Source organism: Chionomys nivalis, chromosome 11 (assembly GCF_950005125.1).
Source record: "Chionomys nivalis chromosome 11, mChiNiv1.1, whole genome shotgun sequence".
NCBI lineage: Eukaryota > Metazoa > Chordata > Mammalia > Rodentia > Cricetidae > Chionomys > Chionomys nivalis.
The window spans coordinates 641,821-782,146 of NC_080096.1; the positions used below are offsets into that span (position 1 = coordinate 641,821).

The following is a 140,326-nucleotide window of genomic DNA, read 5'->3' on the forward strand; positions in this document are numbered from 1 at the left end:
ACTCGGTAAACAAAGACAGGCTTACAGCCTCTTGCCCTGTTGCTTTTCCTCTCAATCTCCAATAGAATGGTCAAGAAAAGAAGGAATGGGACTGTGGGAAGGGTATTACATGGGTGATTTGGAGATTCCGAGAACTGTCTTGAGGTTTGGGCTACAAGAAACAAAACATGGTCCATTTTTAGTATGAGATGCATTGAAAGATCATGAAGCACAAAGCACTAAGCTGCTTCCCTTCCTAGCAGGCAGCCAATGACAGCTTGTCTAGGCACTCCAGTTTTACCTAAGATTGACAAATTGCTGTGGGAAGAGAATCTGGATTCCCCAGGATAGATTAGGCTTTGTGTCCTCAGCTAATAGGAGGAGAAACATGGGGAGGCAGCAACAGTGAACACCAGGAAGATTGTAGCTCCTTAAAAAACTCAGTCAAAAGGACCTAAAGAGGGTGAAGAAATGAAATTAGGAATATATGTGTATATATATATATATATATATATATATATATATATATATATATACAGTTTTTGTTTTATGAGACAGGGTTTCTCTGTAGCTTTGGAGCCTGTCCTGAAACTAGCTCTTGTAGACCAGGCCGGTCTCTAACTCACAGAGATCCACCTGCCTCTACCTTCTGAGTGCTGGAGTTAAAGGCGTATGTCACCATGGCCCGGCTAAACTCTATTTATTTTTAATTTTTGGTTTAAGATGTATTTATTTATTATGTATACAATATTCCTTCCATGTATGCTTGCATGCCAGAATAGGGAACCAGATCTCATTATAGATGGCTGTGAGCCACCATGTAGTTGCTGGGAATTGAACTCAGGACCTCTGGAAGAGCAGTCAGTGCTCTTAACCTCTGAGCCATCTCTCCAGCCCCTAATTTTTGTTTTTTTTTGAGACAGAGTTTCTCTGTGTATTTTTGGTTGTCCTGGAACTCATTCTGTAAACCAGATTTTCCTTGAACTCACAGAGGTCCTCCTGCCTCTGACTCCCAAGTGTAACATGAGGTTGGGTGTCATTCCGTAAGATGAGGGCCAGGGCTCGTGGGGATTTCTGTCCTGCCCAATACCTCACAGCCAGCAAGCCCCAAAGAAATCAGAGAGTCTGCATTAGATATAAACTGATTGGCCCATTAGCTCAGGCTACTTATTAGCTCTTATAGCTTATATTAACCCATTGTTCTCATCTATGTTAGCCACATGGCTCAGTTTCTTTCTCAGCCTGGCAGATTACATCTTGCTTCTCGGTGGTCTGGGCTGGAATGTGGAGGGAGCTTCCTGCTTCCCAGAATACTCCTGTTCTCTTTGTTCCACCTCTACTTCCTGTCTGATTTTCCCGCCTATACTCCCTGCTTGGCCAATCAGTGGTTATATGAAACACGATTGACAGAATACAGACAATTTTCCCACACCACCCAAGTGCTGGGATTAAGGGTATGTGCGGCAACACCCAATTTCTCTCTCTCTCTCTCTCTCTCTCTCTCTCTCTCTCTCTCATCCTTTTTTTTCTCTACCAAGTCTACATATATTTTTAAATACACTCTAAACCATGTAGTTTTTTTTCCATCTGAATCTATCTTTACTGTATAACTCTTTTTCTGACCACATGAGTCTTTAATTTGCTAAGCAATGTGGCTAGGATTAAAGCCATGACTTTGAAGACTGGATCCACCCCATTCTTTAGCTTTCTGAGAGCCTAGCTTCCTGATGGAGGTACTGGCAGGAGCCATGTTTATTGCCACAACTCTATGGAGTTTTAAGGTTGCTGCCACCACCAAGAAGCATGCTGTCCACTATACATAAACACCATCTAAGTGGGCTTTTTGGGGGGGGGGCTCTTAAAAGAGTTGCAATGTTTTTGCAACTCAAGCTGAGTAAGGAAGCCTCTCTTAAATGAGATGTGCTTTCTTCTAGCAAACAGAGCCCCACCTGAGAAAATGCTGCTACCAAGAAGCCGTGTTTAACAATGTTCTTTTGTGTCTAGAATTATGTCTTACGCTCTCTCAGGTTTTATGTGGATATAATTGTCCACATTGGCACATTTGTTGATGGAGGCCTCTGTGTTTCTTTGGGACTGAACAGCTGAGGGACTGGGCAGGACAGAAACCTCTGTCAACAGCTGTATATATTATATGACTGCATAACCTTCAAAAATTAAGTTTTGTGTAGGAAAAAAGGAGATCTATGGTAGAATGTCCCTAGGTCCCGGCACTGGAGGGACAGCAAGCAACTTCCACTAGCCATGAAATCCCGCTGGGTTACACCTGGTCTAGCTCTGGAGTTTTTACACAGCTTCAGGCCTTCCTCTGAGTTATAAATTGTTGTCCTATGTGACTCTTGACTGAGAGTTTCTCACAGATACAAAGCCCATGCAAAACTTGATTTAGAAGAAAACCGTGGTACCACATGAAGCAGGTATTTGCAACTGGCATTGTATTGCTGGGAAGCTTCTATCAGTTTGTTTTGAGATATGGAAATCTTCAAGTTAAAGTATAAATACAGGAAAAAATAAAGGAGTTGAGAGGAGAAAGGAAGGAGCTGCAGTTCACCCAGACTGAGCTCCCTGCAGCCGCAGAGGCTACGTTCATTCTCAGTGCTTCTCTGAGTCTTCATTTCTCCAACCCGTGTAAACTCACACACCCACGCCAAAATATTAGCGACACTTCACACTAAATTGTAGATTTCACTAAAATGCACAGATTTTCTTCAGAATGAAACAGAAACAAGGACATAGATGTTGCCTGTGTCTGAATATTTGTGACAACAGATCTGTGGGCATGGGTGGAAAACAGGCCCTGTGTTGGAGAGGAAGAAACTCAGAAGCCTAGTGGTTGGGGCACCATACTCATTGATAGTGAAGTCTGCCATCATTATTCATGTTTCAGAGAAGAAAACGTTTGAGAATCTGTTGAGATAAGCCCACCAAAGACCATCACACTAACACTGTTAGTGACAAAATGAAAATCTTTATTGTTGCCCAAGGGCTACACAGAGAACTTTCCCAAATCATGTAGCCTTGAGCATTACAGCTCTGTCTTTTGTGTACAAAACACATATCTTGGTTGGCACATTTCAGTTAGCAAGAAGCAGAACTACAGAAGCCAAAAAGCAAGATTAGTACATTTAGGGACTTTTTCTTGGGGACTTTTCTGGGAACTATGGACCACGTCTTTGTTTCTATTTTGGTAGGTGTCGGGGCCCATGTGCTAAGTTTAAGGGCAGAATGGTGTCTAACATGCCAACAGTCAGTGCTAAAGTCTGGGACTCTGTTAAAACCAGGTGCTAAAAATCCTTAAGGGCCTCTCTGATGCGGTCAAGGGGACAGTATAAAGAATCACATGAGTCAGGTGACAGTGCATGCCTTTAATCCCAGTACAGAACAGCCAGGGCTACACAGAGAAACCCTAAAAGACCCAAAGGAAGAAAGGAAGAAGCATTCATTTGTTTTGTCAGACTTGGAGGTTTGAGGGATGAATGAAGACACGTTCCCCACTTTTGCAATATTTACTGTTTTAAAATCCTGTTGCTAGGAATGGCATACCTTTTTGATTGTTTTGTTTTGGGTTTTTGGTTAGTTGTTTTTTGTTTTGTTTTGTTTCTGGTATTTTGAGACAGTCTCACTGTATAGCTCTGCCCTGGAACTCCCTATGTAGATCAGGCTAACCTGAAATTCACAGAGATCTGCCTGTCTCTGCCTCCCAAGAGCTGGATTTAAAGGCAGGTGCCACACCACCTGGCTGGTAGAGAGAATCTATCTAAACAACAAAAGCAAAACAAAAAAAAAAAATAAACCTGTATGTGGGACCAAAGAATAGTTATCAATGTCCAAGGAATCTTTACCAAACTGAGAATGTCAAAGTGAAACTGGGCAGTCATTTGAGAATAAGGATTGAGCCGGGTGGTGGTGTAGCATGCCTTTAATCCCAGCACAGCCAAGGCATTACTATCCTGACACCAACCTCTCCCCTCTCTGCTCTGTCTTGGAACTTGGCTGAGCAGCTACATACCTGCTCATCCCATGCCTTTTTCTGTGGTGCACAAGCTGCTCCCATCCATTGTCTCTTTAGTAGACACCTGCCCTGCTCGCCCAGCTATAGCTCAGTCTCCTTAGTCACTGACTGAGTAGAACTGATGCCCCTTCTTTCAGAAAGCCTTCCCCTCCTGTTTCCTCACTCCACTGTCCTTTGCCCCCAACACCACATTCAATCTGCCCATATGTTTCTGATTGTTCTTTTTGGAGCTATATGCTCTCCTTATAGAATCTGAGTCCTCAAGGAGTTCATGTATAAATGCTTACGTATGTACATACATACATACATGAAACCTAGGGCCTAACACATGCTGAACAAGAGTTCTACCATCCATCTGCATCCCATCTTTTACAATGCACAGACCTGTCCCAATCTGGGTAGGATGGTACATGCCTATAATCTCAGTATTTAGGTCGTGGGCACAGGAGAATCAGTTCAGGGTTAATCTCAGCTACAGAGAATTTGAGATCAGTCTAGGCTACCTGATCTCTATCTCTAAAGAAAGCAAAACAAAGTGAAAAAACTTGGGTTATCTTTCTAGATATATGACAATACCTACAAAATCAACGACACGCCACTTTGTAATCTTTTCTGCCTTCCCCTCTTCCAACACTCAGTCATCTCCCCAGTCAACTCACTACTACCCACACAGCAGTAACGGTGTTTACTCTTACTATAATCTGCGTATTTTAGAGTTACAAAGTATCATGTAGTCCAGGCTAGCATCAAAGTCCATAGATAGAAGCCGGGTGGTGGTGGCACACGCCTTTAATCCCAGCATTTGGGAGGCAGAGGCAGGCGGATCTCTGTGAGTTCGAGGCCAGCCTGGTCTACAAGAGCTAGTGCCAGGACAGCTAGGGCTGTTACACGGAGAAACCCTGTCTCAAAAAACAAACAAACAGCCGGGCGGTGGTGGTGCACGCCTTTAATCCCAGCACTCGGGAGGCAGAGGCAGGCGGATCTCTGAGTTCGAGACCAGCCTGGTCTATAAGAGGTAGTTCCAGGACAGGCTCCAAAACCACAGAGAAACCCTGTCTCGAAAAAAACCAAAACCAAAAAAAAAAAAAAAAAAGTCGACATATATATGATAATTACCTTGAGTTCCTGACCCTATCCCTTTTATTTTGATTTATTTATTTTGGAGACAGGGTTTTTCTTTGTAACCCTGGCAGTCTTGGAACTTGCTCTGCTTCCCAAGTGTTGGGATTAGAGGCACACACCACTATGCCAAATTTCCTTACTGCCATGTTGCTTTTCATTGTTTAAACATAGCATATTTTGTTCAGTCACCTGCAGATGGGTATTTGGGCTGTCTCGTCTCTAGTCTCGGGCTATTACAGATACCTCATATGTGTGTGAACAATTCGTACAGATACTTTTATTTTGTTTGAGTTAGTGCCTGCAGATAGAATAGAGAAGGGGTTTTCTTTCTTTCCTTCCTTTTTTTTCCTTTTGAGCTTTTATGGCAGGGTCTCACTGTGCAGCCCAAGCTAGCTTCAAATTTGTAATCCTTCTGTATCACTCTCTCCTTCCTGAGAGCTGGAATTACAGGCATGAGCCACCATGCCCAGCCTGTGTTTGTGGTGTATGCGCGCACACATTTGGGTTAAGAAAATGTCAAGGGGCCAGGTATTGTGGCACGTCTTCTGTCCCAGCATTCTGGAGGCAGAAGCAGGGGAATCTCTGTCAGTTCTAGGCCAGACTGGACTATCTAGCGAGTTCCGGCACAGCCATGACTTCACAGTGAGAGTTTGTCTCAATAATAAATAAATAAATGAATAAATAAATAAAAGAAGAAAGGAAGGGAAGAAGAAAGTAGGAAGGAAAACTGCTGAGGGGATGTGGGCACAGCTTCAGTGGAAGGAGCACTTGACCAACATGTAGGACCCTAGCATAGACAGGGGTTTACTCTATAACCTGGCTGGTTAAAGCAATCCTCTTGCCTCAGCCTGCAAGGTGATGAAGTCATGTGACTATTCCACCATGTTTGGCAATAGGCAGGGATTTTTTTGTTGTTTTTGTGGGCTTTTTGTGGTTTGTTTTGTTTTTTGAGACAGGGTTTCTCTGTAGCTTTGGAGTCTGTCCTGGAACTAGCTCTTGTAGATCAGGCTAACCTCAAATTTGCAGAGATCCGCCTGCCTCTGCCTCCCGAGTGCTGGGATTAAAGGTGTGTGGCACCACCGCCTGGCTCATAGGCAGACATTTAAATTTTTTTTTACATTCCTTTATTTTGTGTGTGTGCACATGGGCCATGCACACGCAGGGGTTGACAACAATCTCAGAAACTGGTGCACTTCCTTCACTGTGTGAATCCTAGGAATCAAATCAGATCCTCAGGCTTGACAGGTCCTTTGCCTAGTGTGCCTTCTCACCAACCTGTGTTTTAGTTTTTGAGATAGTCTCAAATTGCCAAGGCTGACCAGGAACTTCTAATTTTTCTGACTCCACATTTCCGTCTTCTGGGACTATGTGTTTGAACCACCATACCTATCTTAAATTTTGTAGTTTTTAAATTAATTTGTTCTTTTATGATACATATTGTGTATCAAATAGAAAAACGATGCTGGGCATGATTTTGTTGTTGTTTTGAGACAGGGTCTCTTTGCATAACAGCATTGGCTGTCCTGGAACTTGCTTTGTAGACCATGCTGGCCTCGAACTCACAGAGATTCCCTGCCTCTGTCTCCCGAGTGCTGGGATTAAAAGCCTGCGCCACCACCGCCTGGCACTGGATGGGTTAATTGTAAACCAGTCCCCGTAGAAGAGAAGACCAGAGACACTGAAGGTATAACTAGAAACTTCAAAATTGGGGTGGGGGATGAAACTCAGTTGGTAGAATGCTTACCTAGAAACAAAACGTTAGATCTGATACCCAGCACTGTATAAGGTCATGTCCGGTGGGACATCAATTACTTCAGCACCTGAGAGGCCAAGGAAGGAGGATCAAAGTTCAAGCTCATTTTTTTTTTAATAAATAGTTTTTTCTTTTATTATTTATACAGTGTTCTGTCTGCATGCCAGAAGAGGGAACCCGATCGAATTACAGATGGTTGTGAGCCACCATGTGGTTGCTGGGAATTTAACTCAGGACCTCTGGAACAGCCATCAGTGCTCTTAACCTCTGAGTCACCTCTCCAGCCCCCTCAAGCTCATTCTTGACCGATGGGTTGGAAACTATCCAGGGCTACAAGAGACTGTCTCAAAAAATAAAACAGGAGGGGCAGGGAGGGAGAGAGAGAGAAAGAGGGAAGAGGAAGAGGACTGTGAAGGCAGGCAGGAGCGGGCGGCACACACCTGCCACACTCAAGAGGTGGAGTCTCACACTTTAATCTCAGCAGCCTGGGAACCAGCTGCAGATCTCTGGGAGTTCAAGGCCAGCCTAGTCTACAGAGCAAGCTTCGTGGCAGTCAGGACTACACACTGAAACCCTATCTCCAAAGCAAAGTTTTCCTCAGTCACACTAGCCACATTTACGTGCTAAGATCTACAGTATTGTTTTTCTTTCTCCCTGGCCTTTAACACAACATATAGCTGAAAATGACTTTTTTCTGGTTCTTCGAGACTGGGTTTCTCTGTGTGACCTTCCTGGTTGTCCTGGAACTCACTCTGTAGACCAGATTGGTCAGGAATGCAGAGATCTGCACGCCTCTGGCCAATTTCTGGAATCAAGGACATGCACTATCAGGTCCATCTGACTTTGAGCTGCTTATCCTCCACTCTCCAGGTCCTAAGTATTGGGGTTACAGATGTCTGCCGTGGTTCCCAATTTATATGGTGCTGGAGATCGAACCCAGAACCTTTTCAATGTTAGGAAAGCATTCTAAACACTGAGCTATAGTTGAATCCTATCGAGGGCCTAAGGAGGTCACATAGAATGTTAACACCAGACTGTGCCCAGGGAGCTAGAAGCTGGACACTACGGTACTTCAGATACGGCACTTCCAGAACACCAACTTCTGTCCATGCTGGCTGAAGACACCAAAATACACCTCATAAACAGCCTAGGTCCCCAAAGAACAGCAGCTGTACTGCAAACTCCTCCCATTTCTGTCCTGACTGTCTAGACAGCCTGCTATGTCCTCCACCCCTCAGATGAGTGCAGGCACATCCGTACACCCCCAACCCTTCTCCCACCCCAAGATGAGTCACTCATCCAAGCTGGCTCATCCCTGCCTGTGCTTTGGCTTTCTTTGGGGTCACAGGAGCACAAGAGTCCCAAGGACATTCCAGGTGGGGAGAGTGAGTGGCTCACGCAGTAGCCCCATGCTGGAGAGGGTACCCCCTTCTAGAGCTGCCTAACTACTGCTTCTCACAGTTCAAACGGCTCATCACTGTATGTTGAGGCTGTTTCGAACAGTCCCATCCCCCACCCCATGCCCAGTACGGCTGTCCTAGGAAGAGATGCTTTCCCAAGGTCTGGGGGTGGACAAACAAGCTATGGACACCCTACCTGTCCTTCTGCCAGTACTGTCAAGTCATCATTTCAGTGAACACTGCCTGGGGCTGATCCCCATCCCATCTCCACCAGGAAAGGTTCAGGGCCAGTCACTCGACTGATGCTTGAGAGGCCCTTGGAGGAATTGAATCCACCTTCCCTTCCCTCACCCATCACCTTCCCTCCAACATCCCAAATAAACACACAAGACAGTGTTTTTGGTCTGAGAGTGATGGACATTTAGATGTTGGCAACTGACCAGTGAGTGCCTCTTGGGGAGCAGGCAGAGCAAAGACAGAGAGGTAGGGTACAGTGCTGCCAGCCAGGGTTCAGGTCATCGTGGTCGCTGGGGCGCGAGTGGAGGGAAAATAGCCAGGGTCAAGTCCAGTGCTCAGAGCCTTACCCTTTCCAGTGCCCAGTATCATCAGATGGCTGGGTGACCTCAGCCAGGTGCCTGTGTGTGCCAGGAGGTAGGCACGGCCAACCTCTGCCCATTCAGATGGAGGGGCAACGTCACTGGGGGCAGATCGCAGGCTCTCCACCCTCTAGTGGAAGAAGGACAGGGGGTGACTCTGTGGCTGTGTGGCCACTGAGGTCTCAAGTTGGTTGAGGCTTGGGATCCAGACCACAGTTAAGGGTCTGGCTGGACAAGGCTGGCAGCTTTCCTTAAAGCCCTCATGATCCCTTCAGCTGTCCTCCCAAACAGTCCCCCCCAACACACACACACACACACACACACACACACACACACACACACACACACACAAAACACCAGGAAAGTCCTAATCAAGGCAGTACAAGCGAAAGGAAAAGGGTGAATCCCCAGCCTCCTAAGGTGGAGGGCACTCACCCCTGGATGCAGCAGCTGGACGTTGGGCCCAGTCTGCTGAGCTACATCATGGCTCTTGGCTCCTTGGACACCCACATAGGAAGACAAAACAGGACCTGTGATCCCCTGCCCCAGACTCCTGAAAATCTCGAAGCTGGTGTGTCCTCAATGGGACTCTGGCCAGAAGCATGCATAAGCCAGCCAGTCTCAGGGCCACAATTCCCCATGGGCAGCTGAGGGATGATGGGTGGCTCCTGTAGTGGGGCAGAGAAACTAAGGCACGAAGCTAACCTAAGCCCATTGGGTAAAGTGGGGTGGGTACAGGATCCAGAGGCCACTCCTCCCCCTCTGCAAAGCACAAAGGGACCAGGCAACGATCACGACCAAGCTCTGACAACCTGGCACGGGAAGAAAGTTCAGGTTGATGATCCTGGGTGCCAGTGAGTGACTCTTGACAGAGAGACTGTATATTCCGGCCGGCCCAAAAAGGCCTCTAGAGATGGGGAAGACCCCTGGACGCGGCTGACACTCTAGTCTGGGCCCCATGGCCAGTCTGAGGCCTGAGTCTGGAAAGCGGACATCCAGCTGGGGCTGGCAAGGTCATGGATGATGACAAGGTCCCTGCATGAGCTAGTCTCCATTAGGCCCTCCATGGGCATCGTAAAGAGGGAGAGAGAATGAGAGGGAAGCAGGGAAAGGACCTAAGGTCTCAGCACATTTAGGCAGGTGGAACCCAGATGGGCGGGTCGCCTCGCGCTTCAGGACTGCCTGCGCAGACTGGGTCGCCGGAATGTCGGGTGCATGAGGTTCTCGGTGATGTAGGCCACCAGCAGGCAGATGACCACCAGCATGACACATATGGAGCCGCCCACCGCCGTCATGGCCACCACGATCTCCTGCATAGCTGCCGGTTCGGCGGTGAACTCCACGCACTCGGCGAGCTCTGGCTGGGTGGCGGAGAGCTCGGCACGCAGCGGCAGCGGCTGCAGGCACAAGCGGTAGCGCACGCTGTCGTGCACGTCGGGCAGCAGGTAGTCGCGGCAGGAGGCGCCCAACAGCACGCGATCGCACGGGAAGCGTGTGTAGGTGCCACGCCACGAGCAGTTCAGCGCGAAGACTCGCACGCGGCGCGCCTCGGCCGGAGCCAGTCGCCACTGCAGCAACACGCTGCGGTTGCGCAGGACGTGGGCGCGCAGAGAACCACCCGCCGAGACCAGCGTCACGCAGCCCGGCGCCTGGCAGCGGAAGCCCCGAACCGGGCTGCGAAAGCATAGGCGCCCACCGCCCGCCTCGGGGCCCTCGGACAGCACCTTGTAGGGGCACCAGGGCGCGTCGGAAGCCGGCTCCCAGCCCGGCGGCGTCGGGACCACAGCGGCGCCGGAGGGCGGCGCGCAGGCGGCCAGCAGCAACAGCAGCGGCGGAGCGCGCATCCTGCGGCTGGGCCGGCGCTGCGGGGCGCGGGCTCGCGAGCGCACGGGGAGCGGCGGAGGGTCACGCGGGCCGCGCCGCCCCAGCCGCTCCCGCGCCCGCCCCGCGAAGGGCCCTCAGCCGCCACGGGCTCCAACCCGCCCCACGCCCACGCCCAGTGCGCTCTCGGACCCAGCGGCAGAGGCGGAGCTGCCCCGCGTCCCCGCCCCCTTAACCCTCGCTGGACCGCACCCCACGGCACGAGAGTCCACTTACCGTGGGCAGGGGACAGGCCCTGGCCACAATCGATGAGGACCCCTGAGGGATGGTCCCTCTATCTGATGCTGGCCCCCGCTCTGACCAAGGGACTAGGCTCAAGGACTGAAATGTAACTTCACCCTGAACTCCTGCATCTTTGGAACAGTTGGCATTCGCAAGGCTTTGGCTTGGTGGAAATTAACTGCACACCTGAAGAGAAGCTGCAGGTTGACTCGACCTTCTCCGTCCCATCGGTTTTCCTTCCCTTCTTTGGCGCGTGAAGAGGGTCAGGACCAAAGAAAACGCCCCTCGCAAAAAGCCCACCCTGCGTCATGCGGTGCAGGTCTATCTATAGAATCCAAGCTGCTTGAGAGCCTACCCGGGCTACCAAATGAGTTCAGGGCCAAGCTGGGTAATTTAGTGAGATCCTCAAAATGAAAACAAGATTAAAAATAAAACAAGCACCCTAAAGAGGTTATGGGGGCCTAAACCTGTCATCCCAGTTCTTGGGAGGGTGGATCGGAAGGTTAAGGCCGTCATCCTTGACTACTTAGGGAACTTGAGACCAGTCTCAAAAAACGCGAAACAACCAGAAACAACTCACCTTGTGCAAGGGCTAAGCTGCTCCACGGATGGAAGGGAAGAAGGATCACACTCCAGGAGCACTGCAGTCTTACCCTGGCACAGTCACCTGACTAGGCCTGCCTGCCTAACGAGGGGTGAAGCCGGACCCCCCTCTCCCCCGCAGTGCTGAAAGTTCTGCTGTTAAGGAGCACTGTGTACTGAACAGGGAGGTGAGGGGGGGTCTCAGCCAACCGTCCTATGGATTCCGACCCCCTCATGACACCTTCGAGGTTACCATACCTGGGAAAGGAAAAGGAAAATATTCGCTGGGTCCTACGTCTTGTGTTATAGATGATCATACGATCCCACACACCCACAGAGCTCTTCCCTAGACTATGTCCTAGTCTTCCTGAAAAACCTGAGGGAGACCAGTCTCATGGGCAGTAAGACTCAGGTCAGAATCAGAAGTCTCCCACACAGCCACAGCGCGCCTCATCACTAACTTGGAGGGACTCAATCCCAACACCAGGCCTCTCCCATTTGTAGAAAATTTGGATAGGGTCTACTGAGATCTCTGCTCCCATTGAAGGTCAGAGGTTTTGAGAGATATATTCCCCCACCACCACCCATTTCTACCTTCCCCTTAGGCTGGGCAAACCCTTGACTCTTGCCTCATCCTTGTAAGAGTGCCCAGGAATTTTTCAGCAAAGTAGAAAATAATGATTATCTCAGGGACCTGTATGTCAGGTCTAGAACCACCCAGACCCTTCATCCAGTTGGCATGGAGGTATCAGCTGGAAATCTGGGCACCTAGCGTCCCTCTGCACCTAGGTGTAGGGTATATAAAATGGGCATGGCAGCACAATGTGGAATGTTTGGATGGAAGAAAGCTGGATGCTCCCCCTCTTCCCCCATAGGCTCTTTGATATGAATGCTTGGCCACTATGGAGGGACACTATTAGTAGGGGTAGCCTTGTTGAAGGAAGTGTGTCCCTGGGGGTGGGCTTTCTCTTCCTGCCACCATACATCTCACCAAGCTAATTATGGACTCTGTGAGCGAATCCCGATTAAATGCTTTCTTTTGTAAGAGTTGCCGTGGTCATTGTATCACAGCAATAGAACACTGACCAAGACGAGCTGTCCACCGTATTACAGTCAGTTGGATTGAAAAACACAATACCCAGAGCTCTGGCCTAGATCTGACTTCATTCACACCTCTGGCTTGTCCTAGGGTGAGGGCCTTTCCAGTGGGCTAGGTCAGGGCAGCCCTTGCTCTGTTTCCCACTGTGCAAGAGAAGTTGCTCTCCCTCCTGTCAAGGACCAGCCTTGACAAAATCACCTCTTGCCAAGGTAGGGGCGTGGGAATTGAAGAAATAATAAGTAAAGAATATGAAGATGGAGGCTGGAGAGATGGTTCAGTGGTTAAGAGCATTGCCTGCTCTTCCAAAGGTCCTGAGTTCAATTCCCAGCAACCACATGGTGGCTCACAACCATCTGTAATGAGGTCTGGTGCCCTCTTCTGGCCTTCAGGCATACACACAGAAAGAATATTGTATACTAAATAAATAAATAAATAAATATTTTTAAAAAAAGAATATGAAGATGCATAAAAATAAGACAGAAAACATAAAATAATACTGGAAGGGTATTCCAGTGATTACTGAAATCCTGAAATTGACCTGCGTTTATTTTTCCACAGCTTTTATATCCAATATAAACGGGGGGGGGGAGAAGGTAACAAAAGGCTTTACTAACATGATACAAAGGATAATTCACACAGTCAATCACATTATCACTCTGAGACATGTAGTCTCAGCATTCTGTAGTCTAGGTAGCAGAGATGCTCTAGATCACAAACCTGAAGGCCACCCCTTCCCAGGTGACCTCACAGTTACTGAGAAGGAGCAGAAGTATGTTTGCATATCCTGACCATCTGTCAAGATGGCACGGACCCATCTTAATTTCAAAAGAACCAAGCAATCACATCCTGAGTTAGGATGTGCAACTATACCTGTCAATCTCCAAACTCTCTGACTTCAGACAAGGTGGAAATGGGCCTGCATTTCTCGGCCTCCACACCCTCCTCTTGTAGGGGGTTGGCCACGGGGGATGAGAATTTTGTAATAGTCTGTCCGGATCATTCTGTCTTTGGCATCTTTCCATCTAGGAACAGGGAGAGGACAAAGGAGATTTCTACGCAAGCCACGGCAGGATCAGAGAATGCTGACAACAGGAGACCCTGCTTCCCATCCATAAGCCAACAGAACAAAGAAAGAACTATGCTGTCCCTAGAGACCACAGGAAACCCACCAGCACCTCCCTCCATGTTGATCCACTCCTGTTTTGCAGCATTGAAATACGATGCTCCCTGGTCCTATGGCAGCACCGACTTAGGGCTTGGTTTTGTTAAAGCGTTACAGCCCCAATCACCCCACTGACCCTGCAAGAGTAGTGGGTGCTTGGACCCTATTAGGACCTAGGTTCATGCCCTACACAGGATTTCCTTGTTATGTCTTTGCAGGTCCCTGCTCACGAGACTACCAATCAGCACAAATACCACTCTGCAAAGAGCACGGTGGGGAAGCGGCCTGGAACAGGTGGCTCCACTTTGGGCTGCAGCCAACTTCCTAGGTAGTGCTGTTGGGAGCTGGAGGTAAAGCAGCCTGCCACAGGCAGGGTGCCCAGAAAGTACATCATGGGGTAGGTAAACAGAAGGAGGAGGATTAGCACAAAGGGCACAAGTTAAGGCTGAAACACGTCCTTCAGGATACGGAGGCTGTTGTGGAAAATGGAGCAGGGGCTGACTACCCCTGGGCTATTTCCAGTTTTACTAGCATCAACCACTTTCTTCGGGGGACCCTCTTTCTCAGGCCAGGAGGAGTTTAGGTGGGACTGACCTTGCTCTGCCCTGGGATTGGCAGGTGACTTGGGCTGACCTGCACATTCAGACTTGCTATCAAGCTCGTGAAAAGGAGTTGATTTCCCCAATGTCAGCTTCTGTGACTCTGAAGTTATCTTAAGGGAATAACTATCCAAAAGGGAAGCCAAACAGAGCAAATCCAAGAAATCCAACATGTGTCTGCATCTAGCCTCAGACGAAGAGAGCCCATGTGCTGGACTTCACAGTCACGAGAGATAGCAAAGTCATTTTTTTTTTTTCTGGTTTTTCGAGACAGGGTTTCTCTGTGGTTTTGGAGCCTATCCTGGAACTAGCTCTTGTAGACCAGGCTGGTCTCGAACTCACAGAGATCCGCCTGTCTCTGCCTCCTGAGTGCTGGGATTAAAGGCGTGCGCCACCATCGCCCAGCAGCAAAATCATTTTTTAACAGGCCCTGAAACATGGAGATTCTGACTGAGGGTTTCCATGGTGTTTGCAGCAGCAGATCCTACAGAAGAAGTTAGTCCATCCTAGCTCACATTGGGCCTCTAGTTATGAACTGTAGATACTGTAATGATTTATTCTGTCTCTTTTTAAGAGACAAGCCACGCCCACTCCCCTGTCCGCTGAGGCAGGCAGATCTTCCTTCCTGCTTGCAGCCTGAGTCTCTTCCTTTTCCATCTCCCTCTCGAAGAGGCAGCTTCTATCTCTCTCTCTCCCTTTTCTCTCTCCCTTCTCTCTCTCCCTTCTCTCTCTCTCTCCCTTCTCTCTCTTTCTCTTTCTCTCTCTCTGCCTCTCTGCTCTTCTCACCTTCTCCCTTCCCCGTCCACATAACCTACTAAATAAATATCCAACCTTACTCTGCATGGCGTGCCTATCCATCTGTCTCTTGCCCACCACCTGGGACGAGCCACCTTTGGAAACCTGCAGTGTGGTCTCATGGCCTGCTGCCCGCTGTAGCCACTCAGGATCCACAGCATTTTTTATTAATCCATTTCAGATACAGATTTAACTTCAGTACTGGATTCTAGGTAAGAGGCAATGGGTGAGGGACAAGGAGAAAATAAAGAAGGACAAGGCCATATCTGTTGGTTGCCATTGGAGCAGAAGAAGCTACTTCATGGTTCCCCAGAGTATGGCTTGAGAAGAGAGGAAGGCATAGTTTTCTCCAAACTGTTTCTTGCTATTTGTTGGGTGAAGTATTTTAGGGTTCACAGAGACCTTTTGGGGGACCTTTTCTATCAGACCAATTAGCCTGGAAGAAATCCGCAGGTTCCAATCCTCTGTGGAAATAAAAGCAGAACCTCTTTTCCAAAATAACATATCCTTAGACTCAAGTTTTTTTTTTTTCTTTTTTCCGAGACAGGGTTTCTCTGTGGTTTTGGAGCCTGTCCTGGAACTAGCTCTTGTAGACCAGGCCGGTCTCTAACTCACAGAGATCCGCCTGCCTCTGCCTCCCAAGTGCAGGGATTAAAGGCGTGCGCCACCACTGCCCAGCTTAGACTCAAGTTTTGAAGTCAAGATACCTTTAAAATATGTGTGTTGGTTTAGCTTAGCAGCCTCCAGAATCAAATCTCTCTCTGCATTCAAAAATTCAAGAAGACACAATATACATAATCCAGAGTCTTTGTGTATATTCCATGTTTACATGGATTATTTTTCTTTACTCCTTTAATCTATGTATTCTTTTATATTACTTTTACTGTCTCTTTAAAGATTTTGTTTTATTTTTTAAAACTATTTATTTCTTTTTATAGCTGTCTATACTCTTTTTCTTCTTTCTCCCAAGCCTATGTATATTTTTAAATGCACTGTGACCCATTCAGAGATTTATTGTTGTCTGAATATGTCTTTTATTGCGTATCTGTAATAATTTTCTGACCAGGAGCACATCTTTTGTTTATAATGCTAAGCGAACGTGGCTAGAACCAACTCCGCAGCCCTGCCTGTTGACTCCACCCTGTCCAACATGATAGAGGCGTGTTCAACTCCTCTGCTAACCATGCTCAACACCCCAGCTCCAGGAATGCAAATGACCTATGTCATCATTAAGTAACTAGCAGCACATAGCTCACAAACCCCATTTGAGTGCAGACCTTCCAAAAGAGCCAGAGTTCATGCAGTCAGCACGAACCAGGTAGTTGCCTTTTTTTAAAAGAAGAAGAAGGAGAAGAAGGAGGGGAGGAGGAGGAGGAGGAGGAGGAGGAGGAGGAGGAGGAGGAGGAGGAGAAGAAGAAGAAGAAGAAGAAGAAGAAGAAGAAGAAGAAGAAGAAGAAGAAGAAGAAGAAGAAGCTATGCAGTTTTTGCTGCTATGCTAAGTCAGGAAGCCTTCTCTTAAAGGAGCCATGCCAGGCTGGAGAAATGGCTCAGTGGTTAAGAACACTGCCTGCTCCTCCAACGGTCCTGAGTTCAATTCCCAGCAACCACATGGTGGCCACAACCATTTGTAATGAGATCTGGTGCCCTCTTCTGGCCTGCAGGCATACATGCAGACTGAATACTGAGACTACTGTATACATAATAAATAGATTAAAAAAAAAAAAAAGGAGCCATGCCTCTGCTCGCTGTCAGCAAACAGAGCCTATCTGAAAAAAAAATGTGGCTGCCATTACCGGCTGAGCTTGGCTTCCATTTTGGGAGATCTAGAAGCCCTCTTTTTTTCCCTTAAGCTTTTTTTAGGTCTTAAGTGGATCCAGGTCCTAGACAGTGGGCGCCATTTTGTAAATAGAGACTGCTTGTTCATTTCCCAGCTACCCAGACCGAAATAATCACATATATATTAATCACAACACTACTTGGTCTAGAGAGAGAGAGAGAGAGAGAGAAGGCAGCCAGCTGTCTTGGGTTGCTCTTGCTCTTAGGACCCTTTAGGGAGTCAGTGGACACCAAAGCCCGTTAGAAAGACAGAGGACCCAGTATGTGTCATAATTGTCCTCATGGCTTTCTGGCTTCTTGGGGTCAGCTAGTCAACACTAGCTCAGTGGTCCAGCATAGGAATAACGGGTAGACCTGGGTTCAAGGCATCTAAAGCTCTCCTGACCCCTGTCCATTTTATCTTTGTACAGTTTAATAATTTAGTCTGCCCAGATTTCCTAGGAATTTTTCCATTTTTTTTTTTTTTTTACATATTCAGATGTACGGCCAAAAGCCGTCCACAATGTTTTCATTCCTGCTGTGTGTGTAACAGTGTCAGCTTTTCCTTCCTGCTGTGGAAGAGAAATACTACAACACCGTGTCTCGTTCCTGTTACTCCACCTTCTCCTGGATGTTTGGCAGGTTGGAGCTCTACAGGCTTGTCCTTTGGAAGCTTAGCTAGGAAGCTTCCATTCTGGTATCTAGTGGTCAATTGTCTGCCAGGGGACAGTGAGTGGTCCCCTTGTTGCTGGCAGCTTCCATGAGGCCAAGACTGAAATTTACCCAAGTCTTCCTGGTCTCCTGCCAAGTGGAGAGTAGAACATTTCTAAGCTTTGTTTTGTTTTTGTGTGTGGTATTGGTGTTATTTGGCACGGTGTCTCCAAATTGCAACATTTGCTCTAAATTGAAACATTTGCCTGTAAGATGGAGTGCCTCCCTGGGTGGTAGTGGCTCACACTTTTAATCCTAGCACTTGGGAGGCAGAGAGGCAAGCAGGTATCTGTGAGTTCCAGGCCAGCCTTATCTACAGAGGTAGTTCCAGGACAGCTAGTGCTACACAAAGAAACCTTGTCTCAAGAAGAAGAAGAAGAAGGGGAAGGGAAAGAAGACAAAGACGAAGAAGAAGGGGAAGGGAAAGAAGACAAAGACGAAGAAGAAAGGGCTGGAGAGATAGCTTAGTGGTTAAGAGTACTGACTACTCTTCCAGAAGACCTGGGTTCAATTCTCAGCACCCACATGTCAGCTCACAACTGTCTGTAACTCCAGTTCCAGGGGACCTGACATCCTCTTATAGACGTACATGAAGGCGAAACCACAATGCAATAAAAATAAATAAGTTATTTAAAAAAAGAAGTACCGCTTGGGTCAAAGGAAAAAATTGAGACCATGTTCCTCCTTGGTGTTAGGCAAAGCAGATTGATTTAGCACCACCAAGGTCATCAGAGAAACACAAGGAGACAGGCTCTAAGGAAGGACTCCAAGATGTGGAGACAGAATGGCTCAGAGAGACTGAAGATGACATAGAGCTAATTAATTGTACCCAACTTGGTCTGTGGAGAAGACGGCAGATACAAACGGATGGAACTTTCCATGCTGTATTAGACCTTATCTATGTTCAGCTTGCTCAGAACAGATGAAAACAGACTTCCAAGGGATTTAATAGAGCTCTAGTTGTAACCCCACTATTTGGTATGGGATGGTGGCTCAAAATGTTGCCCTTGTCCTTCCCATCCTCTGGAAAAGGTTCTGTTATGAAGATGACATAATGCTAACTTCTGAGTGTTTTGCAGATTTGGAGATAAATGAGTGTACCTGAAGGAGCAAGCATGAGGCATTAATTCACAAAGAGCAAACAAGGGTATCTCACTCACAAGGACCAAAAACATAAGGTTATTGATGGAAACCCTCAGTTCCAGAAGGCCGTAACTCTCAAGAGCTTATTGGCCAAGGAAGCCCAGAGGCCCCAGAAAGATACAAGTTATCTGCCATAATTGTTGGTTACGTTACAGAACCGGACAGTGAGATCCTTTTGCCAAAGACATTGTACGCTGAAATAAAGCTAAGACTTGGCCTGAAGGGTCTCCTCCCTGTGAGCTAGCTGCTGAAGTTCCAGAAGTTGCCCCTGAGGATGCTGTGAAGGACGCACAAAAGTGCTTGCCGCTCAGGGGTGGATCCTGCATGCTTCCCAATAAGAGTGCAGGGCTCCTGGGCTGGAGAGATGGCTCAAAGGTAAAGAGGGCCTGAGTTCAATTTCCAGCAACCACGTGATGGCTCATGACCATCTATAATGAGATCTGGTGCCCTCTTCTGGCCTTTAGGCATACATGCAGGCAGAGCACTGTTTACACAATAAATAAAACCTAAAAAAAAAGAATAACCACTCAACACTATCACAGCTACTGTGTCAAGAGTGGTTATTTCTGATTGAGGGGTGTGTGTGTGTGTGTGTGTGTTTCATTTCCCATGAAAAGTCTGCCACATAACAGTAGCAGGGTTTTCTTGTTTTGTTTTGAGACAGGATTTCTGTATGTAGTAACCTTGCTTGTCCTGGATTAAACTGTGTAGACCAGGCTCAAACTCACGGAAAACCGCCTTCTTCTGCCTCCTAAATGCTGTGATTAAAGGTGTGCACCACCACCATCTGCCTCAGTGGGAGATTTTTTTTTAAGACACCATTTTTGAAATTTTTTTGTACAGGGAAGTTTCTGTGCATCTGACCTGAGAATGGACCCTGGTTAGTTTGGGTTGCTATTGTTGTGAAGAGACACCAAGATCACAGCAACTTTTATGAAGGAAAACATTTAATTGAGGTGGTGGATTACAGTTCAGTGGTTCAGTTCGTTATCATCGTGGCCGGCAGCACTGCGGTGTGCAGGCAGACATGATGCTGGCTACATCTTGACCAGAATGCAGCAGCAAGTGGCCTAAGCAAAGTTTGAGCAAAAGAGACCTCAAAGCCTGCTCCACAGTGACATACTTCCTTCAACAAGGCCACACCTCCCAATAGTGCCCCTCCCTACTAGTTTGGAGTGGGGCGATCACCTCCAATCTGACCACTGCGGTTGGTTCTGTTATTCTGAATCTTGCCCTAGATTTTTCTTTTTTTACTTCCTTCAGTCAAGGTGGCCTCAAAATCACAACAATCTTTCCTCAACCTTCTAAAGCCCGGGATTTCAGGCGTGAACCATGATGCCCTGCTGCCCTAAACATGCTCTCTGGTATGACTTATGACTTCCTTTTTCCCCTCTGAGAAAAGTACTTGTACAGTTTCTTTGTAGAGCCAGAAAACAAAACAAACAGACAGACCTCTGGATATTTTCCCTCCTCCCTTTGTATGAAAAAACAATGCTATAGGGCTGTTAAGAGACCTCGTCTGGTAAAAGTGCTTACCATGCACAAGCTGATAACCTGAACGTGATGCCCAGAACCCAGGTAACGGTGGGAAGAGAGAAGAACTGACCAGGTAACGGTGGGAAGAGAGAAGAGCTGACACCACGGGATTGTCCCCGGCACATACTCACATGATGTATATCAGGAGCACATCATGCGCAACAATAATAAACTTAGAAAATTTTTCAGATTTCAATTTTTTTATTTTATGTGCACTAGCATGCATGTCTGTGTGAAGGTAACAGATCCTCTGGAATTGGGGCTACAGATAGTTGTGGGTACTGGGGACTAAACCCCAGTCCTCTGGAAAGGCAGCCAGTAATCTTAACTGCTGAGCTATCTCTCCAGGTCCTGTTCTTTGGTTTTGTGAGACAGGGTTTCTCTGTGTGGTCTTGGCTGTCCTGGAACTCACTTTGTAGACCAGGCTTGTTCCAAACCCAGAGATCTGCCTGCCTCTGCTTCCCAAATCCTGGGATTAAAGGTGTGTGCCACCATCGCCTGGCTAAACTCACAAAATTAAAAAGTCATGATGAATTTCTCAAGTTACTGAGTCCCTTAAACAGAGTTCAGTCTTTCCACTCAGTGAAGACTTCTCTAAGGCTTCTCTGGCATCACAGGCATTTTTGGGCTGTCACACACCCACTGGGTTGTGTCAGACAACTGTCTGTTCTGTTCTCAGCTGCCCTGCAAGCTTCTGTTTTGTCAGCTGTGGTGAAATCACGAAATACAGAATTGCTGAATGGGTTCGTATGCGTATTTCACTCACTAGTTATTCTAAAAACGTTGGGGCCCTGCCAGAAAGAAAAATGAGAAAGAATACAGGATTCTTTCTGATGCTAGGTCATCCTCATCCTTCCAGCCCCGCGCTTTGTCCTCGCTGCCTCTCATGTCTCCCTAGCAGCGCCCAGCACCAACCTGAGTCTTACAGTCATGGCATTCTGCATTTGGAGCTTGCATTTCCCTTCCCCTCATCAATTCAGTCATTAATATGAATAGATGTCTTTTGATTTTTTTTGTTTTTTTGTTTTTCGAGACAGGGTTTCTTTGTGGTTTTGGAGCCTGTCCTGGGACTAGCTCTTGTAGACCAGGCTGGTCTCGAACTCACAGAGATCCGCCTGCCTCTGCCTCCCAAGTGCTGGGATTAAAGGCGTGTGCCACCACCGCCCGGCTGTCTTTTGCATTTTATTTAGCTTTTAAAACTATTTCTTTGTGGTCTTTCTTTCAAGTTATCTGTTCACCTTGTTGCTGAAAATGGGAGCCTCGGATCCTAGTCATTCATTCCTTCAACTTATTATTTTTGTTTTTTTGAGACAGGGCTTCTCTGTGTAACTTTGGAGCCTGTCCTGGCACTAGCTATTGTATACTAGGTTGACCTCGAACTCACGGAGATCTGCCTGCCTCTGCCTCTCAAGTGCTGAGATTAAAGGCACATGCCACTACCACCTGGCTATCACTATTATTATTATTTTATTTGTTTTTCGAGACAGGGTTTCTCTGTAGTTTTGGAGCCTGTCCTGGCACTAGCTTTTGTAGACCAGGCTGGCCCTGAACTCACAGAAATCTGCCTGCCTCTTCCTCCCAAGTGCTGGGATTAAAGGCTTGAGCCACCGCCGCCCAGTTAATTTCAGTATTTTTTTTTAAGGTTCACAAATGAAGTATTGTTGGTCTACAAGAGCTAGTGCCAGGACAGGCTTCAAAGCTACAGAGAAACCCTGTCTCGAAAAAAACAAACAAACAAAAAAAAACAAAACAAAAACAAAAACAAAAACAAATGAAGTATTGTAAAAGTGTATCCTAGGATAGCTCACTCCTCATTAGTGTCTACCATATCTGTCACCAACAGGTGTTCCCTCACATGGATAATTGTGTCCACCAGGAGGTAAAGGTTTGTTGTCTACTTGCTCCGTGTTTATAGTCATAGTGTAAATCCTCTGCTCCCTGGCCTTTCCCCTACCTTAGGGCGATGTATGTGGAGATACTTGGACACCCTAAAACATAGCAACACTTTCTTGATGGCAGGATTTGGTTTCAATCATTTGTTGCAAAAATTGCCCTCAAACGGGCTGGAGAGATGCCTCAGCGGTTAAGAACATTGCCTGCTCTTCCTAAGGTCCTGAGTTCAATTCCCAGCAACCACATGGTGGCTCACAACCATCTGTAATGAGGTCTGGTGCCCTCTTCTGGTCTGCAGGCATACACACAGACAGAATACTATATACTTAATAAAATAAATAAATAAATAAATATTAAAAAAAATTTAAAAATGCCCTCAAACATACGGTTTCTGCATATGTGTATGGACTCCATCCCAGGAGACATGCAGTCCGAATTGCTGGCCTGTGTTAGTAACTGCCGCGCACCGCGGCCCCCGTCTGCGCTCTATGTGCTAGACCTCAGTTTGCGAGCTTCAGGCAAGGGGCTGGAGGTTGAGAATACAGACGCAGAGACAGACCGACAAGCAGACCTTCAAACACTGGTACAAAAGCCCCTCTTTAATAGCATCTTGGAGGCTTAAATACCCTGCAGTCAACGGCCAACAGGTGTAAATCCCATCCTCTGATCCTCTAAGCTAGGCACAGCTTCTAGTAACTTCAATTAGAAGGTTCTAGGAGGGAAGAGCAGCTGAAGGCCAGAACTCCTTAGTTCTAACATCCAGCTAAAAGCCAGGACTCATTAGTCCCAAGTAACTTTGAAGTCTTTGAGAGGGCTAACTGTAGCTCACTGTAGAGCTTGGGCGCCACCTCCTGGATCTAGGGTGTATTGCATGCTGGACTCGGGATGAAGGTTGCTGTTTGTTGGGGATGGGGAGGAGGAGGTTGATATTGTGTGCAGCTGCTCTTAGCTCCAAAACAGAAAAGTGCTTATTTATTATTGTTATTATTATTGTTGTTGTTATTATTATTATTATTATTATTATTATTATTATTATTACAACATAGCTCTGGCTGGCTGGCCTGGAACTCTCTAACAGACCAGACTGGCTTGGAACTCAGGGAGCTCCACGTGCTGCTGGGATTAATAGTGGTGGTGCATTAATAAGCATGATGCATATTGTACTGTACAGTATTGTGTTTTGATCTGAATCTTACTATATAGCCCAGGCTGCCTTGAGCTCATGAGAGTCCTGCCTCTGCCTTGCTGGAACTATAGGCATGACTGATCTCTCCCAGTTGAATGTTTCTGCTTCACAGCCCCAAGGTCCATTTAATTATCTCTATTCTTTCCTCTCAGGTGGCCATGGTTCCTAATATGGTTTCACCGGTTCCCTACTCCTGTGGATTCCATACCATGGAGTTGTTCCATGTTTCTCCTGTGTGCAGAGGTCACACTCATTGATGTTGGTGTTGAACCTTCCACAGCGGGGAGGTATGGCATTGGCTTGTCTTCTCGGTGCTGTTAACACTGCTTTCTGTGGTTTACAGGGTTTCTCCAATGTGGTTTTTGTTTGTTTTTAACAAACGTCTTGCTTGGCTGTGGTAGCGCACGCCTTTAATCCCAGCACTTGGGAGGCAGAGGCAGGTGGATTTCTGTGAGTTTGAGGCCAGCCTGGTCTGCAGAGAGAGTTCCAGGACAGCCAGAACTGTTACACAGAGAAACCTTGTCTCAACATATCAAAAAACAAAAAACCTCTTAACACTGTCAATACAGACTCCCAGGCATTTTATTACTTATTTTATGAGTTACAGTTCTGTATGGTTAGTATTGATTTTGTTCCTTAAAGGCCTTCATGTGGTCCTCGGGAAGCCTTAGGTTGAACCCTGCATCTTTTTGGGATACTTTCAGCTATAGTTTGAATTGACATGAAATTTACCCTCAACATAAAGCCAGACACACTGAACCTTATAGAAGAGAAAGTGGGAAGTACACTTGAACGCATCCACTTCCTAAATAGAACCCCAGCAGCACAGACACTGAGAGAAACAATTCATAAATGGGACCTCCTGAAACTGAAAAGCTTCTGTAAAGCAAAGGACACAGTCAACAAGACAAAACAACAGCCCACAGAATGGGAAAAGATCTTTACTAACCCCACATCAGACAGAGGTCTGATCTCCAAAATATACAAAGAACTCAAGAAATTGGACACCAAAAGATCACATAATCCAATTTAAAAAAAAATGGAGGGGCTGGAGAGATGGCTCAGAGGTTAAGAGCATTGTCTGCTCTTCCAAAGGTCCTGAGTTCAATTCCCAGCAACCACATGGTGGCTCACAACCATCTGTAATGGGGTCTGGTGCCCTCTTCTGGCCTGCAGGCAGACACACAGACAGAATATTGTGTATAATAAATAAATAAATAAATAAATAAATAAATAAATAAATAAATAAATATTAAAAAAATAAAATAAAAAATAAAAAAAAAATGGAGTACAGACCTAAACAGAGAACTCTCAACAGAAGAATCTAAAATGGCTGAAAGACACTTAAGGAAATGTTCAACATCCTTAGTCATCAGAGAAATGCAAATCAAAACAACTCTGAGATTCCATCTTATACCTGCAAGAATGGCCAAGATCAAAAACACTGATGACAACTTATGCTGGAGAGGTTGTGGGGAAAAGGGAACACTCCTGCATTGCTGGTGGGAATGCAAGCTGGTACAACCCCTTTGGATGTCAGTGTGGCAATTTCTCAGAAAATTAGGAAACAACCTCCCTCAAGACCCAATAATACCATTTTTAGGTACATATCCAAAGGATGCTCAATCGTGCCACAAGGACATGTGCTCAACTATGTTCATAGGAGCTTTGTTTGTCACAGCCAGAACCTGGAAACAACCTAAATGCCCCTCGATCAAAGAATGGATTAAAAAAAATGTGATACAGGGCTGGAGAGATGGCTCAGAGGTTAAGAACATTGACTGATCTTCCAGAGGTCCTGAGTTCAATTCCGAGCAACCACATGGTGGCTCACAGCCATCTATAATGAGATCTGGTGCCCTCTTCTGGTGTGTGGGCACACATGGAAGCAGAATGTTGTATACATAATAAATAAATAAAAATTTAAAAGAAAATGTGATACAGGGCTGGAGAGATGGCTCAGGGGTTAAGAGCACTGACTGTTCTTCCAGAGGTCCTGAGTTCAATTCCCAGCAGTCATATGGTGGTTCACAACCATCTGTAATGAGATCTGGTGCCCTCTTCTGGCCTGCAGCATACATGCAGGGAAAACTGTATACATAATAAATAAATCTTTTTTAAAAAGTGATACATTTACACAATGGAGTACTACACAGCAGAAAAAAATAACGACAGCTTGAATTTTGCAGGAAAATGGATGGAACTAGAAAACATTATTTTGAGTGAGGTAAGCCAGACACAAAAAGATAACTATCACATGTACTCAGTCATAGGTGGTTTTAAAACATAAAACAAAGAAAGCCAGCCTACAAACCACAGAGAACTTAGACAGTGGAGAACTTAGACAACAATATGGACACTAAGAAAGACTCACATAGATATAATCTACATGGGAAGTAGAAAGTATAAAAACACATGATCTCCTGAGTAAATTGGGAGCATGGGGACCTTGGAGGAGGGCTGAAGGGGGGAGGTGAGAGGCAGGGAGGGGAGCAGAGCTCAATAAATATCATGGAAAAAAAAGAAAAAAAGAAATTTGCAAATATAAAATTAGCCATTTTCGGGGCTAAAGAGGTGGCTCGGTGGTTAAGACCGCTTACTGCTGTCACAGAGAACCTGAGTTCAGTCAGTTCACAACCACCTGTAACCCCAGCTTCGGGGGCTCAGACACCTGTTTTCTACAGGTATGTGCACATGTGTGCACATACACACAGGCATACACACCTATTCATAATTTAAAATAAATTAAATCTTTTCTGGAACTAGGGATGGAGCTCAGTGAGTCCAGTAGTCTTCCATCAAAGCATGAAGCACTGGGTTTGATTCCCCAGCACTGCATAAACCCAGCAAGGTATGTGTTCCTGTGATCCCAGAACTTGGGAGGTGGAAGGAGTTCAATCCTCAGTTACATAGAGAGTTTGAGCCTAGCCTGGGGTACAGAAGACCATCCTGTCTAGAAAAAAATTTAATTACCCATCTTAACAGTACAGTTCATTAGCATTTACTACATTTTCAAAGTTGTACAAACCCCATATCTACAAAACATTTTCAATACATCAAAAGGAAACCCATCACCTATTAAGCAATTATTCTTCACCTAAAGTCTCTGGAGCCACCAGTATGTTTTTGTAACAGTGAATTAATGTCTTTTAGATTAACTGCCTTACTCCATTTGAGCTGATGTAACCAAATACCTTTTGGAGAAGAAGGAGTCTGCATTTTGTTTTTTGTTATTAGATAAGGTTTCTCTATATAATTTTCACTGTCCCGAGCTAGCTGTATAGCCTACGCTGCCCTTGAACTCCAGATGATCCTCCTGCCTCAGCCTCCTGAATGTTGGAATTTCAGGCATACATCACCATACCCAGCAACAAGTTATCCTAGAATGTGTAGTTTGTAAATAAAATATTTTCATGTTTATTCTATGTGTGGATGGTTTGCCTGCACGCATATATGTGCACCACATGTGTGCTGTGCCCAGAGAGGTCAAGAGAGGATACAGGATCCCCTGAGTTATAGATGAGTGCTAACTCCCATGTGAGTCCTGGGAACCAAACCTGCAAACCTGTCCTGGAACTGGCTCTTGTAGACCAGGCTGGCCTCGAACTCACAGAGATCTGCCTGTCTCTGCCTCCGAGTGCTGGAATTAAAGGCGTGCGCCACTATCGCGAGATTTCCCCTAGTACTCTTAACAGCTGAGTCATTTCTCCAGCCTCCCATCCAAATACTTTTTCCTGTTTAGGAAGTCCAGTGAGTTGAAGGCAAAGGCACCAACAGATTGGTACCTGCTGAGATCTCTCTCTCTCTCTCTCTCTCTCTCTCTCTCTCTCTCCTCTACTCTCTGTCCTTATAACACCCACCACCCTTTTTTGAGATCTCACCCTGTAATTCTAACTTGCCTTGAACTTCATGCTTCTGCCTTCAGGAGAGTTGGGCAAGCACTTTATAATTCAGCTACAAACCTAGCCCAACTTCATCATAGAATCTTTATTTCCCAAGGTCTTTCAGTCCCTTGAAAGATCCTCCACTGAGTGAGATCTTGGCAATCTTGTCATGATAGGGGTGCAATGCTGGTCCACAACTGTTCTCAGCCTGCATGATCCACCAGCTCCAGCCCAGTCCTCTGACTTACACTGAGATACCGTGTTAGTTTTAAAGTAATTGGCTCCCATAATCTCACAGGAAGTGACATGATTAGTAGATGTGGCTTTGTTGGAGTGGGTTTGGCATAATTGGAGGAAGTGTGTCTCTCATTGTGGGGGCAGGGCTTGCGGTTTCCTATGCTCAGGATACCACCCAGTGTCTCAGTCGAATTCCTGTTGTATTCTGATCTAGACGTAGGACTTTCAGCTACCTCTCCAGCACCATGTCCGCCTGCAGGCTGCCCCATGCTCCCCACCATGATGATAATGAACTGAACCTTTGAAACTAATTGAGCCAATAACTGAATCTTTCTTTCTTCTCTCTCTTTTTGTTTTGTTTTTTTGTTTGTTTTTTTTTGAGACAGGGTATCTCTGTGTAGCATTAGAGCCTCTCCTGGTACTTGCTGGCCTCGAACTCACAGATATCTGCCTGCCTTTGCCTTCCAAGTGCTGGGATTAAAGGCGTGCACCACCACCACCCGGCTGAGTGGTTTCTTTATGAGTTGCCATGGTCAAGGCACACGGTCGTTTCACAGCAATAAAACCCCTAAGACGGATACATTTACTGCTGCCCAAAGCCCTCCAGGTAGCAGAATTCTGGCAGCCCTCACCCACTGAGTTCTGTCGCCAAGATTTTATCCACATCAGGGGTCTGGCAAGGCCCCCTAAGCTGGTACTTCCAGTTTCCTCCATCTGGAACCACTGGAACACCTGCGTACGCCCAGGATGTCCGTGACTACCAAGCACGCTATGACCGATTCTGTCACCAGCCCTAGCTGCCACCAGGTCTCCTGGGTCAGTTTTCCTTTTCTTTAGATTCTGCCGACTATACCGATAGTTGCATTCAGCTACCAGCAGTGGCAGGGGTTTCCCCCAAGGGACTGGTCAAATCTTGCTGAGATGGAGCCTTTTGGGATTCCATACAAAGAAGTCTTATCTTCCAAACTACCTATTAGGGGCATCTAGTGACTCAGGGCTTCAGCTGATCCTCAGGCCCACAGTAAACCTAGATATATAAACATATCCAGGTAGATTTCAGACAAATAAGACTAAACCAAGAAGAAAGATGGCATGAATTTCAGGAACCAAGGAACAAGACATGAGAATTAGGAAGAGAGTATAGCAGACAAAAGGTTCCTACCAAACAGCTGTGTGATCTAAGTTGGAACAGAGGGATAAAGGAGTCTATGAAGTTTTCAGTAGTCATACAGAGCTACTGGCCTTGATTACACAGAGGTAAAGATATCGGAACATTTGGAAACTAGCCACCTCTGGTCAGCAAAAAAAAAATACACATAGAAAAATACTAGAAAGCAAGTTGGGGGCGTAGCCCATTTGGTAGAGTGCTTGCCTTCTGGGCTACACTCCTAATTGCCAGGGGACCTGCTTTGGCAGGGGATCTCAGGTTCAGGATGTGTGGGTGCACAGAGAGGAGGAGGAAGATTTGAACAGAGCTGAAGGTTAACTGGGATGGCTGCTGCAGTGTTTAATTTAAAAAGACTACACCTTTTTTGTCCCTTCTTTTTCTTTCCTATAATTACTCCGGCTTGCAAATAGATGGAGGGCTCTTAATTCTCCCACAGACCTCCCTCAGCAGGCTTTCCCACTAAAACAAAGGCCTTGCATTGTCTTAAGTTCTTCATTCCCTGTCTCTTTCCTTCTCAATGCTATTTCACCTGGCACTGCATAAAACCAGTTGGGTTAGGCTTACCTTTAATCCTAGCGCTAAAGAAGCAGAGGAGGCAGGTTAGCCTGGGCTACACATGAATTTCAGGCCAGCCAGGGCTATTTAGTGAGACCCATCTCGAAAACCAACTAACCTACCAACCAACCATCCACATAAACGAACTAGAAAGTGGCTGATTTTATGCCTAGATAGCAGTGTCCCCCAAAGACCGCCAAGGAGTCCAAGTCCGTATGCAAAAGCAAAGAGCTCGCGCTTGGACCCTCTGTGTGTCCAGTGCAGTCATATGAACGGAGAGTGCCCAATCTGGGCAGGGTAGAGGTGAGGGGATGTTCATGGTTCAAGACCCTGATTGACTGACATTTGTCTAGGGGTGTCTTGGCGTAAGGGAATAGGTGCATAGGTGCGTGCTGGGCTCAAGGTGATCTTAGTCTCACCTAACGGTTGGGATATTTGGGATATCAGATAGTTCCCCTTTGATGCTAGCCTGTCCCTGGGTGGTATCAGTTTATGATTCTTCCTGTAATTGGGTGCTGCCTGTCAGTAAATGGAGACTGAGACCTACTCTCTTGGCTGGTCACGCTAAAGCTCTGTCTCCAAGGCAACGGAAAGCGTCCTGGGAAACGTACTGCGCAGACCAGGGTCACTAGGTCTCCGCCCAGACGCACTTCCGGGCGCGACTTAGCCCGTCTGGCCTCCTCGGTGCTCACTCCCGCCGACCCCGTTCTCTCCCCATTTGCAGGGACGCGGGCTTTTCCAATTTCTTCTTTAGCCAAGCATAACTCCCACCGGCCATAGACGCCCCGGCCGTCAGTGCCACGCGGAGGGGTCTTCGGGGAGCCGTCTGCCCCGCCTCCCAGCCCGAGGCAGTCTGCGTCACGCGCGGGGCCTCCTGGGAGCCGTCTGCCCCGCCCCCAGTCCGGGAGCCGCAAACTACAGCTCCCGACAGCCTGTGCGGCGGCCGGGGACCGTAGTCGGGGACTGTGGTGGGGCGGCCGGGTGGGCTGGCGCGGGAGAGGCAGCCCCGCCAGGTGCTCTTGAGGGGCGGAGGACGGCGCGGTGCAGCTGCCGCCTCGGTGGCGAGCCGAGGATCGGCTGTCAGCCTCTGCGCTGCTCCGGGCCCAGTGTTCCATGGCCGACGGGCACGGAAACTCAGGGCAAGTGGGGGGGCCGGGTCGGGCGTCCTCCCAGCGTCCGGGGTGGGTGGCACGGGGCCGAGAGGGTCCGATCGGCTTGACCGGGCTGTGGCTTGGGCGGGCGTCCTTGGCCTTTGCTTGCAGCAGGCTTTGGATTCTTCGCCCCTGGACACAGCTCGTGCCCGGTGCGCGTTCTCGGTGCGTGGGGGTGATGCAGCGGGTCCCAGCCGCCGAACCCCTGGGAGCCTTTTTTAAGGCGAGCGGCGGCCTTTTCCGTTCTCGGGTGTTAACTGTGCGCACCCCTGGCCACAGGGTTGGATCTCCGGGGGCTCTCACGGAAGGTCAACCCGGAGGAGGCCAGTCCTAAATCTCCAAGCATCAGGGCTCCTGCCCGATTCTCAAGGCGGGTGGGGGACACTGGACCTCCAGACAGGTGAGCTCCTGATGACGGTGGTCTGACAGTTTGGGTTTGGTTCGTTCTCCTTGTGGATGCCCATCTGATGTTATGTCAACGCTTGTGTTTGTGTCTAAATGTACTTGAGTGGACTGGGCAGTGAGGAATCGTCCTTCCTGCCTCCTCTGGGTTCAGAACCAATGAGAAAAGCAGAGGTGACAGGAAGGCTCCTGATGAGCCAGCAGGCTTGGGGACAGAGCAAGGTTGGCTCCTCATAGTAGGCTTCCTATCTTCACATTCATCTCTGGCCTGTTGCTTCTGATGCAACAAGTATCTGAATGTCATTCCCCCACCCAAGGTCAGCCCTAGGCAGCGTGGTGAACCCCAAGCTGCAGTGTACCTGGAGTTTCGCAGCCATGATACCCCTGAACCGTAATGGATGTCCTCAAGCAGATGTCTGGACGCAGGGCAGATGCGGTTTCCTGGTCTCTATGTCTTAGGCTGACAGTCTTTGTTTCCTCCTACTGGCGCCTAGGATGTCCAACTGTACCCAGTGGGAGCCTCTGTTGCACCAGTTTTTGCACACTTTTTTCAATCCAGCAGTGTCCCAGGCACCACCAGAGGCATAGGGAGATAGGCTTGAACCCTGACTGGTCTCTATGTCATGTAACTTAATTTGAATAAAGGCAATTTGCTAACTTTCACAATAAACACAATTTAATTTTTTTATGATTTCATTATCTTTATTTTATGTGCATTGGTGTGAAGGTGTCAGATCCCTTGGAACTGGAGTTACAGACAGTTGTGAGCTGCCATGTGGGTGCTGGAAGTAACCGCTGAGCCATTTCTCGAGCCCCATGATTTAATTTTTTTTATGGCTGTGTGGGGCTTTCCAATAAAATATTCACACGATAAGGGAACAGCGTCCCCCGCCCCACGGTCCTGATACTTCTGACCTACTGAGGGATGTTCAATTCTGTCAGGACATACATGATTTTAATTCCAGCACTTGAAATGGATTCCAGGCCAGCCTGGACTACATAGTGAGTTCCAGGCGAGCCAGGGATACTGGTGTAGGAGTTTTTTCTGTTTGTGTGTTGCTTTTATAGGATAATGAATAAAAAAAAACTGCCTTGGGCCTAGTTGATAGGGTGAAGCTTAAGTAGGTGGAGAAGACAGAACTAAATTCTGAGAAAAAGAAAGCAGAGTGAGAGAGCCGCCCTAGAGCCGCCAGGGTCAGACATGCTGAGTCTTTCTGGGTATGCCATTGCTATGTGGCAATACACAGATTAACAGAAATGGGTTAAATCAAGATGTGAGAGTTAGCCAATAAGAGGCAAGAACTAATGGGCCAAGCAGTGTTTTAATTAACACAATTTCTATATGGTTATTTTGGGGCTAAGCTATCCGGGCGGCTGGGACAAACAAGCAGGCCCTTCTTACAAGAGGATGCATTGTCTGAAAAGTGTGTTTCTTAAAAGATGGAACATTAGCCGGGCGGTGGTGGCGCACGCCTTTAATCCCAGCACTTGGGAGGCAGAGGCAGGCGGATCTCTGTGAGTTCGAGACCAGCCTGGTCTACAAGAGCTAGTTCCAGGACAGGCTCCAAAACCACAGAGAAACCCTGTCTCGAAAAAACCAAAAAAAAAAAAAAGGAACATTAGTAGCAACAGCAGCCCCAGTGACCGCTGTCTGGGCAGGGTAGTAAATACCGTGTGTAAATCTGCCTTTAAAATGATCTTTCCCCAGCCTGGTTCCCTGCCTACCTGCTCGGTTTGCTGTGTTCCATGTTGGCAATGGCTGCTAGTTTTCCACAGGAAGTTATGGTGGCTGAGAAAATTTGTGGCCCAGGAAGTAGCAACTAAATGCCTGGGATGCTGACCAGAGGCTTCTGTGTGTTCTAAGGTGAGTTCTGGTTCTGCGGAAGCATGTTTGTTAACCAAGCCCTCATGCTCTGACACTCCCCACTGTAATTGTAAATATGTATCGCAACAGCTCTAGGGGTGTTTAGATACTTGCCAGGGACATGGGTATGTCTGATGGCAAAGCCCAGTATTTTGGGCAAAGGCAACAGTCAGTTAACTCTAGATAAATTTCCTACTGAGATGGTGGTACCCGTAACACATTGGGGTTTTCAGCATCCTGAAGAATGATGTCTATCAGAGTTTGGTGATATTTAATGTGTATTTAAAAGAAAAGGGTGTTTGCATGCCTGGACTTCAGTGGTTGCAGCTCTTCGACTGTTCTGGGGCTGTACTAAGTGGAGCTACAGATAAGGCTTTCAGACCCTAGGTCCTCTCCACACACACAAGGTCGAGGTTCCTGCAGGGCTCCTGCACTCTTTGGGAGCTTTCAGGACAGATATGGTACACGGTACTGTCCCCTGTCACGAGCCTGGTCAGTCAGGGCAGGAAGATGAAAGAATTGAGGCAGAGGATTCCTCCTCAGTGGGAAAGCACTGTCTTATGGTAGTTGTTGAGGGGTTGTGGTAGGGGTATCAGTCTCAAGAGGAATATATATATGTGTGTGTGTGTGTGTATGTGTGTGTGTAGATGGATGGATGGATAGATGGATAGATAGAGACAGACAGACAGACAGACGGATGGATAGTAGCTTACAGGCTGTGCTCTAGCTGTCCAGCAATGATTTTCTCCTAACAGAAGGTCCAGGAATCCAGTAGTTCTTCCCTCCATGAGGCAGGATGTCTCAGTTGGTGTTCAGTATATGTTGAAATCATGAAGAAGTGGGCTCTGATACCAGTGAATTGACATCAAGGGCAGGGAGGCAAGAGCAAAAGCAGAAGGCATGGCTGTGTAAAGGCGATCATCCCGGCTCAAAAGATCCAGATTAAAAATGGGTCTTCCCACTTCGAACGATTTAACTAAGAGAATCCCTCATAGGTGTGCCCAGCTGCTTGGGTTTCAGTGACTTCCAGGGGTCCTCAAGTTGACACCAGGATTAGCTATCACTGCAAGGGAAGGTCAAAGGTCAAGAAAGGGGCAGCGGGAGTAAGTTCCCTGGAGGATGCATGGATCCCAGAGGAGGGGGCTGTTCCTCTTCAAGACAGGCCTCCAGTCCTGCCTTTCTTCAGGAGCTTCTCTCTCCAGGGACCCTGCTTGGGTTTCAGTGACTTCCAGGGGTCCTCAAGTTGACACCAGGATTAGCTATCACTGCAAGGGAAGGTCAAAGGTCAAGAAAGGGGCAGCGGGAGTAAGTTCCCTGGAGGATGCATGGATCCCAGAGGAGGGGGCTGTTCCTCTTCAAGACAGGCCTCCAGTCCTGCCTTTCTTCAGGAGCTTCTCTCTCCAGGGACCCTGGGCGTAGACTCTCCTGAGGTTTGCAGAATGGCTAGCGTGAGCATAAGGTACTGTTCAGGCGTGCAGCCTCTTCGTGGGCTTGTCCAGAGGCTTGGAACAGTAGATTCATCATCTCTGGCCTGGTGCTGCACCCAGGATGCTAGAGGCCAGCTTCCCTCTTGACTCTGCCCTGGGCCTTACTTGGTCAATTGCCTGGTAAGCTCAAGGGATGAGACCTGCGTCGGAAAATTGGACTCTGAAGTTGACTCGTCCCTGCCACTCTCTGTTAATCGTGAAGTAAACAGGGCCCCTTCACTGTGGTCAGGGTCCTGTGACATCCAAAGAGGGAGGCCTCCTAGATGGATGCAAACAAGAGCCGAGTCCAAAGTAGAAACCTTCCTACAGTCTGTCTAGATCTTGTCTCTGTCATCTTATTCTGTTCTGTGTCAGCACCCACCCCTCCAGGTACTCCTGGTGACCTTTTCTGTTCTGATAGCGGTCTGACAGGCTAAGGAACGGGATGAGAATGGTAGGTTGCTGATAATGTAGAGACCAGGCAGGGAGGCCTGGAGGGAGAGGGGAGAGAAAGCCACTGGGTCTTCTAACAGTTTCATAGAATGCTATATCCAGCTGTTTTTGAGGCCCAGGAAACCTGTCTCCTGTCTGGTTGTACAGTAACTATGTTTATGGCGGGGGCATTCCCAGAGACCCAGCTCAGGTAAGGAGACCACAGTCAGATAATACCTTGAAAGATGAGGGGAGAGTGCAGCCTCCAAAGCAGAGACCGTAAGACCTCCAGGGTACAGGTTGTGGGGGTGGGGGGGGGTGAACATAGGCTTCCAATTTGCACGTGCCACCAGTATTGGGCACTCTTAGTGTTCACATGGCCCAGTGTTAGTGGAAAGCCTGTGAAAGTAGTCGTGTTTTGACTCTTGTCTATGGCCCACAGTTTTGTGCCTGCAGGGCAGTCTTAGGCATTGAGGTAGTGGTTCTGGGCAGAAAGCCCTTGCTCTGTTCTATCTGGTTGTGTTCTGACTTTGCTGGCCTGCTCTTGAGACTGGAAGTTCACTGGCCAGGGACAAGGAGAGCTTTGCTTAGCCAAGCACGATGGTGATGTAGATGTTGGTCACTGCAGACCACCTACCGTTGTCGGGAGCGCCTGGTAGCATTCCTGCTACTCCATGTGGAGTCATTGGTTGAGGCCCGGCCCTGATGCTCTTGGGCCTTGTTGGGCAGCCTCCACCTGAGCTCTATGACCTCTGCCCGTTCTCCTGAAGGCAGGGCCACACAGGGGCTATGCTTGTTGGCATGTTTGAAGCCCACCCTACTCCACGTCTGTAAAAAGTCCAGGATCAAGTCCCGCCATTATCCTGTAGAGAAGCTGTGGCTGAAGGCCAGTTTCAGAAACAGAGGCCTGCCTCACAGTTCTAGAGTGACCACAGGGTCCTCCTCCTTCCTCTCTCACTTCTCTTCCTCCCTTTTTCCTTCTTCCCACGCTCTTTTGAGATAAGGTCTTGCTATGTTGCCCTGAGCAGATTGGTGTTTGAGAACCTATTGTCCCAGCCTCCCAAATGCAAGAATTACAAGCGTGCACCTCCATGCCTGGCTTTACTTTTCTACCCTTTTATTGCAGTGCTGGCCAGGTCCAGGGGATGGCTGTCAGGGTTTCCCACACTATCAAAGCTACCAGTTGAATCTTTCTGCCTACTTTTGTTGAGAGTGTAAGGTTCTCTTATAGCAAGCCTTGCTCTGGCTAAACAGCTGTGTTCTTGTTGGAATGGGAATGCAGTTTTCTCAATGTCTTCCCAGCTGTGAGGGGCAGTGGAGCTGAGTTAACCAATGAACCAGTTGGTGTCTGGCTTGCAATGAGTATGCAGTATTTGGGGTAAGGGACCTGAACCATTTGGGCCATCAAAACCACAGAATTTGTAGTCATTACAGGAGCCAAACACAGCGCTCCCTACTCTCCCTACTTTTTTGTGTCTCACCCATCCTAGCTATTCAGTCATTGCTGATTCTGGCAAGGCTGGGTCTAGCTAGATGTGGTTAGTCAGACTAACCATGTGGCAGTGAAAGGACTTGGTGGCTGCCCCCCAAGACTTTGGGACTAAAGTGCCTGATCAAAGGGAGTTGTGTAGAATTGAGGGGGGCTCTGGGTCCCCTTGTGTCAGACTCATGAGACTGTAGGAGGTGAGCTATACAGACCATAGAGGAGCAGAGCCAGCTGCCATGGCTAGCTGACCACAGATTCCCCCCACTAGTCTGGGGCTCACTAGCACCAGTTTTGAACATTCTCACCAAGAGGTCTCTTTGTGGGTTGTCCCTCCTGTAGAAAGAAGAAGGAAGGATTTACCCTGGCATCAGGCCCTCTTGCCACATCTTAGGCACTCTGGAGTCCATGGAGAGGAGTGAGCTAAAGAGAAGACAGACAAGGTCCCTGGAAGGATGAGGGGGGTCCCCTGAAGCACAGAGCCCAGCTGTGTGGGAAGGCTCTTCATAGTCTCTGATCAGGTGACTGCCTGTTTGCTTTTGCTGTGATCCTTGCAGTCCTGGGCCTGTGTGCAGGCATAAGAATTGCAGAAGAGACCTGGAGCTGACACAGTGATTAGGAATGCTGCCTGCCCTTTCAGAAGACCCCCAGACTCAATCCCTAGAATTCATATGATGTCTCTCAGTCACTGTAACTCCAGTCACAAGGGCTCTCACGCCCTCTTTTGGCCTCTCCTGGCACTGCACCCATGTGGTGTAGATAAATGCAGCAAAACACTCATACACATAAAATAATAGAATCTTTAAAAATCTGCACAAGGGCTGGGCAGTGGTGGCACACGCCTTTAATCCCAGCACTTGGGAGGCAGAGGCAGGCGGATCTCTGTGAGTTCGAGACTAGCCTGGTCTACATGAGCTAGTTCCAGGACAGGCTCCAAAACCACAAAGAAACCCTGTCTCGAAAAACCAAAAAAAAAAAAAAAAAAAAAAAAAATCTGCACAAGGCTGTGCTGGCCGGGAGACTCGTGCTCCTGAGAATACGGTGAGATGTGGACCCAGAGTCTGTGTGTGGTATTTCCCCGTGCACAACATGGGTTCTGAGTGATGTTGGAATTTTTCCTGTGCTTGGCTCTGGAACAGCCTGTGGTGTGCAGGCCACTACCATCAGATACCTAGCCTTCAGCTGGTGTATGTGGCCAGGCAGGGGTACTGGTCTTCCTTACTGCTCATCTGTGGCTTCGTGGTGGGGAGTGGAGAATGCTTCTTGAGCTGCACAGGCCAGAGGCTGTCATTCTGGGGAAAGACAGGAATCCTGGAGAAGGGCCCAGGCAGAGGGCTGGTGTGTGCTGTCTTCCTCTTGTTGTTCACTTAACAATCTGACCTTTGTCTCATGACTGAGCAGGGCCATTGAACCCCAGCTGTAGTTGACCGGATGCTGTAATAGTCTTCAGCTGCACCCAACCAGGTGTAGCTTGAGCATGTGTCCTGGACCAGGACTGCTGGTGTTCATTCTAAGCAGTCCCCTGCTTCAGGGCCTGTGCTTAAATAGGATGAGAAATGACGAGGACGCCTGCACTATGATGCTGTCATTTCTCATCCTATTTATTATTTTCTCTTTCTTTCTTTTTTGCTTTTTGTTGTTTTTTTGTTTTTCTAGACAGGGCTTCTCTGTGTGGCTTAAGCATGTCCTAGAACTTGCTTATGTAGACCAGACTGTCCTGGAACTAGCTCTTGTAGACCAGGCTGGCCTCGAACTCACAGAGATTCACTTGCCTCTGCCCCCGAGTGCTGGGATTAAAGGCGTGCGCCACCACCACTGGACCAGAGATGGTCCCTGAGATGTTATGTGACTTTACTGCCCTATTCTTTGAGCCCAGGATCTTGTCTTGCCCATTCCCAGCTTGTCTCACATTTTCATATACACTTGAGGTAGTTCTCTGTGGATTGTGAACACTGCGAGCATTTTCTTTCACGTGGTTATCTGTCCAGTTGCTTCATGGTATCTTGTTGAATCAACAGTTCTTTAAGTCCCACATATCACTGAGCTGCACAGAAGAATAGTCTTTGCTTCTTTTTTTAAAGATTTACTTATGTGTACAGTGTTCTGCCTGCATGTATGCCTTCAGGCCAGAAGAGGGCACCAGATCTTATTTTAGACGGTTGTGAGCCACCGTGTGGTTGCTGGGATTTGAACTCAGGACCTCTGAAACTGCAACCAGCGTTCCCAGCCTCTGAGCCATTTCTCCTGCATATTTATTTTGATTTTTTGATACAGGGTTTCTCTGTCCTGGGACTTGCTTTGAACCAGGCTGGTCCTCGAACTCACCGAGATCCGCCTGAATCTGCCTCCCAAGTACTGGGATTAAAGTTGTGTGCCACCACCGTCTGGTTTATTAGTTTTTTTTTTTTTTTTTGGTTTTTTCGAGACAGGGTTTCTCTGTAGCTTTGGAGCCTGTCCTGGAACTCCCTTTGTAGACCAGGCTGGTCTCGAACTCACAGAGATCCGCCTGCCTCTGCCTCCCGAGTGCTGGGATTAAAGGCGTGCACCACCACCGCCCGGCTATTAGTTTTATTTTTAATTAATTAAGCAATTTTTGAGACAGGGTTTCTCTGTGTAGCCCTGACTGTCCTGGAATTTGCTGTGTAGGCTGGGCTGGCCTTGAAACTCATAGGGATTCACTGCCTTTGCTTCTGGAATTAAAGGCGTGTGCCACCATGCCTGGTAGTTAATTTTATCTTTGTAGACAGGTTCCCACTGTGTAGACCAGGCTGGTCTTAACTCACAGAGATCCGTCTGCCTCTGCCTCCTGAGTGCTGGTGTTAAAGTGTACACCTGTTCACCTCTAGCTTTAAAGTTACTTACACTGATGGAGCATCACGCAGAGACTTTTGGGAACAGATCCACTAGCTGTGGCCACGGTGCCAGGTTCAGTCTCTGACCCTTTGTGCCTGTCCACTTACAATGTTCCCAAACTTCTGCTCCTTCCTTTCAGGCAGTGGTGACTCCTATAGAGTCACAGTGGTGGGTGTTCCTACATTTCCTGCTGACTTTCTGGCTTTCCCAGTCTGCCCCCTCTTGCCCTTTCTTCTTTGTTCTTTTGGTTTTTCGAGACAGGGTTTCTCTGTGGCTTTGGAGCCTGTCCTGGAACTAGCTCTGTAGACCAGGTTGGTCTCGAACTCAGAGATCCGCCTGCCTCTGCCTCCCGAGTGCTGGGATTAAAGGCGTGCACCACCATCGCCCGGCTCTTTCTCTATTCCTGATCCACCCTTCTCCCCCAGGTGGCCGTCTCAACACGTGTCCTGTGATCAGCCTGGCGTATGATATTTTGACACAGACTGAGCGTGCTCTCTATTACAGGTTTCTGAACAGCTGCACTCACCATGGACCTGGACCCCCACGCAGGTGTGCAGGTGGGCATGCGTGTGGTACGCGGAACAGACTGGAAGTGGGGCCAGCAGGACGGCGGTGAGGGCGGTGTGGGCACCGTGGTGGAGCTTGGCCGCCATGGCAGCCCCTCCACCCCCGACCGTACAGTTGTTGTCCAGTGGGACCAGGGCACACGTACCAACTATCGAGCCGGCTACCAAGGTGCCCACGACCTGCTGCTATACGACAACGCCCAGATCGGTGTGTGGTGATGCCCGGCTGTGGGTGGGGCTGGCCGGGTGTCTGGAGACCCAGCAGGTCCTCACATACCCCACCCTGCATCTAGGTATCCGTCACCCCAACATCATCTGTGACTGCTGCAAGAAACACGGGCTTCGCGGCATGCGTTGGAAGTGCCGCGTCTGCTTTGACTATGACCTTTGTACGCAGTGCTACATGCACAACAAACACGACCTCACCCACGCCTTCGAGCGCTACGAGACATCCCACTCACGCCCGTGAGTCCCCTAGGCCACAGCCCACCTCCCTGAGGCCTTCTGAGTGGTGCTTTTGACATTGAGCCAGGCCCTGACCTCTGGCCGGAGTTACTTCCAAAAAATACCTAGCGAGCTCACCCTGCAGTTTCCTGGGAGAATAGCTAGGGTCAAGTGATTCTCCAGCTCTGAGAATCACACACCTCCATTCCTCACTGGGGGCTTTCTCCAGGCACGTGGTGAAGTGGATGCTGTGGATGGGGCTTCCCGATACCTCGCTCTTGAAGCCAGGCAGGCAGACTCCAGTGCAGCTGCAGCCTGGAGCACTGAAGGTGGCCTCTATGTTACCCACATAAATAGCAGTGGCTGTTGAAACATACAGCATCCCCTGGTGGAGCCAGGCCTGGCAAGGAGGCTTGCAGTGGCAGCTCACCCTGGGTGCCCGCCCATGGGCACAGCCGGGAGTGGCCCTGGCCCAAGACAGAGAGATAAGGATGGAAGACTTGGGAAGGCACTCGGGTCCCATCCTTTATTCTCTGATCTCTTGATCTTTCCTCTGTGTGGAGAGGAGTGTAGTGGAGGTTCCCTCTTCTGGCCAGCATTAGGTCAGGGCGGCTGCTGTCTGTGCTGGTGACCAGATAAGTGTTTTCGTTCCTCTGGGCTGGGCCCTGCCCCTGCTGCCTTAAAAGCAGCAGACATGGACTGATCACATAGACTGCTCCAAGAGTCCCTGCCTGGTACTGGTGAAGGCGTCTGAACCTAGAGACACCGAATAGCTTGTTCCCTTTCCCAAAGTGTGGAGGCCGACTGGGGAAGGCCATTCGAGGACAGCAGTTTGGCCTGGATCCAGAATACCTGTTCTACAGACCCTTTAGGATAGAGGGACAGGGTGGCCAGTGCAAGAACTGGCCGTCAGTCATATCACTCTGCATGGCTCAGGATTCATTCTCTTGCAGGGTCTCACTGAGTCCCCGACAGGGACTCCCTCGAATCCCACTGAGGGGCATCTTTCAGGGAGCAAAAGTGGTCCGAGGCCCTGACTGGGAATGGGGCTCCCAAGATGGTGAGTGTTGTCTGGAGAAAGACAGGGAGGAGAGACTGGGGATGGCTCAGCCTTGAGGCACTTTTGCCTACTGGTGTGCATCCTGTCTTCCCAGGTGGGGAAGGGAAGACAGGCCGCGTGGTGGACATCCGTGGCTGGGATGTGGAGACAGGCCGAAGTGTGGCCAGCGTGACGTGGGCAGATGGAACCACCAACGTGTACCGCGTGGGCCACAAGGGCAAGGTGGACCTCAAGTGTGTTGGGGAGGCGGCCGGCGGCTTTTACTACAAGGAGCACCTCCCGAAGCTCGGTATGGGGCTGGGGCCATGACACCAGCTGCCCTCCTGCCCTGGCTGTACCCATATTACTCTGGCCTGTCCTGACGGGTGAGAGCAGGTTGCTTCCTGAGACCTAGCCTGCCACCCTCCCCCAGGCAAACCAGCAGAGCTTCAGCGCAGGGTGAGTGTCGATGGCCAGCCCTTCCAGCGTGGGGACAAGGTCAAGTGTCTGCTGGACACAGACGTCCTAAGGGACATGCAAGAAGGCCACGGTGGCTGGAACCCTAGGATGGCGGAGGTGAGCCGTCTCTTCTGCTGAGTCCCCATGTCCCTCCTCCCCGAGTCCTTTGGACCCCATCCCTCTTCCTGCCCCGAGAGTCCAGCCTGACCCAGCCATAGCCTCCGTGACCCGCCACAGTTTATCGGACAGATGGGCACCGTGCACCGCATCACAGACCGTGGGGACGTGCGCGTGCAGTTCAACCACGAGACCCGCTGGACCTTCCACCCTGGGGCTCTCACCAAGGTGCCTAGGGGGCTGGGCTGAGCCCCACTTACTGCTTCTCTAATTCCTTCCATGTGCCGGTTCAGTCTTGGGAATGCTAAGGCAGGACGAGGGCACCAGCTTTCCCGTTAAAGACTGCAACCTGTGGGAAGGGGGAGAGCCTGGTGGGTGGAGGTGAGGCCAGGAAGGGAATCCAGTGTGAAGCACACAGAAGAATGAAGTACTGACAACATTTTAGACTACAGCCTGTGGGCCAGGGGCTCTGTCCTGAGAACAAAAGGAAGGTACTGTTGTAGGCTAGAGGTGGAGGTGTGCCACAGGAGACCAGCTTGGGCAGATTCTGTAAGAGCTGTTTGGAAAACTGGACTCTGGGATGGGATGTGTGCCAGATAGGTGGGGCTGTCCAAGCAGGGACAGAGTGGGGCAGAGGAGGATTCTTCAGGACAGGCCACGTTCAGGCTTTCGCTCTGCACACAAGTGCATAGGTCGTAGGCATAGATTCCCTGCAGGACCCCCCCCTCCCCATAACAGGCCCTACTCTCCCTCCTGGCCCTGTGCTGACACCCTGGGGTCTCACCCAGCTCCATCTTCAACATTTTTCCTGGGTCTGACCAGTGGGTAGGTGCCCTGGAAACAGGTCTAGGCCTTCACAGATCTCTAGAGCTGGCTTTGGTCTGGTCTGCTGCTACCCCACTGCCCTGTGGCTCAGGCTGGCCACCCAGGGCTGATTTGGTCACTTGAGGCCCTTGACCAGTCAAGCCATTTGGTTGTACTTGAGGCAGGAATTGGGGTCAAGGTTAGATCTTCTTGCCCTCCGGAGCAGGAGGAGCCCTCGTGCATGATCCTGAGAGAAGTAGCTGGGGGACTCCCCTTACCTGCTTCTCTGTCATCTAGCACAACAGCTTCTGGGTGGGTGATGTGGTCCGGGTCATCGATGACCTTGACACTGTGAAGCGACTCCAGGCTGGACATGGCGAATGGACGGATGACATGGCTCCCGTGAGTCTTACCGTCTGCTGTCAACCACATCTGTCCCCACCCCCAGCTGCTGTCTGCTCTACTTCCAACCTGTTGTGACCCCACCTCTCCCCAGGCCCTGGGCCGCGTGGGGAAAGTGCTGAAGGTGTTTGGAGACGGAAACTTGCGTGTGGCAGTCGGCGGTCAACGGTGGACCTTTAGCCCCTCCTGCCTAGTGGCCTACCGGCCCGAGGAAGACACCAACTTGGACGTGGCTGAGCGTGCCAGAGAGAACAGAAGTGCGGCATCAGCCTCAGTGGCCGGTGGGAGGAAGGGCAGCCCCTGGCCGGCACTTACCTCAACCCTGCCCCCAGGCTCACTGAGTGTGGCCCTGGACAAGCTCCGGACCCAGAAGAGTGACCCAGAGCATCCAGGGAGGCTGGTAGTAGAGGCTGCACTGGGAAATGTAGCCCGGGCTCTGGATCTACTGCGAAGGCACCCGGAGCAGGCAAGCTTCCGCCCCACCCTTCGGAGAGCCAGCGCGGACAGGGCCTAGAATTCATGTGTTGGCTCTCCGCACAGGTGGACACCAAGAACCAGGGCAGGACCGCCCTACAGGTGGCTGCTTACCTGGGCCAGGTAGAGCTGGTGCAGCTGCTGCTGCAGGCAAGGGCAAGTGTGGACCTCCTGGACGATGAGGGCAACACTGCGCTCCACTACGCAGCTCTGGGGTGAGGCCTGGGCAGGCTGGTGGGTGGGTCCTCTTGGGAATAAACCTTAGAGCCAGTGTGCGTAACAGGGTGACCTCAAATCCTCCCATTTCTTCCCGTAGGAACCAGCCTGAGGCCACAAGAGTGCTCCTGAGTGCAGGATGTGGGGTTGATGCTCGAAATGGCACACGCAGCACAGCCCTGCATGTGGCTGTGCAGAGGGGCTTCCTAGAGGTGGTAAAGACCTTGTGTGAGCGTGGTTGTGATGTCAACTTGCCGGTGAGTGAGAGTCCCTGGACACTCTGCCGCTAACCAGCCCTAGGTCAAGGAAGCAACTTGACCTTGGACAAAGGCACCTTTGTGTGACCAGCACCGTCTGTTTCAGGATGCCCACGCGGACACGCCCCTGCATTCTGCCATCTCTGCAGGTGCCGGTGCCAGCAGCATTGTTGAAGTCCTCACCGAGGTGCCTGGTATCGATGTCACTGCTACCAATAGCCAGGGCTTTACATTGCTGCACCATGCGTCCCTCAAGGGCCATGTGCTGTGAGTGTGGTGTTTGGTCATATTACTACTGCCAGGCTGTCCCTACTGAGGGCACTCGGGTCAGCAGAAGACCTTGGACGGACCGACCTCCTTGTTCCTACAGGGCAGTCAGAAAGATTCTGGCACGGGCACGGCAGCTGGTGGATGCCAAGAAGGAGGATGGCTTCACCGCACTGCACCTGGCAGCTCTCAATGACCACCGTGAGGTGGCCCAGGTCCTAATCCGAGAGGTGGGTGCAGGGGACCCTGGGCCACCCACAGGCCAGGAGCCAGACCCGGTAGGGTCTGGAAACTGAGCCCGTGCCTCACCCCCTTTCCCCAGGGCCGTTGCGATGTGAACGTGCGCAACCGGAAGCTTCAGTCTCCGCTGCATCTGGCTGTGCAGCAGGCCCACGTGGGGCTGGTTCCGCTGCTGGTGGATGCTGGCTGCAGCGTCAACACTGAGGATGAGGAGGGAGACACAGCCCTGCACGTCGCCCTGCAGCGGCACCAGCTGTTGCCCTTGGTGTCTGACAGGGCTGGGGGGGACCCAGGGCCCTTGCAGCTGCTGTCGAGGGTGAGGGGCTGGGAAGGAGGGCCTGGGTGATTTTCCACTTCCTACTGTGCTCTAGGGAACCAGGATTTCTGGACAGTGGGGCAGTTTGGAGGACTTCAGTTTCAGGATCTGTAATCTAGGCCAATTGGAAAAGGGTTGGGGTCTGGTTGGGACGAGAGGATGAAAGGTCTCAGAGTTTCTACACCTACCTAGCGAAGGGTACCTTTTGGGGGCTGTCTTCTCCCCTCTTCCTAGAACCAGAAGCCTTAGCCCAGAAGGGGTGTGTGCGTGCCCCATTGTTCAGATTTCTGGGTCAGCCTGGGGCCAGCAGAGGCTTTCCTCAAGTCCGCGTGGGTGTCCGCACTTATCTGTACGTTCTGCCGCTCAGCTACAGGCCTCAGGCCTCCCAGGCAGCACAGAGTTGACCGTAGGCGCAGCAGTGGCCTGCTTCTTGGCACTGGAGGGTGCTGACGTGAGCTACGCAAACCACCGTGGCAGGAGCCCACTGGACCTGGCCACGGAAGGCCGAGTGCTCAAGGCTTTGCAGGGCTGTGCCCAGCGCTTCCGGTGAGCCCAAAATGGGGGTGTGGAGGGGGGGCACTGCTAAGGCCACCGGGTCCTTTCAAGCCCCCTCCTCCAACTGCAGGGAGCGACAGGCAGGTGGCGGTGGGGGTGTGCCCCCGGGCCCCCGGCACGTGCTGAGCACCCCTAACACCGTGACGAACCTGCATGTGTCTGGCACGGCAGGGCCAGAAGCTGCCGAGTGCTTGGTGTGCTCGGAGCTGGCACTGCTGGTTCTGTTCTCGCCGTGTCAGCATCGCACCGTGTGTGAGGGTGAGTGCAGGTTGTGGAGGCCCAGGGTGGCCTGGCCGCCTCGTCTGGCCCCACTAACGGTACGCTGCCCCTGCTGGCAGAGTGCGCTCGGAGGATGAAGAAGTGCATCAGGTGCCAGGTGGCCATCAGCAAGAAGCTGCGCTCAGGTGTGTGGGAGGGGCTTGGCGCACGCCCTCCTCGCCCGAACCCAATCTTCACACCTGCTGTGGCTGACGCCCACTCACCTCACCCCACAGATGGCTCAGAGGTGGTAAACACCATTCAGGTACCCGGTCCTCCTCGGCAGCTGGTGGAGGAGCTCCAGAGCCGCTACCGGCAGATGGAGGAGCGCATCACCTGCCCCATCTGCATCGACAGCCACATCCGCCTAGTGTTCCAGTGCGGCCACGGGGCATGCGCGCCCTGTGGCGCCGCGCTCACCGCCTGCCCCATCTGCCGCCAGCCCATCCGCGACCGCATTCAGATCTTCGTGTGAGCGCATTCAGCACACCGTGGCCGATCCCAGACCCTTCAATAAAACACGTGTATTTTATAAAAAGATTCTCGGACTTTGCTGCCTGCTCCTTGCCTAGTGATGCTGGGCAGGCCCCAGCGATCCTCACCATTCCCAGCAAACTCTCCCCACCCCCAAAACACATACACCGCACGAAGCCTCAGGCTGCCTGTAGGTCAGGAACACTCACTGGTTGTCGTACAGGCCACTTACAGTGATCTGGCTGTGGTTTGACACAAGAGGGTCCCGGAACCCACTCGGTGCTCCAAAAGGCTTAGGGTGGCCCTATTTTCGCCCCCATGGGGGCCCACCGTACCTGCCTCTGCCCCTGTGCCCGTCCCTTCCCCCGTCCCCCCCCCGGGGGGGCGGAACTTAGACTATTTGGATTTTGGCCAAAGCAGTCTCCCCTTTCAGAGGGTCCTGGCTCAGGAGAGGGTAGGAGGCCGCCAGGCTCTTGGCAGTTGAGCAGGGGCAGAGGGAAGACGCAAGAAAGGGTCCATTTGTTGGAACAAATACTTAGTAATGAAAGGAGGGCAGATGGCTAATGCTTTTCAAGAACTTCCAGCACAGCTATTCCGGGCAGCTTGGCGCTGACTCTGCTGGCCAGTACATTTGTTGCTGTCACCCAGGGTCCAAAGCCGGCATGGAAGACTGGGAGGGACAAGGCGTCTGGCTGGGAGCCCCTCCTTCCTCAGCCGGGCTCTTACCCCCTGCTCTCCGTGTCTCACCCACCCAGTCTGCTCCGCCCTGGGGATCTTAGCTGGGCCTGGCATCACTTGAGTTACCATGCCACGCTCATTGGGCACACACCCAATACAGCCACCGGCTGCCAGGTCTACCCTTCAGGGCTCAGACCATCGCTCCTAACCTTCTCCCCCCGCCCCCAAGCCAGAACCCTACCAGGCCACCACACTCAGTGCCTGATTTTGTTTCTGTAACCCCCTCCCCTCTAAGCCTGAGCAGAAATTCCGGGTCCTGGCACTCTCCCCAGACCTCCCGTTCTGGTCCAACGAGAGCACCTTCTGCTCCAAGTAGATCCTTTCCCAGATGTCGTAAGGACCCCCCCCCCCCAGACCTCCTACGCCCTGTCTTTCCTGAGGCCCCTTCTCTACTGCAGTCTCTCCCGTCTGCCGCGCTCAACCACTGTATTCTCACTGCCACGTCCCCTGCCTCTGCACTCCCCTCTCTGTGTCCTGGTTCCACTCAGTCACTGCGGGAACCAAAACCGAGATTTCCCTCGCGGACTCATTGTGAGGGGGAAAAGCCAAAAAGTCATTCAGCCCCAACCAGGTGGGCATGGGGAGCAATTGATGCCCCTTCCCCAAATCTGAGCTCTGGCGCCTTACTTGTTTCTAGCCATTTCTCCCGTTCTGATAGACATCCCCCATCATTTGGGCGGGCGTTCAGGCCACTGTCACCGACCCTAAGACCTGGTTCCCGGAACCCCCTAAGAGATGAGGATCGTTCCGGACGGGCCAGCTGGTTCACTTCACAGGCCAGCGCCGGGTCCTCGCCCCACGAGGGCTGTAACTCGAGCCGCTCCTCGCCAACCCCCCTCCCACTCCGCCCCAACTCTGCGGCCCAAGTCCCTGCGTCGCGCTGCCCCTTGTGGCCCTGATCCCAACAGCAAGTCTGCCATGGGCTGCCCAGCCTGCGTCCATCTGGGGGTATCGGGTGCTGTACAACAGGGCCGCTGGTTCGGGGCTGTCCTGAGCGGGTTGTGCTTTCTCTCCGCGCTGGTGTTGCTGGAGTGGCCACGGGCGCCGGCAGAGACCGCCTGGAGTGCAGCGGTGAGCTGGTTCGCATCTGAGGGTCTGTCAATCAGTGGGCCCATCTGTAAGGGGGCGTGTGGGCCTGCGTGTGAGTCATTAGTTCCAGGCATTCTCAATTAGTGTGTCCAGGGGTCGCTGGTGGGAGGCAGCGTCCGTCTCTAGCTCTGCTCACTCTCACTGGCTATTTATTTTGAGACAGGGTTTCTCTGTGTAGATTTACTTGTGGAACTCGCTCTGTAGGCCAGGCTGGCCTCTGTAGACCACCTCCACCTCCAGAGATTAAAGGCATGCGCCACCAAGCCTGCCTCGTGTAGCTCTGAACTCCCCCCCCCCCCCTTTTTTCTTTTGGAGACAGGGTTTCTCTGTGTAGCCTTGGCTATCCTGGAACTCGTTCCGTAGACTAGGCTGGCCTTGAACTCTCCACTCTCAAAGCTTCCTGCACCAGGGTGGGGAGTAAAAGCAACTCATTAAGTGTGGGAAAGCGAAAAACCCCGAGGGTTCATTCGCAATTTCCCCCACTCCATTGCCTAACAAGCCAGCTCTCAGCAACTATTTTGGGAACCACAGACTCTTTCTCCTGCCTCCTCAAATCCACTTTTTTCCCCCCCGTGAAGAGAAATGTAGACGCACCAGACCCTTCAGGGGTCTCCACTGTCCAGGTCCCCAGCTCGTTGACCATACCGGTACCCCGAAGACGCCGGTACACGCTAACACCGGCCAGGCTGCGCTGGAACCACTTCAACCTCACCTACAGGTGTCACCCGGGAAGGCGGGCGGGTGGTCAGGCCATACCGCAGACACTGCCTCCGACACTAACTCTCAATACCCCGCCCCCAGGATTCTCTCCTTTCCCCGGAACCTTTTAAACCCGGAGGAGACCAGGAAGGGCCTGGCTGCCGCCTTTCGCATGTGGAGTGAAGTTTCCCCGTTCCGCTTCCGTGAAGTGGCCCCCGAGCATCCCAGCGACCTCCAGATAGGTGGGTGGGTGACTGAAGCGCTCCCGCCCCACCCCCGGCCCCCACAGGTGTGACCGCAGCCCTGTCTTCCTAGGTTTCTACCCGGTCAACCACACCGACTGCTTGGTCTCTGCCCTGCACCACTGCTTTGATGGCCCCACAGGTGAACTGGCCCACGCTTTCTTCCCACCCCACGGGGGCATCCACTTTGATGACAGCGAGTACTGGGTCTTGGGCCCCACGCGCTACAGCTGGAAGAAAGGTGATCCAACTCCTTGGTCTGGCCTCTTCCTGGGGGCCCCATTCTCTCCACTATGTAGGCTACAGAGGGCTTTGGGGTAGGAAGGATTTCCTGGGGCTGAATATTTTGAGAGGAATTCTGGTTCTCACAGGCCCGACTCCTCCCCGCACCCCTCCATCCCCTCCCCCAAGCCGCTGGAGAGGGAGCTGGAGCTGCATTCCTGAGGGCCAAGCTCACAGCCTAGACCGGGAACAAACTTATCTTCCTTGGCTGTGGGCTAAGGGTGACTTGCAGCTGGGCTTCCCCATCAGCGCTGGGCCTCCAAGAGCAAGACTGGGAGCGGAAGGGCTGAGGGTTCCCAAGCACTAATCATGGGGCCCACAGGCGTATGGCTCACAGACCTGGTGCATGTGGCGGCGCACGAGATTGGCCATGCGCTGGGACTGATGCACTCACAGCAAGAGCAGGCACTCATGCACATAAACGCCACCTTGAGGGGCTGGAAGGCACTGTCCCAGGATGAGCTGTGGGGATTACACCGACTCTATGGTGGGTGCCTTGGGGCTGGTGGGTGTCAGATGGATGGGAGGGCTCTAGGCAAGCTCTGAGCCATGCTGCCTTGCTCTCCTGTTAGGCTGCCTGGACCGGCTCTTTGGGTGTACATCCTGGGCACGAAAGGGATTCTGCGATACCCATCAGAGGCTCATGAAGAGGCTCTGCCCCAGAAGCTGTGACTTCTGCTACGGTGAGGGAGGCTCAGATGGGGTTGGGTGGGAGTTCTCCTGAGCCTGGTTTGATGGGGTTAAGCACTGACGTGGCATTTCACCATTCTCTGAGCAGAATTCCCATTCCCCACTGTCGCCACCACCACACCACCCACCAGAATGAAAACGAGATTGGTCAAAGAGGGCAGGAACATGACCTTCCACTGCGGGCAGAAGCTCCTACGCAAGAAGGGCAAAGTATAGTGAGTAAACAGCACTGGGCAGGCATGTCCAGAGGGGCTTGGGGCTGCCTGGGGTGCCCCGGTGGGTATATCCTGGGGCCCTCGGCATGAGTAGGGATGCAGGAACCTCCCCCTGCAGCTGGTACAAGGACCAGGAGCCCCTGGAGTTCTCCTACCCCGGCTACCTGGCCCTGGGCGAGGCACAGCTGAGTATCATTGCCAACGCAGTCAACGAAGGCACCTACACGTGTGTGGTGCGCCGGCACCAGCGTGTGCTCACCACCTACTCCTGGCGCGTGCGACTGAGGAGCTGAGCCTGCTAACAGCCAGCAGATAAAGCACTTTCTCTCTGATGTCTCTGTGCTGTTTCATGGGAAGAGGGAAGGCCAGTCTCTGCCATCTGGATGTGGGAGTGCTGGGGTCAGTACTCACTTATTTCTGCTCTGCCAACCTGGCCCCTGGAGCAGTGGGGTAAAATGAAACCCAGGGGTCAGCAGCATCCCCTAGGGTGTGTGAGAGGGATGTGGGTCGGCCCTAGGTGAGGCTTCAGTGTGGAGAGGCTGAGGATCGGTGTGGACAGAGGTAGGGGCCCCAAGCACTTAGGGCCCAGCTGGGAGCCAGCATGATGGGGAAAAAGAAGACATACAAAAGCTTCCTCCAAGAAGAATAGTTTACTACTTAAAACATCTAACACCTCATGTATAAAAACCCACTGTGGCTAAAGTTGTCCCACACCTGGTTCTGAGAGCCAAAGATTGTGGTGGATGGGTCTGGCTTAGTTACTCCAGCGAGTTGCAGGCCGCCTCATGCATCGCACACAAGCCACCAGCCTCCCAGACTGACAAGCAGACAACTCCAGCTCAGCTCCAGACCCGGCCTTACTACGCGGAGGGGTGGGCCATCTACTCTGACACCTCCAGATGCTCACCCTTTTTCACGAGGCAAGTTAGACAACTCTGAAAACTCTTTCCTTTCCAGAAGGAAAAATGTGATTTAATTCTACAAATTTTCAGCCCACCCCAAAACAAACAACATAAAAAAAAAAAAAAAGTTGCCCTGATTCAGGTCTGCCTGTCACCAATCTAGCTGGCCAAGGTCAGTCAATCTGACCTCAGAACTTGAGACTGAAGCCAGGGCCAGCTGCTGAAGCTCCCTGGTTGGTGGTGGTGAGGTGGAAGCCCGTCTCCTTCAGGTCGTCATCACCCAGCTGGCTGTAGCCCAGGCCGCCCTCAGGGGGCCGTGGACTGGTGCCTCTCTTCACCCTCTGCTGCTCACTCTTGGCGGGCCATGTGGGGAACATGGACGGGTCAATGGGGAGGGGGGTCTCTCGGAAATACTCGTGTTTCAGGCCGTCTTCTGCACTGATCCTCCTCCCAGGGTAGTAGGTCAGGAACCTGAAGAGAACGACATAGGAGATCAGGGCACACACGGCCACCACAGACAGAGCCAAGCCTCTTGGTGGAAACTTGTGGGGTTGAGAAGGAAGATGAGACCCACTGGGCCTCAGTGTCTCCTACAACCTGGTATTCTGGGGGCATCCAGGCCCCATGGCATTTCCGCAAGAGAAATCAGCCTGGAGCCCGGTGGCTGCCAACTATGCCACCCTCAGACTTACTTGTTCATGAGATCAAAGCCCTGATCTGATAACAAAGCCCCAAATCGCTTGCGGAGGTTGTTATAGGGATACTCGCTGAAGGTCATCTTCTTGACTGCTGGGAGGTCATTATAGCCTGGCCAGATTTTCTCACTGGGAGTTCCCAGGTCCTGAAAAACAGGGATGTCCGAATTAGACATGCCCTTCGTGGTGCCGACAAGTCACTTCTTATCAGAGAGGCCACCAAAAGACCAGCGTGGCCGGGGTCCCAATCCTGATCCCAGTTCTGCATACAAACTGCAAGACGTTCTCTAGAAAGACAGGCCATCCCTAACACTCACCTTGAAAACCTTGTTGATCTGGTCGATGTCTGACTTCCCAGGGAACAGAGGCTTCTGTGTCAGCAGCTCTCCAAAGATGCAGCCCACTGACCACATGTCCACAGCCGTAGAGTACTCCTAAAGTCCAGAGCACAGGGTTCAGATGCCTGAGGCTCAGGTCAGCCACAGGCTTGCTCTCAGACCCCTCTTTAAACCCACCTTAGAAGCCGGGCGGTGGTGGCGCACGCCTTTAATCCCAGCACTCGGGAGGCAGAGGCAGGCGGATCTCTCTGAGTTCGAGACCAGCCTGGTCTACAAGAGCTAGTTCCAGGACAGGCTCCAAAACCACAGAGAAACCCTGTCTCGAAAAACCAAAAAAAAAAAAAAAAAACAAAAACCCACCTTAGCACCGAGCAGCAGTTCTGGGGCACGATACCACAGGGTGACGACAACTGGAGTGTAGGCCTTCAGGGGTGAGCCATACTCCCGAGCAAGTCCAAAGTCACCCACCTGTAATAGAGACAGGGCGGCCTGTAAGACCTGTATGGACAGGGCTCGGGGGTGGGAGAAGTATGAGGCTCACCTTGAGAATGCCAGCATGGCTCAGCAGAAGGTTAGAGGTCTTAAGGTCACGGTGCAGGATCCAGTTGTCATGGAGGTGTTTCACCCCACTCAGCAGTTGGATCATCAGGGTCTTCACCTCCCCTGTGGGAGTAATGAGGTCACACACACGCTTCCTTTGCCCCATGAGCTTCCAACACCCTTGCAAAAGGGCCCAGGTCTCAGGGTTATCTGTGTAGCCCAGCAGCAACTAGACTTCTGGGGTGGGGGCAGGTTCATCCCAGGAACACTCTCAGTCCAGGGTGACTCTGAGCTCATACAGACAGGATCACATGTCCTTATGACTGTCCAGGGTGGCGTGCAGCCATACCTGGCAGGAAGGGCTGCTTCATAGTCTCCATTAGGCTCTTGAGGTCATGTTCAACATAGTTCATCACAATGTAGATCTTGTCCATGTTGCTTCCCACAACGATTTCCTAGGAATTAACAGTCGAGTTTCTACCTCCACCCCCACCCTGGCGAACACTGATTCTGGACCTGCTAAGACTTCCCGGGAGGCGGCATCACTGGAGCTGCTAACACCTGACCCTACAATGCCGGAACCTTCTCCCTTGTCCCTTCAAGGGATAAACCTCCCACACAGGCAGGGCATGCCAAATGTGGAGACTGAACCTCACTCTGACAGTGACGATATTGGGGTGCTGGGCCTTGAGGATGGTGTTGATCTCCCTCAGCGACGTGATTGGGAACCCTTCCTTCTCCTTCTCCATCTTTAGCCGCTTCAGAGCCACGATTTCATCTGTAAAGAAAATTGTGTAACCTGGGTATGGTGGCTCATGCTTGTAATCCCAACACTGGAGAAGCTGAGGCAGGAGGAATGCCACACATCTGAGGCCGGAGAGTGGAATAATGTCCCAAAAACCAAAACCAAACCAAAACACCAACATAGTCAGATGTAGTGACATACGCCTTCAATCTCAACATTTGGGAGTACAGATAGATTTCAGTGATTCCAAGGTCAGTCTGATCTATATGGTGAGTTCCAGGGTTACATAGAAAGGGCTGCCTCAAACCAACCAACCAACCACGTAAATGCAAACTAAATTCAGGAACACATCAAAAAGATAATCCACCATGATCAAACTGGCTTTTTATCTAAATACGCAGGGATGGTTTGATATAAAATCAATAAATGTGATAAATTACATGGTTATTTTATAGATGCCAAGAAAGGCTTTTTGACAAAATCCAACATCTTTCATGTTAAAATTCCTGAAGGAACAAATCTCAATGTGGTAAAGGATAAATGTGATATGTTTACAATTAACATTATATTAAATGGGAGAAACTTAAAAGCATTTTCAGGGCTTGGTTGGAGATGGCTCAGCAGTTAAGAGTACTTACCACCCTTGCTGAAACCCAGGTTTGATCCCAGTGCCAATCAATTACAGCCATCTTAACTGTATTTCCAGAGGACCTGATGTCCTTTTCTGGCCTGAGGCACCAGGCATACACATGGTACATAGATAGTCATGCAAGTAAAACACTCATACACATCAAAAAACAAATATTTCCACTGATATGAGGAACAATACAGGGAGCCCACCACTCTTATTCCATATAGAACCAGAAGCCTTTAAAAAAAGAATATAAATAAGAAAATCAAAATATCTCTATTTACAGATGTTATGATTATAAATCAGTAATAGTTGTATGGTTGTCCTGGTTAGTTTTATGTCAAATCGACACAAACTGGAGACATCTGAAAGGAGGGAGCCTCAATTGAGAAAAATGTCTCCATAAAGCATTTTCTCAGCTAGTGATACAACCATATGTACCACCACCAGCTGTAGGGCACCCAGCACAATGTGGGTAGTGCCATCCCTGGGTTCTATAAGAAAGTGGGCTGAGCAAACTAGTAAGCAGCACCTCTCCACGTTCTCTGCAATAGTTCCTGTCCCGACTTCCAACAGTGATGGTCGACTGTTGGGGACACAAGGGCCCTGTAGCCATGCATCGCCAGGGAAACCAGGAACAAACACACAGCGGTGCCTTCTCAGTGAAGGAGGTAAAATACCCACATTCCATCCAGAAGGCAGAGAGCAGATTTTGCCAATAGCCTTGGTGACCTCCGCTAGCTCTAGAGGCAGACCTCACCCAACTTCCCAGAATGTTTACCCCAGACCCTCCCTCCCTAGACTGTTATCTTTAGCTCCCAGCTAAACCCATCCTTAGGGAGATGTCACACTTTATTCTATAGTCTGCTGATCTCTATGCTATCCGAGACCACACTAGACCTTTCAGCCAGCCAGAGAGCCCACCCTTGCGGTCACATGTACTTTGGAAAGGCATTTCTGTGTAGTTAAACCTTAAGCTTTATGTGCACCTAGAATTGGAATGATTGTTGCCTAGAAACTTTCTCCCAAATTGTACTGTTTTAAATATGCTGACAATGAACCACCTACATTAGACTTTCCGAAGTCTAGACCAGGTTGACAAGTCGATCTTTTTTTTTTTTTTTTTTTTTTTTTTTTGGTTTTTCGAGACAGGGTTTCTCTGTGGTTTTGGAGCCTGTCCTGGAACTAGCTCTTGTAGACCAGGCTGGTCTCGAACTCACAGAGATCCGCCTGCCTCTGTCTCCCGAGTGCTGGGATTAAAGGCGTGCGCCACCACCGCCCGGCCTTGACAAGTCGATCTGAATCAAGTTTTATTTTCATCTCTTCTCGGATCATTGCCTGTATGAACGCCTGCAGGATCCCAGTAAGATTATAATGTGTAAGTGTAAAACCCTTTCCTCCCCAGCCGGCTTTTTGTCATGGTGTAAAGTCGTAACCCTAATAAGATAAAGTTGTAACCCTAATAAGATAACAGGAGACACTAAAGACTCCACAAGATACTCCTTTTCAGCAAAGTGGTGGGAGACAAATTTAACACATAAAAATCAATAGCCTTCCCATATACCAATGACAAACACACTGAGAAAGATATCAGAAAAACAATTCCATTCACAGCACCTCTGACCCCAGTGTTTCTGGAGGCAGAGGCAGGTGGCTCTCTAGGAACCGGAGACAATCTAGGTCAGCCCCAACTAACAAACAAAAACAATCCCCACCTCGGGATAAACTACATAAAAGATATGAGAACTCTGAAAGGAAATTAAAAAGATTTGGAGCCAGAAAGATGGTTCAGTGGTTAAGAGCACCCACTGCCTGTAACTCCAGATATAGGAGGATTCAATTTCTCCGGCCTTCCTAGGCTCCTGCACACAAAGCTAAACGTACACAAACGTACACACACACACACACACACACACACACCGATAATTTAAAAAAACAAAACTTTAAAAAAGAAAAAAAAAAAAAGCTGGGCGGTGGGGGCAGACACCTTTAATCCCAGCACTTGAAGCAGAGGCAGGCGGATCTATGTGAGTTCAAGGCCACCCTGGTCCACCAAATGAGCTCCAGGACAGTTAGGGCTACACAGAAAAACCCTCTCCATAAAACAAAACAAATGGGGGCGGGGGGGGGGCAATCTTAGGATTTTAGGATTCATATGGAAGCCGGGCAGTATTATGTGATGTTTCAGTTGGTTAAGACACTGTGAATTAACATGCTCTCCTTTGTCTTCTCCAACTGAGGAAGAAGTAGGGAGTACATTTCAAAATACAGGCATAGGTAAGGACTTTCTGAATAGCATCTGGATCACCTGAGGCCAATAACAGAGAAACGGAATCTCCAGAAGGAGGGATTTCCATTACAGGAGGGAAGAACAGGCTTTAATGTGAGCAGGGGATAGGAGAATACATGTGATAGGATATTAAATTTAGGGGGAGAACTGGAGGCAGAAGCTGGTGGTCCACAGAATGAGTTCCAGACAGCCAGGGCCACATAGTGAGATTATGCCTCAAAAAAACCCAAAGAAAAACAACAACAACAAAACTACTAAGGGTATACTTGGGGTTAGAGAGGAAAGAACAAGGAGTAGGTTAACAAAAACTACAAAAGTATGAAAAATCCTAATGGACACATACTATTTTGAAGGATGACTAGATTTTACAGTTTTCGCTCATTTTATGCATACAGGTATTTCTCCTGCATGTATGTTGTGTCCCACAGAAGCCAGAAGAGAGGACTGAATCCCTTGACACTGGAGTTGGACAGCTGAGAGCCACCTTTAGAAGGGTGACCAATCTTAACCACGGAGCCATCTCCAGACCCCTTATTAGACAACACCGGTTTCTAACAAGGGAGTCTCCCTGGCATGGCCTGGACATGACCTGACTGTCACACCTATCGACGGGCCCTACAAGGGTGGACAGTGCTGCTCAGAGAAAACATGGGCTATGAAATGAAAACCAAGTGCTGGGCATGGGTATCTCCCTACAAGTTAATGGTCATGAAGGCCTTAGGAGTCCCAAAACACAAGACAGACTATTGTTAACTCTCTTAGTTTCCCACCATAAAAAGATGGTGAGACCTTACTGCTGAATACAGCATACACTCTGAGTGCAGGACATCAAGACACCAGGCTGGAACTGACCAGGGAGGACCATCCTCAGTCCCGGGTTCCAGGAACATCATGAAGAGGAGGAGAAAAGAACGGAAGAGCTGACGGAGGGAGAGTGCTGTAAAATGCCATCTTTAGACACAACAAGGCTCTGTGTTCATGAGCTCACAGCAGCTGGTTACCCACACAAGATCAAGCTAGTCACCATTTCAAATTTGGGAGGGCTCATGAGACCCCTCCCGAGTGGAAGAGCTATTACTGCCAGTTGATAGCATCTGGGTAGGGAGAACTATTTTCTTCCTAGGTGTGGTCTACGGTTGGCAGCTTGTGCTCCAGTGGATGGACCCACACCCAGGAACATGCTGGTAGCACTAACTGAACCGACTTAGTTAGGAAAATGGGCACGGGGGTGTGAAAAGAGAATGTGTTGGTAGCCGACATAATCAAGATATTTTACATACAATTGCAAAATTGTCAGAGGATAAATTTTAAAAAATCATGTAGCCGAGAGGCAGGCGGATCTCTGTGAGTTCGAGACCAGCCTGGTCTACAAGAGCTAGTTCCAGGACAGGCTCCAAAACCAGAGAAACCCTGTCTCGAAAAACCAAAAAAAAAGACAACAACAACAAAAAAATCATGTAGCCGGGTGGTGGTGGTGCACGCCTTAATCCCAGCACTCCACGAGACAGAGGCAGGAGGATCTCTGTGAGTTCAAGGCCAGCCTGATCGAGAACAGTTCGCTCGGTCACACAGAGAAACCCTGTCTCGAAAAAACAAACAAACAAACAAAACCAAAAGAAAAAAACATTATATAAAGGAGCTGGAGCAATGGTTCAGCAGTAAAGAGAGTTTTGCTGCTGCTCTTCCAGCAGTGGTGGCGTAGGACTTTAATCCCAGCACTCAGCTTCAAGAGTTAGTTCCCGGACAGGCTCCAAAGCTACAAAGAAACCCTGTCTTGAAAAACAAAACAAAACAAATCCCAGCACTTGGGAGGCAGAGGCGCGTGGATCTCTGTAAGTTCAAGGCCAGTCTTGTCTAAGAGACCTAGTTCCAGGACAGACTCAAAGTTAAGAGAAACTCTGTCTTGAAAAACCAAAACCACCACAAGTTCCGAGTCTTGTGTCTTAGCACCTGTGCTGAGTGGCTCACAGTTTGCTGTAATTACAGGTTCTAAGGACCCCAATAACCATTTGTGGCCTCTGTGGGCATCTGTACTAATGAGCACATGAAATCCCTCCTCCCCATGTATACATATAAATGTAATAAATCATGTAAGGGGCTGGAGAGATGGCTCAGAGGTTAAGAGCACTGGTTGCTCTTCTAGAAGTCCTGAGTTCAATTACCAGAACCAAGTGGTGGCTCACAGCCATTTATCAGATATGGTGCCCATATCTGGTGTACAGGTGTACACGCAGGCAGAACACTGCATACATAATAAATAAATAAATAAATCTTTAAACAACAACAATAAGACCAAACAAACAAACAAAACCCCAAGCAGCTGAGAAAACAGCTCTAGGTGTGTTGGCGTACACCCTTAATCCCAGCACTCAGGAAGACCCTGCAAGTTTAAAGCCAGCTTGGTCAATGTAGAAAGTCCCAGGCCAACCATGAGTATTCAGGGAGACCCTGTCTCAAAAATAATAATAATAATAATAATAACAATAATAAGACAAGCCAGACATGGTGGTACACTATCTCTAACCCCACCACTTGGGAGGCAGGCAAATGAAGGCCATTCTGGTGTAGACTGGGAGTCCCAGGCTAGCCAGAGATACACAGTGTAAGAACCCATAGCAAAAACAGTAACTAAAGAACAGTAAAGGCCAGGCAGATAATATAATAAAATGGGTGAGTGCCCAGAATCCCAGCACCGCAATAAAAATAAAAGAAAGAATCCCTAACTTATGGGCCCATTAATGTCATCCCTTACCCAGGAATTTGCCACCTGCTGTCGTGGGCAGCAGAACTCCCGTTAGGCTGCTGACCTCTGGCTTCTGAAGATACCGTCTGAGTTAAGGCCTGGCGTCAGGTATGTAAGTATAGAGAGGCCTGAGAACTGGCTCCAGGCAGAGTGGGTTGCTTCTAAGGATCCAACGGAGCATGCGAATGTGAGTCCACGTCTAACAACCACGTGCTGGCACATGGCACAGCACACTGCAGGCCAGCTGCAGACCAGCTGCGAGCAAGGCACTCAGCCTGCCTTCCCGAGTCTGCACGAAGACCAAGGGAGGCTCTCCAGGGGAACCACTGCCTGCTAGAACTCTCAAGACTGACCTTGTACCAACACAGGGGCAACCAACTCAAGATTGACTCCTTGCCCCAGGGTAGGCCAGAGCTTTCTGCTGACTAGTCCCTGTCCCTTAATAGATAACCTACCTGTTTTCTTGTCCTTTGCTCTGTAGACTACTCCATAGGTGCCTTCTTCAATCCTGTTTAGGCACTGGAACTCCTCTACACTCCGGCACCCCTGTGGAGGAGGTAGACATATTTGACAGCACTTTGTACATGACAGGTGTCCTGGAAAACTAGCCTAAGTAACTTCAGAAGAACCAAGTATGCACTGCTGGTGTGAATAGAAACAACTTGTTCTTTTCTCTGTTTCTTCCGAGACCACCCACCACTTTTCTATTAATTGAACTGGCATGAATAGAAGCATCCTCTTCCTGGTGAACTATGCCACTCTACAGAGGGCATGGCCTGCTTGTGCCAACCTTCCATGCATACCATGGACTGGAATACCACCACTCTGTGTGGTCTGTAGCTAGACTCAACTGTTTGGAAATGCTAACTCACTGGAGGGCAGGTGACAGGGCTCACGGTAGTGGTCAGGCACCCAGGATGACCACACTAACTCACTGGAGGGCAGGTGACAGGGCTCACAGTAGTGGTCAGGTACTCAGGATGGCCACACTAACTCACTGGAGGGCAGGTGACAGGGCTCACGGCAGTGGTCAGGCACTCAGGATGACCACACCCTCTAAATCTTCCAGGCAGTGTCAAATACTCACTAGTTTTTTTCCTAAACAAAAAATTTTCAGACCTATGCACTCAGGCTGAATCCCCTGCCCTATCTAGGGATCAAGCCAGGCATAAGGAAGGACCACGTCTGGAATCACGACTAGCCAGACAGTATGGAGAATGTCAGCATCTTAGGAGCCACATCAGCACCAAAAGCATCTTTCCCTTCTGTAGCACCTACTGCATCTGTAGATGGGAGAGGTGGGGAAGGGTCTGACCTGCAGGGCTGGCAAGTACTTGGGCAGCTCTTGTTTTAGTTCAATGGGCGACAGGGCTGGGGAGTCAGGCACGTAGTCTCCTTCCGTTGGGGCGCTGCTTTGTGGGGTCCCCTCACCCACTTCTTCTTCCCCTTCTTCACTGTCCCCAGAATCTCTGTCAAATCGTGACTCTGGAACTTTAAGAGTTAAATCTAATTACAGACCAAGAGAAAGTAAGTGCAGCCATCCCTCCTCCTGCTCTGGGGCTAAGTGTTATAGGAGTGGCATGCCCTGTGTTCTCCATACGGAGCCAGTACAAGGCCATCCCTGGAAAAAGGTACTGGAGTGAGGCCTGTAGCCCTCGTGATACAGGTAAAGTCGGAATCTAAGCCAGAACCTAAGCCAGAACCAGATACTGGGCTCATATGGGATGAGGGCAGATGCCACGCAAAGTGGGTAGACCCAGGACTCATGTCCCCCAAGCCACCAGACCCAGAAACTGCTCCCCAACACAACCTCATTCCCTCTGAGCACAAAATCCTGGGCTCCCTCGGCATCTAATCCACAGTGGGCACAGAGAAGGATGCCATCCATATAAAGATGTTTCCTATCAAGTAATGTCAGCCATGGTGATCACAGGCTGCAAAATGACCGAAGATGTGTCCCTGGGAGTCACACCGTCTCTCAGATGGCACTGCCAGGACAGCAGCTCTCTAGTTTCCAGGGCAATCCTGAGTTCATGGGGTATTATGGGTTGTGGATGGTTTGTACTAACAGGCCAGGTGCTACCATAAGGAGGTCCTTACCAACCAAGATGTGGTTTTCACTTTCTCTGTCTTCGTCCTCACTCATTTCCTCCTCACTCACTTCTTCTGCAAAGGAGAACAGGCGTGTGCTCAGTCAGCACGGAGCTGAGAGCAGGACTGGGAACCGCAAGCTTGCCCTGTCTCAGGCCGACCTGATCGTCAGCAAGAGGTCTGGAAAACAGCAAGTGGTCTTACCTACCAATCTGGGGGTTTATTTTTCTGGTGGTATTGGGGATTGAACCCAGAGCCTCACACACACTAGGCAAGCACTTTACTACTGAGCCACATTTCCAGCCCCAATTCTGGAATCAATGTGAATCTCACAAAGAAAGGCAACTTTACTTGCACACATGCTTACATTAAACTTTAAATTATTTTTCTGCAGTACATAAACTGTACAGTGAACATAAATTACTTTTACATCAATGCAACCCATATGACTTGCCAGGTACTCACCTGCAGACTGCTCTGAGGCTTCCTCAGAGTTGCTCCCAGTCTCCTCTTCCTCCTCCTCCTCGTCTTCCTCCTCTTCTTCCTCTGATTCTTCACTGGTGCTCCCTTCTTCCTCTTCTTCTTCCTCCTCTTCCTCCTCCCCTTCCTCAGAACCTGAGCCTGATTCTGCTACAGAATGAAACAGTCACTGGGTGAATCTTGGTTTCCCCTGCAGCAGCATCAAAGCCTTAGCCAGGCAGCCCCAGGTACCTGATGACGACTCAGCCGAGCTGGTTTTCCTTTCGCTGTCGCTGATGTCCTGCAGGTCTGACAGAAGGTCTCGTTCTTCCATCTTCTCTTCTTTTACTTTGAAATAAATCACATACAGGTGATTTTGGAGAGATGATTGTTTCTTTCTAAAATTACTTCACTGACTATTATTTTGTATTTGCTGCATGTATGTACATCGTATGTGTGCTACTGGATCACTGGAACTGGAATTACAAATAGTTGTGAGCTGCCATGTGAATTCTGGGACAGAATTCAGGTCCTTTTTTTTTGGTTTTTCGAGACAGGGTTTCTCTGTAGCTTTGGTGCCCGTCCTGGAACTAGCTCTGTAGACCAGGCTGGTCTCGAACTTACAGAGATCCGTCTGCCTCTGCCTCCCGAGTGCTGGGATTAAAGGCGTGCGCCACCATCGCCCGGCTAGAATTCAAGTCCTTAAAAGAGCAGCAAATGTTTGTCGCTGCCAATTTAGCTCTCCAGTCCTAATTTTTTCTTTTCTGAGACAGGGTTTTGTGTAACCCTGCGGTCTACAACTTACTACGTAGCAGAGATGACATTAACTTCAGATCCTCCTGTTTCCATCTCATGAAGACTGGGAATATAGACCTACCATACTCTTCCTTATGTGGTGCTGGGAATCAAACACTGGGCAGGCAATCTACAAACTATGTATCCAGCCATGGGAAAATGTCCTTAAATAAACAAGACAGCACCACCCAAAAGTTAACACGCGGCTTATGCAATGATCAGCTTCACTGTGTATGGCAGAGAGTTCATCCACACATATTTTAACTGGATGAACAACTTCCAAAAAGATTACAAACACGTATCTCAGTTAAGAATCACACACCTGGGGCTGGAGAGATGGCTCAGTGGTTAAGAGCACTGGCTGTTTTACCAGAGGACTGGAGTTCAATTCCCAGCACCCACATGGCAGCTCACAACTGTCTGTAACTCCAAGATCTGACACCCTCACGCAGGGTGTGCAGTCAAAACACCACCGAACATTTAAAAAAGAAAGAAACACATGCCTTCCTGGGAACGTGTCTGGAAATCAGAGGACACCTTGTGCAAGCGAGTTTCTCCTGCAGGCATTACAATTAGGTCAGCGCATTTGGTAAGAACTTTTACTTGCTGAGCCATCTTGCTGGCTCCCCAATACATGATTTTATTGTGCAAAAGAAATCACTTGGCAAGGTTTTCCTTAATTTCATAAACTACTGCCCCCTCCATTTTTAAAATAAACTTTTAAGGGTTAGCATAGAATACAAAATAATAGGTTACATTACGGCATTTTCATATATATATATATATCTATATATATCTATATATATATCTATATATATATCATATATATCATAATTATTAAAAAGGTAAAGTCGCATGTTCAAGTATGTCCCAGGAAAATGTTCCATGCTTCCCTGGCCTCACCTGGCTTACGGTTGTCTCCCATCTCAAAGCGCTCTCGCGGTGGCCGCAGAGGGCTGCGGCTCCAGTGGCCAACCTTTCCCTTATCACTGTAGTCCTCCCTCATGGTGCGGTGGTGTGCAGAGACTGTACGCACAAACAGAACAGAGAGGTTGCTGGGAGCTGCCTTCCCAACATGGTTCTACCCTGTGCACAACTGCCAGGGTGTTACAAACCCACATGGCATTAAAAGCTTCAACATCACAGGCCAAAAACTCGTTTGGAAAAAGCTCCAAGCTGGAGGTTACTGGCTTACCAGAGGACTTTCTAGAATGATCTTCACTAATCACTGACGTCAAGGTGGGAAATAATTCTAGAAAGATGGTGGACTGAGAAATGCCAGGCGTCACTCAGCATCAACTTGGCCTGGGTTATACAATTAGTGTAGAACTCTGGAATCAGCTGAGGGTCTTCAAGTTCCAGGGGAGGGTTGGATAACAAACTGGTTAATTCTGGTCAATTTAGCTGTTAGCACACCAGAAGCTGCCCACCCTCGTATTAAGGGCAATCAGTTATTCTGGGTTCCAGAGGAGTTTGCAGGTGAGAAGGGCTTATCCCCAACCATCAGAGACCTGTGCTATCGCTGCTGCTTGCAGCCCCAGAGGGATAAAGTAGCCAAGCTTATCGAGACTGCACCTCACTCTAGTTAGGGTGTCTTTTAGAGAATGTAAGGGTTAGAGCACCCATACCCACTTCCGTTTCTTCTTTTCCTTTCAGAAGCTAGATAATTAAGGTTGCGGACATTAAAGCAATTATACACAGGGGAAGTTAGAAAGTAATTACCCATTCCCAGACAGGCAGACTTAGATTTGGCACAGGAGGATGTGCCGGGCCAACACAGCCTCAACACTCACAGAGTCACAGCAAGCTCTGAGGAAGGGTCTGATCTCAGAATCATGACAAACATTCAAGTTAAAAAATAAACAGGACCTAACAGGGTGGCAAACGCCTTTAATCCCAGCACAAAGAGGCAGAGGCAGTGGCGGCTGAGGCAGAGATATCTCTGAGTTGGAAGCAAGCTTGTTGTATGTACATAGTGAGTTCCAGGACAACAAGGGTTACACAAAGAGAACAAGTCTAAGAAAAAAACAACCAACCACAATGCTGGATAGTTTTATGTCAACTTGACACAAGCTAAAGCCATCCAAAAGGAGAGAATCTCAATTAAGAACATGATTCCAGCTGGGTGGTGGTGGTGCACACCTTTAATCCCAGCACTTGGGAGGCAGAGGCAGGCAGATCTCAGTGAGTTCGAGGCCAGCCTGGTCTACAGAGCTAGTTCCAGGACAGGTTCTAAAAGTTACACAGAGGATTATGGAAACTGTTATATTAAACCAACCTACGTATTTTAAAAATGTTTTAACTTCACAATGGAAATCAATAAATATGTTGCATTGGAGAAGAGGTTATGCTTTTGTTTCCACAGAAAATGCAAGACTGTAGATTCGATTAACTCAAGGTTGATAATAGTGATCAGATTTGATGGGGAAGATCCCTTGAAAATTCTAGCTACAGACATAAAAAAATAAACCTTAAAAAATTACAAGATAAGCCGGGCGGTGGTGGCGCACGCCTTTAATCCCAGCACTTGGGAGGCAGAGGCAGGCGGAGCTCTGAGTTCGAGGCCAGCCTGGTCTACAAGAGCTAGTTCTGGGACAGGCACCAAAGCTACAGAGAAACCCTGCCTCGAAAAACCAAAAAAAAAAAATTACAAGATAGGCATAAATCATCATCTTTGGCTGGCTTGAGTTCAATGCAAAGTTCACACTTGTGTTAATAAAGATATGCATGTTACCTTTGAAAGTTTGTGTTTTAAGAGCAAGAGGACCAGACACCAATGAAAACAGGTGACCCAGGTGATTCAGCCCCTCGGGGTGCCTCTGTCACAGTTTCTTAAGAGTTCTGCACCCAAAACAGCTTCAAGGCTGCTTGCTAAGATAGATGGTCCAGCCTTACAGACTACTCCAGCTAGGCCTTCAGATAAGCCTTGGATTAGCCCATCACACCAAAACTGGACAAGGCTAGCTTCTTCAGGCCTTGGCCATTATCTTAATTTTCTCAAGGTTCCCTAAAGAAGTCATCGCCCCTAGCTTAGGAGAGGGGTTGGCCACAAGTTGAAACTAGTCTTGATCAGAGGAAAAGCTAAACAAAGGAGATTAGATTCATGGAACTCTTTCTGAAGGGAAAAGGAAGATATAGCATATATAGTATAGATGGAATAAAAGGGTAGATTTTTGAGTTTACTTTTGAACAACCACTAGTCTCAAATATTTTATAATGCTATGGAATTTTATTAATACAAATTAAAATTATTTTTCTTACTCTTGTTTAAGGTATTGTTCCTATACAGCTCATTTAACAATGCAATGTAAATTTCAAGTTCTTTTTTTTTTTTTAAATATTTATTTATTTATTATGTATACAATATTCTGTCTGTGTGTCTGCAGGCCAGAAGAGGGCACCAGACCCCATTACAGATGGTTGTGAGTCACCATGTGGTTGCTGGGAATTGAACTCAGGACCTTTGGAAGAGCAGGCAATGCTCTTAACCTCTGAGCCATCTCTCCAGCCCAAATTTCAAGTTCTTGAAAGTGACTATTACAAACTATTTAGGATAATAAAGAAATGCAAGTTGGCAGTCAGTCACAATAACAATCAAATTTGTTGTCATGTGAAATAAGTTTTTAAGGTCAAATATATATTTTAGATAGACAGGTGGTCTTAAAACACTTCAAAGATCTACAGAATGTGGTATATTAACAATAAGGCTTTGCAAGACAGTGAGACATCTGCTCCTGGCAGCACCATTTTACTTCAAAAAAGGATGATTGGCATGGAAGAACCTCCATATGGAGTTTACTTTCTTTGTGAAAAAGAAACTGACCGTGCCTCGACTGCTGACAGTATGCTGTCTAAATCGGACAAGCAGGACACAAAAGAAGGCGACTGCCAAAGTTTGCCAAGACAAGGTAGGACAGTCCTTGAAAATTTCTGCTTCACAGAAAAGTTTGTCAGATATTTTAGGCCTGTAGGCTGAAGACGGATGTTCCAGCATTGCAGAAGAAACTTGGGTGACTATCCAGGCAATCAGATGACTCTGCCATTTTTTTTCAGTTTTGGAAGTTGCTTGCTCTGCACTTCCTGTTTACTTTGGTAATATATCCTTCTCAAGTGTTTGATGGCGTTGAAGAGAGGTAGTTAAAGTTTTCATTAGTTATGATAGAAGGTAAATTAGGTACAAAACTTTAAACTCACCAAGACAGCGTTGATAATGGAGTATTTTCTCTGAATTTGCCAAATGCAAATGGACCGTATGCTGTAAATTTATTTCTTACCTGAGAATTGTTCTTATTGGATAGTTTTATTACGTTAGAGTTAAAAGCCCTTTCTTTTTGAGTTAGACAAAAAGGGGGAAATGTTGCAAGATATTGGATTACATTGTGTAAAGTCACTGTGACTAGTTTAATAAAAAGCTAAATGGCCAATAGCTAAGCAGGAGATATAGCAGGGACTTCTGAATAGAGAGCTCTGGGAAGAAGAAAGGTGGAGTATTCGACAGCCAGAGAGGGAGAAAGACTGTAAAAGCCATGTGTCATGTGGTAACACGCAGATGAGTAGAAATGGGTTAATTTAAGTTATATGAGCTGGTGGGACAAGCCTAAGCTATAAGCTGAGCTTTTATGATTAAAAGTAAGTCTCCATGAAGCTTTTCTGGGAGCTGGTAATACAGAGAAAGGTTCACTACAGGTGGTGCCATTTCCGGGCTGGTGATCCTGGGTGCCATGGAAAGTCAGCCACAAAGCAGCATTCCTCCATGGCGTTTGCATCAGCTCCCCAGCCAGGTTCCTGGCCTGAGTAACTGTCTGACTTCCTCTGACGATGAACTGTGTGATGTGGAAGTGTAACCCAAATAAACTCTTTCCTCTACAAGCTGCTTAGGTCATGGTGTTTCACCACAGCAATATTAACCCTAACCAAGACACCAACCAACCAACCAACCAACCAAACAAACAAACAAACAAACAAAAGCAAACAACTTTTAGCACTTGAAAGGCAGAGGCAGATGGATCTCTGTGACTTGGAGGCTAGCCTGGTCTATGTAGTGAATTCAGGGACAACTAAGGCTTTGAAGAGACCCTGCCTCACAAAACAAAACAAAAAACCCACACCCACAAGACACTCAAAGAAACAGCAAGGTTTGTCTCAAAGGAAAAACATTAACCACACCAACGTAAGTGAGATGGCAGATGCCAACAAAGAGAAGTCTGAAGATGACCTATAGGAATGACCTCAAAAAAATGGGAAAGAGATATCACCAGTCTGTACCTGACCTTAAAGAACTTTTGTGGCTGGTGTCCACGTAGTGGCACCATGGCCCATATGTTTGAGCTCTCTGGCAAGGAACTTATCCACTGCACGGCCTGGGATAAGAAGGCTGATGGAGGTTAAGTCCAAGGCACATGCTGCCAGATGACTGCCCAGGCACGGCTCAGAAGTATGAAGGAGCTGTGCTGCCCTACCTATCATAATCTGGACCACAGGAGGAAAGGGGACTCCTGGACCATCAAGGTAAGAAGACAAAGCAAGACTGAGGGTACTGATCTACGTCTCTACTAGTAGTATAACAGGACTCCTTACATCATTGTTTACGATGAAAATGGCTTCATGGAAACAAACAAAAACCAAGACTTTAAGACAACTATTTTAAAGGTATTCTAAGAACTAAAGATATGGCAAAAACCAAGGACATAGTGCTATGAATATGAAAACACCAACAAACAAACAGGAAACCCAGTTGGGTTTACTGGTGATTCCCATAATCCCAGCCCGTGGTAGCCTGATGAAGAATGACTGTTGAGAGTCCAGTGTCATAACAGGATACCCAGTGAGTTCTAGGCCATCTGGACTAATCTGAGACACTGGCTCAAAATGAATAAATAGATAAATCTATTTAAAAAAAAAAAGGCCCTCTAAATAAAAGATTCCCAGTGAAAATATTTGGCCCACTCTAGGGATCCAATAGCAAGTCTGGGTAGGCAGAAAACAGAGTCAGTGAACTGAAAGATATAGCAATGGAAACTATGAAACCTAAGAAACAGGGAAGGAAAACCATTAAAGAAAAATACCGAGACCAGAGAGGCCCTGAGATTACCGAGTCCAGTAAGGATTAGAGAGGAACAGAGGACACCTAAGAAGGATCTGCTGAAGCACACATTGTCAGAAGACACGAGCATCAGCATTCACTCTGCTCCACAGACTCCAAGCAGGTTAATTGAGAACTGCATTGCATTTACTGTGCACAGCGAAACTGTTTTCTGGAGTAAGGTAGCCACTGTTTATAGCTCTGTTTGTTAGGCAATGCACTTTTAAAGGTGCTAGTTTAAACATTGGAAGATGCATTTTTGTGATAGAAACAACTGGAAACGTTTCAGAGAGATAAGAGCAACAGAATTTACAAGTTAGTAAAGTGAAACTGGTATCAATTCAAATTTGTCACAACTTTAGAATATTGTATGTGACCTCATGGTAACCACACAAACTAACAAATAAAAACCAGATATAGACTATATACAAAACAAAATGAGAAATGAACTAAAATATTTGGTTTAAAAGTAGATAGAGGGAACTGGAGAGTTGGCTCAGTGGGTAAGAGCACTTATTCTTGCAAACGACCCAGGTTCAAGTCCCAGGACCCACATGGAGACTCTCACTCACCTCCTTAGGCAACACACAAACATGTGGTGCACAGACGGACATGCAGACAGAACTCATACACATAAAATAAAAATAAAACAAAGAGAGAGAGTAATAGATTAATGATACAAATATGATAATAAAGCAAAAATGAGGGTCAAAAATGTAATCAGGTATGAAAAATATAAACAGCAAATGACAAACGCAAGCCTCCTTCCAGCTCTCCTTCAGAAGGAAAGTTTGACTCAAACTTAAGTTCTAGTACCGACGCAGAGACTCACAGCAATCTCTAACTCCAGTGCCAGGGGATTTGATGCCCTCTTCAGATCTCTAAGTACACCAGGCAAGCACATTACACTGACATAAATACAAGCAAAGCACTCATAAACACAGAATAAAAATAAATAAGCCTTCTTTAAAAGGGTAAAATGGACAATAAACATATATTGCCATGAAACTTAAAATAGGAAAAGGGCTTAATAAAGCAAGCACAGGAGCCAAGAACCGCCTCTCTGCCTCCCTTCAAGGGTCTTTCCCAGGGCCCAGTCAAAGCTATCACATCACAAGCACTCTCTATGGCAGCAGTCAACCCCCTCAGAGTAGCCCAAGAGGACTCACAGAGAAAGAGGGCAGTCCCTCCCACCTACCTTCCCTACGCGCTTCTCTCTCTTTGCGTCGCTCTTCTGCCCTCCGTTCCCGCTCCTTCTGTTCCCGCTGTTCCTTCTGTTGCTCCCTCATCTTGCGCTCCCGCTCCCTCTTCCTTTCTAACTGCTCCAGGCGGTCCCTGGAAAAAGCACACCAGGTCATCATGCTCCTAGCCTACAGGAAGTTTCTTTCTTAGGCCAGGTTGATTTCTGCTGAACTTATGTAGTGTATTTGCACACTGTAAACCCATACACGGCTACTTAGGTGTCAAAACCATATGTGCACATCATCAGATAGTTCCACAGCAGGAGAAGAAAAGCACAGGAGGAGGCTATCACCTAAACACATCGGTCCTATTGCCTTAGTTGGTAGCTCTAGGAAAACACAGCACCCAGAGAACCCTGGGTAGATCCTGTAGATCAGGAGTACACAAACAAGAGGTAGAGAGGCCTCTGGGATGGGGGAAAGGCAGCCATGGCCTAAAGACCTGAGTGTTGACAAATTTCTTCACTAAAGTCTGGGCAGATGAACCTTGGGCCACTTCCTGCCCCAGCTTGGGACAGCGAGGGCTTCAACATGATGGAGATAGCGAAGGAGCTAGTTGCTTGAAAACAAGGCAGCTATCATCAGGACCGCAGAAAACTTACTAGGTACTGAAACACATCCACGTGGATAAATACATCATTTTTCATATTCCTATGAAAAAAGGATCTGCATTTCTGGAGTTTTATGTTTTAATTTCTTCTTTGATTTTAAACAGGTACACTTGATATGTTATTTAAACTCATGGTCTGTCTGTTGGGTTTCTCGAAGTCTCCTGGCCTGCCTTAAACTTTCAGCAGTTTTTCCGCCTAAACCCCGAGAGCTGTGTTTACAAGGATACACTTCGAGGCCCGCTAGTCTCGCTATTTCTTGGGAAAGTAGGAGGCTGAGAGAGGGCCTCACAATGTAGCTCAGGCTGGTCTCAAATCACAAAGATCCACAAGCCTGAGTGACATATGCACCAACTCTGCTGTTGACCTTACATTCACCAATTCCAGTCTGAAGCTCATCCTGAGGGTCTTCCTTACTACTTCCGTAGGCTTGCTAGCTATGAAGTCCACCAGACCCAGTTACCATGGAACGTCTTTCCTTTCCTTTCCTCCCCTTCCCCTTCTTCCCCCTTCCTTTCCTTTCACTTTTGTAAAAAAGTTGTGCTAGACATAGACTTCCCAGCTGAGATTTTTGCTAAATGGTGTAGGGCTAACATTCTGACAGGAAGCGCAGATCCCTCTGGCAACTCTTGTGTTCACCCTGCTGAGGGCTTACCGAGTTATTTGGGTCTGGATATCTGGGTTTGAGAGCAAACAGAGGAAGTGCTCAACCACTATTCAGGAACCCATCATTCTGCCTTTCCCTCCTCCTCGGACTCTTGTTACAAAACGATGGTACCACAGATGCTGTTTCACACACAGGGCCCTGAGACTCCTCTCTCTTCAAAGAAGATTAACTCCTACTACTCTATTTTATTTATTTATTTATTTATTTATTTATTTATTTATTTATTTATTTTTTGATTTTTCGAGACAGGGTTTCTCCATAGCTTTTGGTTCCTGTCCTGGAACTAGCTCTTGTAGACCAGGCTGGCCTCAAACTCACAGAGATCCATCTGCCTCTGCCTCCCGAGTGCTGGGATTAAAGGCGTGCGCCACCACCGCCCGGCTATTTTTTTTAATTTTTTAAAAAAATTTTATTTAACTTTATTATATATGCACTAACATCAGATCCCCTGGACCTGGAGTTACAGACAGTTGTGAGCTGACATATGGGTGCTGAGAATTGAACCCAGGTCCTCTAGAAGAGCAGTCAGAACACTTAACTGCTGGGCCATCTCGCCAACCCCTCCTACTACTCTATTAAATACAGTCTGCATGTTTTAGCAAAGTTCCAGAATTCTCCAAGGCAAGTTCACCTCTGCAATCCATGTGATTTTTCTTTAAATGAATTTTATGTGCATGAATGTTTTATACACATGTATGTGTGCCATGTGGATGTGTATGCAGCCTGTGGAGATCAAAGAGGGTATCAAATCCTTTTGAATTGTAGTTATAGGTAGCTGTGAGCCACCGTGTGTGCTGGGAAATGAACCCTGGTCCTTAACTGCTGGACAATCTGTCCAACCCTCTCACCCCCTTCATGTTTTGAAATAGGGTCTCAGAGGCTGGAGAGAGAATTCAGTGGTTAAGAACACTGGCTGCTCTTCCAGAGGTCCTAAGTTCAACTCCCAGCAATCACATGGTGGCTCACAACCATCTCCAGTGGGGGTCTGATGCTCTCTTCTGACATAAAGTTGTATATGCAGATAGAACACTCATATACATAAAATAAATACATCTAAAAAAGGAAAAAGAAAAGAAAGAAACAGGATAGCATGGATTCCAGACTGATTTCAAACTCTGAACTTAGGACCTTCTGATAGGTCAGTTTTTACTGCTCTCACCCCCAGTTCTCAGATTATCTTAATGGGTTCCTAAAGCACAATTATGGTGGCTCTTCTCAATTATCACCAGCTTTAAAGCTGGCTTGGGAGACAAGGCAGGTAGACTTTGCTTAGTCTTATCCAAAAATATAACCACGTTTTCTCCTATTTTCTTCTGCTTTACCTTACAAAAAACTACACAGATGCTCAAACTTCATCTACCAAGCTCTACTTCTATCCCAAGCCCCCACCGCTGGACAAGGCATCCTCAGTCTCTAGAAAATGAACAGTGGGTATAGGCTGTGAGTTTATATCCAGACTACTGGCCTCAGACTGACCACTGAGTGTACCAAGTGCTTCAGTGAGAACCAATTTTAGTTCTTACCTTATGCTATGTGTTTAGTGCTACCTGCTGGGACAGTCAGTACTCTTTAGGCCTTACTGTTAATAGGTCAGCTCCCAAACTTTCCCTGAACTCAGCCTACCCTACTCCAGAGGATATACATGGAGCTAAACAGATACTGTTCCCAGGGTGTAAGCTGACTGAGAATTGCTGGAAAAATGTCCTTGGCCTGGTGTCCTAGTTCCTAGACTGTCAGGTCCTTGGGGAGCTCCTTTCTTATTACTTAGTCCCTTTATGTTGGGAAGAACCAGGCCATTTCCACTGTGATGCAGAAAACCATAGCATCCACTCTAAACAATCTCCTTAGCTGCCCTAGGCTGCTCCTGTTTACTGAACAAATGATAAACCACATAACGGTTAGCTTTGGATGTTGACTTTTCACAGTGGAGAATCTTCTGAGAAAGACTCAGTGAAGGATTGTCTAGATTAGGTTGGCCTGTAGGTATATCTTTAGAGGACTATAATGATTTTTTTTTGGTTTCTCAAGACACGGTTCTCTACATAGCCGTGGCCTACAGAACTTGCTCTGTAGACCAGGCTGGCCTAGAATTCGTAGAGATCTGCCTCCCTCCACATCCCGAGTGCTGGGACTAAAGGCGTAAATCGCCATCATCCAGATTTATAATGACTATGCTAGCCGAGGTAAGAAGACACACCTTCCCTAGGGAGAGTGGAGAAAGTAGGGCTAGAGAGATGGCTCACTGGTTAAGAATGCTTGCTGCTCTTGTAGAGGATCTGATACCTCTCATCTCTCAGGGAACCTGCACTCACATACACAAACATACCTACACACATATACACATAATTAAACAAATAAACAACAAAGGAAAAAGCTTTAAAAAGACGATCTTTAAGAGTGAAGAAAGTAGCTGGGCAGTGGTGGCACACACCTTTAAACCCAGCACTCGGGAGGCAGGGGCAGGTGAATCCCTGTGAGTTCGAGGCCAGCCTGGTCTACAAGAGATAGTTCCAGGACAGCTAGGGCTGTTACACAAGGAAACCCTGTCTCCAAAAACAAAAACAAAAGAGTGGAGAAAGTGAGCTGAGCACTGACGTACTGGGATGAGTTTACCACCCTCTCATCTTGGCTGTGCATGCAGTACTATGTCCAGTCGCTTCAGCTTCCAGCTGACTGCCCTGCAATGATGAACTGTAACCTGAAATTGGGAAACAATTGAGTCCCTTCTCCCTCAGAAAAGTTGCTTTTGTCTGAGTATTTTATTGTAACAGAAGAGGAAACTAAGACAAAACATCCACAGCCACATCTCCTAAGCACTGACTGAGACAGGACTCAGATCATGAGTTTGCATATTTCCTTTAGGATGCTGCATCTACGAAGCCCTGGCTGGCTCAGAATTTGCTGGTTGGCCTCAAATTCAAAGAGGTCTGCCTGCCTCTGCAGTACTGGATTTAAGGTGTGTACTACCATGCCAAGCCTCCACCTAACTTTACCAAAGCTTAAAAATAACCCACTACTGCTGAATGGTGATGGCTCACACCTTTAATTCTAGCACTCAGGAGGTGGAGACAGGAAGATCTGTTAGTTCAAGGCCAGCCTGGTCTACAGAGAGAGTTCTAGGACAGTAAAAGAGAAACTGAAAAGGTGTCAGACTCCAGATTCTTTTTTGTTGTTGCTGTTTTGTTTTGTTTTTTTGTTTTTTGAGACAGGTGTGTTGCCCTGACTGTCTTGGAACTTGATCTGTAGACTGGCTGTCCTTGAATTCACAGAGACACAACTGATTGCATGTTCTTACAAAACAGAATCTGCCTCACTCCCCAATGTGATAGGGTCAGGGGTACTAGGAAACACCAGTATCCCACTGTCCTCCCTTTCCAACTCCACCACTTCACATCTGGCTGAATTCTTCATCCTCATGCCTGAATTCCTACCTTGTCAGTTAATACTGTCACCTTGACAGGGTCTAAAATCTGAGTACTGCTGTAAGGGAGTTTCTAGGCTGTATCGAGGTGAGAAGATCCATCTTCATGTGGGTATCACCATTTAATGGACTGAGGTTCCAGAATGAATAAAACGTAGAAAGAAATGAGTACTAACATTCATTATTTTGTTTCCTGACTGCAGACGCCACCCTGCCATGATGAACTGCACCCATGGCAAAGAGAAAAGTCAGGAATATAGACCTCAGCATTCCCTTGCAATATCCTTCCCCAACTATTCACACTAAACCAGTCTCTCAGTCACCACAGACACCGTATTAAAGGTCCGTAAGGCCGGGCGGTGGTGGCGCACGCCTTTAATCCCAGCACTTGGGAGGCAGAGGCTGGCGGATCTCTGTGAGTTCGAGACCAGCCAGGTCTACAAGAGCTAGTTCCAGGACAGGCTCCAAAACCACAGAGAAACCCTGTCTCGGGGAAAAAAAAAAAAAAAAGTCCGTAAGGAGCAGGCCTCACCTCTCTCTCCTGGAATGTTCTCTTGCCATTTCCCTCCTCTTCTGTCTTTCCCATTCCCTGCGAGCTTTATCCTGTTCTTCTCGATGGCGTTTCCGACGTTCATGTTCTCTTTCTTTCTCTTTCACTCTGGCGTGCTTTCCTAATGAGATATGAGCATCATGCAAAGAAGCTCAATTATGCCAGGCAGGGGCGCAGCCTTTAATCCCAGCACTCAGGAGGCAGAGACAGGCGGATCTCTGAGTTCAAGGCCAGCCTAGTCTACAAAATGAGTTCCAGGACAGCCAGGGCTACACAGAGAAACCCTGTCTCAAAAAACAAAAAAAAAAAAAAAACAAAAAAAGAATGGAACTAGAGATGATGCCTGCTATTCTTCGAGAGGACCTATGATTGATTGATTCCATGTCAGGAAGCTCACGACGACCTGCATATATACGGCATACATGGGTGCTTGCATGAGCTTATATGCACCACAAACATGCAGGTGTCCTTGGAAGGCCAAGCATATTGCATCTCTGGAAGTGGAGTTATAGGTGGTCGTAGGCTGCCCAGTGGGGTACTGGGAACCAAATCCAGATCCTCTGCAAGAGAAGTAAGTGCTCTTAACACTGAGCTAGCTTTCTCTCCAACCTTGATTTTCACCTTTCTTAGTGTTTTACCATGACATTTTCATAACTTAAAAAAATCATTATTCATATACAACACATAGCAAAGCTGTTCCTTTTAGTAGATTCTGTAGTACTGCTGAGAACCCCTTGGAAATGGCTCTAAGCCCGGAATCTAGGAGGCTGAAGGAGAAGACGCCCGAGTGCTGGAAGGTAGCCCCCAAACAAACAAAAGCTCTTGGTATTGCCCTCTCAAGTCAAAGCTCTGAGTTGGACTTGACCCCAACACCTATTATTATTATTATTTTGGGTGTTTTTCTTTCTGTACTTATTAAATGAGAGCAATTCTATACAGTAGACAAATGACTTAAAAAAAATAGTAAAAGGGGAAAGAGTAAAACATACACATACCAACAGAAAAAGGAAAGTTATTCCAAAAAGTCAGCATTGAGTCTAGACTTCTGGCTAACACTCCGTTCATCTTCACTTCAGACACACTCTGAAGAAGATGCACCACGACAGAGGAAACAGGGAGCTGTGACTACCACATGAAGAAAGCAGACTCCTACCTCCCTCGGCTGAATGGCTACGATGTCTACGCTTCTCTTTTCTCTTCTCGTCTTTTCTGTGATGGGCTTTTTCTTTCCGAGACATTTGCTGGGGTGGTTTAATGGCCAGAGAATCATCTTCCTCTCCTCTGAAATAGACGAGAGAAACACCATGGTGGCAAGTGCAGAGAACCAGTGTACCCAAGGAGAAGCAGTTTTCCCAATAGGATAATGTTCAACTCCAGCCGTCATTTAAGAAAAGCTAAAACTGACGCTATTTTAAGATTCAGATGAAAAATATGAGAACCCGAGGTTGTCACAGAACAAACATGCCTCTCTTTAGGGAGGTGTATGCTCACTTGTGCATTTTCTTGATTGTGGTAATGGTTTTTTGGCCAAGCAAAAATGTGTCAACTCATTCATGCAGTCATGAATTTATATATCAGTAAAACTGCTGAGGTCCTGCAGTCCCACCACCCGTAACCAAGTCAATGTTCATCCAACAGATCCTTTAATTTTGTAACACCAGGATCCTGGAAAATTTTACACTCTGAGCTTCTCAAAAGAACCAGGTTATTTTAACTTTTGATCATGCATGTTGGCTTGATACTAGCCCCTCTGAATTCCACTTTGGATTACTTACGATAAACATTTAAATGTATTATCTAAATCGTTGACTGAAGAATACATGCTCATTTTGTGTTCATAACGACACAGAAAAGCAACATCACATGTGAGGTCAACTTCAAGTTAAAATACAAACTTTACAGAGACAAGCATAGTGGTGCACACCTTTAAATCCCAACATTTGAGAGGCAGAGGTAGATGGATTTCTGAGTTCAAGGATCTATATAGTAAGCTCCAAGACAGTCAAGACTATGTAGAGATACCTGTCTCAAGTAAACACAAAAACCAAATATACAAAAATTCAAATTTTTATAGATTCATTTATGAGTATGAATGTTTTCCTGTAAATATGTGTGTGCACTACATGTACCCATGGAAGTCAGAAGGGGGCATCAGCTCTTTTGAAACCAGACTTACAGATAGTTGTTAGCCACCATGACCATATCGTGCTGAGAACCAAACCTGGGTCCACTGTAAGAGCAACAAGTGCTCTTAACCACTAAGCCGTCTCTCCAGTCCCCAAACTTTTCCAAAGTGATACTGAAACAGGCAGGCTAGGGGCTCAGTGGTTAAAGGCATTTGCTGTTCTTGAACAAGACCCAAGTTTAGTGCCCAGAACCCATACTGGGCATCTCACAACAACCTGTTACTCCAGCTTTAAGGGATGGCATTTCATAGTTCTGCACAGACGTATTCAGGGATAATCTGGGGCCTGTGTGGCCCATGGGCTGGCTGCAGGTTAGGTTAAACATGCCTACTACAACGCTTTACATGTTCTCACCTGTCTTCCATAGAATCCTCTCTTCTGTACGGTGAGTTCCTGATAGTGATTTCCATTCGGTGATCCCTCAGCTCCCCCTCCTCAAGGGAATCCCTTTTGGAATCCCGGTCATCAGACTAAGAAGCAAAGAAAAATGAATCATTAAGTCATTTTCCTTATAGATAACCTTCCTAACCTTTGAAAAATATCTTGTTATGTACCACAGGCTGGCTTTGAACTTGAAACCTTTTACCTCAGCTCCAAAATGCTGAGGTTACCTTACTACTAAACATATCTTTTTTTTTTTTTTTTTTTTTTTGAGACAGGGTCTCACTATATAGCACTGACCTCCTGAGGTCCTGAGTGTTGGGATTAAAACTGAAGCTTGCTGAGTAACTTTAAATACACACTTTGCATGGCGACATTACAAAACACAAGGTAACTTTTGTTCAAAATTTATGTAATTAACATCACATTTTCTTTTTGTAACTCAAAACCAGAGAACAGAAAGTTAAAAACACTATATATGAAAAGGGACATAGACTGTGCCAAGAATGTTACTTTTTTTTAACGAGCCAAAATTAAGATCTAAGTTGGACTTTACACATCAAATACATCATATAAGATTCATATATACATTTCGAAATGATCTCTAATTTTATCGTAAGAAGTACTTATGTCCAATCGCCCCAAACTATGTCATCATAGTTCTGACTATGATATACTATGATATCTTACTATGTTATCATACAGCCACGGAAGCTACAAAATATTCATTTTATTTGCAAGGCAAGATCCCACTATATTAAAAAATACTTGGCAATGGTGTTATGAATATACTAATTATGAAATGAGAAAAATTAGTCTGCTTGTAATAAGGATTCTAGGTTCAGAACACTTTATTTTTTAAGGAGAGATCCTCATTTAGATACAGCTTCGGGGGCTGGAGAGATGGCTCATTGAATAAGAGCACTGGCTGCTCTTCCAGAGGACACAGGTTCAATTCCCAGCACCCACTTGTCTGTCACTCCAGTTCCAGGGTACCTGACACCCTCACACAGATATACATGCAGGCAAAACACCAATGCACATAAAATTATGAAAACAAAAGAACAAAAAACCCAAAGAACTAGATACAGCTTCAGTGTGTTATCAATCTGGCTTGAGTGTCAACTGTGTATACGAATGTTTTTGTTAATTTTAGAATAGATTTTGGGCTCACCTGTGACATTTGGAAGTACAAAAGAACTTCACCGAAGAAGCGTTGTTCTAATGGAAAAATGAGGGCAAAGAAATTAAATCTCCTTTAAGAAAACCACTTACTTAAAAAACATAGCTTACATTTTTTAAGCGTTTTATCTCTGCTTTCTCCTCTTGTTCTTTCCTTCGTTTCTTTTCCTGGAGAATTTCATCTAATGTTTTCACTTTCCAAGAGTCCTTTTCATCACCCATTTGAGTTAAAACACTGCAAAAAGAAAGATAATTCAAGCAACCTCGGGGCACAGAAATCTATGCTCTGTTGCTCTGTCTATTCTGAACACTTAGGATTAATCATTAATGTTTCAGAATAAGTCCTGGAAGTCCAGGTAGGCAGGAAGGATTCTGCCTTCTTTTTTTTTCTTTCTGTCATTCCTTTAAGGTTTTGGGCAACTCAGTTTTTACCTCGGTTCACTTTTCCGTAAAACGCAATCATCACCATCCACGAAATGGTACCGTTCCAGGATGAAAGACCATCCCGGTCAGAGCTCTTATCTCAGTGCCTTAGCTGTCAAAGGGCTGTGTGAGAACGCTCCAGGACGCGGGGGGCCTGGGTGACGGGTAAGATCAAGGGGTCCCGTCAAACCCTGGCCCCGCGGTGCGGTCCCGCAAACATGAGGCAGGGGCTGGCTCCGGGGCGGCCAGGGCCCGCCGCCTCCACGGCCCGTAGCTCCGTGGAGCGAGGCCGAACGCGGCAGCACTGTGTCGCTAGCCCGATTCTTCGGGAGCACCGTCAACCCACGTCTGACCTCCCTCCGCCACTCACCACTGCGCCGCCGTCGCCGCCGCCGATCCCGGAGTCTGGGAAGAAACTGCGCCCGGCGCGCGTCAGGAACGTTGTCACTTCCTCTTTGGGCGCCCGCTGATGACGTAAACGGAGGCGTTCGGAAGTGACGCACACGGAGAAGCTCAGGGTCAGCGAGCGTCTGGCACCGCCCTTGGGTGTCTCTAGCGGAGGGTGTGACTCGCTCAGGCCTTGTTTGGCTGTGTGGCTTACACGAGGCCTTTGGTTTGGGCCAAGCCGTGCTAGGTCACTAAAAGTGGAGTCCCGTTAGAGGGTCAAACCATCAAATGGAAAAGTCTTTCCGTTCTACCCAGGACTCAGGAAGCCGAATTCCCAGGGCTAGTTATATGATGAGGAAGTCCCGCGTTCAAGAACACAACATTGAAACGAATCCAGTTTCCTCAGCCTTCTTGTTTTTAAAGCCAACCTCTTCAGCGTGGGCCTACTGAAGTGACTTGGGTGTTTGTTATTTTCTCTGAGACCGGGTTCAGTATGTAGACCTGACCTCGAGCTCAGAGAGAGCGTCTTGTGTGTACCACCATTTTCTTTGTTTTTATTTTCTGTTCATTCTAATTGCAGAACTACAAAGTTAAGATCCCCGAAATTGTAGTTTTGTCTTGATATGTTGAAGTAGGGCGGGTAGAGCTTGACAGTGAGATTTTAAAGCTGATACTATGGCAGTATTTCTCAATGTGTTTAAACAGACTGGAGATCTTGAAGGAACCCTACGATTCCACAAAAATCTTATTAGAGCTTATGAAACAGAGCAGAAACGAAAATTGCTTCCGCATACCTTTGTCAGGTTATCTGTGGGTTTGGGGGGAAAAATAGCAAAGTATGGTGGTGGCGGTGTTCACCTTTCCTTCCAGCACTCTGGAAGCAAGCAGGCAGAGAAACCTTGTCTTGAACCTGCCCCCCTCCCCTGCAAAAGACAAAAACAAAACAAAATCTTACACAAAACAATTACATATTTCACATTTATTTTCTTTCACAAGAAAATTGGCGGCTTGAAAAGAAATGAGATGAGGAGGTTTTCACAATACCCATTTATTACATGACTCACAATACCCATTTATTGCATAACTCACTGAATTACTTTACAGAATTCTAGGCATTAATCTAATCACTGAAATACTGAAATAGGTAAAATATAAAACATTATACATTTTATGATGCATCTTAGTTCTCTAGTATTGTTTGGTGCAAAACAAATATGACTTGGCTTTGTTGTAGACAATTACCAATATACTATCAAGGTTTTTTTTTTTAAGGGGAGTGGTGGTTTTGAGACAGGGTTTCTCTGTAGCTTTGGTGCCTGTCCTGGATTAGCTCTTGCAGACCAGGCTGGTCTCAAACTAAAAGAGATTCACCTGCCTCTGCCTACCGAGTACTGGGATTAAAGTCATCACCACCCGGCTTGCTGCTTCTTTTTTTTTTTTTTTTTTTTTTTTGATGTGGGACTTACAACCTTAAACTGTGGACTTTTCCAAAGTGCCAATACTGCTTGAACAAATACAAATTCACAGTTATCTCCAAGTCTAAACAATAGAAATTAATTTAATGCAGTTTGAGTCCCAGAAATGGAAACTAAAGACAATGGAAACAAACAAAAAAACCACACACACACACTTGCCAACTGGATTGGTTTCAAACTCAACTTGGACATGTGAGCAAGAGTCTAAGTCACCTAACTCAGAATCAGAGTCCCCAAGGAAACTGGAAAACATTCTTAGGAGACACCAAAGTTAAAATCTACTACACTCTGAATTGTGGTTGGAACTGTCTGTCCACATTTAGCATGATGTTAAGGTTCTAGTTCATGGAGCGAGTCAAGACATTTATAAACTAAGAAAACAGTTGGGGGGGGGGTATAGCTCAGAGAAGAGCAACAGCCTAGCATTCCCGAAGCCCTAAGCTCTAGCCCTAGCACAAAAGAGAGAGAAAAGAGGAAAATGAAGAGATGAAAAGGCCTCCCCATAGGTAGGCCATATATTTCTTTGTTGAGGGGAAAAAAATAGAAGAGAATTGAAAAAAGCTGGTGACACCTGCTTGCAATCTCAGGACGAAGAAGACTGAAGGAGCCGGGCAGTGGTAGCAGCGCACGGCTTTAATCCCAGCACTCCTGAGGCAGAGGCAGGAGGATCTCTGTGAATTTGAGGCCAGCCTGGTCTACAGAGTGAGTTCCAGGACAGGCTCCAAAGCTACAGAGAAGGAGGAGGAAGACTGAAGAAGGCTGCAGATCTCAAGGACAGTATGGCTTATGTAGGGACTCAAGGGAAAGAGAACATGGTTTTCCACTGTTAGTATCATCTTTGTTTACTCCTTTCCAGTGTTAGGAAATAAAATGCTTGCAGGAGACTTCACTTGGACAGATGTGAAGTAACCACGGAAGGAGCTGGGTCACAGCTACTTGTTCTGTAGTGGTCTAAGGGCAGCAAGCACAGTTTACGTGACTGATTCCCTTGTGCGTGTTTATTCTCTTTCCTCTGATTCATCATTTTTATTTTTCTCAAATTAGAAACATATTTTGGATTGCACAAGAGTACTCTCGACTTTCTGGGCAGACAGATTATAATGCTGGTATGTAAGAAATTACAAAGATCAGAAAAAAATTTTTAAGTTTTTTTTTTTTGAATAGGATCCTAATATGTAGCCCAAGTTGGTCTTGGAATAACTATATAGCCTAATGCCTCCACAGGACTATGATTATAGGTAAGTGCTACCATGCCCAACTTTAAACAAAAACCATCTACTGTGGTGGAAGTTTTGGGGTCTCATCTCCCTCTATCCCATGTGTGCTGGTCTCACAATATAAATGACACCAATGTATCACACCCCAAAGTCATGGGAGTCTTTTTTAATGTACTCATTTTATTTTTTTTATTTATTTATTTTTTTTTTGGTTTTTCGAGACAGGGTTTCTCTATGGTTTTGGAGCCTGTCCTGGAACTAGCTCTGTAGACCAGGCTGGTCTCGAACTCACAGAGATCCGCCTGCCTCTGCCTCCCAAGTGCTGGGATTAAAGGCGTGCGCCACCACCGCCCGGCTAATGTACTCATTTTAAAATCATGTGTGCGTGCATACGTGTATGTATGTGTGTGTGAGTGCAGATGCCCACAGAAGCTAGAGGAATCAGAATCCCTAGAGCTGGAGTTACAGGCAGTTGTGAGACCCCCTACACGAGTTCTGGAAACTGAGCATGGGTCCTCAGCAAGAGCACTACTTGTTCTTCACCACCAAGTCTTCTCTACAGCCCCTAGAAGCGTTCTGAAATTAGAAATCTGTGTATCTCTTAACCATGTGTGTAGTGAGGAAGCAGATGGCTGGCTCAGAATGTCCATCCGGTGTTCTGTTACAACAGACCAGACAAAGACATGGACTTAGGAAAAATTAATCCAAGATATTTCTACATGTACATCAGCAACAATTCTTGGAAAACACAGTATGATATAAAAGTACTGACAACGTTAATAAAAAAATATTGTGATGGTATGGTCATAACAAATGGCCGGAAGAGGTGGCTGTGTAGCAAGGATGTGCATGGAACGTAAAGCCGGACAGGCCCCGTGGTGCTGCCTCTAGCACAAGATGCCAAAGTCTTCCTGTCTCAAAAGCAGCTTTTTAAGAAGTTGTTTTAAGAAAATCTTTGTTTTTGTTTCTAGTACACAAACTTAGAAACAAAACAGGCGGAAAGGTTGGTGAAGTGGAGGAGTAGACAGAACAAGTTACGATGGGCCATTTCCTAATTCCACATGGGACACAGAGACAGAAATTCCAAATGCTACTCAGAAGCTGGGCATTTGGGGCTCTGATCTGTAAGAAGGCCAGAGGGATTGTCCAACCACTGCCCAAACATGTGTCCTGTGTGTGTCAGCAGCTCCACAGCCAGGTTCTTGAGGAGAGAGGCCTAATGTACAGATTAACCCAATATCCATCATCTGCCCTCCACTGGAAGTAGAAACCTGGGGAAAGTCAAATGAGAGAACCCTTCGTAGTGGAGGTGACCTCAGCACAGGGAAGACACACCTAGCCTGTGTCCAGAACACAAGCCAGCTTCTCTGAAAAGGTGGATTATAGATTAAAAGGCCTCATTTTGATACATCATCACAGCAGACTTTTTCAAGTACATAAAACTTAAGACATAATTATTGCTCTTTTTCAAATCAATCTGTCTCTTTGAGGGGCTATTTTCATATTTTCCAGGCAAGGAGCCAACTTGGAAATCAATGAACCAGCATGGGCCCTGAAGATGGACAGCAGGGAAAGTGAGACTTGGAACCGAAAGTGCCGGTGGCTAAAGCTTGTAAGTCTCGGAGTTTGGGTTACTGGAGAAGAGTCTTAAAGACTGGCTGGCCATGGACTGCACCCCACATCAGAACCCACAAACTGATGAATAAGTAAAACCTCAGCATCTCATGCCCAAGCCCCCACTATGGTCCTTCACTGCTCAGGCATTTTGAGCTCCGACACCAGTGACCCTGGGAGGAGGGACAGACTCTGGGCACCTGGTGGCTCAGGAAGTGTCACATATGATCCCTGGGAAGAGCCAGCTGTGTGTGTAGACTTGGATTCACCTTACATGCAGACACTCCAGGAGCTTTGCTAAAATGAGTCACTGCACATGAAGCATAACCTGCAAACACTCAGAGGCTCTGCCAAACTTCTCTATCATCATCCCGAAGGGGAATCTGGCAGGGTGGTCAACTATGCCTGCTTCACATGCAGTATACCCAGGACAGAGAAGAACTCCAGGGGGACCTGTTCTGATTAGAGATTTGCCCGAGTTGGAGAAATCACCAAATAGGTAGCAGAAACACAGGACAGCAAACCTGGAATGGGGTAGCTCAGGGTAGCACAGGTCAAAAAGGGGAGACTTTCTCTTCACAGAAGCTCTACTCCTCCGTGGAAGAAGACACTCGTCTCTGTTGTCAGTCACTCTGCATCCCCAGGGTTTTGTGGCTCTTTGCTAGAGTCACTGGCATCTGGAATTTCTGTTTCTTGTCTGTCAGGAACTAGGAGGCTTTGGTGCCTGTAGCGGTGGTGGTCATAGGAAAGTTGAGGTCTCCTGGACGGCATCAAGCAGACAGCAACTCCTGTTGGTGTTGGAACCTGTGCTCATTCCACAGTTGGCCCCACCGAGTCACTGGCGCAACTGCAGGCTGGACAGTGTGCCCGGCTAGCTGCAGGCCATTTGCTCCCTCCTGCAGGGCTCTGTCAGGCAGAAGCTGATCCCCAAACTCCCCATCTGGTGTCCAGCAAGGAACAAAAGACCTGCCTTCAGAGTCTGCCTCTCTCTTCCAGCATACAGTGCAGGAGGACAGTCTAGGCTTGGTTTCCAGGGGTCACGGCATCAAAAGGAGCTCAGTGGTGCTGTCTTGAGTCCTGGGGAACCAGAAGTTCTGTGTCATCCTCTGAGCCCCGGCTACTGGCTGTGGCCAGATTCTGCATGGTCTCCTGCTGATACTGCCTGGCCTTGTTGTAGAGCAAGACGCCCACTGTGACAAGGATGGTGCCAATGGCAGACAGGCTGGTGATTTTATTGCCAAAAACGATGATGCTGAGCCAGATAGACAAGGCGTGCTTCACGGTGCTGGCGACACTATGGCAGTAGAGCAGAGAAAACAGTCAGGTGCTGGCTCATACCCACAGAGGCAAGCCTGCTGTGGCAGTGACTGACAGCTGTCACACCATGTACCGTTGTTGTGCTGTCCGCCCGGGGTCTTGACCCCAAGGGGGACATGGATGAGGTTCCTAGCACTGAGGGGTTTTGTCTGCAACTTTGTTCTCAGGTTTACTTTTTTTTTTCTTAAAAAAAAAAAAGATTTATTTATTTCATGTATATGTGTGCTCTATCAGCATGTACGCCTTTATGCCAGAAGAGGCCATCAGTTCCCACTATAGATGGCTGTGAGCCACCATGTGTTTGGTGGGAATTGAACTCAGGACCTCTGAAAGAGCAGCCAGTGCTCTTAACTGCTGAGCCATCTCTCCAGCTCCCAGGTTTACTCTTTTTAAATGAAAAATCTCAAAACAGGGGCTGAAGAAATGACTCAGTGGGTAAGAGCAGTGGCTGCTCTTCCAAAGAACCCAGATGGTGGCTCACAACTGTCTGTAACTCCAGTCCCAGGAAATCCGATGCCCTCTTCTGGCCTCCATGGGATACAAGCATGCACATGATATACACACATACACTCAGACAAAACACCCATACATATTAGGCAAATAAACTTAAAGAAAACCCTCAAAGTAGTGAAACACTGACGTAGTCCCAGCACCTGGACTTGAAGAACGGATTCTGCCGCATCTGCTTGAGCTTCCTCCCTTCCTTTGCAGCTCAGGCCAACATCTAACTCTAAATAGACGAGGCTGATTCCGAACTACCAAGCCTGCCCCTGCCTAAATTCTGGGATTGTAACTGCATTATCACACCCAGTTTGTCCTTAGCAGTTTTGCCCTTTCTAAAATCATTTTATTTATTATTTCACTTTCTGTGTGTTTTGCCTGCATGTCTGTATATGCACCACGTATGTACTTGGTGCTCACTGAAGACAGAAGAGGGCCTTAGATCCTCTGGAAATGTAGTTATGCATGGTTGTAAATCACCACGTGGGTGCTGGGACTCAAATCCAGGACTTCTGCAAGAGAAACAAGACCCTAGGCTGGCCTGAACCTGCCGTGGTCCTCCTGCATCAGCCTCCTGAATGGTGGAATTACAATGTGCTACAATGCCTGTCTCAGCAGTGATTTGAACTAAATGTTCATTTGATTCTGTGTGTGTTTATATGCATCGCGTATGTGCAGTGCCCACAGGTCAGAAGAGGTGCTGGATTCCCTAGAACTCGAGTTACAAATGGCTGTGAACTGAATCCTGGTCCTCTTTCAGAGCAATAAACACATGGGGCTGGAGAGATGGCTCAACAGTTGAGAGCACTGGTTGCTCTTCCAGAGGACCTGAGTTCAATTCCCAGCAACCACATGGTGGCTCAAACCATCTGTAATGAGATATGGTGCCTTCTTCTGACCTGCAGACATACATGCAGACAGAATACTGTATACATAATAATAAATAAATATTAAAAAAAACAGCAGTAAACACTCTTAACTACTGAGCCAATTTCCAGCTCCTGGACTGAAATATTTTAAGGTCAGCTGGAGATACTGTGTCCTGGGGAGATGGGGAGGGAGAGCTCTCACAGTGGATCCTACTCTTGCTTCTAACTATCCTTCTGCTTCAGACTTCTGAGTACTGTGCCACCACTCCCAGCAACACTGTGACATTTGCCCCTAAAATACCTCAGCTTGCTCTCTATTAACAGAATGAGACAAACACCATGTGTACTGTCAAGATCTCTATAAACCTGAGGGAAAACCCTAAGATTAATTTGTTAAGTGAAACTGACCCCATACACACATTAGTCCCCAATAGAAACAGTTAATATGAAATACGTTAAAATGCCTGAACTTTTGTTCTGTTGGACTGGGATTATGAATAACTTAATTTTTATACTTTTCTGCCTTGTTGAACTTTTAAAATTTATTTTTATTTAATATGCATTGTTGTTTTGCCTGTGTCTGTGTGATGGTGTCAGATCCCCTGGAACTGGCGTTATAGACAGTTGTGAGCTGCCACGTGGATGCTGGGAATTGAACCCGGGTCCTCTGGAAGAGTAGTCAGTGCTATTAACCGCTGAGTCTTCTCTCCTTTTGACCTTTCTATGATGAGGACAATTAATTCTATGGGTTAAACATGCCTGGAGTAAAACCACAGACAGAAATATTTGGGAAAAAACTGAGCCTATATTGAATGTGTATAGACTTTCTTCCTTGTTATTACTCCGTACATGTACAGTACAGCAAGCTGGGAGGTGGTGGTGCACACCTTTAAACCCAGCACTCAGGAAGCAGAAGCAGGTCAATCTCTGTAAATTCAAGGCCATCCTGGTCTACATAGGTAGTTCCAGGACAGCTAGGTTTGTTACACAGAGAAACCCTGTCTTTGGGGGGGGTACAGTTTAGTAATTATTTATACAGCACTTACACAGCATCTTGTTAGTCCTAAGGTCTTAGAGGATGAATGCAGTTTCTCTGCAAATCCCTTGTAATTTAATATAAGGAATTTAAGATCTGTGGCTTTTGAATCAGATATGGTAGTACCTGGCTATGATTCCAGCATTTGGGAGATAGAAGATAAGGAGTTCAAGGTTTCCTTGCCTATATAGTGAGTTCCAGGCCAGTCTGGGCCATATATAAGAGCATCTCAAAAAGAAAAACTAATCTGTGAATCTCAGGAAAATTTCTGCAACAACGACTTCCAGGAAAAAGTTCTCTGAAAATCTGCTTCACACAGTGACGGTACAAAGTATCAAGGAGGAGAACCTCACTCACCTGAAAGTCACAGGGGAGATCTTTCCCATGAGGGCGTATGCGGTGACACTCTGAAGGTGAAACAAGGCGCCATCTGTCAGCAGCAGCAGCACGATGTCCTGGCTGAGGCTGAAGCTCCTCCCACTCCTGCCAATCACAGGGACATCCTATGGCCAAAACAAAAGGACGTTCTTCTGGCCTGTCGTCGCTGCTGAGAAGGTAAGGTACCACCGGTGCCAAGTAACTGAAAATCAGTCACACTGGAGCTCCGAATGCCTGTCTGCTAGACAGCAGTGTGCACATTCATTAGGACTTTCAGCACAGACCAGGCATGCTACATGCCTACAATCCCAGCACTCAGGTAGAGACAGGAGGACTTGGACAGTCAGAGAAAAACAGCAAATCTGAGGCCAACTTGGTTTACAAAAGTGAGGGGGGTTATGTCGGAAAAATGCCTCAGTAAGTAAAGAGCTTGGAATACATGTATGAAAACTCATGCCAGAGCTGGATGGTGATGGTGCACACCTTTAACCCCACCACTTGCCAGGCAGGCAGATCTCTCTGAGTTCAAAGCCAGCCTGGTCTACTAAGAGAGTTCCAGGACAGCTAGAGCTAGAGAAACCCTTTCTCGAAAAGCAATAACAAAAAAAATCAAAACTAAAGCCAAAAATTCAAGTTCAGATCCCCAGAACATATGTACAGCTAAACATGGCAGTATAGTCTATAATCCCACTGCTCCTATTATAAGTGGGAGCAGAGACAGGAGAATCCTCGGAAACTTGCGAGATAGCTAATTTGGCTTGCGAATAAGGGGAAAGCAAGGACTGACTCCCAAAGCTGCCCTGTGTCCTCCGAGTCCACACTTCAGGGAGACCGAGGCAAGAGGACTACCAAGAGTTCAAAGCCAGGCTGCGTTGCAGTGCGAGTTCTGGGCCAGCCTGTGCCTGCAATTTTAGCGTTTGGGAGATTGAGGCGAGGCCTACCAACAATGTGAGGCCAGCCTGGGATATATAATGTGTTGTAGGCCAGCCTGAGCTACAAAATGAGACCTTGTTGGATTTGTTTTTTTAAATCAACAAAAACCCTCATTGGTAAGGATCTTAAGAACCTGGAACTCCTGTGTGTGTATTTTGAGAACATAAAATGTTTCAACCAACCATTCCAGCTCCAACACTATATTCCAAAGACACACCCCCATTTGCAAAGGGTGTCATGTATGGCACTATGGGGCAAGGTAAAGCTATGACCCGCAGCATCATCAGTACAGACTTCCCAGTGTGACGTGTCTTAAGGAGAAAGGTTTACACAGACACGCACTTCCAGAAACGGAGGGACTCCAGGAAATGTGTTGGGAGTAAATCTGCACCCACAAGCTCGCTACACGGCAACTTAGACAAGGAAGCTAAGGGTGGGAGAGCCTCTCAGTTGGTTTCAAATATAAAACTGCTGACTTAGGTGGGTGTGAAGAAAGAGCCTTTAACACTAGCACTAAGAGGCTGAGGCAAGCATAGCTATGTCAGTTTGAGGCTAACCTGATCTACATAGCAAGTTTCAGACCGCCAGGACTACATGAGACTCTGTCTCAAAAGAACAACAAAACTCTGTTTAGTATTCTATAATGGGCAAAACCATTTCCATAATAAAAGGTAAGTTAAACAAGCCTAAAAACCCTAACACAAAACTCAAATTTAGCCACCCACCCTTCTTCACCTGAACCCCAGTGTGGAGGGTGCCAGGCTGGAAACCCACCATGAAGAAGGCCCACGCTGGGATCAGCAAGGCCACAGCAGCAGCACTGGTGTAAAACTGCAGCTCCGGGGCCCTGGAGGGACAGGAAATACGTGATCTTTCTCATGGGTCTGGGCTTCCACCCAGGCATTTTCAGCAAAGAAAACTCAAGAATCAGCAGTCAGAAATGTGTCTCCCACAATGTCAAGGATGTAAGGGTCCCCATGACCCGAGGAGTGAGCTAGGAAGCAGGTGGTTTTCTCTCAATTTTTCACAAAGAGCTGTCAAAGCCACTCAAACCAAATGAGTTCAGGCTCCCAGGGCTCATTCAGAGCTGTAAAATGACCAAAAGTCCTGCTGGGTCTTAAGAAATCACAGTTGGTACTGGATGTGGTGGTCCAGACCTGTGATCCCAGCACTTATCTTTGCCTGCTCTGTACAGGGAATACTAGGACAGCCAGGACTACATAGACAGGTTATCTCACCCCTGCCCCAATTACTGCTACCGCCACCATGCCAAAATTAGAAGCTACAAATCCTCTTACTGGAGATACTTACGAGAACCTGTATTTGTCCCCACTGAGAAGCTTTTTTGAAAAAACATTCTGCAAACTAGAACAAAGAGACAAACACTTAAGTCAGTCAGGAATAAGGTGAAGATCAAAGGCCCACTAAGGCCAACAGCCACAGGCACTTACACGCCCGAAGGCCAACAGCCACAGGCACTTACACGCCTGAAACCTGTACCAGGTGTGTCCAGTCATCACCTCACAGAGAAGTAGAAATGTACCTACTGCCCCTACAGACAAGTAAACAGCCTGAATGACCTGCCATCTCAAACATCAGAGCACCACGATGGTTTTGCTCTGCACGCTTTGAAAACCCCAACATGGGAAGCTCAGGCAGGAAGACTAGGAACTCAAAGTCATCTTCAGATACATAATGAGTTTGAAGCAAGCCTGATCTATGTGGGACCCTGTTTCAAAACCCCAAAAGAAGGGTTGGAGGGAAGGTTCAGTGGTTAAGAGCAGTTCTTACAGGAGGACAAAGGTTTGGTTCTTAGAACTGACAGGGTGGCTCACATCCTTCCATAATTCAAGTTCCAGAGACTCCATCGTCCTTTTCTGACTTCTGAAGGTTACTGGTGCACAAGTGATGCACATACATACATGCAAACAAAACACTCACACACACATAATAAAAATAAATCTAGTTGGGTAGTGGTGGCACATGCCTTTAACTCTAGTACTTGGCAAGAAGATGCAGACAGATCTGAGTTTGGTGCCAGTCTGGTCTACATAGTGAGTTCCAGGACAGCTGGGTCTACCAGAGAAACTGTCTCAAAACAAAACAAAAAACAAACAACAAAAATTTAAATCTAAGCTAGGAGTGGTGGCACACGCCCTTGATGCCAGCACTCTGGAATCGGAGGCAAGGCAGGGCTCTGAATTCAAGGATAGCCTGGTCTACATAGTGAGTTCTAGGACAGCTAGGGCTAAGTAGAGGGACCCTGCCTCAAACAACCAAAATCTAAAACCAACCAAAAGAAGCAAAGTAAGCAAGCAAACAAACAAAACCAAAATAGCTCACTGGATGAAGTTCCATAAATTCAGTAGCCTTGGGTTCCAGGCAAAAGAGGGCCCCGTGGCATGTGTACGACTGAATAAAACTAGTCATGCACGCAAAACTCCAGTGGAAAAAATCAGATTTTAAAGCCAGAACTTAGAAACAGACACACCACAAGGGAAACATACAAATAGCCATTGGGAAAATAAAAAAATCCTGGCTTCAAAAGTGACCTCAGAGATAGAACTTGACACAGTGGGACATTGTTGTCTAGCTTCTTACTGGAGAAGAATCTTAGTGTAGGAAAAGGTGATGCCAATTCGCACGGACAGAATAGTGACCAAGGACGCTGTCTCAAGCCACAAGACAGCAGGAATCAAGAGCATCTTCAGAAGTCCAGGACTCATCCAGTGGTTTGCCTTTTAGAAGCTTACCCTACAGGCAAAGATTACCGGCATGTATGCCACCACACCAGTCTAGCTACCATTTTGATTCTCACAATTATCCTTACCGTGTAACCATATCCCTCTAGTTGTATATTAGCAATCATATCATCAAATTCCAGCTTTGTTTGGAGAAAACGCACTGCTCTGGAACTTATTGTTGCACTTCTTGAGAAAAGGACAGTGGAGCCTGGCTCAGCTTGGATCTGAACACCCATGGACTCAGATGAGGCAAAACCAGCCCTTCTTAAGCAAGCCTCCTTCACCACCTCCCCTTGTGATCTCAACTCACCAATCCATAATGTTGGTGGATAACGCAGCTGAAAATCCCAGGATGTTGAAGCTTATCTCAGTGGCTGTGCACAGTGCCAGTCCTCCCATGACTGGGATAAGGGACAGGTTGACCAGCAGCCCTGGCAAGAACAAAACAGGAACGTGCGTAAGCGTGGGTGCACACAGGATGACACACACGTGGAGGATAACCTGTGCAGACAACTCCCTCCTTCCACCATTAGGTCCTAAGGACTGAACTCAGCAGCTCCTTCACCCACTGCTCTAGACTCCATTTCTAAAAACAAAACAAGCAGGACTAGAGAGACGGCTCAGGGATTAAGAGCACTGATGCTCTGAAGGTCCTGAGTTCAGTTCCTGTACTCACATGTGGCTCACAACCATCTGTAATGACATCTGGTGCCCTCTTTGGGCTTGCAGGCATAATGTATACATAATGAATAAATTAAAAAAAATTTTTTTTCACAGCAGGGTTTCTCTATGTAGCTTTGGAGCCTGGCCTGGCACTAGCTCTGTAGCCCAGGCTGGCCTTGAATTCACAAAGATTCGCCCGCCTCTGCTTCCCTAGTGCTGGGATTAAAGGTGTGTGCCACCACTGCCAGGAAATAAATAAATCTTAAAAAAAAAAAAAAATTCTGTTCACTGCAATGAAAATCACATTTTCCACCTATGTTAATTTTGGAAATGACAACGGGTACTTTACAGAACCTTTTCAGTTTTACATAGAGGACTTATTTCACTTGTCACAGAAAATAAGGACATGTAGCTGAACAAGACCCAGCACGTAATGGGCAGCAGGTGACACCACAGACGAAAATTAAAGGTGCTGAGGCCCAGGCCAGGCCGAAGGGCGGGACCAGGAGAGCCCCTACCTGTGTACTCCCCCAGAATCATCCGAGACATGATCACAGTGAAAATGGGAGCTGAGCTCTTCACAGTCTCAGCGAAGGACACTGCCACATTCTTCAGGCTGACCAGTCCCAAAACCACCGTGGCAAACCTTGAAACAAGAGAAGAGCAACATGAGAAAGAACATCTGCTTATAAAACAGACTCCAAGTGCTTAGCTACGACCAGTGGGCACATCCAGTCCCTCTTCTCCCTCTTCCCAACAAGTAGGCCGAGCCCCAGGTGAGGGCAACCCTACTGCACTCCAGGATGGCAAACACCTTCCAACCACTACTGAGTTACCTTTTTTAAAACATCTTATTTGAGACAGAGTCTCACTATGTAGCTCTGGCTGTCCTGGAACTCACTATGTAACCAGACTGGTCAAATTCACAGAGATCCACCTGCCCCTGCCTCCCAAGTGCTGGGATCAAAGATGTGCACTGAATTACTTTTTAAGGCTGCCTTATAAAAGACTCAAGAGAGAATGAATGTGGCATCAAGGGCCACAAAACTGAAATCTAACTGATGGATATCCCACATCTGGATAGCCCTATAATTGTATCCTGTACTCTAAACACACACTCAGACACACTAATTGCCAAGGCCTCCAATAGGGTTTCCACACTTACGAACTAGAAAGATATTTGTTTTTGGCTTTGTTTGTCAAGACGGGGTTTCTCTGTATCTCTCTCTGGCTGTCCTGGGCTCTCTTTGTAGACCAGGCTGGCCTCAAACTCAGAGAGACCCACCTGCCCCTGCCTCCTGAGTGCTGGGATTAAAGGTGTGAGCTAACACTCCCAGATTGTAGAGGTGTTTTATATATAAAGAAACAAGTAAGATGGCCAGCACACTGTACCTCATGAGGCCCACGAAGAGCATGGTCATGATGAAATTGGGTGGGTAAGAGAGCCGGGTTTTGTGTTGATACAAACAGCAAGGAACAAATATTTTAACGCATCCAATTAATGTCGTAGACAGCATCTGCACAGCACCTGTGGAGGGAGCATGGGGCGCACTGAGAACAGTCCTTTCCCACACGTGAGCACAGACATCACCCTTTATTCCAGGACACTTCTGAGTAAGCCCCTTTAGCTTTTCCCTCCCTCCTGGTGGCCTCTGGCCAGTCAGCATCGGCTCCAACAGGAGAGCACACCGGGCAGGCAGCATTACCTAGCATGCTGGGCTCTCCCTCTAACAGCGACAGGATGTACTTGTTGAGGAACAGTGTACAAAAGCTGAAGAAGAACCACAGCGTGAGGTAGATGAGAGCCCTTGAGCTCCACACACCCAAGTCCGACTCAATGACAGTGGTCTCCGTGATGGTGACGGTGAGCAGGCTCTCCTCTGGACTTCCATCACCTTTGGTAAAGACAATCTTCTCACTCCGGTGACCAAAAAGGGGGCCCCAAGTGAGAAGTGACTTTCCTCTCAGCTCCTCTTCGCAGCCAGGCACTGTCTCCTCCGGGGCTTGGGATTTTGCTGATGACATGCTGAGGGGACTTGTGGGACGTGAACCTCAAGGATGGACCACATGGATCAAAGTGACTTCCCCAGCAGAGGGACACAGTTGGAGGAAAAGGCAGTGGTCCTGGTCTGCATGAATGTGGACCCCGACATGTCTGTTTCCGGCAAAGTGAGGACACAAAGGCTGAAACGTTAGAAAAGAAACTGCATTACTAACTTTGGACATCTCCTATTCTTCTGTAATCTGTGTATGATGCATGTGTGCACCGAGTGTGTTTAAGGGAAGACACATACGTGAAGGTCAGAGAGCAACCTTGGGCCTGACTCGCACCTTGCTTGCGGTCCACTGCTGAGCTAGCTGTTCCACAAGCTGACAGGGCCCTCCTGTTACTGTTTCCTCTCGTCTTCCAAAGATTCTGTTTTATCTTGCCGTATAAAGAAGTATAGCTGCCTGGACCCGAGACCCCACCGACCTCGGAAGGTGCCAGGCTGAGGCAGTCCCCTTACTCTTGCCAGGCTGGCTGGTCCTTCCCTGATTGGCTCAGCTCAACCCAGACCTGGAGTTCCTTCTGCCCCTGGTCTCTAAGACAGTTTGCATCAGGTTTGTCCACACCTTCCACAGATAACCCTTGGTACTTTATCCAGAGTTTCTATCTGCTCACCACATTGAGTTTTTAATTCATGAAAGTCCTATTTGTTTCTGTTTCAAATTGGCCTGTTCTCATTTTGGTCTTTCAATTCCTCTTTCATATCCTTTACAGTCGCTGATGATTCATTATCCATAGACCGTGGCTACCTAGGCCCATTTTTTTCCTTGGTGGATGGATGAGTATGTCAGACAGCATCTCTACTTGTTGTCCTGGTTTAAGGTTTTCCAAGGGCCAAAGAGCAAGTCCATGCTACTTTCCAGACAACACTAGTCAAAGTCATCAAAGCTTGGCCCAAGGACATTCAGACCCGTGCTACAGTGTCTACAATGAGATGTCTACCACTCTTAAAGTCTCAAGCAGAGCCAAACCATCCTGTTCTCCTGTGGAGGTTGGGATTCTCCTAGTTCTGGCTTTGAGCAGTGTCTCGTCTTTGACCTGCTTAATCTTATCAGAACTTCACTCCAGGCTGGGGATGTAGGCCTTTGGTAGAGTGCTTGCCCACCATTCACAAGGCCTGAGGTTTGAGCCTCAGCACTCAAACAACAAAAACAAACAACAAAAATTGAAGGTGTATACTTTTAATCCCAGCACTTGGGAGGCAAAGGCAGGCAAATCTCTGTGAGCTTGAGGCCTGCCTGGTCTAGAGCAAGTTCCAGGACAGGCTCCAAAGGTACACAGAGAAAATCTGTTTTGAAAAAGAAAAATTGAAAAACAATCAAAAACACTACCACGCAAGTAGCTTTAAAGAGCTGTTTGTTGCTTGGGCTTCCTGGTTTTGGCTTCTATGGTTTGGAGCACTGGCTGCTCTTCCACAGAACCTAGTCTAATTCCTAGTACCCTCCGTAACTCCAGTTTCAGGGCATCTTATGGCCTCCACAGGCACCAGACATGTACGTGGTTCACATATATACATGAAGACAAAATACCCATTCACATAAAAATTTTAAAAAGGGCACCTCTTCCCTATCCCTTTCTTTTTACGTTTAAGAGTGCTCTGCCTGCATGTTTGTGCACCATGTGTGTGGCTGGTGACTGCAGAGGTCAGTAGAGGGTGTGTGATCACCTAGAACGAGTTACAGAGGGTTGTGAGCCACCATATAGGTGATGGGAGCCAAAGTCAGGACTTCTACAAGTGTCTCTCTACCCCATCCCTTCTTCTGAGGCACACTGCAGGTATTAGCTCCAGAGTGTGATCCAGCTTCATGTCCTTCTGGATATCATGGTTCCCACCACATGTCAAATGATCTGTATGTATAGTGAAGGATGTACACTCTGCAGGTATTAGCTCCAGAGTGTGATCCAGCTTCATGTCCTGGACACTCTGCCTGCCTGTGCTCACCGTATGTACTTTGCTATCTGTAGTATAGAGGATGCCATACTCAGCTGGGCAGAGTCTGCAGCCCTGTCCTGTCCCGTCACCCTTCTCCACCCAGGGCTCTGCCAAGTCTCATCATTACCTTGGTGTCACCTGATCCTAGCAAGTATTCTTTCTCCCATCATGACCCCTCAGTACACAGTAGAAGCCCTGCAGTGTGTCCCAAACCACTATGGGGATGGCACTGTTCCTCAAGCTCCCTGGGTTCTGTTATGCCAGACCTCTACCGAATGCTGTTTTCTTCTTCCTCACCACTGGCAATGTCACAGTTTGGCTCCAGTGACAACTTACTGGTAGCTGAACGTCCTAGGCTCCAGGACTGATCAGGCCCTGTGCTGGGATGGAAAGAGAATTCATACTCCACCATCTCCCTTTCCTGCCAAGGAGAGCAGTCAGACTGAAAGTAGAGTGGCCATTTTACTATCTGGAAGAAAAAGTTCAGAAACAAAAATCACTGCCAAGGTGTTAAAGTCTACACCTGGGGACATCCAGGACCCCAAATCATACCTCAAACAGACCTTTTGGTGGGTAGATTCTGTTCTGTGCTAGTGCCCTATACCCTCTTACAGTGGCCCTAAAGCCACAGCATTCAGTTACCCCCTTGTTGACAGTTCCACTCTCCCTGTCAGATCCATAACATGAAGACTCTCAACAGTTCTGTTCCAATCTCCAGGGGACACTCCTCCAAACACAGCATATAAATTCCTTAGCCACCACTGAGCTTCCAACACTGTACTCATCTGTAGGGCAAGGGTGACATTCAACAGAGCCAGCACGATGGCTCGTGGGGTACCGCCCATCCTGGGACTCTCCTGGCAGAGCAGAGAATGGCTACTGAACTTGTCTTCTGCCCTCTGCGCCCACACCACTGTACACAGGTCACCACCAATCCACCAACACCTACACAATAAGTAAAGTGTAATTTTAAAGATGTGTAAAATGACACTCAACGAACATCCATCAGGTCAGCAAACACAGAGATGAGAGAAGTCCTGTGCTCTCAGCATTGACAGATAATGCAAGCGGCTACAAATATTACAAAACAAAGCTTGAGCTCAAATGTGTACTCACCCTTGCTCAACCATCTTTCTCCCAGCAGTCATTTCACTCAGCTCTTATCAGGAATTCACAACATTCAGGCAACTGGTCCTCGTCCTCTGGTGAGGCATTGTGCTCACCAAGAGCTCTAGGAGGCCGTATCTATGGGCCTAGAGACCCTACAAAGCCCAACATCCCAGCCTTCACCACTCAAGCTTGGTTAAGACCATTCATGGAACTAGGAACTTTCTGTTACAATAACTTAAGGAAAAAAATAATTTTAGACAGACTCATTCCCACAGTCATTACCGCGCACCATCTCCCTATTTATAAAATGGCACATGCATCCTCCCCTATCAACACTTGGGTTGAGCAACCCAGAATATCCACTCATCGTCTGCAAGTGTTTTTGCTGGGTGCCCTCGGGAGTAGAGACACCCTTCACAGCATGTGCATATGCTCACCATGTTTCTGCTGGGTGCCCTCAGGAGCAGAGACACCTTTCACAGCATGTGCATATGCTCACCATGGTTCTGCTGGGTGCCCTCAGGAGCAGAGACACCCTTCACAGCATGTGCATATGCTCACCATTATAAGACACAGTACAGACGCTACACCCCCATTTCTGCTGCTCCTGTCTGAGGTCCTCCAGCCAGGGTTTATTTTCCTGCTCTGAGATTCTCCAGTTAGGATCTGTTTTCCTGCCCACACAGTTCTTCCCGTTTCCCTCTTCACTCAGGGCATTAACACCATGAAACGTCTGCACCCCCAGCGTGCGTGTTGCCACAGCCCATGTCCCAGGAATAGAGTCTAATCTTCCCCATGTTAAGCATTTCTGACTGGACCAAGCAGTAGAAATTCCTACCACCAACTGTGGATTCAAATGAAGACCCAGGATCTATTAGCAACAGAGAGGAAGAAGAGGCCCAATATCTCCAGCAGTAAAGTATGAGAACTTCAAAGAAAAGTTCAAGTTTCAGATCATGTTTCATGCTCTTTGATGATTCAAGGGCAACAAAGCAAGGAACCACTGAGAGAAGCCACTCGCACAGCGACACTGGTGGATTTTGTTCACTGCACTGATCAGAGAACATTCTGACAGTGCAAATGCAAACAGACTCCAGACATGGCCTTCCAAGAGTCAGGGTCAGCAGGAATGAGGTGCACCGGGAAGATATGGCAGGAGGAGACTAAGTATCAGGCCAGCTTGGGAAGTGTAGTGACCTGTTTCAATTCTCCCACCCCTCCTCTAGCACACAGTCTTTGTGACGGTTGGCCTTTTGACAAACCACTCACTCTGCCACCTGAACAGGCACTGCGAGAAAGGCTAGCACAGGGCACAGAAACCCCACAGGCCTTGGCCAACATAAACCCATGAGATTCACCAGGCAGCCCCTTTTCCAATTTTTAAAATTACATTTGTTTACATAGTTTTTGTGAGCAGGGGTGAGTTCATGTGTACATAGCATGTCTGCGGAGGTTGAAGGAGTTGGTTCTCACCTTGTCGTATGTAGGCCTAAGGGATCAAAGTGGGTTTGTCAGGCTTGAGGGTGGGTGTCCAAGTTTGAACAGAACCTACAGAGACCGAGAACTGGGTAGCTAGGCATGAAGAAGAGAAAATGCAGGTTTGGACCTATACCCCATGATTGGCTTTTGAAAACCCACTTCTCACTGTGGACCTAGAATAAGGCAGTTTCTTATTTAATTTTCTTGCATAGCTGCAAATTCCTTAGAGTGAGACAACTGTGATGCCCACCTTTAAACTCTCTAGTTCTCTTCAGGGTACATGCTCTTCCTGGAACTCACTTTGCAGAGGAGGGTGGCCTTGAACTCAGAGATCCACCTGCTTCTGCTGGGATTAAAGGCATGCACACCACTACCAGGCCCTCACTGGTTAATAAGGAGCTGACGCCTTTAATCCCAGCACTCGGGAGGCAGAGGCAGGCGGATCTCTGTGAGTTCGAGACCAGCCTGGTCTAGAAGAGCTAGTTCCAGGACAGGCTCCAAAACCACAGAGAAACCCTGTCTCGAAAACAAAAAACAAAACAAAAAAAAGTCTCTGTGTCGTTATTAGGGAGCAGGCAGGTGGGACAGAGAAATATCCAAAGACAACACACCTTTAATCCTACCACCTAGGAGGTAGATGGAGACAGAGCTCTGTGAGTTCAAGGCTAGCCTGTTCTAGATGGTGAGTTCCAAAATAGCGGGGCTGTGTGGCCAAACTCTGTCTCAAAAATTAAATAATTAATTAAAAAAATAAGTACAGCCATAAAAAGAAAAGTTATTCTATTAGGGAAGAAAAAGCTATGTTAATGACCTAGAATGCAGCTCAAAGACAGCAGATTAAAAGACTAAGGAGACATTACCAGATATGGGAGAAGCAATAAGAATAAAAAGTTCAGAAGGGCCAGGCTTGGTCAGGGCCTATAATCCCAGCCATCCAAGAGGATCACTGAAGGCGGTGGCGTAAGTCACAAACAATCTCACGCTAGTTTGGAATTATGATTAATATAATGGTTATTTATTTAAAGGGGAAAAAACTTATACATCACCGTCCCAGACAACAGCCCTCTGTACAATCAGGAAGGGAGTCTAGTCGCGGGAAGCAGAACAGGAAGTAAGAGAGTGCGAGGAGGAAAGTGGCTGCTTTTGTTTGTTTGTTTGTTTGTTTTTTTGTTTTTCGAGACAGGGTTTCTCTGTGGTTTTGGAGCCTGTCCTGGAACTAGCTCTTGTAGACCAGGCTGGTCTCGAACTCAGAGAGATCCGCCTGCCTCTGCCTCCCAAGTGCTGGGATTAAAGGCGTGCGCCACCACCGCCCGGCTTAAGTGGCTGCTTTTTTAAAGGGAGAGAGACCACACCCCAATGGGCTGGTATCTCAGGACCTCCCGCAACAGATCACACTTTTGAGGTCTGCCTGGGCCACAAAGCAAGTTCAAGACTAACACAGGCAACTAAGTGAGACTCTGTCTAAAAATAAAAAAGGTTAAGGATATAGCTTAGTGGCAGAATACTTGGTTAGCATTCATGAGGCCCAAGGTTCAACTCATAATATCATTAAAAAAAAAAAAAAAAGAAATCGTCAGGGCCAAAGAGATGGTTCAGCAGGTAAGAATATTGCCTGTTCTTCCAAAAGACCCGGGCTCAATTCCTAGCAACCACACAGCAGCTCACAGCCATCTGTAACTCTAGTTTCGGGAGATTCCGTACTCTCTTCCAGCCCCTGTGGGCACCAGGCACTCAAGCAGTACACAGACATAAATGCGGGCAAAACACCTACACACATTTTAAAAAATAAAAGTAATCACACGATGATATTAAGAGAAGAAACTTGAGACCAGCCTGGTCTACAGAGCTAGTTCCAGGACAGGCTCCAAAGCCACAGAGAAACCCTGTCTCGAAAAAACCAAAAAAAAAAAAAAAAAAAAAAAAAAAAAAGAGAAGAAACTTCTGAGCATTACCTATGTCAGGCTGAGGACTGAAAGGGCTCTGAACAAGAACAGTCCTGTTTGACAGTACCAGGACAGTCACGGCAACACACAGAGAAATCCAGACGATAGACAACGGACACCAGATTCAGAAGTAAGGACAGTTGTCAGATGCAGGCAGCACTCTGGCTACTGCCTAGCTCACTGCTCCCACTCAGTGCTGAATTAAAGGGATCATTTGGTGTTGGAGAAATGGCTCAGTGGTTAAGAGCACGGGCTGATCTTCGAGAGGACCCAGGTTTGCTTTCCAACACCCACATGGTGGCATATAACCATCTGTAACTCCAGTTTCAGGAGATCCAATGCCCTCTTGTCTCAGAGGGCAACAGGCATATACAAGGTTCAAAAATAAACACTGGAAGCAAACATTCATACATATAAAATAAATTTTTTAAAAAATCAGAGATTATTTGTTGGTTACTATAATACCACATGGACAAGCTCCTGGAGAAGTAGCAAAGACCTTTGGGGGCAGAGTCTGACTCTACAGATCAACCAAGGGCTACACAGCTCTAGTCTGGGAGAGTCCGACTCTCCCAGTCCTGGTCCAGTTCTGCCTTCCCAATCCACAATCCACGACAATTACAAAGATAAGAAAGACTTTGGCCTGCAAAAGCTAAAGGTCAGCAGAGATCTGGCAACAAGCTGCTTGCATAAGAACTGGTGATTGATTTTACCTGCGTGGGCCTGGGAGACAGTTACAGCTGCTCAACTTGATCTTGAGGTATGTAGAACGAGCCACCCAACCCTATCACGGGCTGTAAAGTCTGAGTCACCATGACCCTCTCAAATTAAATGTACTTCTAGGAACAGATAAAAACCAAGATGTAACTTCCCTTCCTCTGGATTATTAAGACTCTCTTGCTGGCCAGGCCGTGAAGGCACACACCTTTTAACCCAGCACTTAAGAGTCAGACACAGGCAGATCTATGTTTGAGGCCATCCTGGGCTACAGAGTGCATGCCAGGACAGCCAGGGCTGTACAGAGAAACCCTGTCTGTTCCAAACAAACAAAAGACTCCCTTGCTGACAGGACCTGACTTGTGAGCTTTTACTCTAGGCCGTCAAAGATGTGCGTACAGAGCTCAAAGAAAAACGAGCCACAGAGTGCTCTAGACCAACAGCAAAGACATGACGTTAAAGCTACAAGAACCAACAGCTGCTTGCCTGGGATTAGCAGGCAGTGGTAATCTAGTGAGATAATCTATTTTTTTTTTTTTTGAGACAGGATCTTGATGGTAGCCCAGGCTGGCCCTGAAGGTGTGGGTTCTCTTGTACCAGCCTCCAGAATGCTGGAATCACAGGCACTCCACCATGCCCGGTCAAGATACCATTTTTACACCATTCAATGCTTACTTTTTTCATTTTCTAGTTCCATGAATCTCAGGTTAAGAATGCCTATTTTTGGCCTACGTTCATGGTGCTTCCGGCGGAGCGGAGGACCACCGAACCTCCGAGTGTGACCTCCAACCATGGCCTCTCTGCAAGCCAAGGATGCATATCTGCAGGACTGGGCCAAGAAGATCTGCGCACAGCCTGGCCCTAAGCGGCAGGGGAGCAAGTGGGCTGTCAGAACAAAACACTTGGAAGCTGCTGGGTCCCCAAAAAAGAAAAGGAAAAAAATACAAAAGAAATCTTGGGAACAGGGCCAGAAAGCTACAGAGCACAAGACTAAGCCCCCAGGGAAGACGGCTCCCACCTCTTCTAGGGCTAAGAAACCCAAGAACTCCAGCTCCCTGGAGTCCCCTGAAGATGGCCAAGTCACAGCACCTGATTCTGTCTTTGCACTGGATTTCCTGAGACAGCGGCTGCCCGGGACCAGGGTAGCACCAAGGAGCTGTCTGCTGCCACTCTAGAGAAAAGACAGCAGAGGAAACAGGAGAGGGAACAGAAGAAGAGGAAGCAGCTTCGAGCAAAGGAGGAGCCAGCCAAGGCTCCCCAGATATGGCCTGCCGGCCGAGGGCCCCCCAGATATGCCCTGCCAGCCGAGGCCCCCCAGATGTGGCCTGCAAGGAGCTGCAAGAGTCAGGGCTTATCTTTAATAAGGTGGAAGTGACTGAAGAGGAGCCGGCCAGCAAGCCCCAGAGGAAGGAGAGGCAGAAGGTGCAAGGAAGCCTGACACCACTGACGGGCAGGAACTACAGGCAGCTGCTGTCTGCAGGCTCAGCACGGCCGGCTGGAGGAGCTGCGAGACCAGGATGCAGGCGAGGTCCAAGAACTGGAGGCCAAGATGAAGTGGACCAACCTGCAGTACAAGACGGAGGGCGTGAAGATCCGTGACAATGAGCACCTGCTGCGGGAAGCCTTGCAAGGCACAGCACTGTGCCGGCGGGAGAAGTGCTCTGAACACTTGGTAGAGAAGATGCAGCAGCGTCAGGACGAGCGGCGCCAGAACCTGCACAAGAAGGCCATGAAGGCCGAGTGGCGGCTGCGGAAGGCCCACAAGAAGGCCCGGGAGCCACCACAGGACCTGGAATGAGCAGGCCTCTCCCAAGCAGCTTGCAGCTGCCACATTCCTGGCCAGACACCTAGGTGACAGACTGTGGGTCTCCTATGTGAGACTGACATGTTCTTGCAACACATAGCCACAGTGAGGGTTCCAATCGTGTGCCAAGAGGATGTCTGGCCATCATCCTTAAGTAGGACAGTGTCCTCCAGTCCCTGGGAGGGATGAAGAGGATCTGCGCCCAAGTCTTGTGAGGGTGTGTGTGTGCACGCCCGCATGTCTGTTTGTCTGTCTCTGTCTGTGTGTGTATTCATGTTTCTGAAGGCTCCAGAATCAGGGTAGTAGAAGTTGAGGTGGAGGTGCCCACCTGACCTCTTCCTACCCACCTGTATTTCCGGTGACTATGGGAACAAAAGGCCTTGACTACTGCTTCTGTGCTCACAAGTCCCTGGCAACAGACAAAAGCCCACAGGAGTTCTCGGGGGAATCTGATCCAGTTAGGTCTGTCTCTGGGCCAGAGCTACAAAACCCAGAGTCTTTCTGGGATCCACAGGATGGGCCTTGGGTAACATGGCCTCCTGTGAGCCAATTGGTATCAGCGCTTGGGAAGAAGTAGTCAGTTTAACATAAGCTAGAGTTATCTGAGAAGAGGGAGCCTCACTGAGGAAGGAGACAACCTCATTGGACTGGCCCGTGGGCAAGTCTGTGGTCTGATGGAGGAAGGCCATTTGTCAATAAACAAACTGCCTTGGCCCATTTGATAGGCCATCCCTTAGGTGGGTGGAGTAGACAGAATAGAATGCTGGGAGGAAGAGGAAGTGAGCTCAGATGCAGGGCAGCTCCTCTGAGTGACAGCCACCATGCTCTCCTCTCCAGAGCAGACACGATGAAGCAAGCCGCCAGACATGCTGAATCTTTTCCGGTAAGACTGATGCTACACAGATTATTAGAGATGGGTTGATCGGGATATGAGAATTAGCCAGTAAGGGCTAGAGCTAATGGGCCAAGCAGTGTTTAAAAGAATACAGTTTGTGTGTTGTTATTTCTGGTGTAAAGCTAGCCATGCAGGAGCCGGGCAGGACGAAAAGCAGGCCCGCAGCTCCCACTACAGTGGTCCACTTTCTTTACTGTAGAATGATGTGGCAGGGCCCAGTTCACTGTGGGCAGTGCCACCTCTGGGCTCATGGTCCTGGGTTGGATAAGAAAGCTGGCCATGCCGGGTGGTGGTGGCGTATGCCTTTAATCCCAGCACTCGGGAGGCAGAGGCAGGCAGATCTCTGTGTGTGAGTTCGAGGCCAGCCTGGTCTACAAGAGCTAGGTCCCAGGACAGGAACCAAAAGCTACGGAGAAACCCTGTCTCAAAAAAAAAAAAAAAAAAAAAAAAAAAAGCTGGCCATTCGGAGCAAACCAGTAAGCGATGTTCCTCCATGGGTTTTGCTTTTTAGTTCTGCCTCTAGGTTCTTGCCCTGACTTCTCTTGGTCATGCACTGTTACCTCGATATTAACACGAAATAAGCCTTTTCCTCCCCACGCAACAAAAGAATGTCTATTTTTGGCTGAAGTGATAGCTCAGGGGGTAAAGGGACCTCCTGCCAATCTACCTCCACATATGCCATGGCACATGCGTTCTCACACATACACTCTTTTTTAAATCTGTCCTTAGTGGAGGATGAGGTTCACTGGTAGAAGGCTAGCCTAGCATGCTCAAAGCCCATCACAAACTGGAGAACAAGGAAAAGAAGAACAGGAGCGGATGGAACAAGAGAACTGGGGATGCTCTCCAACACCTGGCCAGGACATCTGGATTGGTCAGCGGGGACTTAGAGAAAACATATCAAACCTATATCGTGCATGTCTGCGCGTTTACCTCGGGGAAATAACCCAGCAAAGGGTGCTCACATTCTGTCCACCTGCTCTTGCTTCTAACACCGGCACTGCATCAGGTCAGTAGTGAAGAATTTGTACCGAGGGAGGGTGGTTACCCCTGACTAAAGCAACACACTGCAACTATGGTGGCTTTTGAGGAATGGGTACTTTCAGGACCATTTATGTGGTGTGCGCAGATTAAAGGCACATCCACATTACCAGCCACAAAGCAGGATGTGGCAGACCGGTCCTTTAGTTCTGTCTTCCCATCTTCTAATGCGTCTACACAGGAAAAGAATCACTTTAAAGCCTTTCTAACTACTCACTTAATGAAACAACAAAACACTGAAAAAGGAAACCACCTCTAGATCACTGTGTTTTGTCTTTTGTTTTATTCTTTTGCACGCCTCATGGATTCAAACCATCAGTGTTACGGCCAAACTCTTTTATGCCAGGAAAGTTCCAGTTGAGAAAAAACCCGCTAGCTCGCTAAAAGTTGCAGCTCGGGACCTGGCGGCGTCGCCCATTTACAGCAAGAAATAACACGCTTCCGGAGCCAGAGGCAGTAGAGGCAGGCAGATGACAGGGTGCCTGCACTTGCCATCCGGGCGGCGCCTCCTTCCCGACGCCTGCTGCGGCTACAGCCCGCCCGCGATCCCGCCGGTGCCCACCCCGGTCTCCACCTTACCTGTGCGTCCTGCCCTGCGAAGTCCGCCACCCGGGCGCCCGGTCCCTAGTTTGACCCGGGCTGACTCCAGGGCGAGGTGATGCCCGTCCCCCGTGGGGCTCAGCGCTGCAGAATGCACCGGAATCGACTGCGCGCCGTCCGCCCACGCCCACGGACGGTGCAGCTAGGTTTCCCGACGCCGCCCACTCGGGGCCGAGCAGCTTCACGCGGAGGAGAGTCGGGTTCGCGGCCAAGGCTAAGGGCTACACACCCCCTGGCGGCCCGCGGGCAGGGCGCAGCGAGCTTGAAGTTGGAACGCACGGGCGTGGGATGGAACCGGATGTGATTCACAGGAAGTCGCCACGGTGGAAGCGGGTCCGGGTGAGCCCCCTGCGGGCCACCTTGGTTCCTTTTAGACCCGAGCTGGGGCCCTTGCACGCACGCGTGTCGGTGCCTTCTGTCACGTTCGGGCGCAAACCACGCGCGCGTGTGTGTATGGGGGGGGTCTTTTCCGTTTACAGCGCGACCGTGTGGCCTCCCGTTGGCTCCTTCCGGGCCGGTAGTGCGGAACGGAAGAGCAAGACTCCCCCCCGGTCATCTTTGGAACGTTCCACCGAGACCGGAGGGGTCGAGTCGCAAGGCTGCGGAGGCACAAGGTACCGATCTGCAAGTCCAACCTGGATTTTGATATCGAGGAGCCTAAAAAACAATCTGGCTAGAAAACGAATGCAGCGAAAACAAAAGCGCTAACTGACGGACTCCCTGCGTCTCGGATGCGGTCACGAGCTGCGGGCCGGGACCGTGGCGACGAGGCCCTTGGTGGAGCCGGAGGAAGCTCGCTCGGCGTTTGAGCGTCCCTTTTGGCCACTGGCCGCCAGAGCCCTCCGCTGCTTACCATGGAAGGGTCTTCTGTGGGTATATTGAGGCTCTCTGTAGCTGGAGATCCTGCCCGCAAAGCTCCGCTTTTTATCAAACCTTCATTTGTTTTTTTTTTTCTTGGTTGTTTGACAGTCACTAAGGCTTCTCCTTCAAATCTCACCCAGAGTAAGTTAAAATGGAGCTTCTTAAACCTTTTCCACTGGAAAACCCTTTCCATATGCAAGTCATGCATTTACTGATAATCAACCTTAAATTTATCTTAAAACAAAAAAAAAATTTTTTTTTTTTTCCCGAGACAGGATTTCTCTGTAACAGTTCTGTCCTGGAACTAGCTCTTTTGGACCAGGCTGGTCTCGAACCTCTGCCTCCCAAGTGCTGGGATTAAAGGCGTGTGCCTCCACCACCACCCGGCCTAAAACAATTCTTTGCTGAGAGGCAGAGACCATACTGGTCTACTTGGAGAATTCCAGGAGAACCAGGGCTATGTAGTGAGACCCTGTCTCAGCAAACAAACAAAATCCTGTTCTTTGGTATGCATGCAGTTTTACCCCTTACTAAAGACGAAAGCAAACTGGCTTAAGAATGAGAAGGCATGCTTTATTTCACAGAACTGAATATTTATACTGCAGGACATAGAGTATTTTCAGCATTTTTTAGAGTTGATATTTTTAGTCCTCATTGATAAGGACACTGCTTCATTTAAATTCTGTAGTACAAATTGGCATAAGTAAGCCCCTAAATAAATGCTTCCTTTGATAACTTTCCTTGGTCGTGGTGTAATGATTCAGCCACATAACATGTCTGACACTTCTGGGTTCCAGGGCCACGCATGTGCTGGCAAGCCCTCAGGCAGAAGTGCCTAATGGCCCGGGAATCGTAAAGGACCCCGCGTGACCCACAAGCAGCGTGGTTGCATGATCTACAGATGACGTAACCACGACATTTCCCCCCCAACTTCACACCCACCCCCTCCACCCCACCCCCCCACCCCCGCACATGCGCTAGGCAGCCTTTAAAAGCTGGAGGGGCGCCGGGCGGTGGTGGCGTGCGCCTTTAATCCCAGCACTCGGGAGGCAGAGGCAGGCGGATCTCTGGGAGTTCGAGGCCAGCCTGGTCTACAAGAGCTAGTTCCAGGACAGGCTCCAAAGCTGCAGAGAAACCCTGTCTCGAAAAACTTAAAAAAAAAAAAAAAAAAAGCTGGAGGGACTACCTCTTCAGCCCGCCCTCCCTCCCTCTCTCTGCACACTGACTTCCCCAGGCCTGTACATGCCCCATTTAATAAACTCCTACGCGGGTTTGTTGCGTGTCCCGTGTTTCCTTCTCACTCGCACCAGGTAATTTCACATGGCATGTCTTCACAGGAATAGAATAGTAACTACAACATGGAGTAACAGGTATAATCTCATCTCTGTAAGAAGGCTAGGGGCTAGGCACACCTTTAATCTCAGCGCTGTAACAGAGCCTCAAACCTTAACAGGGCCCAGACATCAGCACACAGTTGACTTGGTGAGGGAAGCACCATTAGAACACAAATCTCGCAAATGAACAGCACCACCTGCCAAAACAAAATGAAGACCTAATCCATCAATCCATAGTTCTGGGAAACTCTTAAGTGGACTAACCTTGCGTTTTGGGTTCTGTAGTTCCACCTCTGGCAGACTGTCAACCCAGAATATGGTTTTTGTGCGTAAAAGTCTCACCCCGAGATAGGCTCAGTGCTACAGTGGGATCTGGAACACCCGTGTAGTAGCCAGCCAGCTAATTCTGTTGGCTTAAGCCCGTATCTTCCTGGTGACTACCCCACCACTGGAGGCAGGACTCATCTACAGGGTAAGTTCCAGGGTATCCAGGGCTACATAGAGATTCTGTCTTAAACAAAAATGAAGAGGCCAAAATGTGTACTGGCTGAGGTGGCACACACATTATCCCAATCCCAGCACTCAAAAGACTGAGGCAGAAGGATCCCAGTTCTACACCAGCCATGGCTACATAGCAAAAACTTGCCTTTAAAAAAAAAAAAAGTGAGAGACACTCAGGAGCCTGCATGGACTGACCTAGGCCCTCTGCATATATGTTACAAAGGTTACAAATATATGTGTTTGTGTAGCTTGGGCTTCCTCATCCTCATACTGGGTTGCCTTGCACAGTCTTTTTTATTTTTATTTTTTTTGGATTTTTGAGACAGGGTTTCTCCGTAGCTTTTTTGGTTCCTGTCCTGGAACTAGCTCTTCTAGACCAGGCTGGCCTCGAACTCACAGAGATCCACTTGCCTCTGCCTACCGAGTGCTGGGATTAAAGGTGTGCACCACCACCACCCGGCCCAGTCTTTTTTTTTTTTTTCAGTAGTTATGGAGCCAGCCCTGGAGCTTGCTCTGTAGATCAGGCTGGCCTTCCACTCACAGAGATCCGCACGCCTTTACCTCCTGAGTGCTGGGATTAAAGGCGTGCACCACCACCCAGCTGCCTGGCCCAGTCTTAATGCAAGAGGAGGTACTAAATTTTACTACAACTTGATATGCCATGTTTTGTTGATATCCATGGTAGGCCTGCTTTTTTCCGAACACAAATGGAGGAAGAGTGGATTGGGAGGGGGGAAGAGGAGACGGGAATTTTAAAAAGTGGTAGACAACTGGGTAGTGTTAGCACATACCTTTAATCCCAGCACTCGGGACGCAGAGGCAAGCGGATCTTTCTGAGTTCAAAGCCAGCATCAACTACAGCGAGTTCCACGACAGCCAGAACTATTACACAAAGAACCCTGTCTTAAAAAAACGAAACCAACCAAACAAAAACGTGGTTGAGTAGTAGTTGCTGAGGTGGCTTAGCGGGTAGACACTGCCACGCCTGACAACCTGAGTTTCATCCCTGGAACTGACCCCTGATTTACACACACACACACACACACACACACACACACACACAAATAAATAAATAAATAATAAATAGATAGGTGCTGAAGAGATGGCTCAGGCACCTGAACACTAATAATATACATACCCCGCCTATATGTACACATAATCAAAAATAATGAGATTAGCCGGGCGGTGGTGGCGCACGCCTTTAATCCCAGCACTTGGGAGGCAGAGGCAGGCGGATCTCTGTGAGTTCGAGACCAGCCTGGTCTACAAGAGCTAGTTCCAGGACAGGCTCCAAAACCACAGAGAAACCCTGTCTCGAAAAACCAAAAAAAAAAAAAAAACAAAAATCAAAACAAAAAAAAAAATAATGAGATTATATCTGAAAAAGTGAAAGGAGGAAGTAAAATGATTCTTGATTCTTTACTGGCACAGAGATCCCAGAACTTTATTTGGAGGGCATCTAAAAACTATTTGCCTAAACTGAGTTTACAGACTTCACAGATCTTGAAATCTGCCAAGAATTGGATGCAGCCACATGTAGATTATTATCTTAAAAAAGGTCTGTTTTATACCTCTTTGATAATTTGACTATGGAGAAGACCTTAATGTTTTTAGGTTAAATTTCTTTACGTGGGCTTAGTGACCCAGAACTGTAATCCCAGCTTCCTGGGTGACTGAGGCAGGAGGAACACCAAGTTTAAGGTTTGCCTGAACCCCAGGGTGAGTTCAAGGCCAATCTGGGAAACCTGGTGACCCCGGTTCGAGATAAACATTAAAAACAAGGCTGAGAATGTAGCTCAGATTAGAGTGCTTATCTACCCGTGTACTTGTTTCAAGAGGTGGTCTTCCGTAGTTAAGGATGACCTTGAATTACTGATGTTCCTTCCCAAACCTCTTGCTAGGATTACAGGTTTGGGACACCATTTCTGGTTTACGTGGTTCTGGGGATGGAACCCAGGTCTTCTTGCACATGAGGTAAGCACTCTTCTCCCAGCCAGCTCAGGCACTGACTTATTTGGTTTTCCCACAATCACCAGTTCTTATCTATCATCATTTTGGTTTGACCTCTGGTATCTGGTGCCTCAGGTACTGTTCTAGGAGGCCCGACTGCTGACCTTCGGAGTATTAAGAAGCAGGCAGTTCCAGGGAAGCTCTCAGGGAGAGTGGGTGACGGAATCAGCTTGGGTCTGTTCTCATCTGGGCTCAGGACTGAACACAGCCTAACTAACACTCCAGTGCTCCTTACTACCCTGGTATTGTGACCAAGCAATGTCAGAAAATGCGGGAAGGGCCAGGCAGTAGTGGTGCAGGCCTGTGAGTTCAAGGCCAGCCTGGTCTACTAGAGCTAGTTCCAGGACAGGCTCCAAAGCTACAAGAAAGTTAAGGGTCCAATGTCAGCAGCCATTGCCAGGAGTGTGGATAACCCTGGGAGCAGGTCTCTTAGCACTCCTAGTGAGTCACCCCTCTGGCTCAGTCTTGGGGCAGTGGTGGGTCTGACTTCTAGCCTCAAAGTATCCTGTAGGCCACGGAAAGGATGCAGGGTCTGGACAAGGAGACCAAGTTCTGGGTTCTGGGTAATGTGGGGTTATCACACAGTGAGCAGTTTCAGGAATGCTGACACCAGGAACCTTCCCTTCACAAGGTGAGGCCCCAGGTACTGGGTATGTTCTAGCAAACAACAGCCATTCTTGCTGTCAGTGGCTTCCTGAGCCCTTCTGACTAAATCTGTGATTAACACCTTCAGGGTCAGTGCTCAGGGCGGTGAGGTAGGGAAGCAAAAGGTATGTGGATCTAACCAACAGTAAACCTTTGAGTCTTGACCCTGTCAAAGTGGGCCTAAACAGAGCAGGCAATGACCACCGGGGGCCTGAGCTGGCCTAGAAGGTGAGAGGGTAAGGGCCACTGGCTTTGTTCAGCTGTTTGTCCTGAGAACTGTGCTGGGACCTAGGCAGGGTCAGGGCTGCACGGAAGAGGTTACCCCAGTGGTCATATTACTTTTCTAGCACCGAACAAGCTCTTGACACACAGGCAGTGGACTGGTGTGACCGTGCCCACAGTATACAGGCCGCTAAGTGCTGGCAGAGATCTGCCTGGCTACCCCCGACCTAGACTAGGTATTTGGATGGTTGGCGGGTGAGGGACAGGTGGTTTCCCCTCACCCCCTTGCAACACTGGGACTCAGACTCATGTCCACTTTGGTCTCGGTGCTCTAACTTGGGAACACTACAGCCGGGAGCCTGCATGGCCATAGTCTTTAGCCTTGGTAGTCACCTTTCTATCCCAGCTTTGGGCACTACATGCGACCACCTCTCTGCAGAGGTGGCTGTGCCCCCAGCTCCTCATGCTATATTGGTTTAGAGCAGGCACCTAGCCAACCCAGAGTCAGGGTCTCTCTTGTGGGTAGATGGGCCTCTGGAGACCATGCTGGATGCCCTTGAGTACAGGAATTGGCTACAAAAAGACAAACAAAGCTCTTATTTTTTTTAACAAGTTTATTTATGGAAAGAATCTGAAAATAGTAATAAGGCCTTCATTAACAATTAACAAATTTTAAGATATTAATATGAAACATTAAGAATTTACGTGAAAACTCCATGTGTTCTAGATCAGTCTGATAGCAGCTGCTTCTAGACTTGTCAACACTTGCTTTTTAGATGCGTGACCCATGCAGACCCTGCTCTCCTCTGGACCACACAGAGGCCTGCTGTGCTTACTGTAACAGATGAACGGCACAGATTTTGGGGACAAGCAATCGCAACTTAACAGCACTGATAACAGACCACTCAGGGATCCAGAGGTGCTGAGGTCAACAAGGGCCCGGAGGTCCTGACTTTAACAGCGTGGTCAGCACTAGAGTAGTTGGCGAACCCTTCTGAGCAGCACGGGACAGAAGCCTGACTTTACCCTGAAAGCCAGGCGAAGAATGGGCAGTTCTCCCTTCCTCCTCCCGCCAGAAGAGGGGAAGATGACCTAACTGCAGCACCTTGGCTGACCAGTGACTCCACAAACGCTCTAGGGTCTGTGTGGCGTCCACATGTGTTACTTGTGTTACATACATGTGCTGCACAGAGGGCTACACGTGGCTGCTGCTTAGATGCAAACCTAAGACTCTTGTGGAAGGAGGGCAGGCCCACAGCCTGATGTCAATAGTGAGTTGGTCTCAAAACCCTTGTGGCCACTGTGTAAGGGAAGAGTGGAAGCACGGAGCCCTGTCCCGGACACAATGTAAACACTGGACAACAGGCAGTCCCCTCTAAATCTTCACAAAGTGTGTACAAGAAAATATGTACATAATCACTTCAGAAAGTTTAAAATAATCTCTAAAAAGTGTACACAGGATTTAAAATGTCTCGGGAGCTGCTGCCCTGCGATATGAGGAATGTGATGTTGCTGGATGGCTGTGCAAAGTGTGGCCTCTGCTCTGGGAGGAGTCAGAGGCCTTGGGCCAGACTTAAGAGGCACCTAGCCATCACATGCTTTGCCAACCCATAGCAAAGCTGCAGGTGACCCCAAGAGTTGCAGGGGAAAGGTACAGTCCCTGGGGAAAAGCACTGCAGCTAAAGGAAGATTTCTGGCTGAGACATTTATTTCAATATCAAAGGGAAGATCAATTCATTCTGACCCCCTCAGAATTTCAACAGACTGATTTATGGGAATTCCTGATCTGGGATCTCAGGGGCCCATAGGAGAGATGTAGGACACCCAGCCCAGTTCTCATTTTGCTTCTTTAGAAATGAAAAAGAGGTTTAAAAACATTAAAAAGCTGATCTCTTCTTCAAAAGGCAGACCCAAGCTCTCCCAGCAAGGCAGGCAGGACACAGAGATCCTAGACAGCCATGTGGTTGGTCAAGGCCAGGTCGGCCAGAAGGCCAGCAGGAGAGCCAGAGAAGGAAGGCCCCCAAGGGCTTGAGGGCTCAGGTCAGAGGCTGGCAAGTGAGGCCTAGCTGTCCTCCTCGTCCTGGTCCTCATCCTCCGGGAAGTGAGCTTGCTTCTTCCGAACATTCCAGTGTAGACACTGGGCAAGGCTCTCAAACCAGTCACTCACAGGGTCACACACACAGATAGAGGGCAGCGGGTAGCAGGAGGTGGTGATGCTGATGCTTTGAAGGAAAGAGAAATATGTCTGTGTAAGCCGGGTGCCTTTTCAAGTAACAAACTACTCTCCCTAGGTCAAGGCCCTCTCCCAGGGTCTCACTTTGTCCAAAAGGAAGCAGCCACCCTGGATCCTGAGAGGATCAGACAGAGACTCTGTCCCTGTTTTCACCAGGTCTCTGGCTCCCAGGGGTCCAGGCAACTTCTCCTGAGGTGAGGCAGGGTGGGGACTTTAGAATGACCAGGCCAATACATAAGCAGCTCTGCTGGTCTGTCCTAGAGCCTGTGACTGCTGTTGGCAGCACACCAACACATCCAGGAAGAGGAGGGGCTAGCCTAAGTCAGTGCATCGCTATCTGAGGCTATGGACCTCTCATCTGCAGGTGCTGCAGGTCACAGGCAGTGCGACAGATCTAGGCTCAGACCAGTGCAGTCTGTGCCTAGATCTAGGCTCAGACCAGTGCAGTCTGTGTATAACAAGAACCAAGGGGCCTGGCCTTGCTACAAGCCTACTACATCTACACATGACCATGCTTTGTAACAGGCCACCACTAGCGACAGAAAACAAGGTCAGCCCACGCCCAGCACTGTGGCCCCACACCTGTCTCCATGGCGTATTTCCTGCCTCTTCCGTCCATCAAACGACACCCATGCAGTGTTCCTGGCCTCTGGTGACAGCATAATCTAAGGGGTGGAACAGGAACAAAAGTGGGCTCTAGGCATGCAGGGTGCGTCCCAGCCCACTCAGGGTCCTCTGGAGTTCCTGTACGGAACAACTTCAGCCTCACGTCGGTGCTCTAAGACTGGCAGCTACCTCCTAGACATGGTCATTAGAACTCACGCTAGTGACAAACTAGCCTGAGTGGCCTGTGATGAGGTGATAGAAAAATGAGGCTGGGCTGGACACTCAGAGGTCAGCCAGAGAGACCAGGTCAAAGGTTCTGTGGAGGACACCAATCAGGGGTCTTTCATCACAGAGACACTTTCGTCATTCCCTCCCAATGGGGCCCATCCCTACTACTTGCAACTGAGAGCCCTGCATGGAGGGCTGGCCAGCTCTCTGTGCCAGCAGAGACCATGGACAGATGCAAAGCTAGCTGAGAGGCAGGGCTCCCATCTGAAGGTGCTGGAGTAGCATTGTCTTTTGGAGGTGGCAAGTGCTGAGGGAGTGACAATTGCTTTTTGCTGGCTCAGGGTCAAGACTCACAGACCAGAGGAGATACAGGGAGACTGCTCTGACCTTCAGCTCGACCCCTGCTGGGACCACAATGGGCCGGAATGACAGCGAGTGGGGGCAGATGGGTGTGACCATGATGGCCGGCACGTTGGGGTGCACCATGGAAGCCCCGGCTGCAGCTGCATATGCTGTGCTGCCCGTCGGGGTGGACACGATCACGCCATCGCCCTGCACAGTGGTGATGAGGTGTCCGTCCAGGTAGACATCTACGTTCGACAGGTATGAGGAGGGGCCTCTGTCGATCACCACTTCATTCAAGACCTGGAAGAGATGGCAAGGCCATGGCACTACCATAAGCACTTACGGTGCACCCAAAGTTTCTTATCCTAGTGTCAGGGATCCCAGCCCGAGTGCACCCCACCCTGATCCCTTGCTGGGGACGTCTCCACAGACCTGGTACTGCATGGCCTGCTTTCCGCCCTCTGGGTCCAGGCCGTTCTCACTGAGGCCATTATGGATGGCTCTCTTCTTGTCTCTGGGCTCTTTCACCACCCTGACCTTCAGCCGGCTCCTCAGGATGACCGCGGCATTCCCTGGGGTCAGCAGGATCCAGCTCAGGGAGGCTGGGACCCTTCACCTTTCTGTTCTACGCCAGTGACCTCAGTGCATTTCACCAAAGCCACCCTGAGCAGCCATGTGCTGCCAGATTTCCCACTTTAGTAAGGAGTGTTTGAAATATCTGAAATTTAGAAATCTCTAAATCTTGAAACTACATCATTAAATAACAAATATGAAAAAAACAAAATAAAACAAAACAAAAAACCAAGGGGGCTGGAGACATGGCTCAGTGGTTAAGAGCACTGGTTGCTTTTAAAGAAGACCCAGTTTCAATTCCCAGCTCTCACATGATGGATCACAACCATCTGTAACTCCAGTCCCAGAGGATCCCACACCTCCATGGGCACAAGGCATACATGTGGTACATAGACATACTTGCAGGCAAAATACTTATACACATAAAATTAAAAAATAAAAACAGCGGCAACAAAAACATTACCAAGAAGGAGGTAAACCCTGAGCTGTTTTGAGAGATCTAGAACATTCCAACTTACCCTCTATCACCTGATTCACTTGAGATTGGAAGTTCTCAAAGTTGAACGGGGTCAGAAAGCCCAGGGAGCCAAGGTGGAAGGCCATAACAGGAGGCACACTGCCCTGTGGGTGAGGAGACCAGGTGGCATTGCTGGGCTACCCAGGAAACACCAAACTGCCTATAGTTGTGGACCCTGGGCATGGGTAGGCATGAACAAGGCAAGAGGTGGAAGAGCCAGAACAGGGCAGGATGGTGCCATCTCCCCAAGAAGTGAGAACAAGGTGGGAAGGGCCAAAAAGAAACAAAAGTGCCGAGCCCAGACCAGCTCACTGGTCACACAGAAAAGATGTGGCTACAGAAATACAAAGGCTAGAAGGTAGGCAGACTTGGCAGAGACCTGGTGGATGGAAGAAGAAAAATGGAGATCGTTTAGGCCCCATCTAAATACAAATGGGGCCAAGCAAAAACCAAGGTTCAAGTACAAGTTGCCTGAAGTCTGTGGCCAGAAACTTGTTTAGCAAAGTACAGACGACAACTTGCTGGGAGAACCCCAGTCCCCACTTCCACCCCCAGCTCCACACAGCTAGATGGGCTCTGCCCTGGCAGCCCACTAGGGTACCAAATGCCTACTCTTCTAGCACACCATGGGCCAGCTCCTACCTTGCTGAGGGTAAGACCAGAGAGCTTCCAATGTCTCCTTGCTGCCCTTACCAGCCTGGGACTTTGGCTTCTAGACTAGTTCCGCAGTGCCAGGTCTCTCCCAGAGGGTCTGGTCTGTGGCCACATGGTCACCCTTCAGGGAGTCTCCCCACACTACTGCTCTTCCTCCTTGGCCAGCCCAGCACTGTCAGAGCATGTCCATTCATCTCTAGTCACCCCAGGAGACTAGTTACCTGCAAACTTGCTTTACTGCCAATAATTGGGCTGAAAAAAAACTTCTACCTCCTTAGCGCAGTGGTTCTCAACCTTGCTAATACTGCAACCCTTTAATACAATTCCTTACATTGTGGTGACCCCAAACATAAAATTATTTTTGTTGGGGGGGCTGGAGAGATGGCTCAGCGGTTAAGAGCACTGACTGCTCTTCTCAAGGACCCGGGTTCAATTCTCAGCACCCACATGGCAGCTCACAACTGTCTGAAAATCCAGTTCCAGGGGATCTGACACCTTCACACCAATGCACATAAAATAAAGTTAAATTAACCATAAAAAATTTAAAAAAAATTATTTTTGTTGATACTTCATAACTGTAATTTTGCTACTGCTATAAATCTTACTGTAAATATCTGTGTGTTTTTTTGATGGTCATAGGTAATCCCTGTGAAAGAGTTGTTTGACCCCAAAGGGGTTGCGACCCACAGGTGAGAACCACTGCCTTAAAGTAAGAACACTAAAGCCGGGCGATGGTGGCGCACGCCTTTAATCCCAGCACTCGGGAGGCAGAGGCAGGCGGATCTCTGTGAGTTCGAGACCAGCCTGGTCTATAAGAGTTAGTTCCAGGACAGGCTCCAAAACCACAGAGAAACCCTGTCTCGAAAAACCAAAAAAAAAAAAAAAAAAAAAAAAAAAAGTAAGAACACTAAGAAGCTTGTGGCTTCTAGTATGAAGCTGTGTGATAAAGAGTAAGGGGACTCACATTCTGAAAACACCTCCTCACATTGTACCCAAACAATGCATCAGTACCCTGAAACATGGCCTTACCTGGAAAAGAGAGGAGGCATAGAGCAGGGTACCATCTCCTCCGAGGCAGATGATGAAGTCTATCTGGTTGGAAATGTCGTCATAATCTAGAGAGCAGACACAAATCTTGGGAACTGTTGTCAGACACAGCCCTAGTGCCCAAGCATGCAGATGCCAACAAAGGCAGAATGCTCATGGCTTCTGCCAACTGAGAGAGGTCAAGACAGCACACCTTCACGGAAAGTGCAGAACTTCTTCTTCACTGGTCCAAAGCTTTCATCACTCACTATAGCAGGGTCTTCCAGCACTTTCTTTTCCACATACACGATCATGTTGTTCTCCTGGAAGTAAAGTATACATGGGAGCCCCCACACAGCCCTCAGTAGCCCAGCCCAGGTCATGCTGGCTTTTCCACATTGGGTCAGGGGGGAAAAAGCTGTTTCCTTAGCTAGCAAGTCATTTCCAGCCTGCTCACTTTGTTGCTATGTAGCCAGAAACTCTGACTCATGACATCATCGAAGCTTCTTCCCAAATAGGCACTTTCTAACCTAGTGGCTCAGGAACCAGACAGCTATGCCACGGTTTGGATGTGTTGAGGGTGTCTCCCAAGTCATCTACTGAAAAGCAACATGATTTTGAGGTGTTGGGGTGATTAGGAGTGAGCCCCATCAGGGTAGAGCCACACCACTACATTCTGATGGTTTCACAGGAGAGGGAAAGGGCAGAAGATGTGTACACACACAACAGGAACACACCACCTCCTTCCATATGCTGTCCTATCCCTTTGGGCTCTGCAAGGAAGATGGCCAGCATCAGATGTGGCCCTGGACTTTGCTTCTCCAGAATCACAAGCTAAAACTCACCCAGACTGGGAGCTGTATTGCAGGCAACACGAAAGGGACTCAGGTGAGGGTTAACTGCTGCAGCATGACTTAGGAGGGTTGAGGTCAGGAGAGCTAGCACTGCTAGTATCTTAGAAGTGGGGTAGCCAAGGGGTGGTGGTGCACAGGCCTTTAATCCCAGCACGTGAGACAGAGGCGGGAGGATCTCTGTGAGTTCAAGGCCAATCTGGTTTACAAAGTGAGTTGTAGAAAGGTCAAGGCTACACAGAGAAATCCAGTGTGAAAAACCAGAAAGGAAAACAACAACCCCCCCCCCCAAACAAAAAAAGGAAGTGGGGCAATGCCCTGGGGCAAGTTCCTCATAAACACTTGACACAGTACTACAAGGCTCGCAGGAGATGCAGCTCCTCCACCTTGAGTTTCCCAGCCTCCAGCACTGCGGGCTAGTTAGAACTTTTAAGAATGCTTTGGCCGGGCCGGGCGGTGGTGGCGCACGCCTTTAATCCCAGCACTCAGGAGGCAGGGATCTCTGTGAGTTTGAGACCAGCCTGGTCTACAAGAGCTAGTTCCAGGACAGGCTCCCAAACCACAGAGAAACCCTGTCTCAAAAAAAAAAAAAAAAAAAAAAAAAAAAGAATGCTTCAGACAGCTAAGGCAGAGACAACCCTGGACAAGTCTCCTCCCCACTCACCCCAAGCACATCCCTAACCTGCTGGCCTTACCTCCATGAGATACATGCAGAGCTCTTTGAAGGGCTGCAGTAGGCTGGCGTCTCGGATCTTTTTGATGACAAGCACACTCTTGGGAGACTTGTTCCATGTCAACCGCTGGCTTGCAGGGTCCTGGATGTGCCTTTAGGGAGAGAAGAGAGCTCATACCAGCAGTCATCTTTTCCTTGAGGAAAGAAGCAGGCAATTTGGAAAAATAAAAATAAGCACACCAAGAACAAGGTCAAATGCACTGCCAACTTGTGTACATAGAATCAGCACCAGATCCCTCCAGGATTGGCTGCTAGCCATCCTGCAGCCTGGAGCCAGGAACACATTGGAGCCAGAGCAACCATCCTTGAAGACCCCTTGCCCAGCTACTGTCCACATGGCTTTGGTTAAATCCCCTTGGGCACCCTGCTGGCCAACTGTACCTGTAATCACCGTCATGGGCCAAATCACACATGCTGTGTTCATTTCCTTCTGACACTCCCCGGTGGGAACAGGGGCGGCACAGAAGAGCAGAGGGAAAAGCCTAAGCTGTCTGTCAGTCCAGTGAGAACACCAGCTCCTCTGTCCTGGGGTCTACTGTGGATGGTTTCCAGTCCCAGGACCCTTAGCGTGTGTGTTTCCTTCTATGTGCATGGACGGCGTGTGGCCTACTACCTCTCGATGCCATAAACTTGGCTGGCTTTTAATTATTAACTTATTTCTCTATCCATTTATCTATTGAGACAAGTTCTTACTATGTAGCCTCGACTTGCTTGGAACTCATTATATAAGATCAGGCTGGCCTTGAAATCATAGAGATCTACCTGCCTTTGCCTCCGGAGTGCTGGAAATAAAGGCACAACCTGGTACCATGCTTGGCCTGGTAATCTTACTTCTGAAACACCATTTTCCCTACCCAACACAATTTCTCCCAATTAAAAAAGGCTCCATATCTGGCAGTCTATGAAAACCCACTACCAACTTTTGAAATTATAACACAAACTACTAAAGACAGGTCAGAAAATGACCATGGAACCCTGGTCACAGCACTCACCTGTTTCTGGCATTTCTGGGAGGGGAGGGGCCGCTCATAGCCACCTCTCACCACCTGCCTGTAGCGCTCACGACTCCTGAGGCAGTCTCCACCTTCCAGGAGACAGCAGGCATGTCCCCAGCATTTCAGTGCTACAAGCAGACACACACAGAGCCCTGCCTGGCTACCATGCTCCTACTTGTGTGTTACACTGTAAGTCTAATTTTTGTATCTTCAAAACTGAAAGCCAAATATAAAAGCCTTCTCACAGGTCCTACAGAAGTGTTCTCTAAACTGAGAAAATCAAATAAATAAAATGTAGACTTCCTTCTGAATATATGACCATTTTGCTTAACCATCTACTTTTAAAATGAACAAAACAGGAGGTTAACTTTAAGAGCAAAGAGGGCCAGCCTGAACTCCCTGCTCTTAGGGGAGGACCAGGACCACCTGCCTAGCAGGCCTCTGGCAGGCCACAGCGTCCTGACTGCTTAGGGAACTGGGAGCTTGGAAATGGCAGGGCCCGCCTACAGGGAGGAGTTCTCAGGCTGGCTGCAGGTGAAAGGGCTGCAGGTGAAAGGCAACCATTTCCTGAATTCTGGGCTCCGGAGAATTTGAGTGATCACAACCCTCTGCCCCACCAGAGCTCCAAGCCCCCACCCTACACCCTGCCTTGCCCATGTGTGTGTCATGGCTGCCCCAGGTAGGCTCAGCCCACAACTTTCAGCCCAAAAGCTCAGAAGGGTTCAGCATGCGCCACCAGCATTAGTATATACAAGTCAAGATGCCACACCCTCCCTGTGACCACAAACCAGTTCCTCAGCTTCCTATTGGGTCACCTAAAGGGGAATGCTGGCCATTCTAGGCAGCCTGAACTTCAGGTGCCATGTGAAGCTGACAGGCCATGACCTGTCAGAACCAGCTCTAGATGATCTGCCGCAGCAGCCAGGGATGCATGACTACTGTGCCATAACTAACAGCGGCTGAGAGAGAGTCTCACCCACCCACAGGAAAACACGGCCTCTGAAAAGTCCTCAGGATGAGCTCTAGGCTATCTTGGGAATATCTGGGAAACATATGAAGCTCCCATTCTTACAACACAGGTACTATGTGCCCTACATTTACACGTGGAACGTTACAAAGACACAGGTGACCGAACTATGTACCCCAGAGTCCAGCAAACGACTGCAGGCAAGTTAGTGCCTGTTCTAGACACTAAGCCAGTCCCTAAAACCCCCACTTGAACTTTCTGACCTCAAAGAATAGCTTGGAGGCCACTCTGTCTTGGTCTAAGTAACTGATAATCTAAGTAAAACCAGCTGTGAGGGGCTAGAGAGATAGCTCAGCAGTTAATGTTCCCCGGCTGTGCTGGCATACACCTTGAATTCTAGCCCTTGGGAGGCAGAGACAGTTGAATCTGAGTTTGAGGCCAGACTGGTCTCTAGAGGAAGTCTCAGGACAGCCAAAGGCACACACTGCTCCTGCAGAGGACTTGTATTTGGTTCCCAGAACTAACATCTATTATATATTACATATATTATATATTACAACTGCCTGTAACTCTAGTTCCAAGGGGTCCAAAATCCTCTTCGGGCCTCCATAGGAAGCTGCATACATAGGATGAAGCAGACACACTCACAGGCACACACACACACACATAAATTATACATAGGGTGAAGCAGACACACTCAGGCACATATATATAAATTATACGAAAAACTGGCTGTTGGAAAGGCTTAAGTAAGGGGCAAGTGTCAGGCTGTGCGGGAAGTGGCTGAAAGCAGCTGGTACTGGGCAAACACAAGAGACCAGGAGGACACTGGGAGGTGGTGGGCAGGCACGAGGGGCCAGGAGCAAGGGGGCAGAGGGCAGGGAACGTGCCCAGAGCTCTAGGTGGTAGGGAGCTTGGGTGGCCCCATGTGGGTCACAGTAGACGTTAGGAGACTGTGGTGTTGGTGTGATTATAATTGCTGGATGTACGGATAGGGAGTATACAACATGTCAGCATCCCTTCCTTCCCGTGACATATATTTAGTAGTAGCAATAACTCGTAATTCTGCTCTGTGAACACACAGGCACTGGAAGTTTTTGTCTCAAAAGCACTAATACTAGCATCCCTCCAGAACAGCATCAGTACTAAGAGTTACACTAACCCTGCAGTTCCTTGGACAGCCTGGAGGTGGCAGAACAGGCAACAGCGCTGTCATCTCTGAAAGGAAGCTTAGATCAGAGGTTCTCAGCCTGAAGGTCTGAACCTCTTTGGGGGTCACATATTCTTGGGGGTCAGATATTCTGCATATCAGTTATTTACATTACGATTCATAACAGTAGCAAAAATACAGCTATAAAGTAGCAATGATATGATTTTATGACTGGAGACCACCACAACATGAGAAGGTTGAGAACACAGCACAGCACGTGTGTTCTGAGGGGAAACCACTAGCCCCATCTACAACACCTGCCTATGGAACAAGAACAAACGTGCAGCGTCTCCACTTCACACACTCAGGCTAATGTCCACCCAACAAGTCCCAGCACACCGCCCAGACATGTGGCCCTTTCACACAATCCTTTGAAGGAACAGATTCTGGACGTACAAATCACAAAGGTCTCTGAATGGGGAGCAGTGAGGGCGAAACAAAAACAAAAGTCATGAAATAAAATTCTAATTCTTCTTCCTATTATTATTGTTTTTTTTTTTTTTTTTTGAAGACAGGGTTTCTCTGTATAGTCCTGGAACTCACTCACTAGATCAGGCTGGGCTGGAACTCAGAGATCTGCCTGCATCTGTCTGGGATTACTGATTGATTGATTGATTGATTGATTGATTGATTGATTGATTGATGGTGTGTGTGTGTATCACAAGGAGTACAGAAGTAGGAAGACAATCTTTTCTCTTTCCACCATGTGAATTTTGGAGCTTGAACTGAGGTTGTCGGGCTTGACAACAGGTACCTTTACTCACGGAGCTACCACTGGCCCAGACATTCTTTTTTTTTTTTTTTTTTGGTTTTCGAGACAGGGTTTCTCTGTGGTTTTGGAGCCTGTCCTGGAACTAGCTCTTGTAGACCAGGCTGGTCTCGAACTCACAGAGATCCGCCTGCCTCTGCCTCCCAAGTGCTGGGATTAAAAGCGTGCGCCACCACCGCCCGGCTGGCCCAGACATTCTAATCATTTGTTGCTTGCTTTTTGTTTTTCGTTTTTCGAGACAAGGTTTCTCTGTGGGACAGTCCTGGTTGCTAGCTGTCCTGGAACTCACTCTGTAGACCAGGTTGGCCTTCAACTCACAGAGATCTGCCTGCCTTAAAGGTGTGTGCAACTGCTGCCCGGAGCTTGCATATTTTTTTGATACAGGTTTCTCTGGGTAGCCCTGGCTGTCCTGAAATTTGCTCAGTAGACCAGGCTGATGTCAAACTCAAGAGATTCGCCTGCTTCTGCTAGGATTAAAGGCATGCACTACCGCTCCCTGGCTAACATTCTAAATTTTTAAAATACAAAGCAGTAGTATCAACCCATTTCAGGGATTTTTCTTTTTTCTGTACCCTGTGACAAAACACAACTAGACACTGTGAAGAATACAGTGACAACACACTCGCTCTTTGGGCTGACAGGAATGACGAGATACATAACTGCTGAGGTCAGACCCAGTGAGAGCTGTGAAGGGCACTGGATGAGACGTAGCTCAGCGGCAGAGTGCATGCCTGGCACATGAAAGGCCTGTGTTCCACCTGGAGCATGGCAAACCCACCCTTCAAACACATGCACCAACAAGGAGAGACAACTTTCCAGCAACTAAAATCAGGTCGAAAAAGAAAGAAAATTTACATTTCTAGAGGAACAATGAAAGGAGAAACCACTGTGTTAGAACGAATTCTCAGAGCTATCTCACACTGATCCCATGCAACCTGTACAGGACAGGCACAGGACGGAACCTGGCATCCATGGTTACAGTCCTCAGTTCCCCAACACTTTTCTCTTTCTCCCTGGTTTGTTTATTTCTTGTTTTTCAGATGGGGTCTGACTCTGTGATCCAGGCTGGCATCTTACTAACAGCTCAGGCTCGCTTGGAACTGGAGATCCTTCTGCCTCAAACTGAGTGCCAGGTTACAGGTGTGTTGCCCTCTGCCTCTGGAAGCCATGGGAGAGAAATCACCAGCTGAGCTTCTCCACTTAGGCATTTCTGAATACAGAAAGTTTCTGAAAGACATCTGCTTGACTTGTTTTAAACAACTCAGAACCCCACACAGGGCAATCCCATGAAAATCACCAGGACCCCCCCACACCCCCTGCCAAGTCTGGTTAACTTACATGATGGTCTGAGGGTTCTGTAGCACGCAGGCCTTTGGTCCAAACGTGGTCACTGGGCATGGCCCATGGAGAGAGCGGGTCCTCCTGTGGAGCACAGTGGGGGTTAATGTCAAAGTAGGAGGGGACAGGCAGCAAGACAGACATGGGCTGTGTCAGGCCCTGTCAAAGTCCAAGAAACCCAAATGACATTAGCTCCATCAGCCACAGCATTCACATGGCAGGCCCAGAAGATCCTGCCCTGGTCCAGGATGCTATGTCAGAGCTCGCTGCTGCTCAGGTTCCCATGGCAGTAACGAGACATGGAAGCTGACCTGGACAACCTCCTGTGGACACTGATCCCAAATCAAAGAAGGCACAAGTCTAGTAAGGGACTGGCATGAGCCTAGGACCCAAGGCAGAGCTTCTCAGCAGGTCTGTGGGCTATAATCGGGAGTTAAAACCTGGCGCCACCCTCAATAATCTAGATGAACATTCTAGCAGAAGTATTTGCTCTAGAGCACATGTGTCTACAACACAGATACTAATTGAGCAACCAGCCTTCCCTCCTGAAAAGTGGCCCAGCCAGTTAAGCACACAAACATGGGTTCACTGTGCCTGCCACAGTCAAGGACAGCAGCAGTCAGGGCTCCCTATGCTTCTGGGGGATCAGCACAAAGACCAAAACAGTATGGAGATTTCTCTTCTTGGGACACTGCACTAAGTTCTTGGGGTCTCACCAACCCTTCACAGCCCAAAGAGAACAACACTGAGTAACAAGAGCAGTCTCCAAACTTGCTTTCCCCTTCAGCTGCCTCCAAATCCACAAAACCTTCCAGTCCTGATGACGCAGATAAAAGATTACTGGGCCACGTCCAGGGTCATGGAGCCTGGCCAGACTAGACAGCTGACAACTGGAGAGGAGTCGATTGGTTGCTGAAGACCTTTTTCGACTAAACAGGAGCTAGGGTTTTACATAAAGCCTTTCCCCTTTTATCCTCCTTTTTTCAAGTACAGCCTCCCTCTATAGCCCAGGCTGGCCTTAAACTCATGATCTTCCTGCCTCAGCCTTTTAAGTGCTAACACTGCAAGTGTGAATCACCAAGCCTGGGTTATTTATATAAGCCTTTAAAAAGTTATGCAGAATTATCACAAATATCAACTTTTATAGGAACTTAAAGGCTACCAGGCAGGAAATTTAGGGCTCGCAAAAGACAGGAGTCAGCACTAGCAGTCCATCTATCCTCCTTGAAGGACAGGTTGCATGGGAAAACTTGCTTGTCCCCACACTGCCCGAGGGCATCAGCCACCAGCGACAGAAGCTGCCCTGACCTATGGTCACTTTCACAGGCTCAACATTCCTGGAATAAAAAAATGCTATGCCAAAACCCACACAAACCAGAAACTAAGGCAATTCTGCCCAAAGCTGGCTGGGTACAAACACAGTGGAGAAGGAACAGGCAGCACAGGGCACCGTGATCAGCTGTGCACCCAGAGCAAAGGTGCTGGCCTCCTGGCCTCTGCTGGAGCCATCGCTCACAGAAAGAACTTTCTATGTAGAAGCTGAAGCAGCTCCTTGTCCCTCCACTGCTACCGAGCAGGAGCTCTGAGAGATCATCTTTCTCACAGAAAAGACGCCATGACGTTAAAGTGGCTCCTCACTAGAAAGCCTGCCTGCACAGCTCACAGGTCTCTGGCAAGCTCCATAACACCGTTATTGTCACCATGAGTGAGAACACCTCCTGATGTCAGTGGAATCCCATGTTTGTCAGGTGATCTTCCTTCCCTTGAGGCTTTATGCTGCAGCAGAGGAAGGCAGCGCCCCACGACCCGCGGGCCCTGGTCGCAGCAGCGCCCCTGCTCCAGCAGCACCTAATTCTTTTACTGAGCACGACCAGGACTTCTCTCAGCTCACCCTCAAGTCAGCATGACTCTGGATGGGTGGTTCTGTGCTGAGGCAGAAAAGAAAACACAGTGCAGCCTATACTTGGCACATATTAGTTGGTAACAAGTGCCCAGCATAAATCTCCCTCTAAGGTCAACACTGCTTGGGCAGTGCCCAGCCCCACCCTATGGACAAAACTCACATTAAGCAATGCTGATTTACACTGAATCAGACCGTGTCCTGTCAGGATCTAACATGTCCCATCATAGCACGAGAGGAGAGGGGACTCCTGGTCCTACCTGAACTCCTTGGTGCTGCCCAGGGCAGGCGAGGCTGATAGGCTTCGAGACTTGGCCCGGCCCCTGATAGGATGGTTGTAGCTCCAGGTCTCATCCCCATGACAAGCTGAGCAGTGGTAGGAGGCTGAGTCAGGGCTCAACTCCTTACTCACACTCATCTTCTCTTGTTCCATTTCCACAGTCGATGGAGAAAACACTGACACCTTAATTGATAAAATAAAGAAAGTCAATGCACGTGAGCAGCATCCAAGGAAAGGTAGGATGTGGTTATCTGAACCACTGTGGTTACCTGCCAAGGCTCCCAGGGACCCTCAGGACATTCCCCGTGGAGGGGGGGGGCTTGAGGCCCCTCCCTTCCCTGAAGGTATAAGCAGCAAACACTACTGGGAAAAGACTCTACTGATATAGCTGAGTCACCAGGCTCCTGTAAGTAACCTCAGTGAATTCACTGCTGGACTTGGGACTACTTTTCTATCTGGGTGAACAGATAACAGACTCCCTAAGGAAAGTCACATGCAACAGCACAGAAACTGCCAGGTTTCCATTTTCCAAAGTTCTTCAAAATATGCTACCTTTGCCCTAGAGTTAAGAACTCAGAATCCTTGGCATTTATCCTCAGTGCGAGAGACTGCATCCAGGGCCGCACGTTCAGCTAAGTGCTCTGTGACTAACATGTGCCTTTAACCCTCATTGGTGTTTCTGAATCCATCTGAAGACAGAGGAGAGTGAGGACAAAATAACCACGACAGTTGTAGGGTTTCCATCACAAGCTAGATACAAGGGTCCCTGGAAGGGTGGACACAGCACCACATAGCAGCCCTTGTGGTGTGGATAGCAGCACAGAAACATGTTTCAGTCCGTAACAGCTGAAGAAAAGCAGGAATGCACTGGGCTGCACCCCTAAAAAGTCTAGGGTCAGTCCAGTAACAATCAAAGTCATCAGAACTCAACTGTGACAATCCTCAAAGGAAGCTTCACATCCCAAATGTCATGAAGGTACACGGTTCTGATGCCATGGCTCAGGAAAATCAGGAAGACAGAGGAAGCAAAAAAGTCCCTCTCCTCCTGGAGTTTTGACACATTTTCCCAGCCTGCTTGGGGTCAAAGCCAGCATGGGATGCCACATGGGCAGGCAACATTCAGATGGTGAAACCGGGCAAACACGAAGTTTATTTACTCCCCTAGAACCAAACTGGATTTTCTGAGGATGAGTGGTGGTGAACTAATAAAAGTGGAAACAGAATCAAAGGAGCTAGCCTGCTGCTGCTGGTGGTGGCGCACGCCTTTAATCCCATCACTTGGGAGGCAGTGGCAATCAGATCTCTGTGAGTCCAGGCCAGCCTGGGCTACAGTTAGACTCCTGTCTCTAAAACAATGCAACAGAGAAGGCTAGGCAAGGGAACGAGAACCCGTGAAGCCAGGAGGCGGAGGCAGGAGGATATCTGAGTCTGAGGTCAGCCTGATCTACAGAGAGACTTCAAGGCCAGCCAAGGGCTGCAAAACAGAAACAACAAAAACAAACAAACAAACAAACAAACAAAAAACCAGAGACAACAAAGAAAACCAGCAGAGACAAAGCGGAGCTCTGTGAAGATCCCAGTGCAGACAGGACTACATTTTATCTGCCTCAGACACAAACTAAACACAAAGAAGAACGGAGCAGAGTCTGGCGAGAAAGCATAATAAACTAGTTTTGGTAAGTGACTGAAAGAACTGGGCCTTGTTTCTTTTCTGGGGTGGATTTATTGGGCTTGCATATCCATACCTAGTTCCCAGCCCATTGCTGAGGAAGGTCATGGTAAAAACCTGTAGAAACCATGAAGAAAATCTGCTCACTGACTTGCTCCAGTGCTCAGCAGCTTCCTTATGTAACACCTAGGAGCACCCAGGGCATGGTCCCACCCACAATGGCTGATGAGTCATCTGAGACAAGGCTGTGTCAGGTTGATATTAACTAGGATACACCGATAACATTTTTTTTGGGGGGGGAGTACTTTTGAGATAGGCCTCATGTAGGCTGACCTCATATATCACTATGGTCCCCCCCAACCTGAGACAGGGTTCCTCTGTAGCTTTGGAGCCTGTCCTGGAACTAGCTCTGTAGACCAGGCTGGCCTTGAACTCACAGAGATCCACCTGCCTCTGCCTCCAGAATGCTGGGATTAAAGGTGGTGCGCCCGGCAAATTTATTTACTTTTTATGTACGTGTGGGTTTTTCGAGAGTTTCTCTGTGTAGCCCTGGCTGTCCCAAAACTCTACCAACCGCCTCTACAGTGCTAGGATTACAGGCGTGAACCACCAAGGCCAGGCTCAGATTTTTAACTTTTTTTTTTAATTAGGTGAATATGCTGTGTGTCTATGTGGTAAATGTACGTTCATGTGGTACATGTGCAGGTGCCTAGAGAAGCCAGGAGTTGGATTCCCTAGAGCTGTAGTCACAGGTGATTATAAGCTGCCTGATATGGATGCTGGGAACCAAATTCTGGTCCTCTACAAGAGCAGTATTTGCTCTTAACTGCTGAGACATTTCTTGATATAGGAGATTATAAAGAACCTTCAGAGAGCCTGGCATAGTGTTACATGGCAGAAATCCCAGCACTAAGGAACTAAGGCAGAATAGGAGAATCATGAGTTCAAGATCAGCCTGCTTTACAGAGGAGACTATAAAAACAAAACAAAAAAACCCCTCAACCTCCAGAAAGGACTGTGATGAAGGCAACAGTAGCCACAGTGCCATGATTTTAGACACTGTGGTCAATGACAAGCCATACCTACCGCCCTGCCTCAGGAAGCCTGCAATGGGGCAAAACACAAAACAACATAAACATCACAGCTTCGTGCTTAGAACACTGATATAAAAATGTCATGTATAACTAGAAGTCTGGTTGGACATGTGCTACAAGCATGCACTCAACATAATCCATCCTTAAAAAGTGAACCCCTGTACAGCAAATAGAGAACAGAATATTTGGGGGTCAAAAACCAAATATTGCCATCAAAAAAGAGAAGTATCAGGCCTGGTGACAAACACCTTTAATAGAGCTCTCAGTAGGCAGAGGTAGGAGGACCTCTGAGTTTAAGGCCAGTTTGGTCTACATAGAAAAACCCTGTCAAAAGAAAAAAAGGAAGGAAGGAGGGAAGGGAAGGAAGGAGAAAGGAAGACAGTGTAGACCACAGATGAAGTAGTGTGTGATCTAAATGCTTCTCTTTTGCACTAGTAGTACTGGAGACTGAACCCAGGACCTCACTCATGCTAGGCAAATGCTCTACCACTGAGCTGGTATCCCAAGTTGTTTTACTTTGAGACACAGTCTCTCTGTTACCCACACAGGCCTTGAACTTGTGATCTTCCTTCCTCAGCTTCCAAAGTAGCTGGGATAACAGCTGCACCACCAGGCCCAGCGCCTTGCTTGAAGTTATCTCGAAGCCTTAACTACCACTGTGACTGTGTCTGGAGAAGGGAGTCACAGGGCGGGGCCCTAAGTCCATCAGTGCCTCCCCCCCACAGCGTTTCTCTCTGTACAGTTCTCATTTTGAGTTTGAGCCCAGACTGTTCTACACAGAGAGTTGCTGGACAGCAAAGGCTACACAGAAAAACATGGTCATAAAACAAAAAAGAAACCTACGACAGTGGCGCAGGCCTTTAATCTTAGCACTGGGGGGGGGGGGGCAGAGGGAGGCAGATCTGTGAGTTCGAGGCCAGCCTGGTCTACAGGAGTTAGTACCAGGACAGGCTCCAAAGCTACAGAGAAACCCTGTCTCGAAAAAACAAAAACAAACTTAAATGCCATATTCTATAGATCTCTGAAGTTTTTAAAGACCACCTGTCTATATTTGTTTGACCTTGAAAACATACCTAACATGACTACAAGTTTGATTGTAATAGGTGACTAATTTCTTTCTTTTTTTTAAAAAATATTTATTTATTTATTTATTATGTATACAATATTCTGTCTGTGTGTATTCCTGAAGGCCAGAAGAGGGCACCAGACCTCTTTACAGATGGTTGTGAGCCACCATGTGGTTGCTGGGAATTGAACTCAGGACCTTTGGAAGAGCAGGCAATGCTCTTCACCACTGAGCCATCTCTCAGCTCCTAGGTGACTAATTTCTAACTTACATTTATTTATTATCCTAAAAAGTTTGTAATAATAACTCTCAAGAACTAGAAATTACATTGTATTGTTAAATGAGCTGCATAGGTACAATACCGTAAACAACAGCAGAAACATATGTACATCATGTTCTACAAAATAACCTTAAATTTGTACCGATAGACAAAAATATCTGAAAGTAGGAATATACATAGCATAACAAAAATAACCTCAAAAACGTATCAATATACAAAAATACATACCTACCAATGTAAAATATTTAAGACTAGTAGTTACTGTTTTGGTTTAAAAGTAGGTTCAAAAATTGCCGGGCGGTGGTGGTGCACGCCTTTAATCCCAGCACTCGGAAGGCAGAGGCAGGCGGATCTCTGTGAGTTTGAGGTCAGCCTGGTCTACAAGAGCGAGTTCCAGGATAGGCTCTAAAACTACAGCAAAACCCTGTCTCGAAAAACAAAACAAAACAAACAACAAAAAAAGTAGATTCAAAAATCTACCCTTTTATCCTATATCCCTGTTTTCAAAAAGAGTCCCTGCATCTAATCTCCTTCTCGTATGTGTTACGTTGGGGAACCTCAAAACCTCTATGGTCAACTAGTGGCTGGCCCTGCCCTGACTCCAAACAAGCTTTATTTGTCAGAATACAATCAAAATATCACATAAGATCCTTCAAGTAGTGTTAAACAGATGGATAGCCAGTCAAAAAGACCAAAAACTGAAAACATCCTTTTAAAAAGATTTATCTTGTATATATTTATTACATATACATTTACTATGTGTTTATATATATTTATTATGTATATTGTGTTCTGCTGCATGTATGCCTGTAGGCCAGAAGAGGGCACCAGATCTTATTACAGATGGCTGTGCGCCACCATGTGGTTTCTGGAAACTGAACTCAGGACCTCTGAAAAGCAGCCAATGCTCTTAACCTTAGTCATCTCTCCAGCCCCTGAACTATCTCCTCTTATCACATACAAACATGAACTCAAAAGAGATGACAGATGTGTACAATCAAATCATTAGAAATGCTAGAGAAAAAAATCATTACGGCCTTTAAAATCTTTTAGTCTGTTGTTAAGAATTAAACCTAGGGCCTTACATTTGCTATGGAGTACTCTGTCACTGAACTGCTCTCCCAACTTGTGCATGTGTATACATACACACGTAAGTATACACACACATACATATACACACACACATATGAATGTATGTATATTCTTTGATTGATTGATTGATTGATTGATTGATTGATTGATTGAGACAGGGTTTCTCTTTGTAGCCCTGGCTGTCCTGGAACTCACTCTTGTAGTCCAGGCTGTTCCTGAACTCTGAGATCACCTGGCCTGCATCTGGCTTCCAAATGCTAGGATTAAAGGTGTGCACCACCAGACTGGCCTTTTTAAAACAAACCAGAACAAAACACAACAGGGTCTCATCCTGTGATCCAGGCGTCTTTGACCGTGTAATCCTCTGGTCCTCTTGCCCATCTCCCCAGTAACTAGGATTATGGGACTATGTTGCCACACCCATTTTACTTTTTCTAAGGTGGTGTTAAAGAAATGAAAATGCGTGTACATACTAACAGACATAGCCTCACTATATAGTTTATCCTCTCTCCTTGGGTTCAGTCCACTCCTGGACTCCCACATTCAAATGTGAGGATCTGGGTTCCATCCCTTTGACCCACACTATGCAAGGAGAAAAGCAACTCCTTCGACCTCCACAGACAGGCTGTGCACATCTGAACCCACCCCTACTCACAAAAACCATGTAAACAAACATAATTTTAAAAATTAGAAAAGCTGCTCCCTGGTGGAGACCACGGATTTATGTTGGCCAAGGCCGGTGGGGTTTCTGTGCCCTGTGCTGGCCTTCCTCGCAGTGCCCTATCAGGTCACTACTGGGCAGAGTGGGCAGTTTGTCGAAAGGCCAACAGTCAAAAAAGACTGTGCTGGGGCAAGTGTCTACACTGGATGCGCTGGGCAGTGGCACAGATCCTCTGATGGAGCCTGGGTCCCCCTGCCTGCTCTGCTCTAGTGTTAAAGCCCAAATTCACCCCATCAGCACGGAGCTGAAGACCAGGTTGGGGAGGACAGCATCATAACGGGTGCCACAGGCATCTCTGAAGTTAGGGCTGCAAAGACCCAACAGTGATTCTGGGCACATCACTAACAGAATATGGCTAGGCTTAAGGCACAGCCTTTTCCTGGTCATGAGCGTAGACAGACTCTGGTACATTTTGCACCTGGCCTTTGTCGAAGCAGCTGGACAATATGGACTGTTGGGTCTTCCAGGCCCTAGCTTGTTGCGGAAGGTCCTTCTGCTCCTCCAGCCAATAGCTGCTGAGATACCAGCCCATTGGGGCGTGGTCTCTTTCCCTTTAAAAAAAGCGGCTACTTCCCTCCTCTCTCTCTTTACTTCCTGCTCCGGTTCGGCGACTAGACTTCATCCTAATTGCGTGCGCAGAGGGCTGTTGTCTGGGACGGTGATCTGTAAGTTTATTCCCCTTTAAATAAATACCACTCTATTAATCACAATTCCAAACTGGTGTGGGATTGTTTATGACTTGCGCCTTCATCTGGCACCCAACGTTTGGTTTTAGGACCCCTCCATCCCCCGCTCGGCTGCTGGCCGCCAGTTTGGCCGCGGCCTGTGCCTTGCGGCCTGTGCCTTGTGCGTGGAGCCAGCAGTTTAACATAAATCATCACGCAGTGGCTTTTCTTGCTGCAGTTCTTTATATTTTCCCTTTAGACACCTCAGATTGACTTCAAGTCCCCATGCAGCCTATCGTTTGCCTCCCTACGTGGATTTAAACTCCACAGGCCCGCGTAGTCTCTGCCCACGTGGTTTGCTCTTTTCTGAGTCATTTTCAAATCTCCCTTGCAAGCGCAGCTCTTAAGCGGAGCGAACCAGAGCACGCGGTTACCGGTTGCTGAAAGATGCAACCCCTTGGGACGACTCTGTCACGTGGAGGCATACACGGCTTCTGGGTTACTCTTCTCTACCCCTGGATTCTGGGTTTATGGTTCCGTGTACGGAATTGATTTAATTACATTTACTTTGTTGAGCAACTTGCATTTCCCAGTTTTTAACAAATACTAGGCGGACACTGAAACAGGACCCCGTTTTCGTCGCGACTTGGCAACAGCGCCACCTGCTGGATAATAGGTAATATGGCAGTTTTCATTTCCAACACGAATTTTACTGTTTTGGCTACCAAAACAATGGGTTTTTTTCATGCAAGGTTTATATGACTATGGGGATAACTTTAATTTACTGGTTACTAGGTTTCAGTATTCTTTTGAATATTCTATCATTTAGGAAAAATATGTCACTCCTAAGAACCATACAATCTTTACCAGAAACTAATACAGGTCAGGAGATTCAGGATTCAAAAGCTTTGGAATCACAGGTGCAGAATGGGGACCAAAAAATTGATACCTCAGTGAAATCACTAGAAGCACATGTAGCTCAGGAGATTCAGGATTTAAGAGAGACAATGATAAAAAGACTTGAAATGATTGAAGAAATTATTGGAGCTGGTGAACAGAGTAAGAAGGCACAAGGACAGGATACAATGCCACCACCAGCTATTAGATCTGGCTTACCCAGGGTTTTAGCGACATACCCTGTAATTCATTCTGACAAAGCGTCAACTTCTAAAGGCTCAAAGGGAGTCAGAGAAGCTAGATGGATGCCAATAGCAATGAATGATCTAAAAGAAATTAAGCAAGCTATTGTTACCTTTGGCTTGCACTCTGCGTATGTTAAGGAAATGATAAGGACTTGGGCTTCTAATGCTAGAGCTACCCCCCACGATTTCCATCAGTTAGTGTCTGCAGTTTTAGATAATGGACCTTCCTTGATGTTTGGAATCTATTTCAGAGAAGAATCCAAACATATGGAACAGCAAGGAAGAGCAAAAGGTGTGGAGGTTTCCCAAGATCAAATTCTTGGTGTAGGAGAATATGCTGATCCACAGGTCCAAGCTCTTTATGATGATGAAGTACTGTGTTTATGTCACCAAGCAGCTTTAAATGCTTGGAATAGGCTACAAGATCCAGCAAAAATGGTTGAATCATATACCAGAATTAGGCAGGGACAGAGAGAACCCTTTATTGACTTTTTGCAAAGATTAATTAAGGCTCTGGGCATAGGGGTAACAGACCCAGAAGCTAGACGACTACTTCTTGAATCTCTAGCTTTTGAGAATGCAAACATAGAATGCAAAAAGATAATTGGGCCTTTAAAGTTTAGATCAGCACCTATGGATGAATGGATTCAGCATACAATGAATGTTGAGACGTTTAGCTATAATGATGAATCTTGGGTAGGAGAAGCGATTTCCAAAGCAATGAGGAGACATCAAACTGCCAGGTGTTTTAATTGTGGTAAATTAGGACATCTGAAAAGGGATTGCAGGCAAAGGATTTCTAGGAATAATATCCCTTCTGGGAATGACAAAAATAGGAGACCTCAGCCTTCAGGTATATGTAGGAAATGCGGTAAAGGCTGACATTGGTCCAACGAATGCAGGTCAACAACAGACAGACAAGGCAACCCAATACCGTCTGGAAACTCCTTGAGGGGCCTCTCGCAGGCCCCCAGGCCAACAGTGGCCCAGTCATTCCCAGTCACAGTAGAGAACGTGCCTCACCAAGAAAGTTAAAAGCTCCAATTTCTGCTGTAAAAAATATTACTGGTCTAAATGATGAATTACGCATGGAGGATGAGTCAAAAAACCCAGTAGGACAGAGTAAACGTATATTTTGGCAGACTTCTATTAATGCTCAAAGACCGAAGCTAAGAGTCTGTATAAATGGCTCTTTTATTGAAGGCTTATTAGACACAGGTGCGGATGTTAAGTATCATTACTCCAGAATCTTGGCATCCGAATTGGCCTCTTCAAGAGGTAGATGTTCAGTTCCTGGGAATTGGAACCCTATTTCGTGTAAAACAAAGCACAAGATGGGTTGAATGCATAGGGCCTGAAGGGCAAATAGGAAGACTAAGGCCATATATTGCCAATATTGCAATAAATTTATGGGGCCGTGACCTGCTACAGCAATGGAATACCCAGATTAACATTCCTGTAGTTCCAGGAACTCATAATTCTGGGAAGGACATGATGAGATATTATGGGAAAAGGTCACCAGCCATTCAGGCTGTACAAGAACATACAGCAAATACCAAACCTTTAGAGGTACCAACAGCCCTACCTTTAAAATGGCTAACTGAGAAGCCAATATGGATCAAACAGTGGCCTTTAGCTGAAGATAAATTACAGGCATTGGAACAGCTGGTGCAAGAGCAACTAGATGCTCACCATATTGAAGAATCAACCAGCCCTTGGAATTCTCCTGTGTTTGTTGTAAAAAAGAAATCCGGCCGGGCGGTGGTGGCGCACGCCTTTAATCCCAGCACTCGGGAGGCAGAGGCAGGTGGATCTCTGTGAGTTCGAGACCAGCCTGGTCTACAAGAGCTAGTTCCAGGACAGGCTCCAAAGCCACAGAGAAACCCTGTCTCGAAAAACCAAAAAAAAAAAAAAAAAAGAGTCTCTGTCCTGAGCTGGGTCCTCTCTTCTGCCGGGCGGTGGTGGTGCACGCCTTTAATCCCAGCACTTGGGAGGCAGAGGTAGGCGGATCTCTGTGAGTTCGAGACCAGCCTGGTCTACAAGAGCTAGTTCCAGGACAGGCTCCAAAGCCACAGAGAAACCCTGTCTCGAAAAACCAAAAAAAAAAAAAAAAAAAAAAAAGAAATCCGGTAAATGGAGAATGGTGACAGATTTAAGAGCTGTCAACAAGGTAATTCAACCTATGGGCCCACTACAATCTGGAATTCCTTTGCCTTCTCTATTACCAAAAGGATGGCCTCTTATAGTTATTGATTTGAAAGATTGTTTTTTCACCATACCGTTACAAGAAAAGGATAGAGAAAAATTTGCCTTCACAGTGCCTACTTATAATAATTCTCAGCCTAATAGGAGATATCAATGGACTGTCCTCCCACAGGGTATGCTCAATAGTCCTACATTGTGCCAATATTTTGTAAGTAAGCCATTGGAAATAATTCGTAAACAATTCCCCAAGTCCATAATTTATCATTACATGGATGACATCTTGTTATCTGATTCAAATAAAGATACTTTAGAAAGGATGTTTGAAGAAGTAAAGAAAGTCTTGCCTAGGTGGGGATTACAAATTGCCCCTGAAAAGATTCAAAGAGGAAATTCTATTAATTACCTAGGTTACAGAATAGGGTTAGAGAAAATTAAAACGCAAAAGGCACAAATTAGGCAAGACCGGTTAAAGACTCTTAATGACTTCCAAAGATTGTTAGGAGACATTTCCAGTCTACTACCAGCTGTTGGGATAACACCTGATCTAATAGTTCATATAAACAAAACCTTAGATGGTGATAAAGATTTGAATAGTCCAAGAAAACTGACAGCTGAAGCAGAAAAGGAACTGACAATGATTGAGGAAAAATTACAGGAGGCACATGTGGATAGGGTGAACCCAAATCTTAGCTGCATCCTAGTCATATTGCCTTCCAGAATTTCTCCCACAGGGATTCTAATGCAGAGGGAAGATATTGTTTTAGAGTGGATATTTATACCTAATAGACCAAGTAAAAAATTAAAAACTTATGTGGAAAAAGTCTCTGAATTAATTATAAAAGGTAAACTGAGACTTCGTCAACTAGCAGGTATAGACCCAGCAGAAATTATAGTGCCTTTTACTATTGAAGAAATAAAAAAGTTATGGGAAGACAATGAACCATGGCAAAGAGCTTGTGCTAATTTTTTGGGAGAAATTAATAGCAACTATCCCAAAAGTGGTAGACTTAACCTCATAAAGAGAACTTCTTGGATTCTTCCTAGAATTGTACGTGATGCTCCAATAACTGGAGCCCGTACATTCTATACTGATGCAAATAAATCAGGGAAAGCAGGTTATAAGTCAGATGAATTGAGTAAGGTGGAACAAAGCCCTTATAATTCTGTCCAGAAGGCAGAATTATATGCCATTCTTATGGTGCTAAGGGATTTTAAAGAACCTCTTAATATAGTTACAGATTCACAATATGCAGAAAGAGTTATCTTGCATATTGAAACCGCTGAATTTATACCAGATGACACAGAGTTGACTTCATTGTTTATCCAGGTACAAGACATAATCAGGAACAGGCTTTGTCCGATGTACATAACACACATCCGGTCCCATACAGGTCTGCCTGGTCCACTAGCACAAGGCAACGCTGAGATTGATCAATTATTGATTGGAAGCGTGTTGCAGGCCTCAGAATTTCATAAGAAGCATCATGTCAATAGTAAAGGCCTAAAGAAAGAATTTTCCATTACATGGCAACAAGCTAAGGACATTATAAAGAGATGTCCTACTTGTTCTTTCTATAATCAAACACCGTTGCCTGCAGGGAGTAACCCAAAGGGTACTAAGAGAAATGAAATCTGGCAGATGGATGTGTTCCACTTTATGGAATTTGGTAAATTAAAATATGTACACCACACCATAGACACGTATTCAGGTTTTCAATGGGCTACTGCCCTGAGCTCAGAAAAGGCTGATTCAGTAATCACACATCTATTGGAAGTTATGGCCATCATGGGAATACCTGCACAAATAAAGACAGACAATGGTCCAGCATATGTATCTAAGAAAATGAAACGCTTTTTTGCTTATTATAATATAAAACACATTACAGGTATACCACATAATCCCACAGGTCAGGCAGTTATAGAAAGATCAAATCGTACTATAAAGGATATGCTGAACAAACAGAAAGGGACCGAAAATACCCCCAGAGATAGATTACATAATGCTTATTGACCTTGAATTTTCTTAACACTAATGAGAAAGGAACGACAGCAGCAGAAAGACATTGGATAATGGAAAAGTCTGCTGAACTAAATCAACCAATTTATTTCAAAGATGTGCCGACCTCTCAATGGAAGCCAGGAGATGTGCTACGTTGGGGAAGGGGTTTTGCTCTTGTTTCCACAGGAGAAGAAAAATTGTGGATACCATCACAATTAATAAAGGTTTGATCTGAAGAGGAGAAACCTCTTGGAAAGGAGAAATGACAACTCATCCACAATGATGATATTCCTACAGTTGGTAAGAAAAACATATAGAATGGGGGCAGGGTTCTGTTCTTATCTGCACAGGAAAACACTCATCTTTGAAAAATTCAAGGGATCCTGGATGTTTGGATACTGACGGATGGAAAAATACCTGCCCAATAGGAACTATCAAGAAAACTGAATAAGTTGTGTAAGTAAAATATACTAAACCATATTTCTAAATTTATAGAGCTGGTTTTGAAGTTGGACTCTGGCTCAGTCCCTCTCCAATTCCAAGCCTGTTGGTAAGAGAAAAACCCAGAGTTTCTGGAGTTTCTGTCTCATGTCAAGAGCCATGATAGGGGACAGAAAGAAATATGAGTTTAGAAAACATCTCTGCTTTTCTTCATATCTATCATACTTTTCATTGAATATATCTATCATTCCTTTCATTGAATATATATATATATGTGTGTGTGTGTGTATATGTCTATATGATTAATGTTTAAGTTTTTCACAATGAACAATGAGTTTTTCCTGAAGTGACATTTAAAGTTTCCAGGAAGAAGATGGGGCCCCATAACAACAATTCCACCTGGTTGATATGACGTCATGATACTGATAGCGCTACTACAAGACCTGTTTTGGGTACCAGCTGCACAAGACGATCCCAACTTCGTTAGCTGAAATGGTGCACATCTTATACAACATTCTGGCTAGACCTGCACAAAATACTCAGAGACTATTTGCAATTTTAAAAGACATTGATCTTGAAATTTAACCATCATTTTACTTACACAGGATCCCCCAGAAAGAACGTCGCCCCCATGACAGCTGGAAGTAACTCTAGAGGACGACGTCCCCTCTCCCAGTAAAGTTTGCCCTTGGGTTTAGGGACATCATTTAGGGGTTGATTATAATTGGTATACGGTTGAGGGTTGGGAAGGAATTTTATAAGCTCAGGGATCATTTGGAAAAAAAAAAAAAGAGGGATAATAGATTGGTACTTGTTGGTACTTGTGAGTTATTGTTTTGAGACAAATGTATTGGTATCGATTCTTATATATTGATACAAAGTGAAATTATATTGACTATTGTATGCATGCATGTTTCTACCTCTGTTTAAAAACATTTTTTATGAAGCCGGGCGGTGGTGGCGCACGCCTTTAATCCCAGCACTCGGGAGGCAGAGGCAGGCGGATCTCTGTGAGTTCGAGACCAGCCTGGTCTACAAGAGCTAGTTCCAGGACAGGCTCCATAACCACAGAGAAACCCTGTCTCGAAAAACCCAAAAAAAAACAAAAAAAAACAAAAAAAAAAAAACATTTTTTATGTATTGACATATTGTATTGATATATATTGTATATATTTACCATATTGCAGTGTACATTTCTACCTGATTAAGATACTTACATATTGTGTATTGATATATATTTACCATACTGCAATGTATATTTGTACATTGTTTATATTTGGAGGTCATTGTCCTCATTTGTTTCACAGTTGTTTATTGTCTTAAAATTAGATAGATATTGAGAATTATATAGATCAATAGTATTCTAAGTTTGTCATTTATAATTAGACTAATCAGGTTCTTTAGATACATAGAGATTATACTCAGTATAGATAGATAATCTTCAACCTCTTCAAAGAACTGTAGAAAATGGCCTTTAATCTAACTCAGAGTTTTGTGGTAGTGAGACACAATTGCTCCTGGCAACACCGCTCTATTCCCGAGAGAATGTTGAGCACCAAAGACACTCCACCTGGAGCCTTTCTTCTTGGCTGAACTGGCCTTTGGGTAAAGAAATGTCCATACCTCAACCACTGACAGA

At 47.7% G+C, this 140,326-nt stretch overlaps 6 protein-coding genes and 1 pseudogene across 23 annotated transcripts in view; 3 read left to right on the plus strand and 4 right to left on the minus strand.

Moving 5' to 3' along the window:
* Positions 1 to 8,208: 8,208 nt before the first annotated feature.
* Positions 8,209 to 10,865, minus strand: Fndc10 (fibronectin type III domain containing 10). Its single transcript, XM_057784568.1, has 2 exons — positions 9,316 to 10,865; positions 8,209 to 9,010 (listed from the first exon to the last, which is right to left on the minus strand). Exon 1 carries the CDS (start codon positions 10,722 to 10,724, stop codon positions 10,053 to 10,055), a length of 672 nt encoding a protein of 223 aa, XP_057640551.1. The 5' UTR covers positions 10,725 to 10,865; the 3' UTR covers positions 8,209 to 9,010; positions 9,316 to 10,052.
* Positions 10,866 to 30,777: 19,912 nt separating this feature from the next.
* On the plus strand, positions 30,778 to 45,942 carry Mib2 (MIB E3 ubiquitin protein ligase 2). Of its 10 annotated transcripts, none has more exons than XM_057784220.1 (20): positions 30,778 to 30,899; positions 32,610 to 32,765; positions 39,504 to 39,773; positions 39,859 to 40,030; positions 40,963 to 41,069; positions 41,164 to 41,358; positions 41,482 to 41,624; positions 41,745 to 41,852; positions 42,726 to 42,830; positions 42,925 to 43,087; positions 43,163 to 43,296; positions 43,371 to 43,519; positions 43,621 to 43,777; positions 43,884 to 44,044; positions 44,148 to 44,274; positions 44,367 to 44,600; positions 44,968 to 45,146; positions 45,226 to 45,413; positions 45,494 to 45,559; positions 45,650 to 45,942. In XM_057784220.1, the coding sequence occupies exons 3-20, from the start codon at positions 39,527 to 39,529 to the stop codon at positions 45,886 to 45,888; spliced, it is 2,874 nt and encodes a 957-aa protein (XP_057640203.1). In that variant the 5' UTR covers positions 30,778 to 30,899; positions 32,610 to 32,765; positions 39,504 to 39,526; the 3' UTR covers positions 45,889 to 45,942. The 10 variants fall into 10 exon arrangements, 9 of the variants coding, with proteins under 9 accessions (XP_057640203.1, XP_057640204.1, XP_057640208.1 ...); XM_057784221.1 differs by having other exon boundaries at positions 41,757 to 41,852; XM_057784225.1 differs by having other exon boundaries at positions 39,504 to 39,556; positions 39,681 to 39,773; positions 42,925 to 43,296.
* Positions 45,943 to 47,448: 1,506 nt separating this feature from the next.
* Mmp23b (matrix metallopeptidase 23B) lies at positions 47,449 to 50,163 on the plus strand. 2 transcript variants are annotated; one of them, XM_057784918.1, is made up of 8 exons: positions 47,449 to 47,696; positions 48,293 to 48,432; positions 48,516 to 48,655; positions 48,729 to 48,896; positions 49,260 to 49,424; positions 49,510 to 49,620; positions 49,716 to 49,842; positions 49,961 to 50,163. In XM_057784918.1, exons 1-8 carry the CDS (start codon positions 47,544 to 47,546, stop codon positions 50,133 to 50,135), a joined length of 1,179 nt encoding a protein of 392 aa, XP_057640901.1. In that variant the 5' UTR covers positions 47,449 to 47,543; the 3' UTR covers positions 50,136 to 50,163. The 2 variants fall into 2 exon arrangements, with proteins under 2 accessions (XP_057640901.1, XP_057640902.1); XM_057784919.1 differs by lacking the exon at positions 49,260 to 49,424.
* A 314-nt stretch (positions 50,164 to 50,477) lies between these two features.
* On the minus strand, positions 50,478 to 79,264 carry LOC130883655 (cyclin-dependent kinase 11B). Of its 5 annotated transcripts, none has more exons than XM_057784302.1 (20): positions 79,183 to 79,253; positions 78,822 to 78,966; positions 78,501 to 78,624; positions 77,181 to 77,296; positions 75,794 to 75,921; positions 74,623 to 74,761; positions 69,352 to 69,488; positions 62,975 to 63,097; positions 61,529 to 61,624; positions 61,283 to 61,444; positions 60,827 to 60,892; positions 60,042 to 60,217; positions 59,182 to 59,272; positions 52,974 to 53,095; positions 52,667 to 52,772; positions 52,319 to 52,440; positions 52,138 to 52,245; positions 51,757 to 51,873; positions 51,437 to 51,585; positions 50,478 to 51,215 (listed from the first exon to the last, which is right to left on the minus strand). In XM_057784302.1, the coding sequence occupies exons 3-20, from the start codon at positions 78,609 to 78,611 to the stop codon at positions 50,933 to 50,935; spliced, it is 2,352 nt and encodes a 783-aa protein (XP_057640285.1). In that variant the 5' UTR covers positions 78,612 to 78,624; positions 78,822 to 78,966; positions 79,183 to 79,253; the 3' UTR covers positions 50,478 to 50,932. The 5 variants fall into 5 exon arrangements, with proteins under 5 accessions (XP_057640285.1, XP_057640283.1, XP_057640284.1 ...); XM_057784300.1 differs by having other exon boundaries at positions 61,283 to 61,447; XM_057784301.1 differs by lacking the exon at positions 78,822 to 78,966 and having other exon boundaries at positions 61,283 to 61,447; positions 79,183 to 79,264.
* An 886-nt stretch (positions 79,265 to 80,150) lies between these two features.
* Positions 80,151 to 105,804, minus strand: Slc35e2b (solute carrier family 35 member E2B). Of its 2 annotated transcripts, XM_057784445.1 has the most exons (10): positions 105,495 to 105,804; positions 96,263 to 96,395; positions 93,653 to 94,130; positions 93,339 to 93,474; positions 92,465 to 92,592; positions 91,594 to 91,714; positions 89,851 to 89,904; positions 89,314 to 89,386; positions 87,586 to 87,731; positions 80,151 to 84,799 (listed from the first exon to the last, which is right to left on the minus strand). In XM_057784445.1, exons 3-10 carry the CDS (start codon positions 93,969 to 93,971, stop codon positions 84,562 to 84,564), a joined length of 1,215 nt encoding a protein of 404 aa, XP_057640428.1. In that variant the 5' UTR covers positions 93,972 to 94,130; positions 96,263 to 96,395; positions 105,495 to 105,804; the 3' UTR covers positions 80,151 to 84,561. The 2 variants fall into 2 exon arrangements, with proteins under 2 accessions (XP_057640428.1, XP_057640427.1); XM_057784444.1 differs by lacking the exon at positions 96,263 to 96,395.
* Positions 101,967 to 103,030, plus strand: LOC130883550 (surfeit locus protein 6-like; annotated as a pseudogene).
* Positions 105,805 to 111,694: 5,890 nt separating the features above from the next.
* The window catches only part of Nadk (NAD kinase), a 35,759-nt gene continuing 7,127 nt past the window's right edge, over positions 111,695 to 140,326 (minus strand). For 2 of the 3 annotated variants that reach the window (XM_057784413.1, XM_057784412.1), the window contains exons 2-11: positions 126,294 to 126,496; positions 124,134 to 124,217; positions 118,817 to 118,946; positions 117,485 to 117,593; positions 117,274 to 117,359; positions 115,592 to 115,694; positions 114,933 to 115,072; positions 114,543 to 114,800; positions 113,904 to 113,986; positions 111,695 to 113,310 (exon numbers count right to left, since the gene is read on the minus strand). In XM_057784413.1, coding sequence (XP_057640396.1) covers positions 113,151 to 113,310; positions 113,904 to 113,986; positions 114,543 to 114,800; positions 114,933 to 115,072; positions 115,592 to 115,694; positions 117,274 to 117,359; positions 117,485 to 117,593; positions 118,817 to 118,946; positions 124,134 to 124,217; positions 126,294 to 126,466 — 1,326 coding nt within the window. In that variant the 5' untranslated portion in view covers positions 126,467 to 126,496 and the 3' untranslated portion in view covers positions 111,695 to 113,150. The remainder of the gene's footprint in view (positions 113,311 to 113,903; positions 113,987 to 114,542; positions 114,801 to 114,932; positions 115,073 to 115,591; positions 115,695 to 117,273; positions 117,360 to 117,484; positions 117,594 to 118,816; positions 118,947 to 124,133; positions 124,218 to 126,293; positions 126,497 to 140,326) is intronic. The other variant, XM_057784414.1, reaches the window with a different exon arrangement.

What these genes read in the sequence shown, in the direction of transcription:
- LOC130883655 (XM_057784301.1), bottom strand. Translation starts at nt 78,611, where the DNA reads ATGGGTGATGAAAAGGACTCTTGGAAAGTGAAAACATTAGATGAAATT. An exon ending in GAAGCAGCCCTTCCTGCCAG is followed by an intron (nt 52,441 to 52,666) that starts GTATGGCTGCAC and finishes TTACTCCCACAG; the next exon opens with GGGAGGTGAAGACCCTGATG. An exon ending in GCCATGCTGGCATTCTCAAG is followed by an intron (nt 52,246 to 52,318) that starts GTGAGCCTCATA and finishes TCTCTATTACAG; the next exon opens with GTGGGTGACTTTGGACTTGC.
- Fndc10 (XM_057784568.1), bottom strand. Translation starts at nt 10,724, where the DNA reads ATGCGCGCTCCGCCGCTGCTGTTGCTGCTGGCCGCCTGCGCGCCGCCC.
- Mmp23b (XM_057784918.1), top strand. Translation starts at nt 47,544, where the DNA reads ATGGGCTGCCCAGCCTGCGTCCATCTGGGGGTATCGGGTGCTGTACAA. An exon ending in CACTTCAACCTCACCTACAG is followed by an intron (nt 48,433 to 48,515) that starts GTGTCACCCGGG and finishes CCCCGCCCCCAG; the next exon opens with GATTCTCTCCTTTCCCCGGA. An exon ending in GGGATTACACCGACTCTATG is followed by an intron (nt 49,425 to 49,509) that starts GTGGGTGCCTTG and finishes CTCTCCTGTTAG; the next exon opens with GCTGCCTGGACCGGCTCTTT.
- Slc35e2b (XM_057784444.1), bottom strand. Translation starts at nt 93,971, where the DNA reads ATGTCATCAGCAAAATCCCAAGCCCCGGAGGAGACAGTGCCTGGCTGC. An exon ending in GGGAGAGCCCAGCATGCTAG is followed by an intron (nt 93,475 to 93,652) that starts GTAATGCTGCCT and finishes CTCCCTCCACAG; the next exon opens with GTGCTGTGCAGATGCTGTCT. An exon ending in CTCTTCGTGGGCCTCATGAG is followed by an intron (nt 92,593 to 93,338) that starts GTACAGTGTGCT and finishes TCTTGTTTCAAG; the next exon opens with GTTTGCCACGGTGGTTTTGG.
- Mib2 (XM_057784216.1), top strand. Translation starts at nt 39,527, where the DNA reads ATGGACCTGGACCCCCACGCAGGTGTGCAGGTGGGCATGCGTGTGGTA. An exon ending in ATACGACAACGCCCAGATCG is followed by an intron (nt 39,774 to 39,858) that starts GTGTGTGGTGAT and finishes CCCTGCATCTAG; the next exon opens with GTATCCGTCACCCCAACATC. An exon ending in GGAATGGGGCTCCCAAGATG is followed by an intron (nt 41,070 to 41,163) that starts GTGAGTGTTGTC and finishes CTGTCTTCCCAG; the next exon opens with GTGGGGAAGGGAAGACAGGC.